At 28.0% G+C, this 144,179-nt stretch overlaps 4 protein-coding genes across 5 annotated transcripts; 2 read left to right on the top strand and 2 right to left on the bottom strand.

The window, feature by feature from the left end:
- Nucleotides 1–41,231: 41,231 nt before the first annotated feature.
- Nucleotides 41,232–74,113, top strand: LOC107440734 (TBC1 domain family member 25). 2 transcript variants are annotated; one of them, XM_087152145.1, is made up of 6 exons: nt 41,232–41,492; nt 64,694–64,803; nt 66,856–66,989; nt 68,859–68,968; nt 69,881–70,196; nt 71,272–74,113. In XM_087152145.1, exons 1-6 carry the CDS (start codon nt 41,430–41,432, stop codon nt 72,933–72,935), a joined length of 2,397 nt encoding a protein of 798 aa, XP_087008271.1. In that variant the 5' UTR covers nt 41,232–41,429; the 3' UTR covers nt 72,936–74,113. The 2 variants fall into 2 exon arrangements, with proteins under 2 accessions (XP_087008271.1, XP_015909222.3); XM_016053736.4 differs by lacking the exon at nt 41,232–41,492 and adding an exon at nt 52,008–52,339.
- A 10,227-nt stretch (nt 74,114–84,340) lies between these two features.
- Nucleotides 84,341–89,768, bottom strand: LOC107440736 (uncharacterized). The gene is made up of 3 exons (XM_087152144.1): nt 89,745–89,768; nt 89,561–89,648; nt 84,341–85,224 (listed from the first exon to the last, which is right to left on the bottom strand). Exons 2-3 carry the CDS (start codon nt 89,630–89,632, stop codon nt 84,799–84,801), a joined length of 498 nt encoding a protein of 165 aa, XP_087008270.1. The 5' UTR covers nt 89,633–89,648; nt 89,745–89,768; the 3' UTR covers nt 84,341–84,798.
- A 10,639-nt stretch (nt 89,769–100,407) lies between these two features.
- LOC107440733 (ribosome production factor 1) lies at nt 100,408–105,320 on the bottom strand. Its single transcript, XM_016053735.4, has 2 exons — nt 105,161–105,320; nt 100,408–101,377 (listed from the first exon to the last, which is right to left on the bottom strand). The coding sequence occupies exons 1-2, from the start codon at nt 105,189–105,191 to the stop codon at nt 100,488–100,490; spliced, it is 921 nt and encodes a 306-aa protein (XP_015909221.3). The 5' UTR covers nt 105,192–105,320; the 3' UTR covers nt 100,408–100,487.
- A 258-nt stretch (nt 105,321–105,578) lies between these two features.
- On the top strand, nt 105,579–135,473 carry Slob (Slowpoke binding protein). The gene is made up of 13 exons (XM_016053734.4): nt 105,579–105,800; nt 110,521–110,591; nt 113,517–113,614; nt 114,296–114,373; nt 115,671–115,939; nt 117,249–117,430; nt 119,092–119,198; nt 121,290–121,390; nt 123,340–123,393; nt 123,476–123,538; nt 124,742–124,818; nt 128,736–128,822; nt 133,355–135,473. Exons 1-13 carry the CDS (start codon nt 105,741–105,743, stop codon nt 133,650–133,652), a joined length of 1,545 nt encoding a protein of 514 aa, XP_015909220.1. The 5' UTR covers nt 105,579–105,740; the 3' UTR covers nt 133,653–135,473.
- Nucleotides 135,474–144,179: the final 8,706 nt, after the last annotated feature.

Raw genomic sequence — 144,179 nt, 5'->3', positions numbered from 1 at the left:
AAACCTTAATTCTGGTGGCCAAGGCTCAGACGTTCTAAAATAATGTTCTAGAACGCAATTTTAATGGTTCGAAGAGGTGACCACAAATATGCTAATTAATTAGCACAAACGATATTTAAAGTTACGAAATAAGATACAAAAGCATACTTTCTCTAAATAAACTCACATTTTTTCAATGGATTTGGATTTCTGATCCTTAAGATATGGAAGGTAAGATCAATTAGAAGGGCGAACTACAGTTCGGTTCTTTTGCGTATTTCGCCATATCTCAAGAATTTATGAAGTGAATTGAAAATTTTTTTTCTCACAGTTACAAAATTCGTTGATTGAAAGATAATTCTATGCTAAAAATATTTCAACCAATATTTATTATTTTTAATTATTTAATTACTAATAGTCAAACAAATTAGGAACTGTCAGGTATAAAAATTTTTATATCATTTTAAAGAATGTAATTTTACATGACAAAATACCAAATTCGATCGAAATCGGTGGGGTAGTTTCTGTGAAATCGAATTTTAAATTTCCTACTCTTTTAAAATTTGATTTTTCAGGAACTATTTGATCGATTTCGTTCAAATTTAATAATTTGCATGTAAAATTACATTCCTTAAAATGTCTGATTTCGTAACTTAAATTATCGTTAACTCTAATTAATTAGCATATATCACCCTCTCGACCCATTGAGATTGAGTCCTAGTACTAAGATTGAGTTCTAGTATCAATATTGAGTCCTAGATTTTTCTTCTTTTTTTTGTGCCCTGTAGCTTTCAATTTTTTTCTTACATTCTTTTGAGATATTTTTACGTCATTCATTAGTATTAATATCAAGATCTCTTTTGAAACCGAAATCGAACCATATAATGAAAAAAGTTAATATACCTTTTAATTTTTTTGTCTTTTACTCTTTTGTAATTATTTTTGTGACGTTTATTGCATTTTATGTCAAGAAGTTTTCTTTTTTAAACTAAAATTTAAGTATTTTGAAGAAAATATCCAAAAAAATATTTTATTCTAACAGGGTGCAGTCTTGGAACATGCATCAAAAAATATACAAAATTGTGACCAACAATAATTAGAGAACAATAAAAAAAATATTAAATTAGTGAAAATATTAAATTTGTCTCTTAATTGTTTTTTTTTTTCAGTTTAATATTCAAAAAGAATGTTTGGTTAATTTTTGATCGAAACATTTTATATGATTTTACTACAATTGAACAGTCAAATTGAAATGAAATACCACTTAAAACTTTTTTTTTTGCGATAGTTTCATCACTATTGAGTGCTATGCTTCAAAGATTAAATCATAGAAAGCATATAAGAATTATAATAAGTTTTAAGGGAAGTTAAACACTTTTTTTTGGGAAATTTGAACTATACCATTTGTCTAAATGAACATTTAGAAATTCTTAAACTACTTTAGTTTTAGAAGATAATTAATTTTACTGGAAATTTAAAATATGATCATTATTTCACAGAACAACGAACGATAAAAAAAAATCTGATTTTATAATAACAATTCATTTTAGAAGATATTTCTGGTTTTCGTAAGTAACACTTATATCCGGATATGTACAGTGTAACAATAAGGCGGAAAAGCACTTTTTTGATAGATTTATAGTGAAAATAGACTCTCTTTTTTTCGTTGCGAAAAAAGTAATTGTAACATGTTGTTGTCTTTCGCAAGAAAGCAGGAAGATTTATAATACAGGACAAACACAGTTCTTAAATGTAACAAACACCGGAAGTGAAGGGGACAAATAATTATATGAATCATATAATATTTATTTTCAAGTCATGTAATGTTTATTTTCATTTGACAGCTGCAGATCTGAGAAGCGAAAAAGCAGATAAGACGGTTTAAAGTGACTTGTTATTAAAGTAGCCTAAATGCTTCAATTTTTAAAAAGAAAATGGGCTTAAAGTTGTTTATAAAATATGCTATAATAAATAAATTTAAACTACGAGCGTTATCTTACTAGTTAAAATTATAACTGTGCTAACTTTGCGTTAAATTAAGTTTTTACTACTGTACTGCAATTTTTCATTCTAAAAAACTCTTTTTCATTCTAAATAAATTCAACTTAAAAAATTAAAAAAGAATAACAGATAAAGAGCAGAAAATATTTAAGTTTCATATACTTAGTTTCTTTTTCTAACAAAATTACTTTTGCAGCATAAAATTGTTGTTATTAGTTTTATTAAAAAAAAAGAAAGAGCAGAAAATTAAGTCTTCTTTTCTGCGCCCCTTAAATTCAACTGCTTTTCCTGCTTGTTCCTATTACAAAAGATAGTAAGAAGAGAAAAAATCAATATATTAACACAGAGAACGATATTCGATAAGTTTAATTCATCGAATATAATTAGTAATTCTAAAATAGTAATGTTATTCTAATATAATAATTCTAACATAATAATTACATATAATAAATTCATTTAATGTAAAAATATGATTTTAATTAGAAAACGATATTTTTAAAATGATAAAACAGCAGACGATTTTTTTTGCAGTGAATACTCAACTTTATATTGAAGTTCAGTTCGAATTTTGCATTTCATGGAGACACGTATGCGCCATTTTCCTTAGTTTTCTGCGTTGTTTTGTGTAATATTGAGTTAAGCAGATTTCTTTTTTCTTTGAAATATAAAATTATGATAGTAGTACGAAAGGAGAAAGGGGATAAGTCCTCCTGTTTTACACGCGTCTTATTATTGAAAACAAGCCATTGATTTTTAAATCAATGGTTTCATCTTGGTAATCTTGTTTTGATGAGGTATTCATGTCGATTAACTAAAATCCATGCCTGTCAATCATCCCATCTAATTCTGAATTTCGCATATTATTGAGATATAGAATGTTTCATTGGTAAGCAAGCATTTGAAATCACCTTGTTTTATTTTTAATTTTAGCAATATTTCAATTCAACATAATAAGAATGTCTAAATTACTCTAATGAATTTTGAAAGTATTAAATTTTGATATATTTGAAGAAGTTTTAATTATATGTCACGTTGAAAATAAAATAATCACTTATTACGAAATTATTGCTTATTTATATGCATATTTAGCGTGAAAACGAGCTTTCTTGCAAATACTGTAATTTAAATAGTATTTTCAGTTTTCATGAACTTCGATTGTGTAACGACGATTTAAACACTTTATTATAATATTGAAGTAATGAATTTTCCTTAGAACCATTTCTTACTTAAATACTAAGTAAACTTTGTTTTAGCTCTTAATTTATTTGTATTAAAATATGTATCGTTATTTGTTTTAAAATAAATATTACAGCTTTTTTTGTTTAAATAATTGTGTTTAAATAATTCATGGGATACAATCTTTAAATATTTCTGGATACTATTCGAAATATTTCTGGATACTATTCGAAGTTTAAATTCATCTTCTTATGTTCTTTATTATTTAGATTTTTTGTGATTCTTTTTTTAATGCTTGATTTCCTTTTTATCAGCTCATATTTACTTAAATAAAATCATATTTAACTATGTTTCAACGAATCGTTCAATGTATTGAACCTTGGAAAGAAGTAAAATAATTGAAGTTTAAGTACTTATCGTTAATAGAGTTTTGTTTTGGCGACAGTTTTTCTGAGTTTTCGCTAACACGAATATCATCTCTATAACCGGTAATTGCAAAATTTCACTGTCCCAAACTATAGATATTTAAAAATGCGTAGACTAAAGTGAAAAGCAACGCGAAGAAAGCAAAAATCAAGTACAGAAAGGGACATGCTTTAGTTTCAGTTCTCTATATAAGAAACTTTTTCAGCGTCTTTACGCCAAAGACTCTCACAATAGACTCTAAGGAAGGTTCTTGCCTTGAGAGCCGAAATTATATGTTCATTTCTGAGTTTAATTTGTGCTTCATCCACGTTGTTTTTCATTTTAATGCATTACGATATTTGTTCATTTTAACAATTTTATATTGCTTTTACGTTTGTCAATATTTTCGTTACCGAAATTATATGTTCATTTCTGAGTTTAATTTGTGCTTCATTCATGTTCTTTTTTATTTTAATGTGTTACGATATTTGTCCATTTTAACAATTTTATATTGCTTTTACGTTTGTCAATATTTTCGTTACCCTAATAAAATTTATCAACAGTCATAATAATATTGTAATAAATAATTATCGTTATGTGCAATATTCGCAATATTATTGTATCCATTAACGATAGCAATACTGTTGCGCTTGATCAACACCTCAGCACGGATCAATTTAGTAGTCCGATGTAGTGAACATATACTGCGCAGTGGGGAAAATACAAAAGATGTCATTACGTTTGGACTATTAAAGTATCAAATCTCTTGTTTATTGTAATCCATGCTGAGGCATTCTCTCTTCTAGGAATTATTGGTTATAGACCTATGCGTAATATCGATGGCGGGTGTCATGTTTCCTATAACCAAATAAAGTAATCTAAAAATAACGCACCATAACAACCTGATAGCTTTAATGAAAACAAATATAATTTCAAATGATTTTTTTACTATGCAGTCGAACGTCGTTAGAACGAAATATTTTCTTATTAATCAATAAAACAAATAAATGCATTTCAGATGATTTTGTCAAAAGGCTAATGCAAAATATTAAAGAATTTATATGACATCTGTAGATACTCTGTGTAATAAATAAAATTTTAAAATATATTTATCTCTTTATAATTTTGTAGTTTACATAAAATAACAGGGGAAAATATTAGGGAAAAAATGCAAATATTTTCTCTTTTCTTTGGATCATCACTTAGGTTGGCTCCTGTGATTTCCGTTGTCAAAGGTTCGCGTCAACCATGTAATCTGTTGATGTCGTTGGACCGTAGTGTGACAGGCCTTCTCGTGCTGCTCTCTGAATAACGGAAAATCTGTAACAGCGTTCGCATTTATCTTACGTCATCAGTTGCAATTGTGTAAACTAACGACAACCTCTTACCTCAGTTCCAAGAACTATCCTGCAATGACCAGATTTTTGAAAACATGATTTGAGGACAAATCAGGAGCGTCATCGAAAAATGTTTACTATTTGAGAAAACCCATATTTTATGTGCAACAAAGATTTTTTTTAAAAATTGATAATTATTTTCAAAGATAATATAATACCAAATGCAGAACAGTCTTTATCAACTTTAATTTCATTACTGAACAGTTTTAAAAAACATCATTTCTTAATATCAATATTAATAATTTCATTAATTAAAACTTATACGATTTCTCAATATTCTCACCAATATTAATATCATCATATTCTGCTTTTGAGCATATGTAAATTGAATGAGTAATTAATTATTAAAATTGATAAATTTTTGCTGAAATTATTTTAAGACGAGTACAGTGTTTTTTAAGCGTGGTGTTTCTTTTTTTGCTTTTTATTTGTATTCTCTGTAAGACAAAATTATTTTATTTAAAAACATATTTTCAGATTTCTTTTGATGCTTCATGTCATATAAAATTCGAGAACATTTGAGGACATATGTTAATATTTTAGGGCATTTTCTGTTCTCTAAGAGTGAAATTTTTTGAGCACAATCAATGAAATTCGAAAACTGTCATCGAGATTTGAAGACGTCTGGTCACCTTATACTATCCTCACGTGTGCAGTTCAGGAGAAGTAATAATTTGCTTCTACCCGGAAGGATTTTTTTACTTGCGATATTTATTTCGTCTTTAAGAGAAGAGTTTATTTTTATGTTTTCGTTAAGCGATTCGATTATAAATCTTTTCCAAGAACACGTGAAAGGCAAAATGTTTTACTTCGTCATAAGCGAAAATTGCCAATAAGAATTTTCGTCTTAACGATGTCTGTACTCTACTGCATTTTTTTAGAGTTTTCTAGTTACTTCTGTGATATTTCTGCTACGACTGCTTGTAATGAATTGTTTAAACACCCATATTTTAGGAACAGGTTGGTTCCGAGATTTTGTAATACTCTGGTTTGTTCGTTAACCTCAACCAGCAATTTCAGCAATCATTTTTTGGGTATTTACATAATGGTGTTGGTCAATAGTTTGACTGTTCTTTCATAATGAAACACTTTTCTCGTGAAAATTAAATTTTTAAAAATTGTTATAACTTTGAGTTTATGGAACTTAACGATGTTAGCAAAAAATGAAGAGAATCATTGGTCTCAAGCAATTCCACTAAAGCAGTCTTTTTTTAAAAATTTATCTTTAATGTTGCCCTGTTACGGTTGGGTATAGAATAAAAATGAAAAAGTTGCAAAAATGAAAAACAATTTAGAAAATAAAAAAACTAAAAAAATTAATGGCCGGGTGAAACATAGTTAGTGGTACATTTGCGAAGTTTGGCTAACCCAGAAAAATAGTAAATTTTCTTCTTCAAAAATACGTTCCAGAAGATAACAAGTATATTAAAAAAAACATACCTTCTTCTTCAGAGCAGTTCTCTGAGGCAGGATGAAACAAACAGAAAAAACAAAACTTTGGTTATTGAAAATGAAGCAGTCCAGTTCCTTTTTTTGGAAAAAAATCATTGTGGTTTTATTGGAGAAAAAATATATTCAAAAATCATCACATTTGAGGCACGACATCATTTTAGAAATCATCAATGGCACATCCCAAGACTGTGGAACTAGTGATGACTGGAACAGGAGTTTTGAAAATGACTGAGAAGGATTTCCATCCCTGACGGTAGTTGGTCAGCGGATCATCATAAAAAAAGCTGGAGATTTATCAGGAAAATTCTTCAGTAGGCATTAATCCAATTTTATCAGGAAAATTCATTAGTAGGCATTAATCCAATTTTATCAGGAAAATTCATTAGTAGGCATTAATTCAACTTATCAGGAAAATTCTTTAGTAAGCATTAATCCAATTTATCAGGAAAATTCATTAGTAGGCATTAATTCAATTTATCAGGAAAATCCTTTAGTAAGCATTCATCAGAGACAATGAAAAGGACAGCATGGTTATTAACAGCTACTTGAGTTATTTTCAGAGAACAAAGCCCAACATCAAATAAAGATGGCGCAAGGAAGCCATCCTTCGAAAAAAAGCTTCTCCACCTTAGGGAGGTGGGAGCAAAAAAATGTTAAAACTCCGTTAAGCGGAGGGCAGCAAATTATATGACATCAAATTATCGAAAGCTATTTCGTCTTTCGCGCTCTTCCTTTTTATAAGATACAAAAACTTAAAATTGAAGTTGTAGTGCATGTTGTGCAAGTTAAAGTTAAATTATCTAAAAATCACGAGTTGAGACGAAAAATTGATTATGCGTTAAAAGTTACGGTTGAGAAACACAACAAACACGCGGAGATGAAAGATGCCGACGACCAGTGGAATTCTCAGAAAAAAAAGGGTGGAAACTTCTCGAAATAAAGGGGCTCTTTAAGGAGCTGGTAAGGAATTTTAGGGGGAGAATGTCCAAATTGCGCTACCGCTTAAGGGGCTAAAGAAAGATGATGAAATAAAAGAATGTATTACAAAATTAAAAGAATTAGTATTATTGATTAAAAAAAACAGGATATTTATAAATTAGGCTGTGACCTAATGTCACATTATACCCCCCACTGCAGAAAAAAAATTTTGAAGAAAAATTTTTTTTTTTTTTTTTTGTTTTTGCCAAAAAAATATTAATCCAAAAAAATTTATAAATGAAATTAAGTTCTAACAGCCTGCAACTCCAGTTCACCACTACTCCACTTACAAATAGTCAGATGTTTACATAACAATCTATATCAAAACTTTTGATAGTAAGAGTCTGAAATGAGAAAAGCTGTGCCTCAAACATAAGACATACAAAGAATTAGTAACACATAACAACACATATAAGCAGCTTTACATGGCTGCATCTTGATTAGTGAGATGGCCAAACAATGTTAATTGTTTGATAAATGGACGAAAAAAAACACAAAACAATCTTAATTGTTTGCTACATGAAAACAAACATTTTGACAATGAATCGTCAACACATGTACTATAAATTAAACTTGAACAACATATGCCTTGATGCATGTGAATGCCTATAAGTGCAATAACACCCGTATAAAAAAATTCAGGCTACATGAAGTAGACTGAGAAAATCTTCTCCAAAGAAAATAACATTAAGGAGGTAAAATGGATAATTGATTATTCAAAAAGAAAATCTCACTTAGTAATAGTGGAAAAGCAATTTTTGAGGTAAAGGACATTAACTCAAATTATTCCTTGTAAGAAGGAATTGAAAAAAAATTGATTTGTTTGCTGGAAATTATTATGAAAAAAATTGAAAAATTGCAAACAAACGAAAAAAAATCAGGCTACCATTGTAGACTGACAATACTCCGAGCTTAAACGAACAAGAAAACTTTGTACAACATTTTGTACATCAATCCATTAAGTGAATTTTGAGAAAAAAAATTGAAACCAATCAAACAAGATTGATAAGTAGTAATCCGAGTTAAAACGACAAAAAATTAGTACACATCAAACTGTATACCTGAAACAAATCAAAGTCATTAGTGAGAGCAATAAGTGCATTAACATTATTAATTTTAGAATTGAAAAAAAATTTAAAAAAATTGCAATTAAATTTACTAGTTGTAACAGGAAAAGCCTAGGCAAAACATTAAACTTAACAAAAACTGCAAGGAATTTTAACACTTAAAAAAACAACAAATTGACTCACAGAACTTTGACCAAAAAAACTGCTAAAAACAAAACAAACACAAAACAAGGCCTTGACACATTGCTTACAAAAAGCATTACCTAACAAAAATTGCTGAACAATATACAATTAACAAACTCAGCATCAACAATTTGTATAAAACAACATAACACAAAACAATAAAAATCATAACAACCGTTGTGACACCTTGAGATGTACAATGAGGTGTACTTGTATACATTACTAATGCAAAGAGAATTCACACTCTGCAAAAATCCAAAAAAAATTTTGTATGTAATAATAGTGACTTATGACCTACTAGAAAAGGAAAAAAAATTACTGTACAGAACTACAGGGTCGAAAAACAAAAAAATTGGCATTCGAAAATCAGACGTCATTAATTAATTACAATTATGTGTTTACGTAATTTAAAAAAATACAAATATTAACATGAAATATTTGTTAAAAAAAATTGCAATCAGTTAGACATGAACAACCACAAACACGAACCCATAGTTATAAGTTTGTAGAGTCGCAAAAAGGAGGGCACTGCTCATCATCCACCATACAAACCATATCACAATTTGAATACCTCATTCAATTAAAAAATGTTAGAACTATTGGCAAAATTAGTTACAAGAACTGTATATCAAAAAAATTTAACCAAAAAAATCACTGGTATTGCCTGACAAGTACTACAGGATCCCGATGTTCCGCGGATATGACGGCCAGCATCATATACACCGATACCCAAATAACACCCATCACACATATCAATGTTACATTCAAACAAATTTATTTAGAAAAAATTATTTACTTCTTAAATTGTAAGGACAAGCCTTAGGGAGAGTCATATCACTATCAATTACACTAGGGGAGGTATCCAAAGAGGGATGAAAAAGCAAATTTTGCCTCCTATGAGGACATAGACGTAAGCGGTCTATATGAACAGTTAGTTTAGGTGCCTTTGTATTGTCCAAAAGTTGGATTACATAATCCACATCATTAAATTTTGACAAAATAGTAAACGGACCATCAAATTTAGGTTTAAACACATTAGTATGTTTTAAGTAGACAATATCACCAATATTTAGTGATCTTAATTTTGCTTTCGCACCTTGTCTCGAATTTTGTTTGACTTGAGCTCGTTCAGAATTATGGTAAGCATTTTCATATGCAATATTGAGCTCATTTAAGGTCTCCAATAAATAGTGAGATTTATCCAAATGTATTGGTTCAACACTAGTTTCAAAACAATCAAAAATTAAGGCCAAATTACGACCAAAATGAAGTAAGTTAGGGGTGAATTTGGTTGAAGAGTGAATTGAACCATTGTATATATTTTGGTGAATTAATAAGCTGGTTGCAAATGACACACCTTTCTCATGTAAAGTTAAAACAGAAGACTTAATAGCTTGATTAATGCGTTCACTCATTCCATTACTTTGAGGATGAGCAGCACTGCTATGGGCTAATTTTATGCCTAACTTTTTATTGATTAATTCAAAAACCTCAGCTTTAAACTGAGTGCCTAGATCTGTTAATAGGTATAACATTCTACCATAATGAGTAATATAATTCATTAAATGTTTAGAAACAGTCTCAGTGGTTAAATTGACTAGTTGGTTTAAAATTAAATGTCTAGAGAAATGATCTATGAAAGTGAAAATATATCCACAATTTTTAATGGGTCCTACAATGTCCATTGAGACAAATTGTCCAGGCCTCTGAGGTAGCCACATTGATTTTAAAGGAGCAGGCTTGCTCGCAGACTGTTTATGTTTAATACATAATTCACAAGACTTAACATAATTACAGGTATCACTGTAACAACTTTTCCAAAAATATCTTTTAGACACAAGCTCATACGTCTTTTGAATACCAGAATGGGAAACATGACAAATATTTAACACTTTAGATTTTAATGAATTTGGAACTACAATTCTGTGTTTATGAGGAAAAACCTCAGTGGCATACATTAATATACCATCATTTAAAAAGAAATGTTCAGTCTTAGATTGATTAATTAACGTGGGATTGTTTAACAGAGAAATAATTTCCTGAATATTTTGATCTTTATATTGTTCTGATTTAAATGTGTCTAAAGAAATTTCAAGAGGGGAGTCATTATTAGTTAAAGCATGAATTACATGGTCTTCATTTATATCAGTGAAAGGTAAAATTAGTTCAGAATCATTACTATTTAAAGCAGGTTGACAAAAATTAGGATCAGGAGAACGACTAAACCAGTCGGCTAACACATTCTCATGACCAGGTATATGTATAAACTCAAAAGTATATTCACTTAAAGCAAGCAACCAACGTGTGATAATATCAGCAGGTGATGTAACCTTGCGATAATGTTTTAGGGGTTTACTATCACTCAGAATTGTAAAATTTCTATTATAGAGGTAAGATTTAAATGCTGTAACACCCTTAAAAATTGCATATAGCTCCAATTTGATGGCGGGATAGTTTTTCTCAGACTTGGACAAAGCCTTACTAAAAAAAGAGACAGGGCGAAGAGATCCTTCATGCTCCTGCATCAAAACTGCTGAAATGCCTAATTTGCTCGCATCAGTATTTAGGAAAAACGGTTTACTGAAATCTGGTAACTGAACAAAAGGTTTCGAAAAAAATGCATTCTGTAATGCATCAAATGCCCGCTGTTGTTCGTCACTCCATTTAAATTTAGATTTCTTTGTAGCAACTTTAGTCAACACAGCAATTAATTGGGCGAAATTTGGAATTAAATGGCGATAAAAGCCACACACACCTATAAACTTCTTAACCTGTTTGGCATTACGAGGGGTAGCAAATGAAGTAATTTTGGCTATATTGGATGAAGTAGGGGTTATACACTTATGGGAAATTACAAAACCGAGATATTCAACAGAATCTTTAAAGAAAGAACATTTATTAGGAGCTAAAGTTAAGTTGTATTTAGTTAAAATTTTAAGTAACGCTGATATTCTATTAGTCATTTCTTCAAAGGAATTTGCTCCGATTAGGAAATCGTCTTGATAAGCATGGATACCTTTAATACCCTCAGTATTTAATTCCTCAATAATTAGGTCTACTAAAGCCTGGAAAGTACTCGCTGCCGTTTTGAGGCCAAAAACGAGTCGTCTATTAGCGAAGGATCCAAAAGGAGTAGTAAATGTTAGTATGTCCTGTAGGTGTTCAGGAAGCATAACCTGCCTATAGGCCTCTCGAATATCACACTTAGTGAAAAATTTATAAGCAGAAATTTCATTAATTATCGTGCTTATTTTAGGCAAAGGGTAAGTGGAGCTTTCTACCACTGCATTAAGTAATCTTAAGTCCAAAGCTAACCGATACTTAGGTTTTCCTTGACTATTCTCTGAGTTTTTCTTTTTGACTAAGACTAGTGGAGCAGCCCAATGGCTAACATGCCTATGAATAATCCCGGCTTCCACTAATTCATCTAATTCTTGTTTAATGTCATCCCTTAAAGCATATGGAATTTCAAATGGTAAGGTTTTTATTGCATTGTCATTTTTCAATGTTAAAGAGGGAACCACACGATCCTAAAGTTTTTATGGTTTTAGAAAATGCAGCAAAATTTTCCAATAAAATGTTCTGAAGAATTAATTTTTGATCAGTGTCTAAATGTGCTAAATCAAAATCAGTAGATTTTAGTTCATCTTTTCTTAAATTTAAAATATCCTGAGAAGCAGTAATTAAATTACACTGTTCTAGATGAGTACAATCATTTAAATCTACATTATTACCATCATTACTATTTTGGACAACAAAATTACAAATAATATAACCTATATTCAAGCCTTTATTTAAATGAACAGTGTTATCAGAATTATTTTGGATTATTGTATTAAACACATTATTGTCAACAACATTAATAGAAGGATGAATATTAATTTTTGAATTATAAGTAGGTGTGAAATACACTTCTTTATTTGTTTGATTAGCAAAAGAATTAATTCTTAAATGGGCAATGGCAGTCTCGCCTGGCTCAATTGTGAGTTTATTTTTTAAAACTACATCAATCTGTTCATTATTGGTATGATTAGAAGCTAACTTATCAAAATTATTTAAAGGAATACAAAAATTACTAAATTGCACCAACTCGTCTTGGAATTTAATAAGAACATTATGTGTTCTTAGAAAATCAAAACCTAGAATTCCCTGAAAAGTATCACTCTTAATATCTGCAATAAAAAATTGATGTCGAAAAAAATTATTATGGATTTTAAAGGAAATTTCAGCACACGCCGAAAATTGAAGCTGAGAATTAACTGTTCTTATTTGGACTTTTCTTGATAAGAATTTTACTTTATTATGAGCCCTAATTGCATTGAAAGTATCTAATGTCAATAATGAGACTGACGACCCACTATCGAGTAGAAAATTTACATTAACATTTTTAAAGCTAGAAGCAATTGTAGGAAGATTAATTTCATGTGAAACAATATTTATGTGTTCAATATTTTCTTTATATTTACAGTTAGTCAAAAACTCCCTAATAGTAACATTTGAATTATACATAGATTTTGACATAAACTCATTTATATCAAAGATTTTGGATGGTTTGGTGGATGAGAAGACAGGGCCATCCCCTACTGCCTCCTGCGAGAGTTTAAAGGATTGTTACCTCTATAATTAGTATTATTAACCCTCGGTCTAAATTGTTCATTTTGACTAGGAATCGGTGGCGGTGGATACTGCGGTGCAGTGAACCTGGGAGAAACCATGGGGAACTGTGGCGGAAAAGAATGCATCGCCAATGGCCCAAATGAATTTTGTCTTAAATGTCTGAGATACGTTCGACACACACTCATGATATGCCCAGACCTATTACAGAAAACACAGTGAAGGTTTGGAGTTGGGCGAGGTTGTTCATGTCCAACCCGATCCTGGTTTTGTACAGGGTGAATTAAAAGGGGACATAATTTAGTGCTGTGGGGTTTCGAACATATATTACAATTAGACTGCATAGTCTCAATTTTTGTTGTCAGCATTTCGAGTTGTTTAGAAATTAAGGTGAGCTGATCAGGTGCAGCAGAAGCACACTGAGTCACCGCATGAGCTGCGACTAAAGGAGTAGCCGATCCAGCTAAGGATTGTTGAATTGTCACAATATGATTGGCCCTTTTGACCATCTCGCGGTAGTCTTGTATTCCCTCAATGAGAATAGTCTCCTTAAGGTGCAAAGGGATTGCAGATAAGAACTGCATGGCTTTTATCCGAGACAAAGCAGTTTGGTCATTTATAAAGTTATATGCCTTATGGGCAAGAGAATCTATCCTATATTCTAAATTTTTGATAGTTTCAGAGGGCAAAAGGCTGATTGCCTGAAATTTTGCCAAATCAGCCGAGGAAGAATCTTCTTGTTTGAAAAAATTTTGAAGCAGCTGACATGCATCCTCGAACTTTGTGACCACCCTACATTCAGGTGAATTCTGAAAAAAAGTGAGAGCAGCCCCAGACAATTTTGATTTTAATAAGTATAATGCAGCCGGATTATCAAATTGATTTAATTTTACTAGATCTTTAATTTGGTTCAGGAACCACTCTACATTCTGAGAATTTCCAGAAAATTCTGGACTATTGAAATTGAATTTAGGGGTTTGCCTATTGGCCTCTATGTTATTTACGTTGTCAGGCATAATTATTGGATTAGAATACGTTCTATTACGGGTTTGAATTGGGGTCATCTAATGAGAAAAAAAATTTAAATAATAAAAGTATCAATTACACAGGTATTATTACTAATTGTAACCTTTTGATAACCTCATGAAAATAATATATTGAAATATAATAAATTTTAGTATCAAGAAAAACACAATTAAAAAAATTAGGTAACCCTTCAAATTACTGTTAATCAAAAACGATATGCTTGCATAAACAAGAAATATCAACCATTGGAACAAAAACAATATTGTCATTAATTATTTCAAAGTGCAAATAAACACCCAAAAAATTTTAAAAACAAACCAATTATAGATATGTAATTGTATTATGATAGATTAGAACACTAATAATTTATCAATAATGGAGAGTAAGACATTGGCAATTCATATTAAAAATCAATTCAATAACCTTTCAACAAAATAATCAATTAAATTATTAAACATGACCTGATTCAAAAGCATAATAAGCAAAATTTTTTTTTTTTTTTTTAGTTCACATAAAATTTACCAAATATTAAATAATACTTATTATTTTAACCAATTGCTGTGAAAAAAAATATTTTTCAAATAATTTATGTAAACATCAATTTTATAGAATAAAAGGAATCTTATTTTTAAATTTGTTATATGAAAAATTATTTACCAAATCTTATCCAATTACTACTTATTATTTAATCAAAATATTTATATTAATCATCCTAATCAAAATCGTTATTTTTTTATCACTATTATAAAACAATTGTAATATTCAATTACAGAAATTATGACAATTAATTATTATCAACTCAACTTAAAAAATTATCTATTTGGTTATTGTATGAAACAAATTAGTAAATAACCAAAACAAGATATTAATTAACCAATCAAAATATAAAGTCTATTAAAAAAATTTGATTACATTGCATAATTTATTATTGTTTCTTTGGCTATTATATCAAAAACTATTGAAATAAACAGTTCATTTCCTACTCCAAACTTAAAGAAATTTATTGAAATTAATTGTATTAAACATTGAATAATAATATCTTACATTACTCATAGTAAAAAAATTTAATTTGAAATCACTGGTCAAAATAATTATAGTTAAAAACTATATACACCAACCGAAAAGCGGAACGGCACCAGATGCCCTGTTACGGTTGGGTATAGAATAAAAATGAAAAAGTTGCAAAAATGAAAAACAATTTAGAAAATAAAAAAACTAAAAAAATTAATGGCCGGGTGAAACATAGTTAGTGGTACATTTGCGAAGTTTGGCTAACCCAGAAAAATAGTAAATTTTCTTCTTCAAAAATACGTTCCAGAAGATAACAAGTATATTCAAAAAAACATACCTTCTTCTTCAGAGCAGTTCTCTGAGGCAGGATGAAACAAACAGAAAAAACAAAACTTTGGTTATTGAAAATGAAGCAGTCCAGTTCCTTTTTTTGGAAAAAAATCATTGTGGTTTTATTGGAGAAAAAATATATTCAAAAATCATCACATTTGAGGCACGACATCATTTTAGAAATCATCAATGGCACATCCCAAGACTGTGGAACTAGTGATGACTGGAACAGGAGTTTTGAAAATGACTGAGAAGGATTTCCATCCCTGACGGTAGTTGGTCAGCGGATCATCATAAAAAAAGCTGGAGATTTATCAGGAAAATTCTTCAGTAGGCATTAATCCAATTTTATCAGGAAAATTCATTAGTAGGCATTAATCCAATTTTATCAGGAAAATTCATTAGTAGGCATTAATTCAACTTATCAGGAAAATTCTTTAGTAAGCATTAATCCAATTTATCAGGAAAATTCATTAGTAGGCATTAATTCAATTTATCAGGAAAATCCTTTAGTAAGCATTCATCAGAGACAATGAAAAGGACAGCATGGTTATTAACAGCTACTTGAGTTATTTTCAGAGAACAAAGCCCAACATCAAATAAAGATGGCGCAAGGAAGCCATCCTTCGAAAAAAAGCTTCTCCACCTTAGGGAGGTGGGAGCAAAAAAATGTTAAAACTCCGTTAAGCGGAGGGCAGCAAATTATATGACATCAAATTATCGAAAGCTATTTCGTCTTTCGCGCTCTTCCTTTTTATAAGATACAAAAACTTAAAATTGAAGTTGTAGTGCATGTTGTGCAAGTTAAAGTTAAATTATCTAAAAATCACGAGTTGAGACGAAAAATTGATTATGCGTTAAAAGTTACGGTTGAGAAACACAACAAACACGCGGAGATGAAAGATGCCGACGACCAGTGGAATTCTCAGAAAAAAAAGGGTGGAAACTTCTCGAAATAAAGGGGCTCTTTAAGGAGCTGGTAAGGAATTTTAGGGGGAGAATGTCCAAATTGCGCTACCGCTTAAGGGGCTAAAGAAAGATGATGAAATAAAAGAATGTATTACAAAATTAAAAGAATTAGTATTATTGATTAAAAAAAACAGGATATTTATAAATTAGGCTGTGACCTAATGTCACAAATGTGATCATTTTGTTTGCGACCTAAAGGAACATTTAAACCTATTATGCTGGAAACATACGAGATTTAAAAATATTTACGACTAAATTGAGAAAAATAATCCAGTGATTAATTGCAATCAAATAATGATAATTTTGTATGACAAAGACAATATCTTAACCAGATTTTGTATTTGCTTGATCTAACTGTAGATGAGAGATCAGATTACTCTCTTATTCTTTGATGAATAAATTATAAAATGTTTGTATTTACATTTCCATTTTGAAACTATTTTATTCGTTGTTATTTTTACTTATGGCTCTAATAATGCTTAAATTTGGTAATGGTTTTCAATGTTAAAGTGGAGATTATTGAAGGTCCGTACCTTCTAAAATGACCGCATTCATTGCTATTATTAATAATCGTATCGTAATGTAGTACAGTGTAGAGCACATTTGGGCAAATCGCGTCCTGTGGGCTACATATGGCTTATTAAGCAGTTTAAAGTTCATTTAACAAAGTGAATAAAATATAATAAAATTATAAAATATAATAAATATATAAAATATGATAAATATATAAAATGTAATAAATAGATAAAATGTAATAATCTTTTTAGATTGAGGGCAGACATTTCGGTTCAAGACTAATTTTTCTTGACTTATTTTGCAATCTCGGCAAACTGCAAGAAAATCTCTTTTATGTGTCTCATGTGGCCTACGGACAGCAATTTATCCAATTCTGCTTTACATTATGTCCTCGTATATTTAGTATCTTACATAGTATACAGAGCACGTGTTAAATTCTCTTATTATAATTTATTTTTTAATAAAAATGCAAATAGAGGCTTAAAACAATGCCAATAAACTAAAATGGTAGAGAAGAACTTTTATACTCGTACATTATTAAACAAAATGAACATTTTGTTTTCGTTAAAAAATTTCAATATAATACGTATGATGTCTCTATAGAATCAACCTTCCTAGTGTTAGAATAATTAAGATAAATTAAATTTCGAAGCGGAATTTCGAATTTTATCAGTAAACTTAGAAAAAAAACACAAAAAAGACTTTGAAATTTAAACTCTTTGGCATAATAAAAAATTAGAATTTCCATTTGAAATTATTTTTATCGTTTATCTTATCAGAATTAGGATATCTTTTGGTAAACTTTTGGCCTCTGACGTTCGTTTCTAAATGAAATTGGGGGTATCCTGCCTGATGCAATTAATTTTATGATAATATCTATATATTACTAGCAAAATTGAATTTTTTTTGTCGATCGAAAATTAATAATAAAGCAAAGCATTCATCAATTGTCATGAAAATTATTTTAATTAAATTACTAATTTATAATAGTATTATTCAAAATCAAAAATGAAGTATAATCATTTGTTGTATCTATTACTGTAAGCTAAAACTTTTGATGGGTATTTGCAGATTATTTAATTATCAATAAAAATAATCTGCAAACATTCATTTTAATTATTTTCTCTTTATTAACGTGTGAACAATTGACAAATTTGCCCCTTGAGTTATAACTCTTTTATAGTATGATGAACTGTTATACCTTAGAACAATTTTGACCCTTTCAATGCTTGAATTTTTCATTTGAGCTATAAAAAATATTTAGATATGCTACAAACCTATTTAGCATGTAAGGATTGTGGAGTAATAATTTATTTTTTGAAATTTTTGTCCTGTATAGTTTTAAATGGTCTCGTATCCAAGTGAGAACATATGCCTTTGTGGTATATTTTATCAATATAGTATTAATCATGGAAATATTGATTATTCACACTTTATTTATAAGGTATAAGGAGATATAAAATAATAGCAACTTTTCCAGTAACGTAATAAACCCTCCAAAAAATAATAAATTGATAAACAAAATATTAAATTTCCACTTCTTTCTTGAATCCTCCATCGACTTCTAAAGAAATTATATTCTTTTAATTATATTCTTCATTAAATTCTTAAATGGCTCATTGCCACCTGATGTGGTTTCCAAGAACTGTTTGGAGTCTCAAAAAGAGGACTACATGCAAATTACAGCACAAATGCGAATAGCATTATGAAGAAGAACTATATATGTACTCATATGAGACCCTAACGCATGAAAGAGTTGTATTATTTATTTTTTAATGCAGAAAGTAATAATTTAAAAAATCAGAAATTTTGTTATGCATTATGCGTTTGTCATTTTGTATAATATTTTTTGTGAATGAATTCTCTTAAGCACTACAAATTTGTTCTACAAATTTTTTCAATACACTAAAATTTTTTCCTTTCTTTCTTTTCTTTTTTTTAAAAAGAAAAATTGGTCTAAAGTACAACAAGGTGTTGGTCCTCGGACCAACAAGTATTGTATTTATCTTGAACCATTGGATATTATTCCTTGGATAACACTAATTTCGAGATCTTATCAGCTAAACTTGCTAGTTGATTGTATTAGGATAATCACACAATTAAAACTTAGTTTGAAAGAAGATTGCATAAGCTAAATGCGTAAGCTAATAATAAATGTACTACATGATACTATATTTTGGGTATATCACAAAAACTTATAGCTTCACAAAGAACGCCAAAAATTTTACATGTTATGATTGGAAAAATCCACAGGGTTCATATTTGTGCCTACTGAAGGCTTGAGTAACTACTAAATAATAATTAAAATATTACTTATTTAGTCGAGATAAACTATTTACATTATAAAAATCAAGAGTCTGCCGAAACATTATAGTTCGAACACCTAAGTTTTTTCTTCTCTAAAAATTGAATTTTCATTTACTGGATCACAATATTGACAATTTGAATCGGTAATTAACCAATTATTGATCATTATTATTTTATTCAAGAAATCGAGCTAGAACATAATTTTTCTGTCTGTAAAAATAATTTGATATGCATTAATCAAGAACAGGAAACAACTGAAATCGTTCGTGAATTATAGCAATTTAAAAAACGCTGCAAAACTAAAAAATTACGAATCAAATTACGGTATAGAGCACTGAGATTCTGAGTGCTGCATCCGTAAAATCCATGTTACCGAGAAATATATTTTAAACGTGAAATTTTACATCGTAATTTTTAGAGCAATATTTATTTAGTTTCAGTGATTTTACCTTAAATATTACTGTAAAAATTATTGTGCATAAAATTTTTTGTTCCGTAAAACTTAACGGATAAAATAAATCTTATAGTAAAAAGTAGTGCCACTTAGGGTACCAGAATTTGATCATGAATTTTTTAGAGTGTTTGGTATTACGTCGTGAACAATTTTCTGATCGTAATGTTTTATTTTGTTTATTTTTTTTAGTATTACTCAATTTCTGGAGTTGAAATGTCCGAGATTGTATGCTAATAGTATATACGCGATGACTTCTTGAAGGGAAGACTAGTCTGATAGTTCATACAAATTGCCACTTAAATTCGAAATAAAGTAAGTGACTTTAGAACTACATTAGGAAATAAAGAACGAGGTTAAGCTTTCTTAAATAACACCGTGAAGCAAAGGTTTTGTTGCACTTACACAAATACTTGATCCCACAAATTCAGGTGTGGGGATTTAAAATTGAAATTAGTTTTGCTCTTAAGGCTACATTTTAAGTCTATTTTTGGACGAAATGTACAAAATTAGCCTTCAAACTCAAGATTCAATTAAATTCCACTGCGAATATGAGCTGTTTAGAAGCACACGAAGAATTTGTTCATAGTAGAGAAGAATCCTAGAAGCGTATGACATTTCCGAACATGTGTTCTTATGTAATTTTAATCGTGATGATTTGCCCTAACTCCTCTTGAAGTTAGTCGCAGCACTTATGAGCCCCCCTGTTATGCGTAACGTTCTTAAATTAGTATATTTCGACAAAAAATAGATTTAAGACGACACTTATGAAAAAGGAAAGAAAACCGTAGTATATAAGAGAAAAAATGATTACAAATTTGAAATCAGCGACGTGAGATTATTCAAGATCACTTAAAAAATTTCACGCGACAGAAAGAGAAAATTGTTCCACAGTGCATTTCACTAAAATATGCTTTATTACGCTGAAATTCGACTTAATCAAGAAAAATATATTTTTAATGACTCATAATGCTAGATACGATTGTATTAAAATACAATGAAACTGAATAATATGACTTCTGGAACTAATAATATTTTGCATAAAATGTTTCCAAAGAGGTAAAAAACCTATCAAAACCTTGACCAATATTTTGCTCCCGTTAGATTAAAGTCAACATTTGATGCCTTTGAACCATGCTTTTATTGCAGAATAATTCGAGTTGAAAATATAAAAAAAAAAAAATTGTTTTCTCGAATCACAAGGATTGCGAAACCCATACCTGTCCTATTCTGACCTAAATTTCATACTTTGTTTCTTTTTAAATTCAAATTCAATTCAATAAAAGATAACGAGCAGATGTTAGTGAATTATGCATCATCTTGTTGTCAGGGTGATATGCTGTTTGTTGATTGTTAAATAAGAAGAAACGAAAGAAAGTTTTGAAAGAAATTTGTCATATTTTTGTAACTAAGTTGTTGTTCTCTCCGATAAAGTTTAACCTCAGAACGATTTTAGGGATCATCACGTAGCCGTGCATGCTTTTGATAAGGGAAATCGATTGCGTTTCGTTGTAACTTATTGCATTACTAGTATTGCAGAATTTGTTAAAATTTAGTTTAAATTAGAGAAACACAAAAACGAATTTAAAAACTCTAAAACTCATATAATTTTTTCTGTATACCTTCATCATTAACCCCGATATCTTTGATTTTATGTTACGCTTTGCTTATATTTTTCTCGTTGTGTTTTGTTTTTAATAATTTTTAATGATGCATTGTCATTTAGGGATGAGGCTATTAAGGGATCAGATGAAGGAAAAACAAAATTATTTGCCACCTATATAAAAATGTAAAAATTAAAGACATCTCTTAGCTAGATTAGGAGAAGCTCTTAACTTTTTCCAATTTTTCTCAAAACTTTTAAAGCAATGAAGCGATTTTATTGATAGTTTTAAATTGGTAATTATATTTATTTATTTTTTAACCGACAATATATTTCATTGCAAGATTACGAGAGATATGTTTTAATTTGTAAATTTTAAAATAAGTAAATAAAATAAAATGAGAATCAGTAAAAGAATAAAAAGGAAAGTGACAAATTAAAATTATTCATTATTTAAAGCGAGAGATTTATGTGACAGGGAAAACACTGCTTTGTTTGTTTGATTACTTTTGCCAAGATATTTGAGATCCTCATTATTCAGATTTTAGATAATGTTTTGCTTATTTACAATAATTCTTCTTGAATAATATAATAAAGTACAATAGTCATACAACACTGATAACTTTCTTAATATTTTTGCAATAACTTTTTAACTATAAATAAGCAAAATAAATAAATAAAACTTATATAATAATTATATTTCGACTTCTTTTACTATTTTTTTAAATAATATAATGGGTAAAAAACAGATGCATTATATTTTCGATGTATTTTGCATAATTACCTAATATTTGGAGGTGCTTACGCTATCAATTGTTTTCCATAAAGCGGCATTTAGGTAGAAAAGAATTTTTAATCTTGTTGTCTTTAAATTGAATGGACCAATAAAATAGTTTGCTTTATTCTCAAATGTGTTGGCACTGGCTCTCAAAAGCGTTGGCACACTTATGACTTTCAATGAAATGGGGCTCTATCCATTAATTAAAATGAATATTTAAGAATAGATAGTTAATAATAAGATACATATTTTGTTCATAGAAAAATTGCATAGAATATCTTAAGAATAAAGCAAAAGGTTACTTTCAAGAAATCGAAAATCAAAAAGTAATCAAAACTCGATCGCACAAAAGTTATCGTACCCTTATAAAAAATCTCCACCTATAAGTAAATATACTAATTTCTCGTAAAACTAACATTTAGTAGAGTATCATTTGACATCCACAATAGCTGTTAAAAAACTATATATTTTCTTTTTTTAAATTTCTGCTTCAGAATTTATATTTTCTTTTACTATTATAGATTTTAGTTAGTTTTATTGTCATGTTATCATACTCCAACTTCCAGAACTCGTTGAAGAGTTTTAGGTAAAAATGAAGCAGAATATTTTTTTTATTAAATTCTGCAGTAACTTTTAAAACACTCCTCTGAATTTTTTTACGAATTTTATAATTTTAATCTTTGAACACGCTGATCTAAATTCCTTCTTTTATGGGTTTTATCCCATACCGCACCGTGGAATGGGATAAAATAAATAATTTTAGCAGTATTCATTACTGATTTACCACTAATGATGACAAATAATCAACTTTGAGCCGCGATGGCTGAGGGGATAGAGCATTCGCCTTCCAATGAGGTGAACCGGGGTTCGATCCCGGTGATGTCTGGTCGATACGAATTCCGCATCCGGCTTCCACTGACCACAGTGCTGACGTGAAATATCCTCAGTAGTAGACGGATCATGGGCTAGAGTCCCCTTGCCGTTAGGCTAACCGTGGGAGATTCTCGTGGTCTTCCTCTTCATGTAACGCAAATGCTGGTTAGTTCCATCAAAAAGGCATCCACGAAGGCAAATTTCTCCCAATATTCGATCCAGGAGTTCCCTTGTCTTCTGGATTGGGTTCAAAATTACAAGGCTACGGAGTTGAACATCAGCAGTCGTAAACCCAAAAATTGGGTCGGGTGTTCAACGACGGTTATATATATATATATATATATATATATATATATATATATATATATATATATATATATATATATATATATATATATATATATATATATATATATATATATATATATATATATATATATATAAAAATCAACTTTCTAGTGTTATATGTTGTTTTGTTACAATTACGAGCATTTTTTAAATGGTGAAAGAAAATTTTTATGGAGTTAGCAAGCAAAAAGTAAAATCAAACTTTGTGATCTTAAATTTTGCTACATAATTGAAAAAAAAGATAAATAAATAACTAAATAATAAGTAAAACTTAGCTTTTTCTTGGATTTCAGCATTAAATGCAGTTAAGAATAGATTATAGACCTTATTATTAAATAAACATTGTAAAATATTCAATTTAATTAATGAATAAAGACCGATTCCATTGAAAGTCATAAGTACATGAGCACTTTTGGGAGCCACTGCTTACAACAATTTAATTTTACAAATATACATCAAAATAGGGTTATTTGTAAGTTGAATCTGTGATATTACATGTATATTTTTTATATTTTTATTTTAACAGTCGACCCAATTTTGGGTTTACGGCTGCTAATGTTCAACTCCATAGCCTTGTAATTTTGAGCCAATCCAGAAGACAAGGAAACATTTGGATCAGTACCCCCAGAGGTATTTATTCGTTATGGGAACATGGAGTACTTTGCGACTCGACAGATTTATCGTGCATCAGTCACCATTTACTACACGGGGAGTCTTCGGTCGGCGGGGATTGAACTCTCAATCTCTTGGACATGGGCCCAGTATCCTACCAACCAGACTATCCCGACCTTATATTAAATGTGTATTTTACTTTATTTTATTTAAGCTGTCGTTGAGCAGCTGATCTTTTACCGAAGTATGAGTGTTTGACCAACACCTCATGAAAGAGAGTAGGCCTCCGTACGAATGAATTTAGTAGTCCGAAGTAACAAACATAAACTGCGCAGTGTAAGGATAATAAGAAGGACGCCACAAAGTTAGGACCGCTGAACTGCGCAGTGGAGAAAAATAAGAAAGATGTCACAACATTCGGACTGCTCAAGGTTCGGTTTTCTCGTTTATGGTAACCTGTGTGAAGGCTTTCTCTCTTCCAACAGTTGTTGGTCAGACCCAGTGTTCATACAAAAGTTAAAAACAATGATTCTTGTATAATTTGGAACTTTCCCAAAATTAGTGATTGAGACAATCCTCTCACTTGTCTGAAGAAATCTTCTCAGTCTAAATTTAAATCGAATGATGACTCTATATAATTATACCCCTTAGTTGCTCTTTTTTGATTATATTTGAAAATTCTTGTAGAAAATCAGGGATAGCAAATTTTTTTTTTCATAGTGAAAAAACCACGAAAAAAAAACTGCGGAAAAAGCTGCCTCTGAAAAAAATAAAGTTTTTTCCAATCAAGTGCAGGACACTGAAAAAAATCTTCTTAAAGAGAAACCTATATTACAATTATATTTTTTAAATAGTTTACACGGGATGATCAGAAAAAAGTGCCCCAAAAGTGAAATGAAACGCCAAAAAACAGGTCAATAAATATGTTTTAATCCAATTACAGAAGATACAGGAAATTTGAATGTTGAAATTGGGTGGCACTGAAACTACAGAAGAAGAAGACCGCTGAAGTCAGTAGGTTGTATATAAAAAAGACGACGTGTTAACGTTACAGCTATTGGGCTCGAAATAAAATGCAGAGAGCAGTTGCTAACCTAAGCAAATGCCACGACTCAGAGGCCAATCAGGTTCAACAGTCAAGTTTGACGTATCCTGCAGGTACCCAATTGTTTCGAAATAGAGATATGAAGCAGAGATTTCTAGTCAATCAGGTCCGATACCCATGCGTGACATCATTTACAGATACCCAATTCCCAAAGTACCAACTTTTATGTATAGTGGATTTCGAGACATTACAGTTCCTTATAGGGGCGTATTTTTATTTGGTCACCCCGTCACATGCTAGAACAGTTGAAACTAATTTATATATAAAAAAAACTATTTAAAGATCATAATCAACTATTTTAATTGCAATTAAATTAAAAATAGTAAACTATATTTCAATTATAAGTAGCATATTAATTTACCTTATCAAAGGCTGTTAAGTATGAATACTCAAAAGAATTCTTAAATATTAAGCTAAAAGTATTTCAAAATAAAAAGTTTTAATACAGATTTTATTTTCACATAATCGTAAATTTATTAGTTAGCTAATAAAGTAAACCTAAGAACTTTTAGCTGTGAATTTTTTTCCTAAGTATTTCATTTTTCATTTACAAATACCTGAATTATATGAAATTTAGTCAGTTGAAAAAATAATTAAAATTGAAATAGAAAAAATATTTCTATCTGTGCAATGTTTAATATTTATCAAAGTAACTTTGCAAAAATTTATTTTAGTATTTTTTACGTTATTCTCAATACGTTTGCATAATTTTAAAAAGCAGCTAATTCCTTATTGTATAATTTAAAAAATATTTTGTCCTAATTTATACAGTCCTAATTATAACCCCTAAAAGTGTCCTGTTATATTACATTCTATTTTGAGGAAATAAATTTGAATAGTTTTCTGATTTTTAGTTACAATTTTTTTGTAGAAAATATATTATTTCTTTTCCTTAATATTAAATTTTAATAAAAAAAACAGACCTAGCTTCTTTCTAGAATTACGGAGAGTTTTTATGAAAAATTTGCAAAAAATAAAATAATATTTTAGATTAAAAAAAAATCTGAACAACAATCAGTAAAGTAATAAATCCAATAGTTCGATACAAGCATCACTTATTCAAACTCTTAAAATTATCATTGTAAACTTACGTGTTAGTTATTGTAATTCAAAAAAATAAAATTATTTCTTGTTTTAGAAAAGCTATTTAAACGTTTTTGTTGCCTTGTATTAATATCAATTTATAGTAAGAAAGTGTTATAATGAATTCATTTTCGAGATGCTTTCAAGCCACACCTGACCAAAGTTTCCTGGAATACTTAATGCTAAAAATATACTTTTCTAAGTTAATAAGAAAAGTTTTCTACCAATACATATTTCATTTTATATTAAATCTCCACGTGTTTATTTTTCTCGTTTCTGATAACTCACCTTTTCAAGATATTACAATTTGAGTAAAAAATCTAAAATTAACGCACTTGAAACATCAGGTGTTTTTTTCGCAAACTAATAGCATGATTCGATTCTTAACTTATCTTCACCATGGTTATTGCATCATATTTTTTTGTGATTAACCATAAACAAGTAACTTATAAAAATGCTCAGGGCATATTAATAGAGAATTGCAGATAATGATTGTCTAGTAGGAGGAAAGTGTTAAGAAAAAGTAGATCAGTTATAATTTTATTGGATGTGAAACAATGTATGAGGTTTTACAATATTGAGGCTTACAACATTTGAGACTTGTAAACATAGTCTTACAATATTTACGAGTCTTAAAAGAAAGTTAATAAAGAAAGTCATTATTAAGTACTAAAAAAAAAACGTTATTAAAGCATGAAACTTTTAAATTATTCTTTTGGATGGCTAAAAAAGAGCAAATGGAAGAAAATAATTTTATCTAATTAAAGAAAATTGCCACTTTTTTGGTAATGACATAAATACGACAAAAATTTCAATAACTCTGAAAAGCATTATCGAATTGATGGCAAAGTAGTTCTTAAATAAAACTGAAGTTAGTTTTCGTTCATTTGCACTTAATCCACATACACCTAAATTGTTGATAAAATTTTGCACTTAACTGACTGATTGCTACTAACATATTCGCTGTAGCCAACTTGTTTGTACAAAATATAAAATTATATTCAACTGATTGACACTTTTTAACATTGGAAGCATTGGAAAACATTTGCAAATTTTCTTTACATTTATATAAATCGGAAGAAATAGTTATAATTTTTTAGAAGAATTGAAAGAAACGAGCTTTGTTACACCTCAGTATCGGGCAAAATGCAGCTATAAGTACTTGACTATTTGGAGAGTTTGACTAACACGAACTTCCTTATAAACTTCAGCATAACATAAGCATAAATCTGTATAAAGCAGTAAACATTTTTTAAAGTTAAAAACAGTGTTTTTTACCTTAAAAAAATTGACTTTTTTTAAATGTTAGTGTACGCAGAAGTGATTTCCTAGAATATAATATAAATTATCTCTTACGCTTATAAGACATAGAATGATTTGATAAGTGCGGTTTTACATAAAAAAAATTTTTTAAGAAAAAACTAAAACTATTCAGAAATAAAAAATTGAAACTATTTTTTTTATTAAAAAATTTAAATTACAAGTTGTGTTTTCTTATTACAAACGCTTACTATATGAATTTGAATTATAATGATATTGGTTGCGAAAAGTGATTTCACATAAAATATAATAATCAGAGATATATTTAACGGTAATTAAATTTCCATTTAAATAAAATTGACAAAAACTTTTCTCCATAATTACAGAATTTCAAATGAATGAGTTCAAAATTGCATTATGTAGTATCTTGAGACTGGAAATTAAATTTATTTTTGTAACATTATGGTTGGAATAAGGAAAAGTTTTATCAATAGATTGTTATCACAGCGATTATCGACGGGATGATAATAATAAGCATTACTGAAGAAATGTCTGCAGCCAAAAATGAAAGCACTAATTTCCATCTAAATCAAGGACATTTTCTGAAAAGGAAAACGTTATATTGAGCATAAAAAAATTTAATACAAAGATATAAGTGTTAAATAAAAGTATGTGGGTATGCAAATGATTGCATAACAGAATTATGCCATCATTCAGGAAGAGTTGAAGGTTGTTGAAAACCGGAACAAATCTTGAACATTTCACGACATTTAAATTTTTTTCATGAAATTAGTTTGGTTTACATGTATTCGTTTTTTCCCCTTTTATATTACATTGTAGAAATATGAATTAAGTTTATAAACGATTTGTTTTGCTTTGTTTAGCATTCAAGGAGTAGCACAAAGAAATTTAATACACAAACTTCTTCAAATTGAACACGTGAAAATATTGTTCTAAAATTTAAGTTAAAATTTTTAGAACTGATAGTTTTACCTATACCCGCAAATGATTAAAATAAATTTTGACGAACTTACCTAAAATCACGTTTTTAGTCATGGCTGACACGACTTGCGTTTTTGAATAATTAAATTAAATTATAAATTGAAATTTTCTCAGAATCCAGATTTTATCAATTAACTTTTTGACGCAGAATTTATATTAAACATATGTTTATGTTTTGCTTTGTTTAGCATTCAAGGAGTAGCACAAAGAAATTTAATACACAAACTTCTTCAAATTGAACACGTGAAAATATTGTTGTAAAATTTAAGTTAAAATTTTTAGAACTGATAGTTTTACCTATATCCGCAAATGATTAAAATAAATTTTGACGAACTTACCCTAAATCACGTTTTTAATACTGGCTGACAAAACTTGCGTTTTTGATTAATTAAATTAAATTATAAATTCAAATTTTCCCAGAATCTAGATTTTATCAATTAAACCTTTGACGCATAATTTATATCAAACATATTTTTCATACTTTTTACCTTATTTTGTAGTAATTTAGTTCAATTAAGTGAAAAATAGTATTTTTAGCATTTTAATAATTTATGGTTATGAAATACAGCACCAAACACCGGTGTCTTTTTCTGCGTTAAAGGTAAAATCTTTCAAACACAGCTCAGTTCAGAACCTTAATTTTTCAAATTTGCATTTATTTGCAGTTATTTAGAACTAAGAGAAACAGTTATTCATCATTAAAATTTCTTTAATTAACAAAATCAATTATTGATAAATTTGGAATAAGAATGAAAAAAGGAATTTCGATCTACTTTTTTTTTATTTCATATTTTATTACAAATATAATTCTCATATTCTAATAGAATTTTTTTAGTAACTATTAGACTGCTTTTTGTAATAAAAAAATATCTAAATATATTTTTACTTGTAATTAAAGCGGCATAAAAAGTCAATAGAAGGGACATCGCTGTACCATCTACGTCAAAAGACTACTTTAAAATCTATAAATTTAATTTTTTTTTAAAAAATTCCTGCCTGTAATAAAAACTACATTATTATATTGTTAAATTTTTAAGTAAATCAGTTAAGAATTCGTGAGGTTATCAAACCTGATTTTCGCAGAAAACGCTTTTCTAAGTTCGCGAAAGTTTATTTTTTTCTTAAGGTATCCGACTACCTTCGGGACAAAATTTTTGAAAAATAAATATTTTCCGCAACATTATTGCAATTTATATTGTATATTAATTTAAATAAACATATTTAATGGAGAAAATTTAAATATACAGGAAATTTTTTGTTTAAAGAGTACTTTTTAGATGATTTTGATGAAAATAACTCATTAACGGGAAACACTCTACACAAAAAACTATTGTACATACAGCTATCAAACTTTTTGAGCCGTTTCGTATAACCCTCTGAAGTGTTATGAACCTCAACTTAAATGATATCATGAAATTAAAAAAATTTATGGAGTGTTAAGCATATTTTTCCATTTTTTTCACATTTTCTTCACATTATCTACCGCAAAATATCTCATAAAGCAAAAAATAATACAGTTATCTGAATTCTGGAGGTCTGTTACATAACCACCAATACAAGAAACAATCTCTGAAAGTTTGAAGACAAATTTATAATAATTAGCTGAGTTATCTTGTTTTCCGTACACAAAAAACAGCAAAATTTTAATTTTGAGAAAAACACAGTTAAAGTATATAATTACATTTTTACTAAAAACTATGAATGTTTGTCAGTAAGAAGTTATTATATTTTATAGGGGACACATTCCTTCACACATTTTCTTAGTTTTATTTAACGTAGCGATATTTTAACGTATTATTTAGGGATATTTTAAAGTATTTAGTGAATAACATCAAAAGTCTACTACTTATAAAGCATTTAGCATAGGAACAATTTTTTATTAAACAACCATCTTACTGTATTTTCACACTTTAATATATATATCTAAATATAGTTTTTATTAATAATTAGAAGAAAAAAATATTTTTTATAATATTTATAATAGCCCAAATCTAGAATTTTCTTCTAAATGCAATTTGTTATCATAGCAAACCGGACAACATAATGAAGCTAATATCATCATCAGGATCTCAATATCAATTATTCGATTGCCACACAGATTGTTTTTATCCAAAAGGATCAGTTCTTTATTGACATCCATAGAAAACGGTAATTTTGAAGAGCTTGAAGTAATAGATTCATCTGCTTTACACAATTTTGAAGAAATGGTATAATCAACTTTACTCAAATCATCGCTTTTGTTGGCATGTTGATTACCGTAATATTTACGATTCTTAGATCGAGAAGTACGTCCTTTACCCATCTCAATAAATTTATCAAAGTAAATAACAAATCTTTTTGAAAGAAATCAATAAATTTCTTCAAAACAAATCAAAATCAAGATATAGAAAGTACGCTTCAAATGTTAACAAACTATCAGAAAATATGCTAACTTTTCATGTTACCTACAAACAGTAACCACGTAACGTAAAATCTAATTAAAATATAATTCAGATTATTAGCCGAGAGTTTAAGAGCTTTTAAAAATTAAATATCTAAGAAAAAAAAAACACACAAATAGAAATGGAACCGAAACTATTTCCTACTACCGGTTTCATTTTTGTAATTTCCGGTAAGTTAGACAGCTCTCATCTGTTACTAAAATAGCTATAACTAAAGTTCTGCTTGACGTGCATTCTAAAACAAAACAGTTTTGAAAACTAGAAAAATTGGGCATTATTATAAAGCAATAAAATAAAAAAGTGATTTTTTGTGAAAATCCTCGTTTTTAAGGTAGTCGGATACCTTAAGCATGACTCATTTTCATGACTTTCAATTTGTACTTTCTTATAAATCAATATCTCACACATGCACTCTACCGAAATATCTTTTCATAATGCTGTTCCTCCTTGAAGTGTAAAATAAACATTAAATATTGAAAAATAAAAATAAATACTACTCTCGTAAGGTGTAAAAATTAACTTGCCAAGAAGTAGTAAAAATAATCGATTTAAAGTTTGGATTAAGAAATCATAAACAAAATGTGTGGTGAAAAATTTAAAAATGTACGAATATCACGCATTGAATCAAAATTAATAATCTGTGAAGCCGAAATAAATCTTAGAAGTACACAAAGAGGAAAAAAGCATGGTCAAAACTTCCAAAATATGGTAAAATTTATCATGTTTGGGAACGCCAAAAATTTCGGTTATGTTTACTAAAGCGCTTTGGTTTTGAATTTGGTAAAGTTAACAATGGAATGCAGTTATATATTCTGTGATAACATTCCGAAAATGGGTCAATTTTATCGTTATACAGCACAGCGTTGCAAAAAACCATTTATTCGATTACATTTACTTTTCAATTTTGTATTTTGTGTGGGATAATAAAAGCTATAACTTTCTAAACCAGAATTTTCGGTAAACCGTTACCATATGAATGGTTTAAATACCAAACAACAGGTTTAAATATCGTATATTTTGGTTTTATTAACCAGAATTATAGCTTTTTTTTTCCAACCAGATATGCTATGCTTATACGGTAATTTCATAAGATTTCTTTTCCCCTTGTATAGCAATAAAATCTATGAGAAATAACAATTCAAAATTTAACGAAAACTCACTAAGGGCCAATTGTTATGGTGTTCGTGTAGTGTGTTACGAGTTATTTAAACATTTAGAGAAAATATATGTCTACGTTTAGTTTTTTAATTTTTTTTATGGAGGATTCACTTCAAGTGCAAATTTGCAGTTACTTTAAATATTTCAGCTTCTTCACGAGTTTTGTAAAGAATAATTGAAGGAATGAGTGGATTTGGGAAATGTGTAATACGCGGAAAAGTTGTAAATATTGAGTTAAAAGAATTTCTTACCGCCACGTGACACTAGTTTCTTTTTTAACCAAGCATTCAAAACTGTTCTGTCAGTCTCGTGACAGAAGTTGATTTTTTTTAAAAATAACAAGTAGATTTTTCTAATGGGATATATTTCTTACAGAAGAGTTATCTACAGGTAATCATTAGAAAATTACTTGAATAAATTTGATATTTTTTATTCAGCTTAAATTTTTATTATTATACATATTTAGCAGTTAAGAACATTTATCTCATAAAATTTTTTGCAATTTTATATTTAACAATTTTATAATCACTATGCTTTAATAGTATGGACGCATTTTAGAAATTTTTGTTGTTGTTGAATAAAACATTTTTTTTTAGTTTAAATAAATGATTTCTACTATTAAACAATTATACAAAAGTAAAACAGCCCATTTTTATATAATGGTTCACTGTATTACTTATTGAGCTGACGCATAGTACCACATGTTGATCATTAGTTGAAAGTTATTCTAGAATACTTAAAAAATATTTAAAAAAAATTCAATTTCTTTAAATATTCAAATTAGTTGAGTGTTCGCAAGTTCTTACAGGATTGAGTTTTTACAAGTAAATAAATATTTCTTTTGACTTCAACGTTTTTTTTTCCTTTTCTTTTCCCCACCGATTTTTAAAAATGAACAATCTAACAATTTTTAAAAAAAACATTTAATTTCAAACAACGAAAACAACCAACTTTATAAATAGCTAAATTCTGTATTTAAATGACTTTGTTAAGCGAAAGTAAGACCATAAGGCTGAAAGAAAAAATTACAAATACAATATTTTTAGAGGGTGTTATAGTTAAACTATGCTCCACTTTCCTTACTGCAATACTGCGCAATCTCCATTTTACAAAATAATTTTTGATGTAATTTTTATTCCATTATCTAATTCATTTGATTTAATGTTTATTATTATGATGGTTTATGGGTGAATTATAAAAAAATTGATTCCCTTTCGGAAACAATAGAGAGAGAAAAAAACTAGTTCACCATTGCATAATAACCTCATTACCCAGTCTTAAGTTTAAAATATTTGTTTAGTTGAGTTACTTTCCCGCCAAAGTTGATCACGACTAAGAAATTCATTTTTTGACAAATTAGAGCATTATTGATGATCGATTAGATAATACAAAAGGAAAAACCGTTTATGGTTTATGCCGCATCTTTCATCAGACACTTATTCTGGGCAGATAACGAAGCAGAGCACAAATTCTGCATTCATATAGATCAATCCATTCATAAGTTATGGGAAATTCATGGGAATGTTTGGATCATTTCCGCCACTGCTTTCGATTGATAAAATACTAACACGATCTTAGAAAACATAATCGTAGTTTGAACTTTCTCAGTCGATTAAGTGAATGATAAAATTTCTGAACTGGTTTCTTTAAAAAAAATAATAATTTAAGACTTTCATAACTGTTTTTATCAACAGCAAAAAAGGCTTCAAGAATTTCGAATTTTTTCTAAGGTTTAAGAACAGATTTTTTTTCTTCAAGAGACGGGATTTCAGTATTCGCGAACCAGTTATGAAAATAGAAATATTTATAAATGTAGTTATCAAAACTGGATGTTTAAAAATGTGCTAAATATCTACTTATTAGTTTAAAATTTTTCAGTCGATTAAGTAAATGATCAAATATTTTAATTGGTTTTCTTTCTAAAAAAATAATTAAAGACTTTCATAACTATTTGCTTATATGAACAAAACCATGTTTGCAAAATTTCGAATATCTTCTAATATTTTAGAACAGATCATATGATTTCATGTTTGAGTCGTACGACTTAAATGTTTTTAACAGAGATGGTATTAAGTTTGTACTGCGTGTACAATTGTTTATAAATGCTTTTAAAAAAAATCTTTAGTTTTGGGAGTTTGAGCCCTAAAAATACGTATTTAAATTTTTGAATAGTAAAAAAATATTTTAACTCCAAAATTAATAAATATTTTTGAATCTTGATATTATTTCCTTTTAATATGTTTTTATCGTTTGTTTTCCATCTTTATAATGATTTTCGTTTTATAACTCACTTCCAGTAAAAAAAATTTCTTAGTTCATTTTTGTTAAACTGAAGCAAAAAAAAAAATAATTTTATCTGCTACTGCATTTAAATTTAAAATGTAATGTGCAAACATAAATGCAAAGCTTTTTTGGGTATTTTGTTCGTTGTATTAAGTGAAATATTACTATTACTATTAGCTATTAGATACAGCGTAAAAGAGGTACAAACTTTTTCATTCATGAATTTAATTAAAAAAACCGAAAGTTGTTTTAATATTGCTATTAAGTACTCTAAATGAAAGGTTTTTTGCCCCTAAAGAGCAGATATTCTTCCTAGGTGTTAATTGGTTCTTTATTGGTATTAATAGCCTAGAAGCTATTATATTCTATATTGGTATTATATATATTGGTATAATATATATTTAAAAAAAGGGGAAAAAAGCATTTTAATACCTAAGATTTCATGCATTCATAATAAAATATAATTTTCGTATTACATAACGTCAGGCTATTTCTTGAAAGTGATAATTTGCTTGCTGTTCCAAAATCTGTATAACGGCAAAATTGTAATGAATGTTCCTGATCCCCCTTCCCCCCAATTTTTTTTGGGTACTCTTTCATTTTTTTCTTTTTTTCAATTCCAATGCCCTTTCTATAATTTAAATACATTAATTGTTTTAACCTTACCAGTTCTTTACTGACCAGTTCAAAAATGTGAAGAAAAAAAATTATTTAGTGCAGGACAGTTTAAACCACCTGCTGTGATTTCCACCACAAAAAATTGAACTTTGAGTTATTCATATTTTATAACTATATTACTAGATTAAAGAAGTTTTCAAAATCTGTTTCAAATTACTATATCTATTGATTTATATTCATATTACATACTGATTACATATTTTTTGCAGCAATTTTTTTCTCACTTAAATCAGTAAAGAAAATTTCACAATGTGTTTTGATTATTTCTAATGTTTTCGCTTATCTGTTTTTAGAAATTTCTGTATATCTTTTTATTGATTAAAAAACTAAAATTTAAAGATAATTATTAGATAATTGGTTTATTTATGTTTATATAGCTGAGGTATTATTTAAAACAAAGGGTTTATTTCAATGTTCTTGTTTTATTTTCTAATTTAATTTAAGTTATTAACTATTAGGAAATTTTATCATTATAAAAATATATATCTATGTCTATATATGAACTTTATGAACTTTTAAAATAAATTATAAGCGGAAAAGTAAATATTATGTGTTAAATAAGGTTTCATTTAGATATATTTTTCAAATTAACTTTAGTTGCTTCATTTTATATTTTTTTGTCCTTAATTAAATTTAAACGAAAAAAATTTTAATTAAAAAACCTTCATATGTTCATGTTATTTAATATGATAAATATCATAAAGCATGGAAATAATCATGTGTAACACAACTACTACACAGTAGAAATTCCGGATCTAATTACGGTACTGTCACTTTGGGTGCATCATCCGTGATATTCATATTATCGTAAAATCACCGTAAAATATTATACCGTAGTTTTTACATTAATATTTCTTAATTAGAGTGATTCAGAGATTTTACGTAATTTTTACTGTAAAAATTACCGAGTATCAGATTTTTTGTTCCGCTACATGTTCCCTTTTAAATAGGAAAATAAATATTCAAAAACATTTACTTAAAGTTTAAAAATTAGATTAATTGTGAATTGCGATTAGCTTGAAAAGTATTAGAATTGGATTCAACTTCGCAAACTAGACAAAAGTGAGAAAATTTGAGATACGGAAGTATTTTTTTAAAGTAAATTTAGAAATAAAATCGATTTGGTTTTCTTTGAGTATTGTAACTGTAAATTTACTGTGGCATCTTCCATAAAACTGTTTAATTTAGTTCTATTTTTCTATTTTAATCACTCTTTATGGTTATCATTGGTTAGTACATTCTCTATCGATTGTGTTTTGTTAAAAAAATACCAACAATCAATAACCAAACAATTTTTAACCTAACACCTCCGAACGCCTTTTGTATTTTATATAAAGTGACCACACGTCCCGATTTTGGCGGGACAGTCCCGCTTTTTAGTGGACTGTCCCGCGTCCCGCCGATTTTTAAAAAAGTCCCGCTTTTTAGAAAATATCTGCATTTCTAATTTTAAATGTATTGTAAAAATATATTACCTATTATTTATTAAATATTATGGTGAATATAAAGAAATAAAAAATACATTAAAAAAAGCACGTAAAATGCATGCAGAGTAAACTAAATTAGGCAATGCACCGAGTTAGACTTACTCGGTGGTGTTCGATCATTGTCGTTACGTCTCGGCTTAATTCAGATAAGTGCAGACAGTGCAGTTTGTTGTCTTCAATTTGACGCTCGGTTTGACTCATTATTTGATTGACGAAGATAGTGGTAGAGCAATAGTCGCCACAACGTAACGGTCAATAAGGCAAAATTTAATACTCTTTTTTAGCCTTTGTAGTAAATTTTTTATTCATTTCTAGTATTTACCCACAGAATAAAAGATGAGTAAAAAAAGAGAATGCAAATTTAATGAACAGCTAAGCAGAGAATTTCAATTTATTAAAAAAACCAATATAGACTATATGGTACGGTATGAAAAATGCAATGCTGAATTTTTGGTCTCACATGGTGGAAAACACGATATTGCTAAACAAACGAGGCACAAAAGATTTTTGAATAATGCCACTTCCTCGTCTGAAATGGAACAGTTTTTTCGCAGTGCTAGCTTTAGCAACACGGAAAAACAGCTAGCATTAGCGGAAGGGCTATTTGCTCTCCGCACCGCTTGAAAATTGTAGAATTCGCGCTCTCCCTTCCAGGAACAAATGTAGCAACAGAACGTGTTTTTTCTAGTATCAAAAAAATATGGCAACTGAAAAAACGCAGTTGAACATTTAAAGTTTAAAAATCTATTTTAAGTGTAAAATATAATTTGACCAATTCATGTGAAATATTTCACGACATTTTAATAAATGATCCAAATCTATTGCTAAGTATTCACTCAGATCAAAAATATGACCGTGAAAGAAAATCATGACTTTTTTTTAAATAAAAAATTTAATTTGATTAAAAATCATGATGTTCAAATTATTATTTTTACAAATATTTTTATAGTTACCAATAATTAATAATAAATACATTTTTGTACAAGTATATGAATATATACAATAAAATATATATAACTAAATTGTAATTCTCTTTTCATCCCATTTGTCCCGCTTTGTCTCAATGAAAATGTGGTCACTTTAATTTTATATTCTTCTTTTTCTGTTGCATATCTCTTTCGTTCGTTTGTTTTCCTTACATTTAGTGTTGCAGTGCTCTTCTTTTACCTCAGCGATTTGAAATAAAAAAAACGTAATACATTTTGGAAAAAGTTATTCAAATTGTATTCATAAATTTATAATAACTCTTCATTATAAACAAAAATTAAAGTAACTCAAGTTTTCAAAATTTTTTTTATTCACGTTTTTTAATAAATAAAAAAAGCGTGTTGCTCATTACTTTAAACTGAAGAACACATAACTATCGCTAAATCGAGTCCCTTTATTTATCTATTATATCCTTAGATAGATAGTTTCATTTTCGCACTTAAATTATTGACCTTGGAAACATTTATTATTATCTGTCATTTTTACGGAATTTATCGCATAAACAGCAGAAAAAAAAATCGTCTAACCCGAACAAAGGGCACTACAAAGTTCAATCTTAGAAACTGTATCGTTATGGTGAAAATCTTTTATTATGCGTACACGTGGTTTTAATAAATTAATAAATTTAGCACACTCTAATTTTTTTTACTTACTTTCACATACTGAATAATTTCCTTACACTTACACTGAGTGTCATTTAATAGTTCTATACGCCTGAACTATTACGTAACAAAGTTGCCTCTAATGGACAAGCGCAACATAAAAACAATAAATTTGGTGTTGAATACTATTGGTCTTGCCGTTATAAATACTGTATTATGAAAACCTATTATACCAACTTAGTTGCCCAATATAGGTAATAGGTTTTTTATCATTCCCTGAAACGGATATGTATCCTATTCATGACTTATAATATACAAAATATTTTTTCTCTTTGTTTGTAATATATAACGGTACAGTTTTATACCATTGGATATAACATAATATGATTTAGAAGCTCTACTCCCCAAAATAAAAATTGATACTTGTATCAATTTTTATAATTCAATGAATCGATGATTATTCAATGAACTTAAAATGATATTTGTATAATTATTCAATGAATAGTATTAAATTACATATATTCATTTGTACAGAATTAAATTAATTCAGAATTTACTACAATTCCCATGACTTAATAGATAATTTCAAATTTCCTTCATTAGTTCCTGTTTGGTTTCCATTATTTAAGTACATAAGAAACACGTGATTTCATATTCCCTTTAAAATCCATATTCGGTGAAGTCATCACCGTATGTGGCGTAATTAGTAACATCGATTTTACTTGTGATAACCTAACATAGAAAATCAAAGATAAATAATTCAGCAAAAACTTGAGATAAAACTAATTTTTGATTACTTAGAGCTGCAAGTTATCAAATCACTCATATTATAAAATATTTATCAAATCCTATGGGAAATTCTTTCTTTGGCGTGTAGTGCATGAACCGGTGGTTGGAATGGAGTCTTAAAGTAGACAGCTAGGTCCGCTGTGTCTGCTTTCACCAAATTTAGAGAGGATTAGTTCAGAATTGCGCATTTGTATAAAGTACATACATACATATAAACATTATATAGATTTGTTTGAGGAAAATGGAAATTTTATTTTGTTTCCTCGGTCCCCTCTATCTCCAGATCTCGAACCTTTTTATACATTAGTAGGATAAGGTTGATAGAGCTTTCTATCTTCTGTATATTTTATGCCTGATATCTTAATTTAAAATATTTTCAACACAATTAGAATATTTAAGGTTATTACACGAAAATCCAAAAATTAGAACAAACGTTATTAACATGTTCTCTTTTTGTTTTAATCTGTTTTTGGTCAGTCTGTTTTTATAATTTAAAAAAAAATGAATTTTTCATTGTTTAAACTTAAAAAAAACAGCTTTGGGTAATGCTAAGAAAATTCTTTTTATTAAAAAAAAAATCTAAAAACAGAAAAATGAACGATATTAAAATTCCGTTCAAAAAATGCTGATTTCAGAACAGTATACTCGTATACTTTCATTTTCTAAAAGCATACGAATTCCTAAGGACAATTGTGAGCGAATTGAAAACAATAGGAAAGATATGAAGAGAGGCAAAATATCTGGCCACTAATAGAGTGAGATGGTGGAAGCCCTATGCTCCGAGTCGGAGTGAAGAGGAATATGTAATTTATTGCAATTTGTATACTTTTATAAGGAAGAATAAGTTAAAATTCCAGAATTGCGCCTGTTATATTTCTCTCATTCCAATTGGGTGAGGACCACCTTCCACCATATTCAACATCAGTTTATTTCTGAAAATTGAATGAAAATTATTAAATACTTAATTGGAACTCCTTTTCCTGATCCTGGATGCAAGGAAAGAGGCATTTGATCGCGAAGCGATACATTTAAAATCGATGCTCATGTTGCAGTTCAAGGGGTTATGATAAAGCAGTCGCTAAGTGCATTTACTGAATACAATTTAAATATTCAGTAAATAATTGAACAAACTTAATATGGCTTTTTTAAGTACTGCTACTTTAAGCACTTATTGCTCAAGCTACTTTCAAATCAGACTTTAGAGCAAAAAAAAAAAAGATAAATAAATATTAATATGTTAACATTCATTAACAAAGTGTTTCAGGCGAAAAATAAAAATTATTACGCGATTATACACGATTATTTTTATTATTTTATCACCGGCCTTGGCAACCGTCTATAACACGAACTTTTAGCGTTTAAAATGTCACTCCTTGGTGATAAAAATTTAGCCTCATAATTTTGAGACTGACTTGCGTGTTAAACGTAGGAATTTTTTTTAATTTAAAGTTTTATAGTATATAATAGTTTTTTTAAGAGTTACAGTTGTTAAAAAAAAGGAAGAAAAAACTTTATATAATTTGGTGAAGGATTTAAACCAAATATGTGTTATTAGCTTTATTTTTGAAGGAAAAAAAAGTTTCATTTTTCAGATTTGTGCAAAATGTTAAAGTAAGGATAATAATTTATGTTTCAGAAAAATGGGTGTCAGTAGTGAATTATATATGCAAGGCATTGCAATGCCTGAATTGTTTAAAAAGTTTTTTAGAAAGAAATCTTAAATATATAATTTTTTAAATCTCCAGAAAAAAAAAGGTTAGTAGTTTTAATCAGAGATAAATCAAAATATTTATGAGTAAATTTCTTATAAGCATGGAAAAATGCATCATTTGAGAAAAACTAAGAATAATTATTATCAAAATGCCCTGCATTGTTTTGCATCATGAATTTTTTTTCTTCGTTGATTCTGGAGAAAGTTGTTTATAGCCTCTAAACATAAAAAAGTGCAAGGTTTGTTTTTGTTTTGTAGACTCTGATAGAACTCCCTCCCCCCTCCTCAAGCGTTACAATGGATTTAGCAACAGGACAAATTAAAATAAATAAAGCAATAAAATCCCAGAAAACAAAGGATAAAGTCTAATATTACCTCGCAAATGACTGATAAAAATATACATATTTTTTATTGATTGCAAAACGTGGACCCTACAAGTGATGAAAAAACATATACTGTTGCTAAGTTGCATAAGCAAATTTATTGTTAGAGGGCTTATCAGAAAGTGTCTCTCCTCATCGATAGATGGCGACACTACGATTTAATGACGTAACTTTCATGCGGAGGTCGTTTTTGCTGCGTGCGATGGGCAACGAAAATATCGGTCTTTTCGCCTTGTGCTGCACAATTCAAAATGAGCTTGAAACTTTGAAGTCTTATAATATGTCTCCAATTATATGCTTCTTTATGTTCTGTGTTGACCAACGTTGAAAATTTGTTTATTGTTTACATATGCTTTTTACGAAGTCGACAAGGATTGGTAAAAAATGTCTGATATTTTGGATCTTCACTTAAGGCATTTTGTAAAGGTTAAAGCCAAGAGAATAAAAGTAAGATTTTAATTTTTTTAAAGTATATTGCATAAAAAAATTTGCCGGCTATTATTTAATTTTACCATTAAAATTTATTTGTTCCGATTTATCAAAATAATGTAATACTAACTTATAATGCAACTCTCTTTATATCGGTTTTTTTGTAAAAATAATACTTGTAAATCATTTTAAATAATACTAGTAAATCAATCACAAAATAAATTCAATAAATATTTCGCAGAATGCTACAGTTAATTTTAATATTATTTTGAATTTATACTAATTTCAAATGTGTGCATAAAGTTTAATAACAATAAACATTTTAAATTGAAAATCTATTTGAATGTATTTATTTTCAATTACTTTGAAATTAGGATTGTTTAAAAATTCAATCATAATAATTTTCTTAGTTTAATTAAAAATAAGTTATTTACAAATTAATATCAGTTTCTAATGCTATTCTTTTATTCCTAAATTTATTAAATTATATAAATAAATCCATAACAGAATCTATTAAATGATATTTAAGAGAAGGAGAATATGACACTTGATTTTAATATTGTTTTGAATTTATATTTATTTCAAATATATACTTAAATTGTCGTAAGAACAAACAGTTAAAATTAAAAACCTATATAAATACACTATTTTTCAATGACTTTGAAATTAAGACTGTTTAAAAATTAGTATAATAATTACTTCAATAATATCTAGGAGACCGTTAATGTTAATTTTAATATTCTTTTAAAATAGTACCAAAACGAAATGCGAACTTAAAATATAAATAGCATTACAGTTTAAATTAGAAATGTATTCAAATATATATCACTTCAAAGACATGGAAATTGAAAAATATTTTAAATTTTTAGAGCCATCTTTAAAATTTTAAAAAAAAACTTGTAAAAAAAAGTTATTTTTCAGAGATAATATTTGCTTAAATTTTAATATTTTTAGAATTTAATGTTAATATATTCACATGATTGATGATATATATATTTTTAAATATAATTATTATAATAAAATTAATAATAATTATAATAAAAGAATATTATACACAATTATAGTTTTGATTTTAGTTTTCATACATTAATTTCATTAAGTTTGCGGGTGCTAAAATTTTGATAAATATCTATAACGAAATTTAATAAATTATTGATTAAAAATAAATAAATTAATGATTAAAAATAAGTTAATTAATGATTAAAAATAAATTAATGATTAAAAATAAATTAATGATTAAAAATAAATTAATGACAAAAATTAATAAATTAGAATAATATCTAACGCTTTGTTAGATTTTTTTTTCCTTTACCATAATAATCGAAAAAGTCGAAATACGTCAATTTTCATATTTAACTTGCAGCCTCATCAGCTTAAATTGAAATAGTAGAATGATAATTATCTATAATCTTCTGAAAAGTACTTGATGGAAAAATATCTATTATAAGGATGATTCAATTGACGTAACTTATTGTGATTTTTATCAATTGAAATTTCTGAATCACTACTATTAAGTTAGTATATACTAGTAAAGAAAAAGATTAAACAAAGATTTTCAACTTTGCTGATAAACTCTTTAAAGTATGATATATACATTAGAAAAATAAATGCAATATCTAATGCTCTTTCTACTTTATGGAAAATTATATAATAAATTATAGAACAAACTGGAAAAACTTTTTGTTGACATAAAAACACTTTTTTCGATTAAATTTTGATAACATTGCTGTTAAAATACATAACTTAAAAGTATAAGAAAATACTAATAAATTATTCATTTTAACTTTATAAACAGATATTTTGTGCTGTTTATTCTATTATTATATATAAAATGTAGCATTTATCTTTAAATACCTTAATTGTTTTAAATGTATTACAATACAAAATAATATTAGCTGTGCTACTAAATTGAATCAGAAACAAAAAATAGAATTTTATTCTAAAAAGTTTTCTTTTTAAAAAGAAATTTAATTTAATATTGATATAATTGATTCTTTATTACTGAGATTTATAAGTCTAAAACAATCAGTTTGTCATGAATAATATTTCTTAAAATGCTAATCGTTGCTATATTAGAACTAGATAAAAAAATCTTTTGAAAGAAAATATTTTTTAAGAGCCATTCAATTTGTTCATGTTAGTTTTATAATATTGTTAACTAAAGTAAATTTAAAGAATTAAGTTGTTAAAAATTCCCTATTAAATTATTTGAAAAACTAGAATAGTATTCTGAATGATAATTCATTATTACTAAATATTAAAATCTTAACTTTATAAAAATTTTTTACTTCCTTAAGACATCAAATTTTATAGAAAGTAACAATTAGATGGTTAAAAGCAATCTTTATTTTTTAATTTCATAGAAATAAGATATAGTCGGTACTGTTTTGATTTTTTAAATTTTATTAACCTTAAATAACATCTGAGGATTAAGTTTGAATGAAATATTGTGTTTGAAAATATAACAAATTCTAGTAAATAATCAATTGGAATTTTTTTTAACTCTTTTAAATTGGATTGAACATTTACCCTTATCACAGTATAGACACTTCCAGTGCTTATTTCATTAAACTCTACATTCAGCCTAAATTTATAAGTGTTACTGAAGTAATCAATAAATGATATGTAATTTTTTTACTTCATAAATGATGGACAACTACGTTCCATGATCAATGATCGGAAGTATCACACTACAAGTTGTGAAACTACTGTAGTCGCTACTCTTTCCGTAGCTTGTAGTTTAGTATACTACTTAAGTGTAGTGAGAAGTGATATACCAAGAAAAAAACCCAGTAGTTTGTAACAATTTCTGGTCACTTTTTTTAATATTAGTTTAGTAAAGAAGCAATGTGGTTCTTCTGCAAATAATTGTTCGAATATGATGGGCAAAAATTTTTACAGGTTCATCAATGGTCGCAGTGAAAACGCCCCTGTGTTTGTTGCTGAGCGTTAACAAGAATTACGTATAACGTACGAATCAAGCATAACTAATATTTAAATTAGCCATTACGAATCGCACTTTCACACGTCAATGTACACTCATTAAACATTGATGCTATTTCACGGGCAAGGAGCATATTTTCGATTTTCTTAATTTCTTAGCTGAAATAAAAAAGCATGAAGAGCTTTACAAAAATGCTAATATTTGATAATTTCCTAGCATCTTTTAAATTAAATTTTCGATGTCGAGAAAGACACAAAAAGTTGAAGGTTAAGTGAAGGAATTCGAAAAAATATTATTCAATGACAAATTGGCTCATATAAAAATGAGTAAATATTTCGTGATAATTCTTCATGTTTCATGTACCAATTTTTCGATCAAAACCATTTTGAACATGGGTATAAGTTAAGTTCTCCAGCAAAATTCGTCTCCTAAAGTCGAGAATTATTTATTACATTTCGATAGTAGCTTGTAGTGACTTCATTTTAAAAGAAAAGTAATTGTAGTTGACTGCATTTGTAAAGAGTAGTAGTAGTAAACTACAAAAATTTATTTTTTCAACGACCGCCCAGAACAAAGTATTACAAAATGCTCCTAAATTCTGAGATTATCTGATTTTCAAAGCAAATAATTATTGTCATAAATAATTCAAAAAGAAAATTGTATAACCTTTTGAAAAAGAAAACTGTAATTCTACAATTACGGCTTTTCAAGGATTGTTTTAGTTCCACCTCATATGAACTAATTTTATAAACAAATAATTGACCAATAAGAGCAGAATATAGTGCTCACGCCTCTGACAGAACATTCTTATCGAAGTAAACGATAATTTTTTTCTTCCGTAATTTTACTTGGAGTACGTCTACAATCGTATCTTAAATAAACATCTTAAACTGGATATCCAGCGCAAATAAATACTCAAATCTACAACATTTTATAAGAAATTTAAAAACTGCGAAATTCTATTTTTAGTTTTGTGTGAAGCACTGTGGGTCATTTTAAATCATTAAGTTACGTATAGGTTAATTAAAAACTAAATAAATAATATAAAAAAATAAATACGAAAACTATCCCTAATTATGATACATTTGTGATAATATCTATACATAAAAGTATTCATTCATGAAAATTTTAAATTATTACTCAAAAAATTTATTCGTTGTATATTGTTTCATTATAATTTTTGATTTGTTCAAAAAGTTTTATTCAGTTCTCTTTAATTCAGAATAGGTTTAAATAAAACAATATTTCTCGTGGAGGTTGCGAAGGCAGTCACTAAGATAGCAGGTTCGTGTCCGGAATAAGTAAAAGTCTTTGCTGCCAATCTTTGTTTATAGCACTGTTAGACCAGTTTATCTAGAATGGTGGTTGTCTCTTACATTTGGAGCAATATAGCTAGTTTCAACTGTTATGTCATTATACTACACATTATATTCATATACTCAGACAGAATAATATACCTTTTTCCATGAAAATACTTGTTCAATGACTTTTCGTTTTATTTTGCCACTTTCATACTTTTATTTTTGCTCCAAATCTAGTTTATAGCACAGCTTTATTTTGCTAATTTGAATACATAATATCGTTTGAGTTTAGCACAGTATAGTCCTTAAAGGGTCTTGTATTTTTAAATTCTTAATTCAATTGATCCGTATAATGTCCACACCACAATATAGGATTGTTCTCTACGATTTAAGGAATTGAAACTCTCCAAATGCGTATCTCTCCCAGATGCTTTTTTAATTTTTCAAAATTTTTTTTTTAAATTTGAAATTGAACTCATAATCTCCTGCTTTCATTGAAAGAGTACTTCTCCCAATAAAGTGCCTTGTTTCTCAAACTTCTTTGATCACAGACAAAGTTACAGTTAGAATTAGTAAAACTTATTTTAAAGCTTTTGTATAACATTTAAAGTTTCAGGTAAAGCAAATTAATATTTCAGTGAAAAATGCAAACAGAATAATGAAGTGAAAAGTTAGCGAAATTTTACACGCGTTTCAGCATTTACAGAAAACAAAAATATTGTAGATCTAGATAAACTTCAAATCAAGACACACTAAATTATGTTCTAGAATATATCATGCAATATGATTTCTTCATGATAGGATTATTTACGTTAAAATCCCTGTGTTGAGTTGTTATTGTTGACATTAGAAATTTTTTATCCTTCCAGTTTTCCTAATCGACTGCAGAATCCAAAAAAAATGTTTTCAGGCATTTATTCACATGGCATTTGGATAATTATTTTTTTAGTATGATATTCAAACACCTACCACCATTTTCACTCATTTGCTATTAAAATTTCAACACGTTTTTCTAGAAATTGAAAGTCGAAAGAAAATTAATCCATTTTTCCCTCCCCTCTTTCCTCTGTCGTTCTTCTCTATTTTAGTTTTCCGTCAGACTTAGTTTCTTATATGATTTGATTTTGTTACCCTTAATATATTTCTAATATATATCTAATTATTCTATTTGTTCACTTTTTAAGTTTGGCGTATCATATATGCTTGCGGCATAAAAAAATGTTTATTCAATTTAATCCTACTTAATCTGTCTTATTCCTATAAATGATTTTTATTTGTAGAAAATTCTATTGTATTAAGTAATAAATGTAATTATTCTAATATAAGTAAATAATAGCAATAAGCCTAGTTTACTAAAAACGAATGTGTTAATAAGAATTCATTTTTCAAACACTAAGCATCGTAATGAGAATGTATTTAAATATATAAATATTTGTCGATTAGGCCAGTTGTCCAATTAAATCCGACCTAAGAAAAGCAAAATGCTTAAAGATTAAAGGTGTGAAACATGACATCATAATAAACAGCTGAGAGTAACGTGACAATTTGATTTTGTTATACTAAATACAACAGTTGTGAATCTTAATTAACTCGTGAAATGGAATTTTCCGTTAAAAAAAATACAAAGAAAAAGTATTTGACAAAGAAATGAAAATTAACATCTAATATTTCGCATTCCCATCTGGATTTGACCTTTTTGTTAAAGAATTTTGAGTTACGTGATTCAGAGGATTTAGATAAGTTGAATGTTAAAAGAGGAAGAATGTCGCTTTTATTATTTTGCGTTAAGATCCTATTAAACAGCACTGCAAAACGCGTAAACAATCAAATCGGGCACTTGCTCAGTTTGTTTTCCTTTCAACTTCAAAATTTCGAATTCATTTAATTTAAAATGCCTCAATTTAGTAAATTTTGCATGGGTTCCTCAATATTATGTATTGAAATCGGTATGAGATCAAACTGAGATATAGTTTCAACAATTTAAAAGAAAAAAAAATTATGCTACGTTCTTAAAGTACTAATACTTTTTTTTTAATCTGTCTTAAAAAAAATTGGTAACAGCTCACAGCGCTTTATTCAAATTTTTAAAGTTTTTTAATTTACGTAAAATACTTATTTTTCACTTTAAAAAACAAAATTCGTTTTGAAAACAAATTGATTACAGCTCACGTCAGAATATTGGTCTGGTCGATTTTTAGAAAACAGTATGCGAACTACAATATCTTCTAAAGTTCTTATATAAAACACTAATCTTCAGTAATATTATTTTTGAAATTCATTTCAAAAAAACAAAATTGTGATACATCAAACTTTTATTTTTCATAAAAAGAAACTCATTAGGCTGAAATTTTCGAAAATCATTCATGATGGACTGGAGTTTTGATTTACAATTTCAGGCAAAACGTGAATAATAAATCGGTAACGTCACAATTAAATATACATATATCAGCTTTTCCAATTGCCAATATTATTTATTCACCGCAGGTGACCAGCCGACCCGCGAAGCGGGTTTACAGCTTTTCGCGGTCCCCGCGAGCCAATATTATTTAGATTATTTTGGGTTTTTTAAATGTTGGTTCTTGATCAAAAAATAATAAACAAAGGAAGACAAGACCACACCTCCAAACTGTACGTATGCGCATATATTTAATAGCATGGGGTGATTTCTTAGAGATAAACGTCAAGTATTGACTCAGCGGTACCAATACAAAAGCCTTCACATGGCGAGGACATTACATTTTGTGCAAAAACCTCAGTTAGGAAAACACACCTGTGGAAGAACATCCTTGGAAAACTTCCAGTTACGAATCGAAAGGCTATAAAATTATCTCGATGTAGCCATAAAATCAAGTTAATATAATTTGGAAAAATGATATTTTTTTATTATTGAAATATGTCCATATCATAAAAGTTTTCAATGATTCCATATTTCATAAAAAAAACAGATAATGCTTTTCAAAATAAAACCTCTAATATTTAATACAGTTTTTATTCTCCGACAAGTGACACGAAAGGTCATCGGTGGTTTTAATTTTTTATATGCGTATTAAATATTGAAGCAGAAACAAAAATAATGGTTATGATCAATACAGCACTATCATGATGCAATTACAATAGAAATTTTTAATATCACCGTAGTAAATTTTAAAGTATATATATATATATATATATATATATATATATATATATATATATATATATATATATATATATATATATATATATAATACATATGTTAGTATCAAAATTAAGGTAAATTATTAGTATTGATTAAAGGTTTAATCTGCTTCCTCTTCGACTACGCACGGAAAAGGGAAAACCCATTTTTCGACTGTAACTTCTGTTCATTGGTCCCCATACATTTTTTAGTTATTGGAGCTTTGCTGTTACTGTTACTGTTTTTCATTTATTGGCAAAATTGTGGGTGTAAAAATTCTGATGCGAGGTAATCAGGTTCGAGTCCCATCGTTATTGCTGTGTGGTAGATTTTTAAGCAGCTACTGGTTTGCACCGACTATAATAACACGTATTATTTCCGTCTGTGCTGAATCATGGTTTAGCGCTGCGTCCTATTGTAGTTAGAGTAGTCGTTGAAGATTTAAATGGTTTTTCATTCATGTAGAGCAAATAAGGCTTATAATTTCATTTAAAAAAATTCTTCCGGGCAAGATCAGAACATGAAGATTGCTCAAATCCACAACTTAGAAAGACTGTAGATTGACGGTGATAAAATAGAAGCAATTTGATAGCTTGCATAGGTGCTTAATCATGGCCTATTATAATATTAAAGTAACTTATTTTGTTTCACTATTGTTTAGGCTAAAATGATATATTCAATTTAAGAAGACGGAAAACACCCACGCATGATTATTCTAAAGCTGGAATCGGCAACCTTTTACCCATCAGGTCCATTTCATCTGAATGAAACAATAGTGCGTGCCGCACCTATTTCATATTCGCAACTTTTAGTATTGCATTTTTGCTTTAATATAAATTATATTCTTAACACATAAAAACTTTATAAAACATATTCATAATCAAAAACTTATTTTAGAAACTATCTATAGTCGTGCGTGTGCTACCTAATTACCAATTTATTTAATATGATGTGTGCAGTTCTAGTCAGGAAGTAAGCTTTTCAATGTCAACTTTCAAGGCAATCGTTCAGGTCCTTAAAAGATGGTGAAGATGCTTATCGATAATCCTATACTGAGAATCACGCAATTCTACCACTCCTGCCCGGCAAAGATCTGGATACTGTTCTATATCTAACTTGATGTTTTCTTATATTAAACGAATCTTACTTGTCCAACAATACAGTTCACCTCTTTATTCATTTTGAGCGGAACTCCTCCAATTACTTAATTACTTTTAAGCAACTTTTATCTTCCATAATATCTAAATTACAACCGTTAGAGTTAGTTACACCTAAAACGATCACTTTGTTCTGTTCCTACCACCGTTTCGAAAACGCTTTTACATTACTTTGTGAATCTTATAGACTGTTTAAATTGTTTGTTTCCCCAATTATCATTCAATTCTCTATCAGATGTTGCTTATAACTCTGATTAATTTTCTTATCTTGAGAGCTAACAGCATTAGTCTTTTTTACCATCGGTTAAGCCTATTTGCCTTACATATCCTGGTAGTATTTAGTAGAATTGTGATGGCTAAATTAGTAAAAAGAAATGTTCTTACGCAGCCATTAAAATCTTTATCTTATATAGCCTTAGCTTAAATAGTCTCTTGTTGCTCGAAACCCAGCGTAGATACTCAAAATTGCGTAATTATTCCTGGAAACACTTTATTACAGCAGGATAAAAGTTGACTTTAGGACTCGATAAATAAACCGTCTGAGGTTGATAACTAAGGGTATGATAGAGCAAAAGTTGTTTCCGATACAAGGTTAATTACTTTGGGAAAGAATAATATAAGTTAATTATAATTAACGCTGTTACTATGTTGGCAAGCTATTATACAAGCACCGTGTTTGAAGCTAGCAATTCCTTGAAATGAATGAATGAAACGAGTTTGATCTAAATGCTGCTTTTTTAAAAAAAAAGTGTCCACACATTCAGCGTTTAAAAACGTTGATTGGTTTAAATAATAAAAAAATTATTGTTTAATGCTTTCAACTTAAGGCTGTAATATTGTTTCCTGCTTTTGTACTATTTAAACTAACTTTCAGTTTATATGAATTGCAGATTTAATTAATATTCCAAAAACTGCAACATTTTAGAATATTGTAAATTTAGAGTAATTATATTTTAATTATAGCAATTGGATTCGTTACAGAATTTAGATTAATTTATTTTTTGTGATTTTAAATTTTTTAGTTTTTTCCTTCAAAGCACCGTGGTTGGCAAAAATAATTCTAAATATTAAAATGATAATATTATGTGATTTTGCTCAAAGGGTACACTTGAAGTATTTACTTGAGGTAACATGACTGATTTAGAATCGATATGCTGGGCGAAATGTTAAGCAACATGCACAACATACAAAGTTAGTACCGAAAGTAGCTGATAGGGGAAGAATCGGTGCTTTAAGCATGTGTGTAAAAATTCAATGCATATTTATCAACTTAAACTGCAAAAATAGCAATTTTTTTAAAATTATTATTAAGCACCTTATTATTATTTACAAATGAGGCTCCATGTGATAGCTTTGGTGTTTTTGTCACATAATATAGCTGGATTATCCAAAATTTGCTATTACGACAATTTCCATTACTTATTATTTTTTTTTTAGAAATGCGAAACACGTCCGTCAATTTTTTTATTATTAGTTTTTATATTCTGCCAACTGTATCACGTGCTATGTGGCTTTTAACAATTCACGTTATTTCTTCTATGTGACAATAATACAAAGGAAACGAAATACTGGTCTGCTTTCTTTAAGCATATAATAATCCATTATATATTATGTTACAAGTGCTGCTATTTACTCTTCAATTTTTATGTGCCAATTAAAGTGTAAAGAATTTGATAATTACATTTTCATTATAGATTTATATACACTTCCCGCAAACTTCGTATGAGCAAATATAAACACATAATATTTAAGACTTTAAGGATTTGTGAATGACGCCATTTATACCATAACTAATCAATTAGATTATAGTATTTGGTTTGGTAAGAAGTTTTATATTGATTTCTAGTGCCCTAAAAGTCCTTCTTATCCATCTGCACTGACGGAATGTTTAACCAACGTCATTGATGAGCGCGTTTCTGTTGGGAAAGAACAGGTGAATCGTCAATATCTTCTACACAATTTCTACATCTAGGGTCACCCTGAGATTTTGTTACGAAGTTCTTGTCTCTCCGGATATAATCTTAGTTCTATCCGTCTTTAATACTGGAACTTTGAATTGTGTACACGCCATTATTTATTGTACTAAGACAAAGACAAGATTTCTAATCTAATCAAAATTCGTAATTGTTCTGTTGCTACTGGTAACAAGTAGCATAAAGGAACTAAATAAATTATAGAGTTAACGTCTAAGTAGATATTAACGGGTTGTACTAGTTCTAAGGAAAAAATTCCAGCTGTGAAAAATTGGCCAACTAGGATTACAATACTGAAATCTAACATTTTTCATCTTTTCGAAGTTTTTAAAGGTATGTGCATTTGAAAAGGAATATTTAATTCAAATATAATTTTTGCTCACGCAGAAACTGTTTATTTGATCATATTATTATTGCATCTCTGCTAAATCTATTATAGTTAATTATTGTAAAGTTATAAACTCTTAAAAATGTTGTATTGCTGACAATTACTCGCTCTGAAAAAAAATTTTTTTGTAACTTTTCTTATTATGTGATTTTGTTTTTAAATTTCCTTAATTTAAAAAATAAAAATACCACAATTGTATATAAATCATAAATCTTGGTATAATTATAAATATTATTTATGTAAATAAAAAGGATATAATTATTAGATCTCCAGTCATTTCCGTTTTAAATTAAAAAATTGAGTGAATATTTAAAAATCTAAATTTGTATTGTATATATATATATATATATATATATATATATATATATATATATATATATATATATATATATATATATATATATATATATATATATATATATATATATATATACATTGTAAGTTTATAAAGGGGTTCAATCTTAACGCCAGTTCGACTGCCGCGTGAGGGCGCCCTTAACATCCCACCAGATAAATTTAATATCGGCAAATTCGAGAAATCTTTCGAGAGATAATGAAGTCCAATACTCTGAAAATAGTGTTTCGAATGTGAAATCAGTTATGTCACCTTCCCTGAATAGATACTTGTAACCGAATATCGGTTCCAAAAATAGTAATATATTTTTGAAGATAGTAATATAAAATCATATGTTGCTTTAACATACTTTCTTTAACCCTTTAAGCAAAATTTTTATTAAATATATTTTTCATAATTGTATTATTATTTTGCAATAATTTAGGTCAAAATAAGTGAAAAATATTCTATATTTATTCCATGTTAAAGGTAAAATCTTCCGAATATGGCTGGAACATTGGAACATTTTCCAATCTTCCGAACATTGGAACATTTTCCAATTTAATATTTATTTGCAATTGCTTAAATCTAAGTGAAAGAGTTATTCATCATCGAAATTTCTTTAATTTACAAAATCAATTATTAATAAATTTTTGATATGAATAAAAAAAAAAATTCTAGCTACTTTTTTTGAATTTGATATTTTAGTAAAAATATAATTCCGATAATCAAACAAATTTTTTTAATAACAATTAGACTGTTTTTTTAATTAAAAAATACCGAAATATATTTTTACTTGTGATTAGAGCATCGGAAAAATATATAAAAGGGGCACCGGTGTCCCATCAGCACCGAAGAGTTAATAAAGATTAATATGAGCCCTCTTTGATTTTAGTACAAATTTTTAATTATCGTCCGCTAGAGGATCTTTTTTTAAATTTTTAACAAGCTTTTGATGACAGAATACCATTTGACAGTAAAATAACACAGCTAAGTTTCCTCACATAATTTGGAATGTTAATTAACTCGAAGTTAATTAAATACCACGCCATATCTCACATCGAATTTGTTGAAATATAATTATTTTTCGTCTACGTCTTTAACTTAACTTAAATTCATTATTTGATTAAGTATTTTATTGTAACCGTAGATATATTTTTGTCTCGTGAACCTGGCAACATCGATGCAGAATTTGTTTATATTCTACACGACTTCATGCCTGTCTTTGTGTTAATAAAACGATATATATAGTGAAAGAATTGAAATCTTTGTGTAAGAATATAGAATGTGTCACTTAAGAAAATTGATACTTGATGGGTTTGGCTAACTCGAAATAGAATAAAAGAACAATTGCTAACGTAAACAAATGCCGCATTTCAACAACCAATCTTGATCGAGATACCCACACAACGTCACTTGTAGGTATCCCATTCTTTCCGCCACAAAAAGAGCGGAAATATAAATTTATATCTCCAAAAAAAATTTTTTTTCTTCAAATAACTCTTCTTTTTTCTCAAGAGCTGCCTAACCGATCGAAAAATCCTAATAAATAAAATTTCAAATCAGGCCGAAAAGAAAGGAAACTTTTTAACGCTCTGTACCATGAATTTTGACCAAAAAAAAGAGAAGAAAAAAATGCTTTACAGATAATCATTGTTTCGTACTAAAACAAATCGTGGTTTACTGCATTATTTCAAAACGATTACCTACCTACTCAAATGTTTATTATGCCCTCAGACTAAAGCTTGAGCATTATAGCGATCTGGAGAAATCTGTGACCGATATTTTTTCTCCTGTGTTATGACTCTTTGACGCAAATTAAGAAAGGTTACCAATTATCGAATTCTCTTATTTCACCTAATTTTCGCAATGATTTTACGTGGCCTTAACCGTTATCATTACTTTTTTCTGTATGCAATGTTTTCCTGATAGATACAAATTAATTTATTTTGATTGTACAAAAAGGATTTCATATTCGATAACAAGGTAAACGTCATGGCACTTTTTGACCTGCTTTGTAATCTGAACTAATACAAAACGGAGTGTTATTTAATGAAATAAATATTTAATTGATTTTCTTGACCTTACTTTCTAGAACATCTCTTTTAAGTTTATTACCGGTGATGGTGATCATCGTAATGGTATCTTGGAATAGTGAATAACGATTTTGAATTGAAACTTATTCGCTGTGTTTGTGCATTGTCTTTCTCGTTGTTTATCTTCTCGTTTATTCTTTATTTATTTCCTTGTTATTTCTTTATTTTCATCTTTCAAGTATTTCCTCACTCTTTATTTGCCACAGTTATTTTGACTTTCAATTTTAAAATTCAAGGAAATTTATCCCCTCAAAGTTTAGAATACATATCACGCAGGGAACAATTTTTTTTTCTCTTTTCTTAAATAGTACAATACCTATAAGGTATCTATAGTAGCTATATGAAATAGTGTAATAAAGTTATAGTAAAGTGCACATAGCATAAATGATGGATTTTCATATAAATTCTTTTAAAGAAACTCAGTCTAAATCTTAATTTAATTAAATCTAAAAAACCTTAAGTTGCAAACTATGCAAATCAAATTATTACAACTGCAATCAATTTAAACACGCATAAAAGGTTTGAAAATTTTCTTTATTATTACTCTAGTTCTTTATTAAATGCTCAATATAATCGTTATTATAAATATAATCATTTTACCTTACATTACTTAATAAATTATAATCTTTTTACCTTACATTTTAAAATGCTATTTAATAATATTATTTAAATTTATTTCGTTTTTAAACAATAAACTTTTACATTTTAAAGTTAGGCATGTTTTAAAAAAAAGAACTAATAGCAAGTCGCAGCTTTCATTTTAATTTGAAAACGTGATTGCTATATAAAAAACTGTCTCGCTCTTGTTGCTTTAATTGTTTGCAGTTTCCTAGAATTTTATTTACCTTTTTAAAAATAAAACTTTTACTTACAATGCTCTTGTTCATGTTGAACTTTTTCTTTAAACTCACATGTTGTTTACACTTGAAATATTATTGAATAGAAAATTCTAAACACACATAAAGGCACTTTGCTTAAAGCGAGTAGGATGCGTTAATAGTTTACTTTTGCAATTTATGAATCTGGCAGTCACGTTTTGCAATGGGAAGAAATATTATTTGCATTTCCTATGTTATGGGGAATTAGGTTAACAAACAAACAACTTTTTTGTATTTTTTTCAATTTAACAAATGTTTCATAAATTTTTTATAAGACAAAAATGTGGAAGCAATTTTAGACAAGGCTCATAAATATTGAAATAAAACCCTTTATTAAAATTTTTTAGTAATAGAATAAAAATGAAATTCGCAAGACAAACGGAATTAATTCGAACCTCTGAATTCAAATGCACATTTTGCTTAAAGTTTTTTTTAAACATTTTGTTGAACTTCGTTTGTCATATTGTTGTAAACTTCATTGTGTTTCTTTTTCTTCTTCTTTTTTTTTAGAATAAAATATTTTTTTTATTCTTTTTAAACTTTCTTCGAAAATTTTATGCAGTCTTCCCTTTAAAGTGGCTTTGAGCCATCTTATTTTTCACCAAAAAATCAACTTAAACTTAATTTTAACACATAGTTAACTTTCTTGCATTCTAATTCTTAAGATTTTTTTGAGATATCTCAATAATTTTTTATTTTTTATTATCTTTTTTTTATAAATTTATTTAGTATCAATTCTATTATTATTAATATCAATTGTTATTATTTATATTGTAACATTAAGATCAATATCGAGCGAATTATAAGAAGTTTTGTTTGGAATGTTTCAAGAATCATCAGAAAAGAGGTAGAAAAGTATTAGTATTAGTAGACATAATGTTACATAATAATATGATTTTTAATCTCAGACATCCCCAGATTCTAAGAAAATATTCTATCCTGTTATCAAATAAAACGATAAGAGTGAAAAAGACAAAAATTATCAATCAAAAATAGTAAAATGGAGGTATAGGTGAAAAAGTTATTTTTATAAACTTAACAACGAAATCCCATTTGTAAACTTAAAATCAGAAACAATTATTTTTAAAACCTGCGCATATGTTTTTATTACGAAATTTTTGATTATACAGCATTCCTTATCACTTTTATACAAAGGAAAAAAATACAAAAACGTAGACTGATAACTTTTTTAGTGTCAGATGGCAATTTTCTATTTAGCTTTTCATCTTAAGTCTATTCTGAATTTCCATTGTCGTTTCTTAGTTTTTAATCCGAAATATGCTTACATATTTTCAACTAACATCCTGTTTTAAAAAAAAATGTATAGTTGACAAATTGCATTTTTGCAATTATGTACTTTTATCATTGAACAATTTTCAAAGGAAAAAAAAATTAAGTAAAAAGAATGAAAAAAGTGACCGGTTGTTCATTTAATTTAAGCCTCATTTTTTTCACTTGCCATGTGGCGATTGGTTATTTTCAGGTCCATAGACCACGTACTAATTAATATTTATTGACAGCAATTCAAGTAATCAATTTCATCTCATAAAGACTATTGCAATGGAATTAGTCTATTTCAAAGTGTTATTTAGTTAGGGAGTCCTTTGAATTGGTTATTTTGAATTGGTTATTTTGAAATAAAAAATAAAAAAAACTTAGTCTTTATATTTTGCAATGAGCAGTTACAAAACATTCAATCAATCTTGTTTTCTGTAGAAAATGAAAACGCAAGCCGTTGCAACATTCAAAATTTTATATACAACGCTGCTAAAGCCACGATTTTTCACGGTCAAATAACTAAAAAAAAAACAATCATTTTTTTAGGAGTGTCACTGAGGTTAAATGACCTTTTTAGGGCTCTCATTCAATAAGAAAGTACTTCAACTTTCACCATCCGGAAGGATTTTGCTTAAAAGGTGAAATTTCCAGAGAGTGCAACAACCGCTACCATAAATTTATCCATCAAACTGGTTCCTTGATTAATAATTTTCTTTTTGTATTCCTGTCCGTTCGATTTTTGTGACAACTCTGGTGGGTAATTCCTAACATTTGCAATGCGGAAATATGCTTAAAATATGCGTGGTATGAGAGACAGGTATCCTAAGGCCTTCACTAACAGCCTTGACTTAAGTGGAAAAAGTTTAAGGACATGCATACAAGGTTAAGGACGTCTAAATCTTTGACCTCTGGATTTTGGAAATGCGGATGTTAATTTAACAACATTAATATTGTTTTATGATAATACTCTTAGCAAGTTGTATGATATTTCGAATATTGCCTTATGAAAATTCATGTTTTTTAACTTATAATTAGCATTCCCTTACAGGGTGTAATATACACTTATGTAGGCAGTCGGTTAATTAATACTCTTAGCGAGTCGTATAATATAAGACATTTAATATAATTTATGTTATTTAACTTACGTTATGCCCTTACAGAGTCGATAATATCGACTTAATATTGGCCTGAATTTTTTTGCAATTTGAAAAAGGTCCGGGTTAATTTCATTAATCACTTGTTATTATATTTTAGAGTATATGTGACTGTCGATGCACTAAATGCCGACATTCTACAAATTGTCTAGTCATTGTAGAGAATGCCACTTCTTCCGCTAAGCCATATCTTCAAACCTAAGAATAATTTTTTCTTTGGAATTTCGCTTAATTTTAGATTTTATAATTATTGCTTAATATTTTTACATTTTTCACTTCACCCCAAAATTCTAGCGGTATAATTTTTATTTCAATAAAACGCAAACTTTTTGTCGGTTTTTTTTAGCTTCCCTATTTTGTACTCCAAGACATTAAATATAATTTGAAATTAAGTAAATAAATATTTTTTTAACTCTTTTTTTAAATTATTGATTGTTAAAATTTTTATAATGTTCATGTGGTTTTATTTTTTAAAACTTACATACTTTTTAGTTTACTTTCTACAATCTAATAATGCTTCAAAAAATTAGCTAAAATGAACTTTTCCCCCAACTGATTTTCCTATAGAGAGTGTGGGCATTTTTTTCACAGTTAAGGTAATAACTTGTTCTATAACTTGTTCTATATTTGGTACCATTTTTGATGAACAACACAGAACTACCAAACTCAGAATATAACACAGAATAACCGAAATATCTCTATGCTTTTAGCTATTACGTATAGAAAATATACAATTTGTCCTATGTATATTTAATAAAGGAAGCATTGCGCGAACATTTTTTATTAATTGTAGATTAAAATACATAATAATCTATTTGAGTTATCAATCAACTTATCATATTCATGGAATTTAGATTTCATTTACACAAAACATAACTGCGGAAATAAAAAACAATGAATATTATAAAAATTTAAAAATCCTAATGTTACTTATCCACATGCAATTTATTTTTCAGAAAAAAATTATATTAAAAACATTTTCTAATCATGTTTTTACATTTTTCTGAAGACATGTGGTTTCGTGACGAAAGGATGAAAATTGCTGCTTTTCTTCAATCCTTTTTGAAGAACTTATGATCAAATCTCTCAATCTGATATCATCAGTTTTCCATTCGTTTTCAGTATTATCTTCGGTTTAAATAACACGTGAAAGTTGTGAATTGCGTGAAAATGAGATGATGGTTATAAATTTTCCTGAATCATAAATCCGATTGTATAGGCAGCTGCGTTTATGTGTCTTTTGTAACTCTTTCATAGAAATTCTTATAAACTCGAGGTAATCACATATTTTTCACTTAAATTTTTGCGTAGTTCAAGTGTTTTACTCTAACTAGCTGGAATAATAAAAATTTTATCACTGGATTGTATCTTTATGACAAAAGAAAAATGCCTCATTCACAAGTAACGTTTAGAATTTCTCCATTTTGAAGATGAATTTCAAATGAAAAATTATGTTTAGGGTTTCAAGTGAAAAAATTCATTGTAAAAAACTATGTTTGTCCAACTTTGGCAACTTATTTTTTTTTCTGAAAAAAATGAAAAGTCACTTATTCAAAAACAAATTTTGCAATTGTCATTAGACTGAATAAAATAAAATCGAATCTTTGGGAACGTTTTTTATTAGAAGCAAATTTGTAAAAAAATTTCGCAGTTAGTTAAGAACATTACATGAAAACTAAATTAAAAATGCAAAAATAAATATTAATCACTGTAACATTTTTTTATCTATAAATTTTGATGCAAGATGTACGAGTAAGATGAAAATAATTTGAATAATATTAAAACAAAGCATAATATTTGTTGGGACTAGACAGCATGTGATTCTCAGACGAGAATTACAGCACTTTACAGAGCGATTACACCGAATCTCATTAGCATTTCCTAAAAATTAGTCTGAATTATACTTTCCTGCATATAAACTATACTAATCACAGTTCTGTTTGAATTAAATAAAATTCGAAATTTTTAATTTCGCTTAGTTTAATTGACTCGACACTGTATAAATTGTTTTAAATTTATGCATTTTTTCATAATTCATCCATTTTTTGAAATTCGTAACTGTAATTGTTCAGTTTATAAAGCATTTTTTAAATTCCTATTAATACGTCACAGTGCCACATTGTACTATGTAGCACTGAATACACGAAGCTCTTCCAAAATCTATGTGTTTCTTTATTTCAGAATTAAACTAATTATGGAATGCTATTTCACTTCTCCGTTTGAAATTTTCTGTTCTTATAGTTTTCTGCAATTTTTTAAATTCGTATTTACTGCGTCACAGTGCTATATTGTACTACGCAATACTGAATACATGAAGCTCCTTCAAAATCTATGTGTTTCCTTATTTTAGAATTAAAATAATTATAGAATACCGTTTCAATTCTTTTTTAAAATGTTCTATTCTTGCAGTTGTCTGCAGTTTTTTAAAATTCGTATTTACTGCGTCATAGTGCTATATTGTACTATGCAACACTGAATACATGAAGCTCCATCGAAATCTATGTGTTTCTTGATTCTAGAATAAAATTTAATCAAGAATACTGATTCAATTCTTTTTTTTTTTTTTTTTTTGAAATTTTCTGTTCTTGCAGTTTTCTGCAATTTTTTAAAATTCGTATTTACTGCGTCATAGTGCTATATTGTACTATGCAATACTGAATACATGAAGATCCTCCGAAAGATTCCCTTCCCACCAAATTATTTACATAGAAAATCATTTGAGTTATGTTACTAATGATGCATTTAAGACTTCCTTAGTTATAGAGTAAATTTAATGACGTAGTAAGAGATAACAGAATAAATTCTTTTTTTATGTATAGAATCTTTAATGATAAAAAAAACACTTTAAAAAAATTATTTTTTTCCAATCACAAGTAGTTTACTAAAGATAATGTGTGAAGGTAAACAAAACGATAATATCTACCTGAAAAAAATTTACATATTGTTACTGCAGATAAAGGGTTATAGCCTATTTTTTAATTATCGGAAGAAATGCACCCTTTGGACTCTCAGAAAGGGGTCGGTATTAGAAAAAGTAGCGAAATTGTAGATTAAAAATTGTTGCTTAATTATTTGACGTTATTGCTTGATGGTGTATAAAATCATTTGTCTTGTTAAAATAAAAAAATTTTGGAGGCACAAAATATATTATATATATATATATAAATAAAAATTTGCGCATTTAGATTTACCAATGCCTTAAGTCTGTTTTTTAAATTTTTTTTCTTATTTCATTTGTTTATATTCTCTTTTTTGCGGCAGACTTGGTCTGTCGTATGATTTGATTTCGTTACAGTATTAAAATTTTACATGGTCATTTATATAGGCTCTTTGCAGTGCAGTTATTACAAAACAATTTCACTTTTGATCTAATGATCGGATTTTCGCGTTCTAGAACTCAATCTTAATGGTTCGAGAGGGTGACCTCAACTAGACTGATCAATTAGTGCTGATGATATTTTAAATTACGAAATTAAGCACAAAAATGTACTTTATCTGAACAAACATACTTTTTTTCGACGGATTTGGATTTTTGACCCTCAAAATGTAGGGGGTAGCAACAGTCTTGGGGATATTGGCCCAATAGTTTAGTCAAGAGAGCGGTCTAAAATTTGGACCCCTTAATGATAATTTTTAGTCGAATTGTTAGCGAATTAAAAAGAAATTTACACACAATTATAAAATTCGTTCATCCAACGATAAATAAATGCAAAATATGACTCTTAGTATAGATTCATTATTTTTTTTAATAATAAATTTCTAAATATCAAAATTAAAAATAATTGAGTAAAATCGGTCGAATAGTCTCTGTGAAATTGAATTTCAAAAAAGTTGTATTTTTAAAATTCTTTTTCTCAAGAACTTTTTGACCGATTGTGCTCAAATTTTGCACAAAAAAATCTTTATAATTATGTAAAAAATGTTATACTTTATAATTTTAGAAACTATAACTTTCTTGAGAACCAAAGTAATTCGAATAAATTAAATTATAGGGTATCTTCATTTAGCTAAAAAATTTTCCCTTTATGGTCGTAAAGCCTATGAAGAAATCAGACTTAATTGAGAAAAAAAAGATAATCGTTAAGGGTTAGTAAAAGTTTCATCTTAATTAATTATTACATATTTGTGTCGTAATAGTGATAATGCACTGATCGGTTAATACCCTTCAAGCGGAACTGATAAAAAACATTTAATCATTATAAACAATTATCAGTATTTTTCTTTGTTGTTATCTCGCTTCAAAATCCTTTTTATTTCTTATTTGTTTTTTATTGGGTCGAGGTTATAGAGTTGAAGCGCGTGTTTGTTAGTGATAAGTCCTTTAAATTTCAGAAATTAATAAAGTATAATTGCTTTCTAGAAAATTGGAAGCAAATTACCTGAAGTGTAAAGTTTAAAATTAAATTGCTTTTATTTGATTTCCCAGCTGAAACTCCATAAATATAGTCAATGCTATTTTTTATTGATTTTTTAGGGTAAACGAATGCTCTATAATTAAGAATAAGAGATTAAAATATACTAGGAGGCTTCGCCCCCTGCTCGCTGGCGCTCGCCAACCCCCGAAACTGCTTTCGCAGTTCTTTTCGGATTGCTTCGCAATCCGATGCTCGCTTTGCTCGCTCATTGGATACGTTCTTAACGTCTAGCTTTTGTGTACTTTTTTGAACACTGAAGTTCCGAAAACTTATCAGTGTAGAAAATTCTAAACCTGTGCATTCAATATTAATTTGAAATTGCAAACAGTTTGCATATTTTTCTTAATCACACTATTCTAAATTTCAGTTGCTGTGAAAAGTAACTGTTGTAAGTTTTGTTTTAAAGTCTTTCCCACCAGAGGGCTAAAACCATGTGTTGTAAAGCAATATGAAATAGTACTGATGTAAAGCATCGGCTTCGATGAAGATAATTTTGTGAGAATTTTTTTGATAATTCGGTGAGAATTCACCCGATTAGATATATGATGCTTACTACGTGCTCTTGCGCGCCGAATCCAATCAATTAAAAATGAGAACTGTTGCCAACGCGAGAAAAGAAATATCATCGGTTTGATTGATACATACGTACGTATTAGCGTTTTATATAATAAGATTTTTTCTCTTCAGAAAAACCATACATTTTGAATTACACAATTTTTAAATTTATCTTCTTAATTATATTTCTTAATTTAATAAAAAGTGTTACTGCTGAAATTACTTAAAAATATAATTTTGATGTTAATTATGCACCTAACTAAGCAATATGAACTAATACGTTTGTAGTGAAATAGTTAAGACCTTAGAAATTCAGGTTTAAATTATTCTGCACTTATGTTAATTTATGATATAAAATATCGTAAGTAATTTTAAGCAATTTTTTTAAAATTTTATTTATGTACTCATTTTTCAATTTTTATCTGTATTATACCATTTGAATCCAAGATATAAAATAGTAATATTACTTAAAAATTAGTCAGCTTTAAATTTTTGGTGTACTTCGTTCAAAAAAAGTAACATTCTGAATAACTTAACCCTTTGACCGAAAATATTCAAAAAACATATTTTTCATATTTTTTTAATTATTTTGTATAAAATATGTCACAATAAGTAAAAAATGTTATAGTTAGCATTTTTAAAATATATGGTTATGAAATACACCATGAAACACCGGTGTATTTTATTGCGTCAAAGGTACACGACTTCCAAACACGGCTCACTTACAAACAGAAATTTTTCAAATTTCAACTTATTTGGAGTTAGTTAAATATAAAAGAAATAGTTATTCATCGTTAAAAGAAATTTTAATTTACTAAATCAATTACATTGATTAATTTTTGACCATGAATGAAAAAAAAATCAAACTACTTTTATTGGATTTTATATTTTTAGTGCGAATGTAATTCGAAAATCTTACAGATTTTTTAGTAACTATTAGACTGATTCATCGTTAAAAAATAAAAAAATTTGTTTGTAATTAAAGCGTCAAAGAAAAATATATAAGAAGGGTACCGGTGTCCCATTTGCGTGCTACATGTAATAATGAGAAATTTAACTATAAACAACACCATAGATAACCTCTTGAAACACTCTCTTTAAACGCTCCGTTGACACCGAAGCTCGTGATTATGATCACTCTATTCCATCTTATAAATAAATCATGCAATAATTATTTTTATGAAATTTTTTTCTTAAATTAATTTAATTATTAATTTACTTAATATTTTTAAAATGTAGTAGTAATGAATTTATAATATGATAGTAACGAATGACTATCTTATATTAAATTCATTATTACTACATTTAAGATTTTTGGAAGAAAAAAAACTACCTTAAGCGTTAATATGATTAAAAAAAAGGGAGGATAATGGAAGAATTACAAGTTTAAGATCAGAATATAATGCAATAAAAGTTTCAAAGTTTGTGAGCTTACTGAATCGTTTCATTTTACTTTAAAAAATATTATAGAAATGTTATTTGCGTTCATTATTGTCAATTCATAATCAACTATTGAAATTGGAATTAATCCTCTGTATAAAAAAGAAATCAAAACATTCTAATCTTAAAATACTCTAATTTATTTTCAGTCTCAATTTGTGCAGGACGGAACTAACTGTGAACAACTGACCCTTGATACACAAACTATCACTTACACTAGTTTGGGAAATTTATTATCTCGAATCTTCAACATTAAAGGGTAAGTTTGTTACACTATGCTGTTTTCACTTGAAAGAAAAGAAAAATGGAAAAAAGCTTACATTTATTAAACAATTTTATTTCAAAAATAAACTGGTTTTCTGACCTTAAAATTTCAATGCAACAAATACACTATGCATGTATAACTCTTCTTTATTTTTGCTAAAGTTCCTATACTGTGCAATATTTCGTTTCTTTTTTTCTCTTTTCTTCATCTCTTATTCCTCATTTTCAGTATTTCCCTTCAATCATTATTAATTACTGCTTCGCCAATACAAATTTACTTAGCTGCTTTCATTTCTGAAGAAAAATCCTTGGATTTCATTTATGCGATGAGGCCACTTTCGCCATAAAATGAAGCATTTCCCACACCTGCTGTTCTATGTGATTCATCTCAATAAAACCGTTTTACTGCCATTTTATTTACATATGATTACTACACGTGTCGCACAAATCCTTGATTGAACCCTTGAACGAAATTAATGTCCAATATTTTCTAGAATATATAAATATTTTCTGGGTAGATTGCATTAGGTACGTTAATGTGATAGCTGCTCCAATTTTTCTTAACCACTTCTACTTCATCCTTAACTGCTTCAATAAAACTTAGCTGCTCTCATCCAACTTAAATCTAGCATTAGTTACTCCCATCGAACTTAGCTGATCCAACTTGCTGTTGTCAGGCACTTATGCACAGAATTGCTTCGAATCTGCACTTTTCAAATTTATCTTGTATGTGTTTGAACCATATGAGTACTTGAATATTTGACTACTATACCATATGACTACTTGAATCTTGTTTAAAAATGGTCTCCGTAAATCAAACCATACTTTAAAAAAATTAATAAAATAAATAAATAAGTGAATTGGTATTTAAGTTTAAATTTACTAAATTATCTATGTGGCTTAAAATTTAATTACTGTTAGAGTTAGTTTATTGATCCTCTAAATGGCGAAAAAATATAAAAGTGTACCTCCAGAATTGAAAACATTGCTGCTTCGAATTGCAATGAAATTGCAAAACACCCTTTCACACCATTAAAATATCATATATTTTAAAAAATATTACATATTATGTATGAAAAATTATATATAATACAGAAAAATAATAGAATTTGTTCTAACATCAATTCATATTAATTATCAGTCTGTAAAATTAAAACAAATTCAGTTTTTATACTATATACACATGCTTAATAGTTAAATTTTGCTACTACTTTCTGATGATGAAAATCGGAGACTGTTTTTAAAGATAGCAAATTTTTTTCATTCAATTTCACTTTTATTAAAAAGATGAGAATAAATAAATATTTACCTGTAACTGTATGCAATAATTGGATAATTGTATTGTACATAAGAAAGTGTTTCCAAAAATTAGCATAAATTATATCGGTATTGATTTTAAAATTAACAAACTCTTCAGATAATTACATACTTTATTGGCAAGCACTAATTCCTTAACCCAGTATCGCCTCATTTTTTTTTTTAAATTTCGTTTTTGCGTCATACTTAGTTTATGCCATCGTTTAAGTTTGGTACAACATTTTTGCGTTATGTCTTCGAGCTGCTAAATAATCCTTTCAATAAATTTGAAATCAGTAACTACAATCTTTACGTGAGGAATAATTAAAATTATATTTCTAAAGAATATAAGTTTTATTTTTTAACCTGAAAAATTAATTTTAATTATTTATTTTATAGTTATTACTATAATAATAGTTTTCTTATTCCATCAAAATAATTTTACTGGGCATTTTAATCAGCTGTTTGTAGTAAAAAATTGCATTTTTCTTTTCTTAAATTAGTATTGCAAATAATTCCTTAATGGCAAATAATTTCTTAAAATAGTTAAATAGAACACAAGTAATAATATTGAACAAGTATGCTATAATACAAGATAGACAGTGTACTTAGACATAAAATTTAGAGAATCTAACAAAAATAAATGATGTTAATTACTTTATTTCAAAACTGTGCTTAAACGTTCATGGTTCCAGTGAAAGTAATTTCTCAACTTCAGATAAAATCAAATTTTTTTTTCTTGTTTCTTCAGGGAGTTCACGGTCAGTTTCAAAAAGGACAAGGTATACATTCCTCTGACATCTGACTGGGATTTGGATGGAGCAATTTCTGAAGCCTCAAAGCCTTATTTATCTTTAGCAATAGAACTGCAACCCATAGATAAAAGTAAGAGTCCCATTTATCATTTGCTTTTTTTCCCCCTCTTGAAAAATGTCATTTGTGCTCAAGAAAAGCGAAATCCTTTCTAAGATGAATTGTAAAGCTTTTTGATGTTATTTCGCCCCCCTTCAATTGAAATTTCAAAATAGGATTTATTTTTATTTTTCTCTTTTAACACATAGTTTGATAAATACCTTTATTTCGAATTTTTAAACACATTAGATTTAATTTATTTCATTTTTTTAAAATTAATTTAAAGTTAAATATTTCCAGATTAAAAACTGGAAAAAACACGGAATAATCAATTTTTTAAAGGTTGAGGGACTTTATTTTATACGATCGGGTAGTTTTTTTTAAAGTTCTTTATTGCAAATTAATTTTTAATCATTCTAGTTGAATGCACAAATTTTGAAGTGAATATATATATAAATTTTTTTTGGTATGTAGTTTTAGTAAGATAAATATATCAATCTTTGCAAAATTTCGAGCACAATTTTTTAGACAATTACGGGAATTCGCCGAAAAATCTGGAAAATTCAGAAAAACGCTACTACATCTAGAAAATGCTTTAATTCACTGGCCAAAAAGCTTATCTGGGAAAAATATTGTCGCTTTTACTTAGCACATATCTACAAAAAGTAAAATTTTCTTAAGATTAAGAAATTTATTTTTTGCCATGTTTTATTATTGTGTTAATAAAAAAATTATTGCGCTTATCAATGTTTGCTAGAATTTAAACTTTATCATAATTAAGTAATAACTTATTTTTAATTTAATAATTTTCCTAAACTACAGAGTAATCTTTTTTTGCTTCTTTTTCTATACTCAATCAATTTTTAATCAGATATTATTTTTAACTAGGCGATATGATTGTTTCAATAATCAAAGTAACGTCTAGGAATATAATCTGCATAATCCTTCTGTCTATCTTGCATGCCTGTTATGTAACCGAAATAAGTAGTTAGCAGAATTAATTGTAGTTAAGATAAAGAACGATCTATAAAAAAATGTAAATCCTTGCGTATAAAAGTAAGTTTAGATGGTGCAATGAAGTCAATTATTTGCAATAAAAATGGTGGAATAAAGTTAATTAATAATTTATGATAAAAAACCTCGTTAGGAATTAATCGTATTATGTTGTTTTATTTTGTTAAAAATGGAAATGTATATAAGAATAAAAACAAAATAAAACAACCCTGTATTTTTTTTTAAAAAAATGCATGGAATTATCATGAGATATTTTGAAAGATATTCAGTATGTTTAGCATAAAATATCTAAAGATATGTTTATTATTCAGTTGATTAGCTTTTTTGTTCTATGATTTATCGCAAAAAATAACCGTTAACTCCTAAAAAGTTTGGTTCTTGAAAAATTACTAATTAAATGAAATATAGAAGAAGCTATGAATTAATTAGTCAAAAGTATTTTTATAACCGTTGTTAAACAGCCGACCCAAATTTGGTTTTACGACTACCAAAGTTCAACTCCGAAGCCTTGTAATTTTGAACCCAAACCAGAAGACAAGGGAACTACTGGATCAAGCATTGGGAGAAATTTGCTTTCGTGGAGGACTTTTTGATGGAACCAACCCGCATTTGCGCTACATAGAGAGAAAGACCACGAGAACCTCCCACAGTTAGCAATAAGCGATTTTATTAATTCATTAAACATATTTAAATAACCGTTGCACAATTAAGCTTAATACTTCTTCTCTTGTTTTTTTAATCTATAATTAGTACCATATTTTTGTTCTATAATTAGCACTATAATTTAATTCTGTAATTAGCACTTTATTTTTATTCTATAATTAGTGCTATATTTTTATTCTGTAATTATAAATCGTAAAATTTTATTTACTCATTAATGCTTTGTAGATTTAGAGGAGTGGGACATCATTTGTCCGGCAGATATTCCAGCAATGGGACAGGATGCGAACCGGTGTTGCGAGGATAGGAAGAGTCTTGCAGGATCCATTCTTAGTCAGGTGCGAAAATTTTTACTAAATGAATGCAATTTCAAAAAAATAACATTTTTAAAAGCTAAAATTTGAAGAAAAATTTTAATATTTTGTTTTTGATTGTAAAATTGAATATCTATAAGTTATGGATTGATGGTTACGGATAAAATGAAAAGCGTATGAAACATATTGCAAATAACACATTTCTAAAATGAGATAAACAAATATGTATGTTCACTTACTAAAAAGTAAAATTGCGCCTTTTTAAGTTCTTCTTTCAGTTAGATCAGGCAAAGGCAAAATCGCTAGCTAATTCAAATAAGCAACAAAACGTAAAGTCAAAGCGAGAAAGACGTCTGTCTCTGTTGCGAGACTATCAGAGAGTTTAATATTCTGTCCTTAATTAAAATAAAAAATTTGATTTCATTTTACAAAAGAAAGCATAACACTTTTAGTTACACAAGTTGTTCCATCATATCGTCATAGTAACCTAAAATTCACATAGTTTTCCTTTGAAATTAAAATGAGATATACTCTAGCTTATAGCTCACACACAAATAAATAAATGAAGTCTATTGTTAACAGTCTCTACGAACTGGTATGTTGCCACTCACCGAACAATGTTTGAGAAAAAATAATTCACGTATCGCTTAAATATCTGCAACTTCAGTTAGATATAACGCAAAAAGCAAATATTTGACTCGAACTGAGTTATTGAACTCAAGTTAAGTTCGAAATATTTCATTCTTTTAATTCTGTGAAATTAACTCATTCATTTTAAGAGCTTAAGCCCGTTAATTTTAAAATACCAATAACAGTTCCAAAAGCAATATGTTATTTACTACAGAAACTACTTAAATATAACACTATTTTTAAATTGTTACTTAACTCAGACATTCGCGATTCCCTTAAAGTGAAATTTTTCTCTCTTTATTATAGATGGAAACTGCCTTCAACCGAGTCCAACGAGCTTTCAGTGTCGATTCGTCTATCGAATCGTTAGGAAGGCCTCCAATGGATGAAAGGGAATTTAGAAGTTTCCTAGACAGTGAAGGAAGGGTAGTCAACCATCGAGATCTTCACATGGCTGTATATAGAGGAGGACTAGAATCATCATTAAGACCTGAAGTTTGGCCACACTTGTTGAATGTGTATCCTCACGGTCTCACAACAGAAGAGAGAAATGTATACATGAATTCAAAATGTGAGCAATACTACAACTTGAGATTTCGCTGGCAGCATCTTATGCAAGCTGGTAAGTTTACTAAAGAAATACAGATGTTGTTCCGAAAGACTTTATGTATATACTATAATTTAGTTTACTTTATTAAATATATTGTAAAATAGAAATTTTAAACTAATCTTGTAACTATTTACAAAGAGGTTTGCTTCTGATTTTGTCATAAAAATACCATATAATTAAAAAAATATCTTTAAAGATACTCGGTATCGTTTAATGATTTTGTGTAAACTAGCTTTAAAGTTTATACGTTGGCAATAGCAAATAAATATTATACCTTATCTCTATATCTTGTCCGCAAGTTTCCAATTAGCAAGTCTTTAAATTCCTGACACTAGTTCAGACTGCTCACAACCTAAGCATTTAAATTTGCTGCCAAAAGATAAGTAACTCATTGTCTGTTTGTTGCCAAATGCACTCGAAACCTTTATTCCCTTCAAAAATGCTCAAAGATTGCCATTTAGTACCTTCATCAACTGAAATGTGTGGCGTTTAAAGAATTGGTGAATAAATTAGTGGTGCGTTAATCTCTCGAGAAATCTAATTTTTTAAAATGCCTCCTAGAACTTTTCTCCTCAGAGCGCTTCAATTATTTCTTTGCAGTTTGTAATATTAGAAACATTTTATAAAACATATAGTATTAAATAAATTACAGTAATTTCTTCTCCTTATTTTTTCCCGTGGCTTAGTTTACGGTATTCTTTAATCAATTTACTTATGGTTCATAATATCCTTTACATTTGGCGCAATATAAGCGATTCTGGTTTTTGAGCAATTAAACTTAATATTCAATTTACGGTTTCACTTAGGTAAACGTAGATATCGTGACCTCAAGCACCACCAGTAATCTTGTCTTCCCTTCCTAAACTCCCCTTCAGTAATCAGCTTATAACATTTATGGATTTCGTTCACGCAATAACTTTCAAAATCAAAGCAGTATAGTTTATTTGGCTTTAATTACGAATTAAACAATTTGAATGCAGAAAAACTAATTTTGGTTATCTGAAAAAGTGCTCCGTGTTGCATCTCATCATACTGTATAGATTTACTTCCGTTGTTTAGTGGTTAACATAGTTTTTCTTCTATACAGGAACTATTCCAGAAGTTCTACAAGACATTACAACCATGGTACGAAAAGATGTTAGAAGGACTGACAGAAATGAAAAATTTTACTCTGGATCTGATGACAACGACAATGTCAAAGCACTTTTTAACATTCTTACAACATATGCCGTTAACCACCCTAATGTTTCTTATTGCCAAGGCATGAGTGATTTGCTCTCCCCAATATTATACATCATGCAAAAGGAATCGGTTGCTTATGTCTGCTTCTGTGCCCTTATGAAGAGAACGCATACAAACTTCAGGTTGGATGGCCGATCCATGAAAATTAAATTTCGCCACCTGCAAAAGATGCTTAGGTTTTATGACCAAGAACTGTATTTGTTTCTAAAAGACCAAGAGGCTCTGGATCTCCTGTTCTGCTATCGCTGGCTGCTCTTGGAATTAAAGCGTGAATTTCCATACAATGATATGTTGAACATGATGGAAATTGTTTGGGCTTCCTTACCACCAAGACCGCCTCATAATGAACTGGATATATATGATGTTAAATTTCCAACAGCTGCCATTTGTAGCACTATACAAGATAAAATGAATTGCGAAGAATATGTAAAGTTAGACGAAGATTACTTCGCGTTATCTAAGAACTCTTACTCACAATCCTTTTTTAGCAACACTATTGATAAAAAAGTAAAAAAATGGGAACGCCGTGTCAGGCGGGAATCCATGGCCAGAAGCAAAGAAAGCGATGGTTCGAGTGAAGAGGAAATTCGGATACCCGTGCACTACAGAAAAAGAAAGTATCGCTCCTACATCGTCGGTAAACTTAACAGAGTAAACTTAACAGATGTGAAGAATTCAGAGTTTTCTATCAAATCTTGCAAAATTCCGGCCCGGAAAAACTCTATTATTCCAGGAATCTGCCAAAGCTGGACTTGTGGCGAATTTGAGGAAAACAGAGAAGTGACCGAAGCTCTGTGTGATGCCAGGGAATTTTTAAGGGTCCAGTGGTGCTACTCGAATACCATTAATGAAATACAATTGAATAACTGGTTGAACGGAAAGAATTTTGAAATTACACAGTGTGCCATTAACAACAAAGGTACTGATACTATCATAAACGATGCTAAGACGCGTCAGAGACACGGCAGCAATGATTCCAATTATGGCACTATTTCTGACGACTTGTCCGATACTGAAGATATCTCAGAAAAGGGTTCACCACCCCTTCCACGTAGGACTCCAAGCGATGGATACCAATCTGATGAAGAATGCAAGGAAATCATTCTAGCTGATGACGAAGATGATGAGTATGATGATTATGAGGATTACTCTGATGAAGATGATGACTTCTTGGACTCGATGGCTGGAAAGCAATACTTGGAGGTACAGACGTACTTTGACCGAAAAAGAGATATGTTACCACCTCCTCATGAATTGGGAGATGGCAACCCATATTTGCTGTTTCTTTGTCTCTCCATGATACAGTCCCATAGAGAAGAGATTTTAAAGAAAAATTTTGATTTTAATGAACTAGGTATATATTTCGACAAGCTTGTTAGGAAGCACAGATTATCGAAAGTAGTCAGCAAATCACAGAAAATGTTCAGAGATTATTTAAGTATGGGTTGGGATGTTGAAGACAAGGGTGTTCGCAGTTGTGAACCTGATAAAAAACCTGTTGTACCCTGATGATATTGAGTATTTGATTCTGCTTGACCTTAACCTTTTTTTTTGGAACATGTTTTGCCAAAGTACGATCTAGAAATAGTTCTGAGGTTTGAAAATGAAAAAGATTTCAAAAAAATTTAGTTTTGTAACTTTGAAAAACAAAAGTGATTAAGTTTCCGTTAAAAACTCTTCTTTAATAATTATAATATGCCTGTGTGAATGATTTAGTCGAATTTTACTATCAAGTAATGATTCTGTATTTTCAGCTATATGTGCAGCAAAAATCATTAATCTCATTTTTGTCGGGAGGATTTTTATCTACTATATTATCGTCAAGTTCTGAATACATTGTGATAAATTCTGTATAATTTGTACATATGTGATTTTTAACTATACATTCCAGATTGTGTTAAAATGTTGACACATGAATCCATGTTTTTTTCTTTTAATTTTTGAGTGATAAAATACAAATGTGATAATGTCCATGAATTGCTAGTAAAATAAATCAATTTCATCTTGTTGAATCTTTTCACTGAATTACCATTTATAAGCGTGGTAGGATACAACTTACATTTTAAAGACTGTGTTTTTAATTTCTGTTGTGAATGTTTTTAGTAATTGTTTTAAGTAACTTATAAGTGTGTAAGTGTGCTAGAATTATAAGAATGGAGTACATTAAGTGTGCCTGTTTCTAATGTAAGTCCTGAGAATGCAATAAACTCTCAATATCTCACAGCCTACTATATTTTAAAATAAAAAAACCTTTTCTTTCTTAATATTTTAAAATAAATAAACATTTAAAATTATAATCCAGAATAAATAAAAATAATATTTTCTTTTAATATTTAACCAATATTTAAGCATAAAACAAAGAGTACATGCAATCACTAAATTTCATGACTTGATAATTATTTATTTATTAGTATTAATTGTAGTGAAAAATTTTTCAACAGTATTCGGTAAGCTTTTTTTTTGAAAATTATATTTGTAAATTCACTTTTTCAAAAAAACTTCAAAATTTTTTAAGTAGAATTCAATAATGTTTAATAAATTTGCTTAAATTTTATTTTCCTTTGTAATCTTCTTTAGAATCTTCTTTTAAATTTTATGTCTATGTGTGTTTTTCACACAAATATTTACGATGTTAAAAGGAAAGCAAAATGCGTACTAGCTTGGTGAAATTCTTTCTTTCTTTTTTTTTTTTTAAAAGAAAATTCTACCGCATCATGAAAATCACGAAAATTGAAGACCAATTCTTAAAACAGTGGAGAAAAGTCCTCCACCCCACCCCTTGAAAAAAATGAAACTAATGATTTGGTTTATTGAGTCAAATTCAAATTTTCATTTTGAAAACGTCACAACATGATGAATGACTTAGTATCAAAAATTACTATTCCAAATAAATTTCAAATGTTGATTTTCATTTGCATTTATTTATTAAATAACTTTGCTTAACATGTACTTTTAGCAAGCTTTTAAAGCTTGTTTAAAACACAATGTTAAGTTCAATTAAATGAAACCAATTTTTCTTAAAACTTTTATCAGTGAAATGTGGTATGAGTTTTCAAGCAATTAAGTCAGTATAATTTAAAGTAAAAAATTTTTCGAACTTGGTAATGTGCTGTATGGTGCACACAAAAAGACTTTTACGCCAACAGACAAGTTTTTAATCACCACTAATTGATTAACGTGAGAGTTTATTGCATTTTCTAATTAGTATGTTCAAATCATTGTAAAAAATCACATGTATGACTGGATTATCATTTTTTTCATAATCATCTCATTTATTACTAGCAAATTTGTACAGTTTTTATTGAACTTTATGAAGCATTTCCCTAAGCAAAGTTTTTTATGAAATTGCTTTGAAGCTGTTAGAGTTGTGTGAAAATTTTACAATCATTAAAATAAAAAAAAATTTCTTTATTGTATCATTTTTTTGTAGTTTTTAGAGGACAAAATCAATGAATTTATTTATGTATTGTTTAAGACACAATATAGATTATAGATAACGGCCAACTCAACCAAAAAAGATTGAGTCTTAATTGTATACCTGCATGTAGCATCATCGTAAGTAAATCTTAGCATTTGTCGATTCAGAAGCCAATCAGTTTCAACACGCATGCGTGACGTTGCTTACAAGTATCCAATTAAATCGGATTTAAATCACATGGGTATGTACATGCCTTCACTTCTTCTTGAGTTGCAAGCACTCATTTAATATTTTGGCAAACATGTTTACTTACGCCCATATTTTCCCAAATTTTTTTAATGTTTATGTCACGAATAATAAGATTTGAAAGTTTGAAGTGGTGTCGATGACAGATATAAAATTCTTGTAGCTTGCGACAAATTTCTATACTTTTCCTTGACTCTATAAATTCTTAAGTCTTGAACCACCGAATTCTGGACACTGATCTGAAATCGCCATTGGGTAAATTTCACCATCATAAAAAAACAGGTGCCATCCCAGAGAAAATTATATTTCAATGGATGAATACTGTTAAAAATAAAATCTGTAAAAGTTTTTAGAGATTTTTTTATCATTGTAACTTCAATTTAATAATACTAGTTGGCTGCTCCCCCAGCTCGCTGACGCTCGTTAAACCCCGAAAATTGCTACGCAATCTTATATGGTTTGCTTCGCTTGCTACTAACTTAGGTACATTACAAATACACAAAATTCTAAGAATTCAAAACAATCATTCACATCCATATAAAAACATTTTTAAAAAAAAAATTGCATTTTTTTTAGTAAATACTAAGTCATTAAAATAAATTTGAATTCAAATAAATGACATGTAATTCGTTAAACCTATTAGAAATGTGCTATAGTATAAAATCTTAAAGCGCAACAGCACGACTGAGACTCATTTTTCAATGAATAACTAGTAACAATAAAAAAGCAAATAAATTCGTGATATAAATAAAAAATCGTCAAATAAATTCGTAATATATAAATTCGTGAAAAAAAAGCGCTTTCGACAAAATACTAAAATAGAGATTTATCGACAAAGACTACTCACTTCTGCCTAGCTTAATAGTATGAGATTGCCGCAGCTGATAATGCTTTCTCTGGTTATTTCAGTTTCCGTTTTGAAAAGCGCTATATGTTGAGCCACCTCAGCTAGATTAGGCATGTGACATTTTTAGCGGCAATCATTGGTCGATTTTCTAGCGTTGCCATTCGGGGAGTTGTAATGAGGCTTTTTTTTGTCGCCGTGTAAGAGAAATATATATATTTTACGGATTATTCTTTCGCAACAGCGCAAGTCATAGGAAATTTGGCCAGATGCTACATTTTTCACAGACTCTACTCTTTCAAAAATTGAAAGTTTTGAACGATTCAATAATTTAAATATTAATAATATAAGAAATTTTCTTTGAAGCACTATTCAAAATAAATTATACACATGACAAATTTTTATTTCTTGAACGAAGAAAAGTTTTTATAAACAAGGGTGAAATTAAATAATTATTAGAATATTGAATCCACATTAATAAAAATAATAAGAAAATGGAAGCAAGTTAAGGCATTTTCGATGAAAAAAGCAGTGATAAGTTTGAAACTGGCAGACAATTTTTAAACGCCATTTAGTCGGCTTTTGGAGATCGTTAATTCTGTCCACAACACTTGCACCTTTGTTTTGATATGTGAAGTTCCATTAATAGCTAGACATTATTATTGTCCGGTAGGTGGTATCCGTCATAATGTACGAGCTAATAGCTATAATCCAAAATTGTAAGCAAAACTACGAGTCACAGATAGAACATAGCCCAAAGCACGGAAAACTTAACGACACAGCATAAGAAAATTAACAAAAATAATATTACATCCCTACCCAATACCGTTTCAACTCGTGTTAAGCATAAAAAAACCTCACATTTTTCTGTATATTGGGTTAAAAACTACAAGAATTTAAAATTCTTTCTTTATATATTTTTACGTTTTGTGGTATTTGTCATAAAGTGAGAGTAACAACTATGATTAAAACTAGAAATCAGAACTCTGAAAATTTAAAAAAGGAAAGGGAAAAAAATGCATAGAAAAGAGGAAGAAACATTATTTTAATAGAAAAAGAGGGGAAAAAAACATTTGATGAATAGAAAAGAAGAAAATAAGTATTTTATGAATGTTCTTTTTTTATTAGTTAATAATTATCAAAATATTTTTTTCTTTATTTAGATGCATAGTTGTTTTAATCTGTGCATTTTTCATACCAAAAGTAATGTTTAAAAAATCAAAAGAACAGCAATTTATGTAAATGCAACTTTAAGTTTATGTTTCATAAGAAAAATTCCTTGCTTTTCTCTTCAATATGTGACACTTTTGAAATTGGAGATATCTTTGATATAAATATTACTTTTTGATAGAAATATCAATTAAATTTGCGGAAAAAATTTGATTTTATAATAATTTAAAAAAAGTTATTAATGATATTTAATTAAAATGATAAAAATTGGTACAGATTCATTTTTTTAAAAAGAAATGAATACAGGATGGTAACCTTTCCTAAAAACTTTATTGTTGACATTTACATGAAAATATAAAATTATTTTAACTCCTTCCTTCTCACTCCTGTCAAAATTAAGGAGTGATAATTGTCGCCTCCTATTTCTCGTGCTCGTGATATTTCCGGGCTTGGTATTCAGAATTAATGCGTTAAAATGATTCAAACAATCTCCTCTCTGCTAATCCGGAAGTACAAACTTTTAAAACATTTAAAGCTGTAGAGAGAAAATGATTTAAGGAAAACCCAATTTGTTTTAATTTGCCAACTTATAAAATCTTTTCTGAACCTAATAGGTTTTATAAAGTACGTTTGTATGTAGTGGTGAAAAATATCATTCCAAATTTAATTTTCGAAGACAATAATAAAACGTTAAATTATAAAGTTTACTGCCACAATCATTCTGAACATTCAAATAAAAGGTTCCTATAAAGCCCATCTTTTTAGAATCACCCTGTATATACAGGGTGATTCTAAAAAGATGGGGAAAATTTTAGGAAGTGATAGTACACACCCAAGCAAACAATTTTTATCAAAGAATGCATGGTCGAAAACAAAAAGCAAAGGTGCTGGAGCATTTGGAAAGTTGTTTGATGCAAACGTGAAAGCTCCATTCCTGTTGCGAGTTACTGCGCTGCATTACTTGTCGCCAAGCTTTCGGCCGCTGCAGGGAAAGTTCGTGATATGCCTGGTGTGTTTCAGAATGTTCGGGCAACTGTTTTGAACATTTATTGTAATCACATGCCATTAAATTTGCTTTTATAACTAACTTCATCGTTCTTTGTGTGTTTTTGCCTCATATAAGAACATAAACTTTGAAGCCCTCTAGCGGTTTTGCGTTTTGTTTTCGACCATGCATTCTTTGATAAAAATTACTTGCTTAGGTGTGTACTATCATTTCCTAAAATTTTGCCCATCTTTTTAGAATCACCCTGTATATCTGAAATAAAAATTTGAAAGTTAAATTTAAAAAAAATTTTTTAACATATTTTTCATTACTTTGTACTCTGGTCGGTCCAAAAAGTAAATTATAATGCTTAGAATGATTATGAATACTTAATTTGGGCTATATTAAAACTGCCTACATATATTTTAGTTAAATATTTAATTTTTTACTCTTAGCCAAAGATCATGGTCTTCTGGCCCACAGTGAAATGGCTCAAAACGTCAATAATTGTGAAAATGAAAAGAGTTTGTCTAAATTTTTAATTTTCAAAAACTTTCTTCAACGCTATATTACTTGAGCTCATAAAAAATTTCAAGCACTAAGAATAAGGCAGTGATTTTGATAATTTTCATCTAGGTGTAAAAATGTCGCCAAATTGGCAATTTTTAAAAAGTTTAATAACTTCTAAAATATTTAAGATATTTGTTTTTTCTGAAACCAAGATAATTCTTCACGGCAAGTTTATGCATATAGCTTAAAATCATCACATTGCTTCAAGTGTAAGGCACTTAAACTATGGCTTTTTTTCCCCTTGGCGACAGAGCTTCGAAAAACACCGTTAAATATTTTGAAATAAAAAAAATATTTTTGGAAATTTAAAACATAATTTTAAACATTTATGTTTTAAAAACCGGAACATGAGTATCAACTGAATTCCATCTCTGAATTAACGATTTTGATTGAATGCTCATTTCAAATTATAAGTATTAATGTAGTGAAATAGGAAGTACAGTTACCGATTAGAAAAAGGAAGTCAGCATATGACAGAATTCATGCAACTCTTAAAAGCAGGACTGTTATGCTTCCTTCAGAATGTTTCAATTGAAGGGAAGAAACTCATACTGAGTATTATGAAGGGGAAAGAATTTATATATCATTTATTTAGGAATTAAATTCTCGATTTTTTAAAAAACTATGATCAAAATATATTTGAGTTTTAAAGTTTTAAGCTTATACATTTTTAAATAGTTCATTTCACCGCTATGTGAGACGAAAAAAAAAGAAAAGAAAATAATGCAAACAAAAATATTTATTTAGGTTTTAAAGTAATTTGAGATAAAGTGGTGATTTTTTTTGTTATTAAGACTTAAATAATTTTTGAACAAGTGAAATATTTCCAATTTAAGGACCAATAACATACTGTCTGACAAAATCTTTATTGTAAGCATTTAGTTGCATATACAAAAAAGGATAATTTATCATACATTGATTAAGTTTTTATCTTTTTTAAAAGGAAAAAATTTTTTCATACGAGTAAGGGAAGCATTTCATCTGTAAAATCACGCAAATGTACATTGTGGCGGGAAAAAAAAACGGATTACTTTAAATAACTTTTGATCTAATGATCGGATCTTTATGTTTTAGGATTCAATATGGATAATTCGAAGGGATGACCTCAAATATGCTAATTAATTATTGCAGATGATAATTTAAGTTACGAAATTCGACGCAAAAACATACTTTCTCGAAATAAATGTAACTTTTTTAGACAGACTCGGATTTCTGCCCCCAAAATATAGGAGGTAGCCGCAATCTGGGAAATATGATTCCCAAAGTTTGATCAGAAGAGTGATCCAAAGTTTGGTACCCCTTAATGTTAATTTTCTTTTTTGCGTGTTTCGTCATACCTTAAGAATGTTGTAAGAGAACTGAAAAAAATTTGCTCAAAATTATAAAATTCGTTTATCTAAGGATAATTCCATGTAAAAAGAAAACAACTTTTCGTAAATAGTTATTATTTTTATTATTTTACTTAAGAAAATTTTGATCAAAAAAGGTTTAGAATTGTAAGGTATAGATTTTTACCACCATTTCAATAAATTTAATTTTATATGGCAAAATACAAAATTTGAGCGAAATCGGTCGAATAGTTCTGGTCAGATACTTAAAATTCGATTTCTCAGCAAATACTCGACCAATTTGGCTCAAATTTAGTATTATGCCATATAAAATTACGTTCTTTAAAATGATGCGAAGAATTGTATGCTTTACAGTTCAAAATTTTTTTCTCCATTCTTAAATGAAGTAATAAAAAATAATAAACATTCACTAAGAGTTACTTCTTGCATGGAATTCTTCTTGGATAAAAGAATTTTATAATTGTGAGCAAAATTTTTTCAATTCGCTTAAAAAATTCTCGTGATATAGCAAAATACGCAAAAAGTAAAATTAACATTAAGAGGTCCAAACTTTGACGCGGTTTCCTGACCAAACTAGTGGGTCCATATCTCTCAGATTTCGGCTATCCCTTATATTTTGGGGGTCTGAAATTCGAATCCGTCAGAAAAAAAGTTATGTTTATTCAGAGAAAGTACGTTTTCGTGTCTGATTTCTTAAAATATCGTCTGCACTTATTGATTTAAAGTCACTCCCCCGCGATAAATAATTGCTCTAATTGCGTTATCTCAGTATATAAAATAGTGTTAACTAAAAAAAGAATGAAGGTTAAAATTTTTCACTTTTTAATTTGGTATTGTAATGAACTTGAATTGATTTCTAGTCTTCTTTCTTTTACGTTAGGAAAATTATTTTAAAATAATAATGATGTTATAACTATACCGCAATAATGAAAACATTGTTCTGTCTTTTGTGAGTAAAATTTTAGAATTGCACAAGTAAAGAGGATTGAAAAAAACAAAAAAAAAAAAAACAAATGCAATTTATATTATAATATGATAAAAAATTATGATTCTAAGAGAAGTAATTAAAATGTCTTCCAGGAACAGAAATCCTAAAATTAAAAAACACATTGTGGTGTTGCCATCTAGTGTTATTTCTAGATAACAAAATGTGAATGCTGTCAATGAGGTGAGAAGAAAAAAAATTCTAAAAGGAAACAGTTATTCAAAAATCAGTGTACTAGTTATTCACTTGTAATAGAAAATTCTAAATTGTTGAAGGAAATTAAGGTTAGCAATACATTTTCAAGGTCGGCATCAGCCTTAAGTCTGTAGCTATGAAATGGAGAGGCTTAATTTCTAGATAAATGAATAAAAATCCCTAAAAGTTCAAACAGTACGAACTACGCATGCAAAATTACGAGGTTATGGAGAAAAATAAAACATTAAATTTATTACATGTCTTATTCCTGATATAATCTTCATATTGTCTCGTAATTGGTCTTAGCTGGACGTTGATGCATCACCATAAGAAATATGCAGGGGTGGGTGAACACCAAGAGGTGTCAAAATTTCAAATTTGTTATTATATATATTGTTTTTTCTCGTCCTTTTACTTTTTTGCAACGTTGAAAAAATTTCTTTAGCTCTTAATAAATTACATTCCTGGTTGCATCCCTTTCCCAGTAGAAAAGGTTATTTATCTTACACATGCCAGTTATTGTGGCATGTGTAAGCATACTAATAGACCTTTTCACTGGGACGTTGTGAAAAAGATTTTACCATTGAAATCTTAACTGATATTGCTATTAGGTTAAAGTCAATGAATTAAGGTTTCTAGTTTCAAGATGGACAGTGAAAACTATAGTAAAACAGCCATATAGTCAGTGGCTTAGTTTTAAGGACAAAACCACCTCCGAATACATTACTTGAAAGTAGGTTACAGTCATAAAAAGTTTTCATTATTTATTTTCTTGGAATTTAGAATATATATATATATATATATATATATATATATATATATATATATATATATATATATATATATATATATATATATATATATATATATATATATATATATATAAGTGTGTGTGTGGGTGGGTGTGTATCAGAAAGAGACACCCCCCCCTCAAAGATACATTAAAACTACGCCATTGCTTACAGTACAAAAACAATTTTGATGTTATGCCCATTTTTTTTTATTGCTTAAGGAATTTTTCTTACAGTTCCTATAATCATTACTACTGCAAAACGTTAATTTTCAAAACTGAAACCAATAAAAACATATTAATAATGACTTATGCTCGCCTTACATCTTTGGCACTCATTTCTGTTGAGAATGATGTATCAACATTCTTAGATTTTTCTGTTTTAATAGATGGCACTCTTTGCATCAAAGAAAAATAATCTCATTTAATCAAAAATTTACGAACTTCATGAAATTAATTAAAAGCAACTTTATATAAAGATTTTTAAACATTAAATACTGGAAAAGCATTCTATGTATATATTTCTCTTACACGGCTACAAAAAAAAGCCTCATTACAACTTCCCGAATGGCAACGCTAAGAAATCGACCAATGATTGCAGCTAAAAATTTCACATGCCAAATCTAGCTGAGGTGGCTCAACATATAACGCTTTTAAAAACGGAGACTGAAATAACCTGAGAGAGCATTATCAGCTGCGGCAATCTCATACTATTAAGCAAGGCGGAAGTGAGTAGTCTTTGTCGATAGATCTCTATTTTAGTATTTTGTCGAGAGCGCTTTTTTTCACGAATTTATATATTACGAATTTATTTGGCGATTTTTGATTTATATCACGAATTTATTTGTTTTATTATTGTTATAGTTATTCATTGAAAAATGAGTCTCAGTCGCGCTGTTACGCTTTAAGATTTTATACTATAGCACATTTCTAATAGGTTTAACGAATTACATGTCATTTATTTGAATTCAAATTTATTTTAATGACTTAGTATTTAGTAAAAAAATGTAATTAAAAAAAAAAAAGAGTTGTTATATGGATGTGAATGATTGTTTTGAATTCTTAGAATTTTGTGCATTTGCAACGTACCTAAGTTAGTAGCGAGCGAAGCAAACCATATAAGATTGTGTAGCAATTTTCGGGGGTTGGCGAGCGCTAGCGAGCAGGGGGCGCAGCCCACTAGTTTAAATATTTATTTTGCTTACTTAGCTTTTCGGCTACGTCAAAAATTTTAAATACTATAAACATTTCTGAAGTTACAATTTTTTTAACAGAACTATTCTTATATTTTTAGTGAGTCAGTTTATAGACGATTCCAGAAATTACAACTATTATATTTGAAAGCTCACTTGCGCTTTCGAATGTGATTAGTATAATCGGCACTTCTGTCAGAGAGAAAGAAATTGTTTTCAGTACCGAGCAGAAATTCTTGTTTCACTTCCGAACGTTGTTGTTGACGTATGCCATTAAGACAGCGGAGGTGCGATTGTTCTTGTTTCCAATGGCGCCATCTATGGTCAAGAATTCGACTTCTGTCTCACCCGTTTATAGGGCTGACCAATTAATGCATTCATCCACAGATCGTAATTTTGACCTGAATCAGAGAACGATCTCCAATCCAGTACCCCAAGAAGTATTGATTTTTTATGGGAGCATGGAGGACTTTGAGACTCGACAGATTTAACGTGCATCAGTCACCATTTACTACACGGGGAGTCTTTGGCCAGCAAGGGTCGAACCCACGACCACTTGGACATGGGCCCAGTGCCCTACCAACCAGACTATCCCGACCTCACTTCCTAATAAATAAATTAATTAATTAAAAGAAAGAATGGAAAGGAAATAAAATTGCTTAGAACAAGTTTCACTTCGAAATCACCAGAATTACTTAATAACTTTAACATCTCATGAGATACTGCAGATTTTAACCCAGATATTATATATATCTTATATATTTTTTTTTTATTGAAAACAAAATTATGTTTGAAATTATCGCCTCACATAATAAGCTATGATAAGCATCTGTAAACTTTCTAACCGGACGTCGCGAAAGTATTGCTTCGGCTTCGATGCTGTCTGCTGCTATGGTTGCAAGCGAGAGCACATTTCTAATGGAGGTTCAATGGCGGACAGAAGGTGTTGATTGGGTTAATCACACTAACTTTTAAAAAGATCATGACAAAACTATTCACTCTACACCCCTGTTTGAAGTAACTTTTCCTCGTACCAGCCACGACGCAATACTGAAGTCTGGAGAAGTTCTGAAAGTCGCACTATAAAGAGTTCGAAATTTGTTTTTGCTTACATTTATATTGAAACCACCATCAAAAACTAATTACATTCGGAAAGCATCATAAAAAAATGATTTTGATATTTTTTTTTATTTTATTTCCTTTCTTACTACAAGCTAAGTATGAAATTAAATACAGAATATTCATAATTAACACATCCTATGAAATCAGCAGATACAATTTTTAATATCATTCGTTCTCGTGGTCATCATATACTAATGAAAATCGTACTACTCAACAAAGATTACTTCACTTCCAAGGAATTTGATGTAGTTTCTAAACGTGCATTAATTCCCCTTGGTGGCCTTTATTAATCTGAAGTACCCATTCTGCGAAGTCGTCTGTTTTGTCAAGCGTATTTGCAGTTTTAAAAGTTGACCATTCAACACTTCTCGCTACTCAAACAGTTTTTAAATAATTTTATTTCTTACAGTCAAAAAATTTTTAAATTATTAAATAAAATGCAAAATATTCATAAATTTATAATTTAACTACACAATCAGCAAATAAAGTTTAAAATTTTGCTATATCATTCACAAACGTGCTCATCAGCCACTAAAGAAAGCAATGCTTTTCTACATGAGGATGCTGTCTCTGAATAAAAAGCTGCCTCCTTCAGGCTTGCAGATTCCTCCTTTTTGCGCAACTGTGCATCTTTTCTTTCTGCTTTACCCCTCTTCGAAAATTCACGTGACATCTGGTCAAATGTTCTAGCAAATTCTAAGCAATGACCTTTCTCAAATTCGTCAAGTGATTCGGACATCCTTTTATAATATTTTACTGATGACTTCTTATATTTTATAGATTGATTTTCGTGAATAACAGCCAGCAACATCCAAGATCGCGAATGTATCGAAGCGATTCTTGCTTTGAACTTGCTGTCACTTGCTTTTTCTCTGAAGTTAGCGTATTCCTCACAAAATGTTCTTCCTTCTTCGCAATTACAATGCTTCACCTGTAATATTTCAGAAAAACAAAGATAATCGATTTAGGTGTCATGAAAAATGTCAATCACTTTTAGAATACATACAGCGCTGGAAAAAGAAGACAAATCTTACTGAATTACTTTTGGTTTAATGATCGAATGTTCGCGTATTCAACTTGATGGTTCAAAACTTAATGCGAAAATAAAGGATTCAAACTTAATGGTTTACGGTGGTGACTAACTCAAGTATGCTAATTAATTCAGAGACTATATTGTTTACAGTTCATACTCGGAGAGCCTGTCGCCAGCTTACTTCACTCACCACCCTTGGTTGCTACGATCATTTTTGGTTTCTTCCCAATAAATAGATGATTACATATAAGGTAAAAAGCATTCATTTGAAAATTACTCATGTTTTACAGTATAAAAGTTGAATAAAAAGAATACTTCTATTGGAAATCAAAATAAATCGCTTTGGGCATTGAACACAAGTACCATCGTTCGGTTGCAGATTTATGCCTTTGCTGTAGAAAGATGGTGGTTGGTTTTGAGCTTGTACAGCTTCCTTCACTTCGTCGTCCGAATGTAATAGCGTCCCCTGCAATGCTCTCTTAAGTGGCCCAAAGATGTGGAATTCGCAAGGTGACTAATCTGGAAGGTATAGTGGGTATTCCAACACTTCCCCTTGGAAATTTTACAAGGTTGTGTGGGTTTCGTGAAAAACGTGCTTGCGGGCATTGTTACGGAGAAAAATCTCTTGTGGGAAAGGGTCTAGCCGTTTGCTTTTGATTTTGTTTCTGTAGTTTCGTCAGAGTACAGCACCGTATTGCGCACACCTTCCGTTATCAAAAACCGTTCTAATCTGGATGTATCCATGTATAGCTCTTCACTTTTGATTAATTTCATCAACCTCGAACAGATTTTACCTTTGAACCCCTTATGCAACTCATACTTCCTACCGCCCTTTTTAACCCTGTTCGGTGGCACTTCTGCAGTTTTTCTGACGCAAACGCACATGTCTACTTTTCATTTCGGCAACCCTAATATTATTCGGTAGGCAACTAAATTTCTATTTCTACTGTTTTTTTTTATATATTTTTTAAAATTTTAATATTTTGCAAGTCATTAAACGTTTTTGGCATAATTCCATAAGATCATTCAAAGTATAGCGCTTTGTCCAACAGGAATCAATGCTTAGTTTTTTGTTCAAGTTAATTTATGCTTGTCTTCAGGACATTATGTAATGCCATGTTAAGAAAAATGAGCGTTATCGGCACCTCGTTTATTTAGCTTTGAATCAAGGTTTCATAACAGCAAAAAGTTTTCTTTCCAATGAGCTGCACAATCGGTCATGCCGATGAGCAGACCTAGTGCGTTCTCCAGAGGTGGTATCCACTCTTTCAGGACCACCACAATGGGTGAGATACCGTTGGTCATGTTAATTTGGATGTCTAGTTTCTGCCACACTAGATGGCAGCACCGAGACTCTATTTGAATGCTAAAGTGCACTAGGATTTTAATTTTGCAGGAAATGCCAAGAGCCAATAAGGCACTCCAAGGATCTTTTACATGCCGCATAATCATACGACATGGCCGCTGAGGATTTTTTGCATCCCGAAAATCCGGTGTCTGGGCCGGGGATCGAACCCGCAGACTTGGGCTCAGAAGGCCGACGACAAACCAACTGCGCCACTAACAGCAAAAAGTTGCTCGTGACATTTGTGCTGAGTATTGAGAGGATTCGATAGCTTCTTGAACTCAAAGATGCACCTCATACTAGCTGCCCAGATGAGTTTGATGGAGAATGATTAAGCAAAATTTTTCACCGAAATTCACACCAAGCAACAAGAGACATGGCAGCAGAAAAAAAAAATTATATATATATATATAGGGGAGAGGGGGGCACTTGTGAACAGGGGGCACATGTGAACATGGTATGTTTTACCAATATGATTTGAAATAAAAAATCTTGAAAAATTTTCAATTGATGGCAGTACTAGTCTTACCTCTCTGCGGAACTTTCAGTACAATGAGACATTTTGTTGTTCTATTCTGACAATTTCTTTGTATCAGTTGGTGTTGTATATATTATAATCACTAGCTTCTTCAAGTGAAAGCATAGTATAAATCAACTAATAAACTGAAATTAACTATTGCAGACCATTATATGAACATTCAGGTAAGTTTATGACAATTAAATTTTTTTTTTACTCAATTAAAAGTTCTTTATTTTTCAATTAAGGTTTAAGAAGGATGATGGGGCACTTGTGAACAAATCATCTGGGGCAGATGTGAACAGTTCACATGTGCCCCTACATAGTATTAAGATTATTATCCTCATGATATTATAAGTTTAAAAACTATGTATGCATTTAAAATTATTATTATTTCATTTTCCATAATTAATTTATTAATTTTTTCTTTAAAATGTTTTTATTTTTTATTAAATGGTTGATCGCGCATCACGCATATTAACTGATACACCTGAGAAAGATAGAATTGCTGAACTACAGATGAAAAGATAGAAAAATGAAAAAAAAGCATGAAAGATTATCAGAGAGGAAAGAAAAAGGCCCATTACAACTCCTGAGGAACATGAAGTTGCGAAAAACCCAACAGTGAAAAAATTATTGTACAGCTGAAAAATTATTTTCTTATTGACAGTACTGTTGTACAGTTTAAATTCGCATAGTAAGCTACAACCCCTTCAGTATAATACGTATCTATATCTGTCATGTTAAAGATTTTTTTCCCTTGAAATATGATGATTGCTTTGTGTTTTTAATCTTGTTCATATGTGCCCCAGGCATGTTCACATGTGTCCCCAATAGGGGCACATGTGAACAATTGAAGTCATTTTTTTAAAATATCATAAAGTAAAAAAATATTTTATTAAAAAATCTCAAAAAATTCCATAAGACGAAGAAAAGACTACTTAAACATATGAACTTCTTTACTGTGAGAAATTTATGATATTTTTTGAAAAATGAAGAAAAAAAAAATTGTTCACATGTGCCCCCCTCTCCCATATATACCATATATATATATATATATATATATATATATATATATATATATATATATATATATATATATATATATATATATATATATATATATATATATTTTAAAATAGTGGGAACTTAGTTGCTAACCCAATCTAAAACAGATTTTGTAACTCATAATTAATTCCAAATTTTATTGAGATATGATTTAAACCTTATCATTATTTTAATTACATATGTAAAATAGACACAGTTTTATATAAAACTCTTAATAAAAGTAAATATAACTTATTTACTGCAACTTTACACCAAAAAAAAAATCAATAATTATGTATGGTCTTTCACTGCATCGCTTCGGTGCAAAGTAGTTGCCACATTTTTTAGTGTTGAGATACACTAAAATTTATACAGTGTAGAGTGAAAACGAAATAGTGTAGACTCTATCCATTAAACCAGGGATGGGTAAACTTTTTTGGTCGTGGGCCAAAAATCTAGAAAAAAAAGTTTGGTGGGCTGAGTAAAAACTTCTGAAATAAAATAAAGTCAATTCATCATTGAGTGCATGTCACTCTACATCAACTTTGCGATTTTTAGTTGCCATTTTGGGATAAAAAATGTTTACAAATAACTCAAAAAGGCAGTAGCCATTTTATACATTTAATAATTTCACCATTATTTACAATGACGTTGTATGTGTGCAACCTTTCCATACGCAATAAATTATGTTAGAGCTCGAGCCGACAGAAAAATCCGTACGTTGGAACTTAAAACGCGTAGTCAGCCTCATGTGAAGTACAATTCACCTATATTAGATTCCATATGTCTGCTCCTCGAGAAAGACAAATACTAGTTGGAGCTAATCTACAGCTATTCTATAAAGAACTTTTGCTTTCAACATTTTGCCCGTTAAAGCTGTTTGTGCTAACTATTTTAATTAATTTATGTTTTGTAGAACAAAAATAGAGAAAGTGGAAAGGTCATCAGTACTTTTTTAAAAAAGAAAGAACAAAAATAGCTTTAAACAAAGTAGATATATTCGCCACTGATCAGCTAGTTAAAATTCTGTCCGCGGGCCGGATAAAATCTACCGGCGGGCCACAGTTGGCCCGTAGTTTCCCCATCCCTGCATTAAACGTTGTAAATTAGAAAAATTCGGTGGTTTTAAGAACTTAACCTTACAAACACTACATTTCGATGTTTTTGCTGAAAAATTTGCAATGATAAGATCAAGGCAAAAACTAAAACATGCCTGGCATTTATTCGCCAAGTTTTAACTAAAAACTCTTACTAACAATTCAAATGTTTTTTTTCCCTCCATGTATCTAAATAATTCAAGAATTTTTGCATACAAAAATACTTACAATGCACCTATCACCACATATTTGAAGTTTTCTGCTTGCAGCAGAAGATTTCAACTCCAATTGACGACTCATATTGTATCTTGAAGCACTGCTGAATTAAAAGGAAGAAAAGTATGACTTGTGTGTTCCAAGTGACTAGACAGAAATATGCAATTGAAGCTTTGTTAAACAAAAAATTAATAACCTCTTATGGCAGATGGTTCTCAATCGAAAATTTGGTGAAGGTTTTTCGAATTCAGAATATTACCGCTAAAGTGCTCAGTTATCAGTTCGGTTTTGTTAAACCTAGTTCGAATTCATCTTTATATTTTCTCCGTCCTATGTATATGTTTAATCAACAAATTAGTTTTATTTTAATGACTGGACAGAAACATATAATTGAAGCTATATTAAATAAAAAATTAAATTTTTATCACAAATAGCTCTGAATCAAAGAGAAGGTGTAGCTTTTTGTTGTTGTTGTTCATTTACGTCGCACTAGAGTTGCACAATGGGCTATTGGCGACGGTCTGGGAAACATCCCTGAGGATGATCCGAAGACATGCCATCGCAATTTTGATCCTCTGCAGAGGGGATGGCACCCCCGCTTCGGTAGCCCGACGATCTGCACGCGAAGTCGAGCACTTTACGGTAGAACAGTTTAACGAGGACCCATACCGCACACCCTCAGTCCCTATGCAGGCTGATCCATGTGGTCACCCACCCGCACACTGAGCGTAGCCAGTGATGCTTGATTTCGGTGATCTGCTGGAAACCGTGTCTTAGCGATCTGTCCACTGTGGGACGTAGCTTTTTGCAATCAAAATAGTACCACTTATGCGCAGAGCTCAATTATCCTATAGATATCCTTCGTAATGTGTTAACTAGTTTGATCCGTTAAAGAGCAGACAATCATCACATTTCTCAGAATTACAACTTATTACAAAAAAATTACAAACTGCCAATTATCTTGATATTCTGCTAATTACCAATATAATTTGCATGTTACCCTTAGGCCCTTGTTAAAGTGAAAATGAGGTGCGAGCTGGAACCTCGAAGTTTCTGTAAGCAGAAATTAACACGTTATCTATATATATATTTCTCTTACACGGCGACAAAAAAAGCCTCATTACAACTCCCCGAATGGCAACGCTAGAAAATCGACCAATGATAGCCGCTAAAAATGTCACATGCCAAATCTAGCTGAGGTGGCTCAACATATAGCGCTTTTAAAAACGGAAACTGTTATACTTATGTTTTTAACAAAGTTGTGAATCGTTCATGGTTATTATTTTTTAAAAACATAATGTTTGGTTTATGCAGGTTTTTCCATTGCAATTCATTTATTTCAATTTTTAATAGACTTAATTATAGCCAAAATTTTAACCTTTTTAAAGAGATTAAGATTTTATACTATAGCACATTTCTAATAGGTTTAACGAATTACATGTCATTTATTTGAATTCAAATTTATTTTAATGACTTAGTATCTACTAAAAAGATGTAATTTTTTTTTAAAAAAAAAAGTTGTTATGTGGATTTGAATGATTGTTTTGAATTCTTAGAATTTTGTGCATTTGCAATGCACCTAAGTTAGTAGCGAGTGAAGTGAGCTTGGTTTGCAAAGCAAACCATATAAGATTGCGCAGCAACTTTCGGGGGTTGGCGAGCGTTAGCGAGCAGGGGGCGCAGCCCACTAGTTTATTTTTAATCACCCGAAGCAGTGGTTCTCAATTTTTAATGGCTACGGTGCCCTCACTGACCAAGCATCTTTTGGCGGAACCCCAAATATATGAATAAAATTTATTGGCAGCTGTAGATATACTTACCAAATAAAGACTACTAATTATTTTGATAATATTTAACGCTATTTCTCGAAGTTTTATTGCTATGGAAAATAAAAAACAGCTATAGTTTAAGTGCCTTACACTTTCAAGCAATGTGATGATTTTAAACTATATATATAATCTTGCCGTGAAGAATTATCTGGTTTTTAGAACAGACAAATAACTTAAATATTTTAAAAGTTATTAAACTTTTTTAAAAATCACCAAATTTGACGACATTTTCCCACCAAGATAAAAATTATCAAAATCACTGCCTTATTCTCAGATTTTGCAAATTTTTATGAGCCCAAGTAATGCTGCATTGGAGTAAGATTTTAAATACTAAAAAATTAGAGTAGAAACGTTTTTTATTTTCACAAAACTGTGGCTTTTCTCCATATTGACGTTTTGCGCCATTTTCAAAATAAGCGTAGACAACGCTGGCTTTAGATAGGCTAAACCTAACAGTCATGAGTAACAGTTGCAAACTCATAACAGTTATAAAAGTAGCAGGTTATTCATAAAATAGCATAATTTCATCTTACTACGGAACGGAGTCTTCGAAAAACAGCCTTAATGTGAAGCAGGAAATTTTTTTTCAAATATCGTTTTATCATTAAAACTCTAAGTAATGTCTTTCGTCAAAGCCTGGATTCACCAGCCTGGAGTGGTATCTAGTCCAGTTCTAAATTTATTTTTGGCACATAAATTAGCTCAAAAGGAATTAAATAAGCAGAATTACAGTGTTTAAAAAAGAACTCATAAAAGTTAAGAACATTTCTTAACGTTAGCTGTCACAGAAAAATAATTCGTTGTTCTTGAATTTGGCCGTTTTATTTCAAATTGAAAAGTTCGTAGAGAAGTACTGATGAGTTATAAATATTGCTGTTTGCATTTCTGTACTTAAATAATTTTATGAAGATATCAAAAATCTTATGGTTTATTCTTTAGATGCAAGTATAATTATATTTAGATGCAAGTATAATTTCAAAAATCATTACTGATTTAAAAAAAAAACTGTCGGAACTCCTGCGACCGGAACACTTTTTAGGAGCCTTTAATCTAAAGAGTCAAGTCAATAGAATCAATCAAATTAGTTGATAAAACCAATCATCAGTCTTTTAAAAAATATATAATACAAAGAATCACGTAGTTGATTTTTTTAAAACAATTTAAGTAATTAACCTAATGTTATTTATTTTCTGATTTCTAAATAATCAAATTAATATGATCAAACAATTTATTAAATGTAAGAAACTATCGAAATTTAACAATTCAGAAGCCGTTAATGTAACAATAAATAGATGAGTAAAACGTGGAAAAATCTTCGCATTTTAGTAAGAGTAACCAAATTAATCTGCAGATTAACTAAGTAATGAGTAAATTAACAGATTTCGGTAAAATTCTTCGGGTTACCATTCAATTTTATAAGCTATAATGATGTAAGGTAACATACAAGTTGCTGTTATTAATTTCCAGAATTGTTCCTGAAATTATTATGTGAATTACAATTATATTTATGTTTTTAAATAACCTATACCTCGTGATATACAATGTGCAAAAAACACCCTGAATAATTTTTGGTCTAATGATCGGATTTTCACGTACTAAGATACAATATTAATGATTTGAGAACTTGAAATATTGTTATTAACTGGTGTATTTGTACTTTTGATCCTCAAAACTTTTTTGCACACAATGATAAAACAAGTTTATTCAGAAATAATTTCAAGCAAAACTAATTTTTAATTATTTATTTTTATTTTTAATGCTTGCAAAAAGTTTGAACAGCAAGGGTATACAAAGTTTTACATCATGCTAAATTATGTAATTTTAAATCGCAAAATTTGAACAAAATTGATCGATAATTTCCTGAACTATCCAATTTCTAAATTATATATTTTTAAAATTCAATTTATAGAGAACTATTCGAAAGACTTCGTTCATGCTTTAAATTGAGAAAAAATTTGTCAAATAAATAAACTAACAAGCTGTTTGAAATTGCAAATGATAGAAAAAAGATTTGGCGAATCTTAAGAATTGTTATCCCGCAACTGAAAAAAGATTTCTTTCGTTGACACGAGTAATTTTTCAGTAAACCTTGATTGATAAATTTTGAAACTTAGAGCAAAAGGATCAAAGTAAACAATACAATGCAACAGTCACGCGACAAAACGAAGTTGCAGGAACAAAACGAAGAGAATATTATACACAATATAATATACTTATTAAACTATACATTATTATGGTTTTTAATGGTAAACTATTCTACAATTACTTGGTTGTGACAGAAACATAACATAATAATTATAAAAAACAATATATATAAACATTTATTTCTTATACTTACATACTTAGTTAGCCATTTATTTACTGCACTAGCATATGTGCTCGAGCAACTTGTTTGCTAGTATTATGTTTCCGGTAGCATTTTTCTGCGAAATACTAAAAGCATGAACGTGGCCGAGAGATCGAAGTTCCAACTAAGGAACGGAAGGTCATAGGTTCGTGTTTGAACTACGATTGTAAGAAAAGGTATGGGTCGTCACAAAAGCATCTGATTTCTATTGCACAACTTCACGGAACGTGTACGGAAATCTTCAAAAACGAAGTTCCGTCAGCGCTCTGGATAATGGAGATAGCAGGCATGAATCCCTAAATTATCCTGAATGCATAGTTAAGCAGACTTTCCCCAATTAGTCTTATGTGTTCCTTAATTAGACAAGAGTTTAAAAGCCATATTTTGTTTTTAGTACTTGCATACGCATTTTTTTTCAACCGATGCTGTTCAGCAGTCCCAATTCTGAGTTTACGACCACGAATGTTCAACTGAGTAGTCTTGTTAGTTTGAACCCAATTCAAACGACAAGGAAACTCCTGGATCTAGCATTGGGACAAACTAGCCTTCGTGGAGGGCTTTTCGACGGAATCAACTCCTATTTGCGTTATATGGAAAGCAAAAACTTTCCTTGGTTAGCCTGACGGTAAGGTTAAGGGGATTCTAACTCATGATCCGTCTACCTCTGAGGACTTTTGTGTTCGGTGCTAGTCGAGAGCAGAATTTGTATCAACCAGTCACCACTGCATATGTTTTAGAAAATATAAGTAATCAAGAACGAACTTGAGCCCTCCCCCCCTCCGTATTATGAAGAAAAAAAATTGCGCTTAATTTAGAAACTTTGAGGTAATGAGTGTTTGATTCGCACTATAAATTTTGAATTATAAAGGCTATTTTTTTAAAAAAATTTTTTAGGTCTATGAGGGTATTTCTGTAACACAAAAAGTTTTATACATAAAATAAGGCTCAATATCTTTCTACCTTTGTCCCGCAGTGGACTGATCGTTAAGACACGGTTCCCAGCAGATCACCGAAGTCAAGCCTCACTGGCTGCGGTCAGTGTGCGGGTGGGTGACCACTTGGATCAGTCTGCGTAGGGACCGAGAGTGTGCGGTACAGGTCCTCGTTAAACTGTGCTACCGTAAAGTGCTCGACTTCGCGGGCAGGTCGTCGGGCTACCGAAGCGGGGGTGCCATCCCCTCCGCAGAGGATCAAAATTGTGTGGCATGTCTTCGGGATGTTTCCCAGACCGTCGCCAATAGCCCATTGTGCAGCTCTAGTGCGACGTAAATTAACAACAACAACAATCTTTCTACCTTTAATATGAAATTCATTAAACAATTTTACCGCGATTAAAATGTATGCACTATAGTAAAATAAACATTCACATTCAACAGTATAGAAGAGAAAAATAAAGTTAAATTTTCGATGTGAACCGGTGCTAAATCCAGGTGGTATATTCCTCCTGTGTTGCGAATAGTATAAAATACCATATACTTTTATAATTTTCTTAATGTATTATCGATGATTTTATGCTAAGGGAGGAAAATTTTAAAACTTTTTTTACTCAATACGTGTTTTTGGTGTATACAAACCGCAAAATAAATAAACATCCTCAAAATCTTTTGAGCTAATGAACGTCGGAATTTTATTCACGTCGCTCTAGAGCTGTAGAATGGGCTATTGCCGACAGTCTGGGAAACATCACTGAGGATGATCCGAAATATGCCGTCTCAATTTTGATGGCCCGACGACACTTTACGAATATTGTTCCATAAAGACTGCCATTAATAGGTATTTTTAGAATCTTATTCAAAAATGAAAAGAAAAGAAGTAAATAAATTTGGAGGCTCAAATTAATATTTCGGTGAGGAAAAAAACGCTATCGAAATCTCATGAATTATTGTAGAGGTAGGAGAATGTAATAAATATTAAAACTGAATTGAAGGCTGAAATTTAAGAGTGTTTCGAATAATTTTCTTGAACGCCTCTCACCATCAAACCTGTTTTAACCATTAGCTTACTACATTCGCCTTCCTGTACGGTATTTCTTTAGATTTCGACAGCGTTTTTAATTTTTCTTTGGCTAAAAACTAATTTGCATAGACATAGCATGCAAGAAATTTTTAAGGGGGCATGTATTTCATATTCTTAGAATATGTATAATAAATTCAAAACGCTAAAAGAAATGTACAGAAATTTTTTTAGGAATGTCTTAAAATTTAAGAGTATTTTTCTGCATTTAACGAAGAATTTAATAAGTAGTATAGTGTCAATAATTAAAAATTTTAGCAGAACGTGACGGCTATTTTGAATGTATTCAAAACATGTCTTGTAACCATGCCAAGTCTGAATTTTGATGTTCTTTTTTCTTAAAATTAAAAAAATCAATGGCAAAATTACTAGTTTATAATCACTTCCTGTAAAAGTTAAAAATTGATGTTAATCCGATTTCAAGGAATGGTAGTACAAAAAAGCGATTTTTCACCATTTCTAAGCTTAATTTTAAACAATTATTAGATTGATTTTAGAAACATAAGTTAAATTTTTCCTAAACATTTATAAGAATTAAGATTCATTTCAATTTTTAAACATATTTGCGATTGAAAAATAAAGTATTAATTTTAATACAATCCCTACTATCACAAAATATGTTTTAAAGTAGTATAAATATAAATTAGTCTAGTTTGTAATTAGTGATATGATTCGCTTTTCTTACAGTACGAAAAAGTAAAAAATGTTTTATAAATATAATGCGTTTTTAACCGTTTTGCTTATGGTGTACTATGCTAAACCATCACATGCGGTACACATGTTGTACCAGCCGTAAACAAAAGGTTATATACCAGAATGGTTCTGAGCAAATCAGATCCATTCTAATGCTGAACTTTATTTATAATTTAACATTGTTATTCCTCAATATGAGATTCCTTTAAAATCTAAAAAAATAAATAAATAATAATGACAATTTTACTATTTGAGTAATAATATGCAATTTCTTAATATTTTTATGCTTTTGGCGCAATTCGGTCTTCCAGTCCAGTAATTAGTTTTGATTTGATGATAAGTTATTTGATCATAAGATACAATAGTTTAGAACTCATTCTATAAAACATGTTGAAAAATTATACACTACAATTGAAATTAATCAATAATAAAAAAATAGGATATTTCGTATAAAATGGAACATATTGGTTAAAAATTTCAAGAAAATTAAATATAAGTAGTCTAAAATCAAATTTACTTTATACTTGCAACAAATCAGAATATAAATTTAGAGTTCAAAACAACCTGGAAAATTATTTTATGCTATGAAACAAAAATAAGTCATACTAAAAACTTTTGTCAAAAGAAAAAAGTAAGTTTTTTTAATAATTACTATACACAATATTGATAGAAAATAATTGTAACTAGAGATATTTAAATTTTGCACAAATTAAGCGGAATAACTTTTGCTTATAATTATAAACTAACATTAAAATCGATAAGTAATAATAGAAAAAGTTTTAAAAAAATAATTAAATGGTTTTCAAAACAAAAACTTAACATAGAACATCGAGAGTGACAAAAATTTCCATTAAATTATTGATACAATATAAAAAATTATTAGTTTTTTTGGGTTTAAAAAAAGAAAACTTAAAAAATTCTGACGTTTTGAAAAATTATTGATGAGGTATATGCTCCTCTGAAGCTGTCTGTGCTAATTTGCGACCCCCACTGTGAATCCTTTATTGTTTAAATTTTTGATAACGTTTCCAAAAAATACAAGTTAAGGGTCGTGTTTAAGAAATACCCTGTATATTATGGCGTAATTTTAAACCCAAATTCGATTGAATAAGTTCTAGATCAGTGATTCTCAACCTTTTTTTTTTTTGTAGCTGCACACTTTTGAAGATTTCAAAATTTGGCAGCACACAAAGAAAAAGATAAGTTTAAAAGTTGTTTACTTGCCTATAATACACTGTGTAAAATAGTTTATGATAATAATTTGGAATGTAAAATAAAATAATATGTACTAGAAAACAACGTTTATTAAGGGATTAATTACAAATGAATAATAAGACTACTTTTAATGAGAAATTCGAGCTTGATGTTTTTTAATAATTTAATTTATATTTGGTCGTAAAAATGACAATGCTACTCTCATATCGTCATCTACATTTAACAGTCTCGATCTTTTTTTCGTTTTTATGTTGGTTAGTACTGAAAATCCGAATTCACTCAAATAAGATGTAGAAAATTGTAATAATATTTTTAAAGCTTTTTTGGCTATCATAGGATAATCGCATCTAATGTTAATCCAAAATGAATTGATTCTTCCGAATATTTTAAAATTAAATCTCGATTGTTAGAAAGCGAAATTAGTTCTTCCTCTTCATTCAAATACAGAAGTATTCATTATCACAAATGGATAACGAACCCAATCAAATCTAAATTTGGGAAATAATGACTAATTCTCTCCTCTAATGTTGTCAAATGGTCAATAACAATTTTATGAACAGTTTTATTAAAATCTTTTGGGACTGGCTCAAACTTTTCCAAATACCCTTCCTGAGCTTTATTCTTCCATAAAGTTAATTTGTTTTTGGAATCCTACCAGTTTATCTGTTGAGTTTAATATATTTTCTTTCGGCCCTTGCATACTTGAATTTATGTTAATAACAAAAATGTCTGATAAGTAAGCTAGCTTAGCACACAGTATTTTATCTTCCAACAAAATCATAATTTTTATTTTGTTCAAAAAACATTTTCATTTCGTCTTTTAATTCCAGTACATTATAATTTTAAGTATTATAATAGCAAGTAAAAATTATAAATAGCAGATAGTAAAAATTATAAAGCATTATAATTTTTGCTATATACATTTCTAAAATTTTGCGGCACACAAAAGTGTCGCGGCACAGTGGTTGAGAATCACTGTTCTAGAAAAATAAGAGCAACAAAATATGATCCGTTAGTTAAATTATCTCATAGGAACTGTAGGGCAGATTTTATTCCATTTTGGCATTGAAAATTAAGTAATAAAAAAGAAGAAAATAGTTTTTTCACGGTATTTTTTCTTAAAAAAAAAAATTAACAAATCGCATTTTTGCTGGAATAGTAGAGTGCGTAGCGGAAAATTCTAAGCAAGCATAATGAAAAAGTCATCTTTGAACTTTTATTAAGCAAGGAAAAAAAAAAAACTTAACTAAAGCATCACATAACTTTTTAAAAAGAAACCTAATCCATGAGAGTATTCTACTTTCCACAACATAAAACATAACAGCTATAGTCGCTCTATACATTCATATATATTAATATATTTAATTTTGATCTTATATATACCAGCATGTATTTAACATCCAATCAATAAAACATTTGCAAAACGAGAGTGAAAGAAAACGTAATAATTGCTGTTGTTGTTCATTTACATCGCACAATGGGCTATTGGCGAAAGTCCCTGAGGATGATCCGAAGATTTTGACCCTCTGCAGAGGGGATGGCACTTCCACTTCGGTAGCCCGACGATCTGCACGTAAAATCGAGCACTTTATACGGTAGAACAGCTTAACGAGGACCAATACCGCACACCCTCGGCCCGTACGCAGACTGATCCAAGTGATTACTCAACCACAGCCAGTGATGCTTGACTTCGGTGAGAAAACGTAATAATACACTTACAATAAACATGCAAATTTATCTTTAAATTACTTTTAAATGTTAAAATAAACTTTAAAATAAAGAAATGAGAAATCCAGAGAAGAACGATAAAAAAAACACCCTTTTCTGAGAGCTTAATAACTTAAACTTCCCCTTCTGAATCAATTAAGTCTTTCTTTCTCTTCCAGTGGTGTTTCAAACTTGTGACTTCTGACTCGAACCTTGTTTCTTAGAATTCGTAGTCTGGCAATTTGTCATGTTAAATTATCATAAGTTCAATGAGTTTTATAAATATGTGTAAGAATTTTAAATACATGCAATTGGTTCCAGAGACAAGTGAACAAATAAAATTAAAATAAAATGTTCTCAGTTTTTTTTGGCTTGACTTTTGAAACCCTATCTTGAGGGACGAAAATTCTAATCCAATCAGAGGGCTCTATTTAAAAAAAAAAAAAAAATCACAAAGAGTTCACAGACAAATTTGGAATTATGAATTGTTCTGCTTCTAAATGAGAATCAAATAATTATTCACACAAATTAATCTTTCTCTTTACTTCTCTAGAAAAACCTTCAATTTCAATGAAATCAGATTTTAAGAAAAATCATTATCATAAGAACGTACTAATAAATTAAATACTGTATAAATTCGTCTTTTAAAAAAATCAGGCGATTTGGTAAAGCCTAAAATTAATCAGGTGATTGAACTTATTCAAACTCAAAGCAAATTCCTATTTTATAAATATTTGCCTCAATTAATAATGTTATTAATTTCAATAACAATCATTAAGATTTGGTGTTAACCAATATTGCTATCTAAATACTTAATATTATACTAGATTATTGAGGACAAAAATAAACGAGATACTTCTCAAATTTAAAAGTATGGAGTAGATACATTTTTTAAGAAATGATTGAAAAATACCTTTTTTTTTTAAGAATAGGTACTAAGGTTTGCACTTTTGATACAATTTAATCTTAAAATCTAGATTTCTGGTCAAAAAATAAGCATTTTTGTGAATGATGTGTAAAGGGTATTGTGCCTACAGGAAAAATTACAACAGTAGTTGCATTTGAGAGCAATTTTATTGTTGAAGTTACAGTTAATTACCAGAAAAGTAAACTCAACTTAATAGAAATGTAACAATTATAAGAAAAATTTTCTGCGGCTAGTTTCCATTTCATGTCGTTTTAAGATCCACTCATATTCTCCAAATTTAGTATCAAAAGTATTTTTCTGTAAACTTCGGAGCCGTAGAGTAAACCTTGGTCCTATTTCCTGAAGTGCTACTTTTGATTCACTTTTAAATTCATAACGGTGATGACGAACAAAAATGTAATCACGTTGGTTGTGAAAGGTCACCACTCTTCTTCCATGAAAATCCGGATTAAACTGAAAAAGTGATGTGAACAAACGACCAATGGAGTGTCCCAATCGAGTGCGAAAATTGTTCATAACAATCTCTGGCTTGTGAGAAGTATACTCAGCACGATTTTTTATTTTCTTACAGTATTTTACACTGCTTATTCTGAAAAAAGCTGTCGGACCTTCTGGTAGGTGAATAACTACCATCCCTGTTGGATGTCTCCTGTCTTCAGTAACGACAACTATATTTGTGAAATTTCTTCTTTTAGCTTCTTCAACTAGTTTTTTCAAACTGCAGCGCCTGCGATAACGAAAGATTGAATCCTGGATGAGCAATTTGAGTTCTCGGCAGAATCTAATAGTCCAAGTGTGAGGGTTTTCACTGCAGGTTATGAGGACTTTGGGCGGATCTTTCTTTTCATAATATGAAGCAAATTCATCCATGTTTTGGTCAATTTGGACCTCTTGATCTTCTGGATCAACCATAGTTTCATCTGGCTCTCGAGTGTTCTCCAGGGTTCTGGGTACTTGCTTTGGAACATCTTCACCTGCTTCTCTGGCCTTTCGGATTTGCTTTTTCTTAGCTTTTTTAAATTTCAACTTCTCTTTCTTTAGTTTAAGATACTCCTCTAAGCGGCGTTGCTTATTCTTTATTTCAGATATGTTCCGATCTGTAAAATAATAAAATAAATTTAGAACAAATGCAATGACTTCCTAAACAGTGTTCTCCCCTAAGCATTTTTTGAAGGGCACCATGCCCTGCAATTCCAATAAATGGATTCTCTTTGCCATTTTTCGAAAAAAAAAAAAAAAAAGCCAACATCCCTTAAAAACACTGCCTTTTTATTCAGATTCCATTTTGAAAAAAAAAATTCACTGTTTAAATAATAATTACACGTTGGCAAAATTATCTGCGTTCATAGGTTTAACACACATTAGGATTATCTTCAACTGCTTAAATTTTTATTTTTCTGGATTTCTTTTTTTCGGGGGAGGGAAGAATATTAATAATTTTTTTATATGATTTTAAAACTATTTTTTATAAATACCTTTAAAAAAAATGCACCCTTAAATGCTTATTTTCTCATAATTTTCAGATTAGATTATGGAAAAAAGCTTTAAAGCTGTATGTTAATTAATCATTTTTTGCTAGTTTACTTTTTTAAAAAGCTTAAGCACAGAGCTTATCTTTTAGCATGTGTTAAATCATTTTTATAAACTACAAATCTTTCTAATATTTTGATAATGGGAGAGAATTACTTTTTCAAACATACTCATAAAATAGTAAGAGAGGGAAATTTAAAAATTTTTGAGAATAAAATTCAGCTATTACGCAACATTACACATTTTGATAAATATTTATGATGTTAAGTGAGTGCCCTTTCAAAACTCAAAATGCCCTTTTCAGAGAGGAAACGCTCTGCCCTTTTTTATTCCTAGGGTGAACTCTGTTCCCAAATAATATGAATTATAGAAATAATTTCTCATTCTGAATTTAATATGTATACCATTTACACATTTAAAGAGTTTATACAAACAAAGTAAGTTCGAGAAAATAATAAAGTAAATTCGAGCTATAATAAAATGTAATGTAGTAGGCCTATACTCATGTGGTTTTTAATGAAAATTAATTTCAAAAAATTGCAAAGGAAAAAAAAAAAAAATTAAAAGAAAACTATTTATGATAAATCAGGTACAAATAAAGTGTGCTTAAAATGTCATTTGCTTCAAATAAATATTCGCACGTCAAAATCTTATTAAAAATATTAACAACTAAGGATTATGTCCAAATCTGACGCAATTACCACTGAAAGAATTCACAATGAAATTTTCAAACATTGAGCTCAAATCAAGAAATGATATCAGAAGCTCATTATTCAAAATTTCAGACTTATTTTTATCAAAAAAAATAAAATTAATAAATAATAATAATAGTTTTTCTTTGCTCTAAAATAAGGTGCTACTGTGGGCCACAAATTGAGAGTAGGTGAGCCGCAAATTGTTCATCCATCCTAAGAGCAGAGTTGGCAGAAATCGTGACTTTTTGTTTTATTAAAAAAAGGAATTTTTTAATTTTTAGATTTACTAGCCAAATTATTGTGTAAAATGTACTGAGAATACCTGTTATTATTTAATAACAATGATATAGCTAAAAGTTGATTAAAATTATTATAATATAATTATTATTTTGTTCAAACTAAACATCTTAAAATTTTAAAGAGAGGGAGGTGAATCATCAATTAGATACCTATCCAATGAAAAGTAAATTAGTATATATATATATATATGTAACATAAAAAGCTTTTATTAATCTTTTTATGTTAGTTTCTTTGCTATAAAACAACTCCTACTTTATTACTAATTAATTATTCTATTTGAAATACTTTCTCACACTTTTAAAAGCCACATCCTGTTTCTAAATCTATTTTTAGCCAAAGTATGCATACATTTAAATAAAGATCTTTTTTCCCTTTTAAGCCGTGGGAATCACTCGACCAAGTTCATTAACCAATTGTAATTTCTGAGTTTTCCCTCTTTTCCCTAAATAGAGACATTTTAGGATTTTTTGCAAGATTTTCCCTACCAGAAAGACTGTTTGCTGATGGAGTAAACATCACTTCTTCGCTCTCACTCAACTAAGAATGTTCAAATAAAAGTTACTCTGATTTAATTAAAATCCTGTGTCTGTTTTCCTGCTCGGTCCGACTGCAACATTTTACATATATATATATATATATATATATATATATATATATATATATATATATATATATATATATATATATATATATATATAATAAAAAATTATAAGTTTCTTTGGGTAGAAGTTTTACTTAAGTTTCTCTGTGTCTTTTTTCATTATTGATATATAATATCTACATTTTTCAAAGTTTTTTTTGAAATCACTTGTGAAAGCAATAAACATGAAACTAAATTTATTACCAACAAATTATTTTTATACACACAATGGAAAAGTTTCAGGACAATTTTATTTCTTTTAGTGTCTCTTTTCAGTAAAAATAATAATTACATACATCTTTCATCAAAATAAATCACAACTTAAAGAATATATTTATAAATAAAATTATAAGACAATATTTTCGACTTTATGCTAAAATTTTTTATTTAAATTTAAGATTTTGTAAAAAATCAAGTGCTTTAAACCATGTCAACTCTGCCTTACAGTAAATCAAACCTTCTCTTACAGATTGTCCAAAAAAGATTGTTCATCATAAATACTAATTCAGTTTCCAGGTGACAATTTTCTGATTTTGAATTATAATACAAATAAATATCCATGAAATGAGAACTAATTAAACATATCTTATAGACAGGCCCGTAGCCAGGGGGGGGGGGGCAGTCCGGACAACCCCCCTGAAATTCTGCGATTCCAACTTTTTAGTCTTTCTTTGAGCCTCTCAGTAAAAAGAAAAACAAAAATTGTCGAATGAAACCTTTTATTAACTAACTTCATTAAGCATATTTCGGGATATTCTGGTTTGTCCTAAGAAAGTAAAATTTTCTTCAAATCCCCGTCGCATGTCTTTGTAAACTTTGTTTACAAATTGATTATAATTATTATGTAATATTAATTGCAAAATAATTATTACGTAATATTTTTTAATTACTAGTTTAGCTTTGGCAAACAACAGAATAAACAATATTTGTTACAATGTTTTCCTCCTACTTTGCATGTCTGAAACTGTCCTTGCTTCTTACCATATCCCCCCCCCAAAAAAAAATATCCTGGCTACGGTCTTGCTTATAGATATTATTTATTTTCTTAAATTAAAATGAAGAATTGCCTAATTTTTATTTAGGACAAGGGAAAATATATAAAATATTATTTGCTCAACATAAGCTTTAAGAGAAATAATATTGATCTTTCCAGTACAACATTTAAGAGAGGCATACTACATTCTTTGTTCAAACAAACCTTTTCTAAGACTAAAGATTAATACTTTAAATAACGATTACACACAATACAGAATATGGGCAAAATATGGTTCATGAGCCCTTTAGTTGGCCCTAAACAATAATAAATACAATTAATGAAATAAGATTTTTCGGCATAACAGTCCAATCTTCTGAGACTGTTCATCAAAGTTAGAAAAGATCTTTTTCTATTCTTGAATAAAATACTTTAAAGTATGAAATTTACTTTCATTTCATTGATTATTCTGCTTTATAGTTTCGGTGTAAAGGTAAAAATGTTTCTTCGCTTTTGACGTTTTTTACCTGATTTTTCAAGATGGAAAGGTAATGTCTTACATAGTTGTACAAAAAAGCATTTCCAAATTGAAAATAATTTTCATAAATCAAAAAATTTAATAATCGCATTAATCTAATACTTTAATTGCATCGTACGAATAAATTTCTTTTTATAACAATTTAGCAGTCATGCACTGTACAGATTCTTTGTAATGTTTGCATTAAAAGAGAAAAATTCTTACTTGGGATCAACTTTAACTCAGTGTTTTCCATTGTTATAAGCTAACAAACAAATAATTTGTTAAAATTTTAATACGCAATGAATTCAAGTCAACAACGTGACAAAATCTTTTTGTAAATAAACCAAATGCAAAAGAAGGAAGGGCATAAATATGAACCATTTGTTTAATAAAAAGTTTAGCTTGTAGCTTTAAAATGAAATAAATATCCCGAATCTACGGGTAGTTATGGAGCTTTTTTTAATTAATCAATGCAGTTGAGTAAATATGTTAAAAGTATTGCACCTTTATGCCAGAAAATTAATATTTCTTTTTACTTTTGATTTCGAAGCAAATTTTAGTAGTAATAAAGAGATATTTCATTTTGTTTTTATTTTCGAAATCATATGAATTCTGTAATAACTCTCACGTGAATTATGACATGCGACCGTGGCGCTACTTTCTTCTGCTCTTGTCTTTTACGCACCGAAACAAAAATATAATTCAGAATGTAAACAAAAAATAAAACTAATTCTTATTATAATATGAAATTAAATTTGCTTCAATTTACGTTTTTTCATGAACTTGAAATATCCCTGCCAACATGAATGAACCTTTTGATGAGGATATATCATGGAATCTCTTCATTCACCAATATTATTGGGTATATAGTTTTATAATCCGATACTCCATTTCATTTTTGCCGATAACTGTTGCATTTATATAAAAACTACTTAAATGTTTTTATACATGAATATGTTGAAAATATATCTTTTTCATGCAAATTAAATTTTATTTTTATCTTGGGCATGTTTATAAGTTCGTTTTGTTTATACGATTTTTTGAAGTTAAATGATTATATAATCAGAATTATGTTTTCATATTTATTATAATACTTTTGAACTTGGAGATACAGTGTTTTTAGTCAAGTTGTGCAACCTTTGTGTATGAAATAATCAATAATTTATTTATAGTATTTTAATGTTCAAATATTTTTTATTGGACATCAGTAAAAGGATTAAAAGATTTTTAATTTAAATGTTACGTCTTTTATCCCACTACATCTTATTTTATGTGAAATCGTAAATAAAATTTATATTTAGGTACTGCTTAAAAGTCTCGTTGTATTTTTGTAAAAAATAACTAAATAATTAAGATTACTTTTCCATTTATGAGTAAAAGAATAAATTTAATTTCCCCCTAAATTTCATAGATGGTTTTCCTGATTGAAAAGGTATTACCACATATAAAAAGCTATGTAAATGATTAAAATATTTACATAATAAACATATTATGTGCCTATTTAAGATACTGAATTTAGAGACTGATTTGGAAAGACTAGAATTTGACTTGGAAAGACTAGAATTTGACTTTCTTATATTATGAACCTCACTGTCAGAATTTTTTGCATAAAATATACTTTTTCCTGCCTGAAAATCTCTTAATTTGGAACTTAAATTTTTCCAATGTAATAATTATAGGTAGATATTTCTAATTTTTCATTTTCATTTAATATTTTTCAATATTTATGTACAATTTTCTGAATTGATGTAGGAAAAGTATAAACAGAGTTCCTAGGAATAAAAAAGGGCAGGGTGCTTCCTTTCTGAAAGGAGTGCATTGAGTTTTGAAAGGGTACTCACTTAACTCAGCAAAAATTTATCAAAATGTGTAATCTTATGTAAAAATGGAATTTGATCTTCAACAATTTTTAAATTATCCCCTTATACTATTTTATGTGTATATTTCAAAAACTAGTTCTTACTCATGATCAAAATCAGGAAAAGTTTGTTGCTTATAGAAAAATAATTAAAGGCAGCTAAAGGACAATCTCTGTAAATAAAAAAAGTAAACTAAAAAAAAAAAAAAAAAAAATGGATAATTGATAATGAACATTTTAAGAAAACAAAAATTTAAAGGTGCATTTTTTAAGAAAAAAAATATTTATTTTAAAATCACTATTTTTATTTATATAATATCCTTCCTTCCACCAGAAAAAGAGAAACTTATAAAAATTGAATCAGTTTGGAATAATCCTGACAAAATAAATATTGTATTAGTAATCAGAACTAAGCCAATAAAGACAGATAATTTTATCTGTGTGTAACTATTATTTAAACAGGGAATTCATTTTTTTAAAAATGGAATAGGAGTAAAAAGATATTGTTTTAAAGAGATATTAGCTTATTTTTATAAAAAGGGCATAGAGGACACATTTATAAAGATCAAAGAGTCAAGGCAGGCCATCCTTTTAAATACACTGTGAGACATTTCTCTTTCGGTTCATTACTGAAATCCTCTTAATGATGACCATGGACTTGCTGATATAGCTTATTTATTTCATGACTCTGGGTTATATAATTATTTACAATAAGTTAAAAAAATATACACGAACTGTAGAATATAATATTCCGAAGCGCTGCTGCTCCATTCTCGTTCATACTTTCTCTCTCATAGTCCAGCTAATACTCAACTCTTCTACGTTCAAACTAATACTGACTAAAAATCCTCTTTCTCACTAGAAAAAGTCCTTCGCTCCACCCCCAATGTAGGGGACGACACTTCCAATGTCCTTCACCCTCTGACCCTCAGGCAGTGTTTTCACTACAGCTCGAGAACGCGAGAATCTCGCATACTTTTTTCTTTTCTCGCATTAAAAAATGATTACCGCGAGAAATTCGCGCATTCTATAAATCAATTTCAAAATTCGCGAATTTCTTGCATTTTGGAAAAAGCTTTGAATTACGCCATTTAGAAAAAAATCCGTTTCACTTTTCTTCATAAATCTTTCATTATTTCATCATCTGCCCCATTATCTAGCTTCCCTATTCACCAGTATTGTTTAGAACCTTTTCGAACAACAGAGCACAACCACAGAACCCCTTTCAGAGCACATTTCTCTACAACCACGTGTTCACCGTAGGTAAGGTTTCTTCATGTGAGTTGTAAGACGTTCAAATTTTTTATGCACTTGCGTGAGATGGACAAATACCTTGTAAAAGCAAAATCTTCTATGATGATGCACCAAAAATATTCAATGATTTAAAAAATAGAAGACGTTAAAAATTTATTATAATTAAAGAAATAATTTTTTTAAAGAGTTTTTGTGTTTTTTTAGTTTTTAGAAATCTCACTTAACTTTCTGAAATCTCACCCTGTTTTTGAGAAAGGGTGAGAAATTCTCACCCATTTTTTTTCAATGATGAAAACACTGCCTCAGGTCAAGGGGTCAATCAAATGCGTGGGAGAGGAATCAGGATCCTGACATATGCCTAAGGAGAACACTAGCATAAATACAGTGAATCACTTAGTTATTTCTGTAACAATTGAGCTAATTTTTAACAATTGAAATATAAACTTTAAATAGTCATAAATTATGTTTCCTGAAATAATCTTAAAAAGATTTAATAATTAACTTTCACTACTCTTTGTCCTTTAAATTAGTCAGGTTAAAAAAAAAAATTTGATTATTTTTTAAAAAAAGGCCTAATTTTTAAATGTTGTAGAAAAAAAGTTTCATACACTCATATCCGTAAATTAAAGATATTAAAATCATGGATAATTCAGATTCTATACGGCAAAAGGAACTCCAAAGTATAAATTTCACCAGTAGAATTATCACATACGTCTTCAAGAATAATATGGAAATTGCAAGAAGCCACCATATGATGTCGATAGTGCACCACAATGAGAAGATTGTATGAGAGGGGTAGAAGTAAAATTGTTCATATGCATTGTACAAGTGGCTCAGTGCCATAACCAAATAATAATGAGACAGATGTATTTGAATGATTTTTTTTCACAATAGAATTATTTCCCCCTGGAATGTGGGGCATATTTAGATGTAAGTATCTAAGAAACTTGTAATTGGAGAACATTACTAGCTGAGTTGAATAATCTTTCCCAAGATTAGTTCAATAATTTGATACTCGGCATGTCTCACTGTTTTACAGACTGTATTTCATTCCATGGGAGATATGCAATGTATTAACCTTCATCATTATAATATTAATTCTTTGTAAAGGAGATATTTTTTTATCAATTCTGCAGGGAGCGAAAATTGTAGTTTTTATGAATGGTATCATACATAACACCATTATTTTCATTCTTTATCTTTTGTTTAATAAATGAGCTCTATGAAGAAGTCACATTCTATAATCTGGACTATAAGCTCTTATTCTTAATTTATGAACACGAGTGTATTTTGTCTGCTGTGTTAATTGCACAACCAATATTTGTAAGTTGCTGTGGAACATTATTTAAATATCTTAAAAACATGGGCAATGTGTTATTTATAAGTATATGTATGTATATTTGTATATGTAAGTATGTATATGTATGTATATATATATGTGTATAGATATGTATGTATATCATATGTATATTTTTTTAAATTGAAGTAAAATTCAATAAAGCCTGTCCTCCATCATCAGAATTAGGGCAGCTGGTGCTATAAATTTACCTTCACCATGCAGACAAAAATTAGTAAATACATATGTATAATCATGGGCTCTACAGATTAATCTTAAATTTTTACATTGGGTTGCAGATCCATATAGAGGTTTATGTTAGTATGGTATCTCTATAACAATTTATTGATTATTTCCAGTTGAAAAATTCTCTGTAGGGAATTAATTTTCTTCATGAATGTTAGAGAATTTTGCAGTTATAATTATTGCAAATGGTGGGTTATGTTCAGAAGTATATAATTTTGACTTTTAAAAAAATAAAGTAATGCTTATTATGAAGGAATGTTTGAAAGGAGAACTAACTCTTGCGGATAAAATTTTATTGTTATACATTATTGCTGAAATAGTGTAAGAAGTTCCAGAAATAGGATGTGAAAGCGATTAAGCTGCAAATAAATTTTAAGTTTAAGTAGCAATTGCTTCAAAAATGACAAAATCTGAAAAGATAAACCTGTGAAAAATTACAAAAATGACGAAAATGAAAAAAGTTGCATCTGAAAAATTTGTTATTTGGTGACAACCACTTATATACATTTTGAATGTTTTTTAAGATTTTAATTAAAAACTATATTATAGATAGAAATTTGCTGTATGGGGACTTAGTATTAGCGAGACTACTCATGATTTTTATTTGCAGTCAACTTGAGTTTACACATATCAACTAATTTGTATATTTTTAAGAGAATAATAAAATGATATTTCAGGTAAATTTAGGTAGGATATTTTATAATTATGAACTCATTGAAAAAAATTACAAAAAACTATAAATATTGTCAGCAGACTTTTTTTTTACTCTGTGTACCCATCTCTTATACTTATTCGGGATCCTGTTAAAAAATAAAAAAAACTAACAATTTCCAGGATTGTGCTTAAAATAATGTAGAAATTGAATGTAGTTTCTATTTTTGTTTTCAGGCCTTTGTTCTAATTGTGGTGCTAGCATTATTCGTTTTGTGCCTGCTTTTATGGTATATGAGACGCTGTAGGTAAGTAAAAAATGTTTCTAAGAAATCTTATTTCTTAACTATTTTTTCAACAATTTCTTTTTTTATGAAAGTCTTTATCATCAATATTTTTTCCCATTTATTTAAATTTATCTTACTTATTGCACATATTGCTTTAACTATGTATTTGTTTGTAGTATCATACTGAATTAGTTAATTTTTCTTGAGATGTTGCTTTTATTACTTTATTTTACAAACACAATAGAACCTCAATTATCTAAACTAGGGGTGAACAACCTGCAGCCAATGGGCTACATGCGGCCCACGGCAACAACTGAACAAAATAAAAAAATTATTTACTGTATAATAAAGGAAAAGCAATAAAAATGAATTTGACACAATATTATTTTAATATTTTTCTTTAGCTTTTTTATAAAAATACTTCTGTAGTTCTTTATAAAAAGTATTTTAAATGAATTTTTTTTTAATGTTAGAATTTTTTTGTGAGACAAATATTAAACATAAAAGAAAGCAATAAAAATAAACTTTAAACAGTATTGTTTAAACATTTTTCTTAAGCTTTCTTAAAAAAAATATTTCGGTAGTTTTTTATAGAAAGCACAATTTTTTTTAATGTTCAAATATTATTTTTTTAATGTTTGAATTTTTCTTGTGAAACAAATATTAAATAAAAAAAAAAGTATTAAACAATATTGTTTAAGCATTTTTCCTTAGCTTTTTTTATAAAAATTAATGTTTCTATAGCTCTTTATAAAAGGCAAAATTTTTTTTTTGAAAAGATGTTCGAATGTTTTTTCCTGAAACAAATATTAATTAAATAAAAAATAAAATACATTTTAAACAATATTGTTTAAATATTTTTCTTTTTCTTTGATTTTTTTATTTCATAAAATTAATGTTTTTGTTGCTCTTTATAAAAAACATTTTGAATTGAATTATTTTTCCTTATTATGTTTGGATCTTCTTAAACAAATAGTAAATACAAAAAAGCAATAAGTAAATAAATTTTAAACAACATTGTTTAAATACTTTTCTTTGACTTTTTATAAAAATTAATGTTCCTGTAGCTCTTTATAGAAGGGATTTTGAATTAAAATTTTTTTAATGTTTTAATTTTTCTTTGTGAAACAAATATTCAATATAAAAAAGGCAATGAATTTTTTTTAAAAATTTATATTGTTTAAAGCATTTTTTGTTTTTATATAAAATTTATTTTTTACTTAATCTCTTTGTTTCACCTTTTTAACTTTATTATTGCATATTATGCATAAAGGGAATGTTTCAATTTATCATTACAAAAAGATTGTATTCAGAAACATTTAGTAAATTGCTTTTTTCATTCAATTGAGAAAGTTTTCTTTTTTATGGTTATCTTCCTTATATGAGAGATTAAAAAAAAAATCTTTTGACACTTCATAAACTCTGAAGCCATAAAATTTCATACACAGAGAAAAGTTTTCCTGCTACAACAACTCTTACTGTTAATTTTTTTTTTATTTATGTTACACAAGGTTTCTGCTTTTGTTAGGTTTCCCTATTTATCAGTCTAGTGTTCATTATTTGTGCCCATCACATAAATACAGTTGCAACTATTTATTGATCCCATCATTTTAAGGCTAGACTCCTGGCTTATTTATTTCATAACATGAATTTGTACTATATTCATTTTCGTAAGAAACAAGCAAAAGATAATATTCAGCCTCTTGAAAAACCTAAACCTGTAGTTCAACGAACTGGAAAGTTTAAAACAACCAAGAATTCATGTGACATTCATCAGTTAGCAATCGAACATGCACTTGCATATTTCAACAAGCCGTGGGATTATTATTTGAAAGAAGAAGCACTCAAAGAAAAGAATGCAAAAAGGGATTCCCAGTTGTATTATGATGAGGTTGGATACCATTCCAACAAAGAAGTCAACTTCAATGTTTCTTTGCCTTATGATGGAAATCAAATTGCTACTGAAGATAGTTCGTTATTTTCAAAAAGTAAAGTGAAGTCAAATTTGCTTCTTGCTTTTCATAAAAAAAATTACAAGAGTGTAGCCTTTGAAACTTCTTCTCTGAATAAGTACAGGTTATTAAAATACTTTGTATTTATAATTTTTTTTTAATGTATGTATTTAAAAATATTTAATTCTAATAAGTTTTTTTGAAGTTTTAGATTGAAATATATTTTAAATGCATTGTTTGAAGTTTCAAGTCTATGTGTAGAGGAGAAATTACATATTTAAATATATAAAAGTTAAAGTAATCAATTTGTTGTTATAATTTAATGAGTGTTAATTCAAAAATGCACCCTCAAAACTTATATTTTATTAATTTATGAAGTGTTGAAGTTATATCAATTGATTAATCATTAATAAAAAATAAAAATATTTAAAAAAAAAGTATTGATAAGTTTTTAGCATAGTTTATAGATAGATTTTATGCTGTTTTTAATTAATTATTAGCAATTTGAATGGTTTTATAAAGGCATTTAATATTTACCAAATACTTACCTATACACATATATTGAATCAAAAGCAATAATGCAAGATATAAATTAGGTTTCATAAAATTGTTTTTAGTTTTTGCACAACTTCAAAAGTTTGGTTTTAAGTAAGTTTGCATCGATTTGAAATTTTTTTCTCTATTTTTCTTTTTTTCATAAAGCTGTAAGCTCATGGTTAAGTCAGACATAGTTCTGCACAGACAATTCTTATAGAAATAAGTTTGACTATTGATAACGTCAAAACAATTAACAATATCATTTGTTTGTTATACAAATGGCTGAGGAAAGTTAAATTTAGTGCTAAAACTGTTCATAAATTTTTTTTTTATTTTGCTTGTTTAAAACCCTTTGTGATTTAGATATTTAACAAATTTAAAAAAAAAAAAATTAGAATTTTTTTAAGTGCTAACAAAGGAATTAAAAATAATTTTTGATTCATTTTTCCTTCGGTAGAAGAGAGCCCAGATATGAGTATACAGCATTGGCAGATGAAAACATTTTGCATGATCGATTGGAAATGGATCGGAAGATGCAAAAAGATTCCGATAGGAGTAAGTGCTTTTTTTTTTGTTTGTTAATTTCTCTTTCTGCAGGTTTTGTTATACTCCTAATTTTTTAAAGATAATAATTCGTTTTTTACTATAACTTTTTAAAATGCCTACAAAAACTACAATGAATCTTGAATTTAATGAGCACTTGTCTATAGTGAACTTTTTTAGTGGTTCCTTGCTGGACTCCTATTTAAGTAAAGATAATTTCTTTGCTTTTAGTGAACATTTGAAAATTGGTAATTTGTTTATACTGGACTCTTAATTTAATTTCTTCAATTATTTTTCATTTCTTTAACCCAAATTTGCGTGAGTTGTGATTGCAAATGATGGCATTGTTTTACATTATATCAAAAAATGTCTTTTACATGCACTTCACTAATAAACTGGGGTAAGTTGTTGAGCTGCACATCTCTCTTTTTACCCTTTCCTCCTTGCATTGAAGAAGAACTTTTGGTAACTTTTATCTTGTAAGTTATCTTGGGCAGAAAAAAAAAACACTTTTCAATTGTGATTTTCTTTCTGTCTTTATCATAAAGATAAGTTTAAATTTTAAGTGATATAATTGTTCACTATCACTGAAATTTGTCATAAATTATTTTGTTTGTGAAATCAACTTATGTATTGTATTAACATAATTTGTCATGTCCTTATTATTTACCTAGTTTGTTAATATTATTTTAGACATGTCAACTATTCGCTGTCAATATTATTTAAGAGGATCAACTCGTTATGTGTTTCTTCGACATTTGCCAGACATGGGTATGTGCTAGATTTTTTTTCATTTTACACAAATACTTTAATTATTCATGAGCTGTATGCTGTATTTTTCTCTTATTTAACTTCAATTCCTTTTGTTACCATAAGTAACTAATGTACAGTTTCTTGTCTAATAAAACATATATTACCTTGATGTATCTTTAAGTTTTATTTCCTCATAACTTTTGATTAAGGACACAACAAAATATATTTATTATGAATTTGTTAAATGCTTTACAAAATAGGTTTGTGTGCATAATTATTGCTGTGATTCATTTTATTTAATACATATTTACATGCTGATTTGTGTTGATTAGATAAAGATGCTCATTTGGTAGTGCATACAATATGATACATACAACACATTGCAGCAGAATTAAAAATTTTTCTAATGATTTATGCTAAATTTAAGTGTAAAATAAAAAATATGCTAAACAAAATATGTTTTTTCATGTTGATTTGTGAAATACTGGCTGGGTTACAAAGTTTTTCATATTCTATAATGCAAAGTTCTGATGCTTGATTGCTATGTTCTGCACCCTAATTATTTTACATTACAAGCCTAATTTTTTTTAATACTCCTTTAGTTATATTTTATCTTTACAGTAATTAAGTTTCTCATTTCAGTCTAAAATTTTAAGAGTTTAATATTAAAATAAAATAGTTGATATTCAAAATTATACAGGATGCTATATGAGAATATATGGTCTATTATTAATACTGGACCATGTTGAGATAATTAAGGTTATTAAATGGTAGGTGAATGGCACTAAATTTTAAGCAATAATTAATTTAATTTTTTATTAATACTCATTAATAAGATATATAGAGCATAATTAAAGAAAATGGAGATCATACTGCAAAAATAACTTGTGTGGAAATTTCATGCAATTTTTTTAAATTTAATTTGTCTCTTGTTATTCTATTCACTTTTGATTTCTGAATTAAAGTAGTATCAAAAGCAATATATATTTTTTTAATGATACATACAAATTGAAATGATGAAAAACATGGAATATGGAGGTGCCTAAGCTGAAGTTATTTTACTTACCTGCTTATTGAAAATTTATGAATGATTGATCAGCTACTTGTAGCAACTGATTTTAAATTGGACACATCGAAAAAAATTTTACTCAATGTATAGTATGCATTTGTTATAAAATAAAATTGATGTAATTTTGCTTAAAAATTTCTTATTTATTTATTAAAAACAAAAGTAAAATGTTTCTGGTAAATGATTGTTATCAAATTGAAAGTTGCTTTATGAACTTATAGTTGCAGTCAGATAATTGTTTTTTAGGAAGTAGGCTGGACAAAAACTGGTTTCTTGTGCGTGATACTACCACAAGAACTGAACGCTTGCTAACAATGACTCCAATGGCAGAAATTTGCCCTATGAGGTACAATGCTGATACAAGGCAAGTGTTACTGGAGCTCTTCTTAGCTTTGCAGCATCCATATATTTATCCTGTCTTAGATATTGATAGAAGAATTGTTATGGAGCAAGAATATGTTATTGCAGTTATACCCTTTAATGATGAGGGCACATTAAAAGATGTTATACATCAAGTAAGCATGTTGCATGTTAATCTATTAAAATATATTGTCCTTGATAATTATCTAGAAATATAATTCATAATATGCATAAATTGAACTTATTTAGCAGACTTGTTATAGTAAGGGTATTACAAATTAATTTGTATTTTATTGTTGTAAAAATATGCACTGAAATGTTTCGTTATTTTTAAATTAAAGATCTTATTTAATTGTGGGCTATTTTCATTTTGGTTTATTTCAAGATACAGAACCTTAAAATCTAATAAGTGTATTTTTATTTTTTGTTACATAGTTTGATTTGTGATATTCTTTGTCATCAGAAATGAAAAAAAAAATAAAATAAAGAAAGAAATGAAGTTAATAGCATAGAAATGACTTGTATGAATATAAAAGTGTGGTTGATTTCTTTTGATTAGAACAAAATAATTATGGTTTTGTGTTCTTCTGTTGCTAATAAGTTGACTAAAAGACAATGAATAATAATATGTTTATTTTTATATTTCATTAATTTATTTCAAACAGATGAGAGTAGCTTTATGGTAATTCTCTTAAACTTTTATTAAAATATATATATATAAGTGATAATGTGCATATAACCTGTATAATTTTTGAATATGTTAAAGTAACACTCTGATATTGTAGAAAAAGTTGGGTTGTTATTGTTAAATATTTACTTAACTAGAGTTAATTAGTGAAGCTAGACTATTTAAAAAAGGCATTCTACTGTGGATTAAAAAATGTTATGAAATTATATTTAATTTCTAGAATCTTTTTCATAAAAAATATAGGTTTTTACAGCTGTTAAATGTTTTTTATTTTGCTATTTTGTTCTCGAACTGTGTAATTATTTACAAATCATTTTTGATTCATAAGCTTATTAAAAATGCTTTTCTAAAGCCACTTTTGTTGTATTGAAATTGTTATTAAATCAATTAGTAAGTATCAAATGCTGTGAATAAGTATTGTTTGTATTAAGTATGAGCAATTTTAAAGTGCATACTCTTCTGTGATTCTAATGTGCAATTTTTTCCCCTTAAAGGCAAAAAAAAAAAAAAAAAAAAAAAAAAAACTGTAAATAAATAAAATAAAAAATAACTGCTGTGATTAGAAAAAATTATAAATAATAAAATAATTTAATGGTTTTCTTCAAATTTTCTCAAGATAATGCATAATAGGAATAAGATTCAAATTTTTTGTAATATTTAAAATTCTGTGTACTTAAAAATTAGTTTTAAAACAATTGATTGTATTTGAATTAGTAATAAAGTGTCATTTTCAATGTGATATTATTCTTTTCTAAATTAAATTCTTCTTATTCTAGAGTCATTGTCAGGATGACTTTAAAGATAAATATCATTTTCAAGGTTGTGGTCTCAGTTCTGCTCAAATTCAGAGACTTGGTTGCCAGGTGCTTGAGGGTTTATTGTTCCTCAAAGATCAAAGATTCCCACCTTTTTTGCATTTACATTCCGGAAATATCATAATTCAAAATGGAGTCGCTAGGTGAGTACCTATTTTACAGTTGGGTACTTTATAATATTAATCTATATCTGAAGACATTGTTTTATTCGACTAAGATGTTTATCTGAAGTCTAAGTATGTTTTCATTTTATTACCTTTTTCTTTCTTCTGTTAAATCTAAAAACATTTTAATGTGTCAACTTTTTTTATAGTCACTGCAGTTATCATAGTATACATTGTTAATCAGAATAAGAATAAGAATTTGAGATGAAGATGTCAGTTATTTAGAAATATTTTTTTAATTAATTATTGTTTTATTTTTTTTCTTTTAAATTTAGTTTACAATCTTGTCAAGTTTTATCCATTTCATTTAAACCCTCAGTGGACTAATACGGTTCCCAGTAGAACACCAAAATAAAGCATCACTGGCTGCAGTCAGTAAGCGGGTGGGTGACCACTTTGATTAGCCTGTGTAGGGTCCGAGAGTGCACGGTGTCAGTCTTCGTTAAACTGTTCTACCGTAACATGCTTAACTTTGCGCACTGGTCGTCGGACTACTAAAGTCAGGACACAATCTCCTGTTTAGAGGATCAAAATTGCAATGGCAGGTCTTCGGATCATCCTCAGGGATGTTTCCCAGACCGTCGCCAATAGCCCATTGTGCAGCTCTAGTGCGACGTAAATGAACAACAACAACAACAGCAGCTTTAGTGTGACGTAAATAAAGTACCTACCTACCTACCATTTAGTTTAATTTTTTAAGCAGTGGTAAAATGTAATTTTGTTTCAGTGGTTTTTCGCATTTAAAACTATTATTTAGTTTCAACAGAATGTTTTTTTTTTTGTTAACTTTCATAATAATGATTAAAAAGTGTATTTTTAATTAAAATATTTTTGTATCTGTTTAGTACTTAAGCTGTTTTATGTGAAAATTTGCATTGAAAACCACAGCATTAAGCAGCAGTGCAATGTTGAATATCAGCACGAAATAGTTATAATTAGTTTAGCTCTATCATTCTAAATACAATTTTATAATTATATTATTATATTATATTACAGTTTTAAAATTTTATTATCTTTTTGTAGTTTAATTTTATACTAAAATTGTAGTAAAAGGATATGTAATGAATTACATAGTACTCTAGAAAGTGTATTGACTGTTTAATAAATTTCTAAATTTGTATAAATACTGCCATTTCTAGAGTTGTAATTATTTTCATGCTCATTATTAGTTAATTATTTAAAATAAAAAAAAGAGTTTCATTTATAATTTACATATTTAGCTTATAAATTTTACTTTTATAGATATTAGTAACAAGTAGGGAGATTCATCTTAGATTCATTATACTCTTTTTTTAATGTTAGTTTATAAAGCTAGATATATTTAGAACACATAAAAATTGTGTATTAAGTAAATTATGCATAAGCTAATAGCTGTGTATTTTTAATGTAATTTTATTCGATATATGATTTAATGCAATTACACAGTAAAAAGGTTTTTATTTAAATATATTTCACTTAGTTAGATTATATATGTTAACAAACATATTTATTTATTTTTAAAAAGCTTAATTCAAATGATATATATTAATTCATTGTTCATTTTTTGTCCTATGTATTTTCATATCATCAACAGATTTAAAAATGTATTTTTGTGTTTTTTTCATTTCATAAATCATATTAAATTTCACATTATATTTTAGAATATCTGGACTAGAGAATACTCTCTTTGGCTATACTTCTCGCACTCATTTATTTATCCCCAAAAGACTTTATGAAAATAAAGAAGCTGTAGAAGTGTTATGTTTTGGTATGTGTCTATTTAAATATTATTTGGTATGTGTCTATTACAACTTTTATATATTTTGTTTTTTCAATTGAAGTCTTGCTTGGATTCAGAATACATATGATGAAAACAAGTATTTTCCTCAGAAACCATTGAACTCTATATGCTATTCTTGTGATCATTACTAAGGTTCATAAACACGAATAAGCATTTTACATTTATTTTGCTGCGTTTATCTTTGTAGTGGCATAATCATTCTCATTACTCTATTTTTATTCTGACTTAGAGTTGCTTTGTAGAGAATTGTAAAAATGTCTAATGCAACCAAGCTTTATACTAATAATAAGTCCTTAACTATTTACATAACCTGTTTACTTACTAGTCAACTCAGCCGTTCCAGAAACTTAATGCTTCCTTGCATACAATTTATATATCCTTAGAATATTTGGAATAGAAAATTTTCAATATTTTTTACACTACTAATTTTTATGCGTGTTTAGTGTTTTTTTTAATATTACTATTATTCAATTAAATCCTATAAATCTTTCATTTTTAAACTAAGTTAGGAAGAAAGATAGTGGAGTTGCTAGATTATTCAAAAGAATTCTAGATTTTTGCCCATTTATTTTAATTTTCTAGTTTAACCAAAAATACTTTTTATTTTTCAATCTTTTAAATAAATAATCTAAAAATGGGATGTCTAAAAAACTTATTTTCCTAAATATATTTTTTCTTGGTTAATCTTACAGTTGAGAATTCAGGTCACAGTGTTTTCATCTCAGAAAAAAAATGGGTGAGAATTTCTCACCCTTTCTCAAAAACAGGGTGAGATTTCAAAAAGTTAAGTGAGATTTCAAAAATTTAAAAAAAAAAAAAAACGTAAAGAGACTTGAAAAAAAATAAAATTTCTTTAATTATGATGCATTTTTAACATCTTCTAATTTTTAAAGCATTGAATATTTTTGCTGCATCATCCTATGGAAAATGTTCTACATCTACTTTTTCATCAGCTATTCTCATTAGGTTGCTCAAATGCGTATTTGTTTCGTTTTGATCGCTTCTACCCACATTTGTTTCATTTTCATTTGTCCGTTTCGGAGTAGAAGATATTGGCTTTACAAGGTATTTGTCCATCTTACATTAACGAGCAAAAACTTTTAACGTCTTACATGAAGAAACCTTACCTACGGTAAACACGTGGTTGCAGAGAAATGCGTTCTGAAAGAGGTTCCATGGTTCTGAAGGATGGTGTTCTGTTGTTCTTAAAGGTTCTGAACAATACTGGTAAATAGGGAATGGGCAGATGTTGAAAATAATAAACAGGGATAATGGGGCAGATGTTGAAAATAATAAAAGATTCAGGAAGAAAAGTGAAACGGATTTTATTCTAAATGGCGCAAAAGAGAAATTTTTTTCAAAATGCGAGAAATTCGCTAATTTTGAAATTTTTTTATAGATTGCGCGAATTTCTCGCGGTAATCATTTTTTAATGCGAGAATTTAAAAAAATATGCGAGATTCTCGCGTTCTCGCGCTGTAGTGAAAACACTGGGTCACTTATACTTCTAGCCACCAAAATAAAACATCAAATAAATAATAAAAATTTAAAAAAAATTGCTATTTTCTTCATAATAATAAATTTTTAACTTTTTTTTGTACTTAAAGATTTATTATTATTTTTTTATGTTAATAACTTATGTTAATAACATTTTATTAGTTATTTGAATATATTAATCAATTAGTATTTTTAAAATGCTTAATATGCTCATTTTAATTGGTATTACAAATTTTTAACTATGTGTTGTTTTTTTCATTCAAATGTATAAGTTTCTTGAGTTTTAACAATAATGTTTAAATATATAGAAATTTGAAGTTTTATAACACTGGCAAACAGTTTATAATGTTAAAATACTTTTTTGTTTTATATCAACTATCTTCCACTTTCTGAAATATTTTGTGTTTTAATTCAGATAATTTTTTAACAGGTGATATGAGTGTTTTAAACTTCAAATAGATATAATAATTAAAAATTCTTTTAAAAATGCTGTTGATTGTTTATGTAAATATTATTATAACAGTCCTTATTTTCACCATTTATTATTTTTCTTTTGTTTAGGTCATCTTCTGTTTGAAATGGCTACTGGTTATGAACTTACTTCATCTCATCCTTCTGAAAAGAATTATATGGATTTAGAGGACAAACCTTTAGTTGTAGATGTGAGTCTGATTTTTGAATTTTATCCGCAAACAGTGTTGTTATTTACAGCAATTTATATGTCATTTTAGTTTTTTCTTTGAAAGTTTTTAGCCTTTTAAAAATATATTTTTTTAATGATTAATTTTTTAAGGTTTGTATTTCTTATGAAATTTTTGACTTTTGTTGAATTAAAATACTTTGAATTACTGTATAAAATTATTGAATTAATTTTACTTAAAAAGTATTCAAAGCTTTCTTTTCTTGGAACTTTATATAATGACTTTTAATATATTGAAGAATTTTCACGTTTCTTAAGTTTTTCTTTTGATTATTTAATAATTTGTGAGCACATGTGAAATTTACCTAATTCTGGATAATTTCTAGCTTTTGTGTAATTTAATGTACCATGGTATATGTACCATGAACAATTATATATGTACTATGGTAGAATTTTTCTTTACTATGTTAAATCAAATGCAGGATTCTATGTGTTATAGAATATATTTTAGAAATGAATGGTTAACCGACAATGTACTAATTAAAAAGGGAAATTTTCGCAATGTGATCATCAAGTGAATCATCAAACAATTTCCCTTTTCTAATTATAATTTTAATTTTCCTTTTCTTATTATAATTATAATATATTTTAAAAATAAGTGGTTGACCAATTGCTAATTAAAAAAAAAGAAACTTTTTGCATTGTGATAACCAAGAGAATCATCAAACAATTTCCCTTTTTTAATTATAATTATTATATATTTTAAAAAGGAGTGGTTGACCAGCTACAATAAAAAAAGGACATTTTTGCAATGTGATCATTAAGTGATTCATCAAACAAAATCTCTTTACTAATTCCAATTTCCCCAATTCTAATTATAATTATTATATATTTTAAATATAAGTGGTTGACTGATTATCAGTAATATAAAAGGGAAATTTTCGCAATGTGATCATCAAGTGAATCATCAAACAATTTCCCATTTCTAATTATAATTGTAATGTTTCTTGTCAGTAAGCTACTAAAAGCTACGGATAGCATAGCTACAGATAGTTGGGATATAAAGAAACAGATTGTTTTTTTCTCTTCATATCTTATCCAACAGATGGAAACAATTCAAGATAGGATTTTTTTCTGAACTATATATATATATATTTTTTGCAGTACAAAATGACGCAAAAAAAATTTATAATATTGGTACTGGATTATGGCACAATATTTTAGGAGGTTAAATTTATTTAACTTTTTTATATTAAAAAATAAAATCTAACATTAGAATTGACAAATAATACTATAGTTAAAATAGCCCACAACTTTTAGTGCCACATTGCAGAAATATCTTAAGTACTGAAAAAAAATGAAAAAACTGAAATTATAAAGTACTGAAAAATGTGATGATATTTATTACAAATGAGCAGTATGAAGTGAATAATTTTAAAAAACTGAACCAGCCATTAAGAAAGTGAGTCAAAAAATATGAAATACATCAATGGTTCTAATAGTTGAGCGAAAGAAAAGCTAAATGAAAGTTGAAGGTGAAAAGACAAATTTAAGAATCTTAAAATGATTTAATTATTCAATCAAATTAAAATTGGAATATAACAATTTAATTTTAAAGTTTATGAATAGCTAATATCTTTTTTTATGCTATGCTAACTTCTGTAATATACTATTTGTGAATTTTGGCATTGACTTTTATCTTCTGTTATTATCACAAAATTTTCAATCTACTTTTTAATACACATGAAAAAGCTTTTGATTTATTTTACGCAGCATTTTTAAAGTTATTTAAAAATTTACTCTTAGCTCTAATGATATAGATAAGTAGAAAATGATAATCATTAATTATTTTGACTAGTGCCCATTCAAATGAACTTAATTTTTATGGCAATAATTATTCCTTTAATTGTTGTAAGATCTTTTGAAGTAACAGTAATTTTAGAGTACTTATAAAACCCTATATTATTTTAGGTACTGAAATACATTTTTGAGCAGGGTCGTTATCGGTTTCCTTCTTTGCAACAAGTAAATATATCTATCAGATTTTATTTTACATTTTTAATCCTAATTTCTTGTTAAACAATTAACTCAAAAAATGTTGTTATAGGTTGCAAGTTTAGATTTCTTTCGTCATATTGATTTGCGAGAATTGCGATCCTTGATGCCTGCGGTAAGTACAGCTGTAAAGTCTCAAATGTTTCTTAACTAAAAATTTTAGTAACCATTTAATAACATTTTAAAAGTGTAGTTTTTTTAATACAATTCAAATGCTTGGTAATGAATTTGTAATTATTTGATAGAAAATGCTTTTAAGAAATGATTTTTTAGTTTTGAAATGTAATTTTGCATTCAGCAACTGTAGTAGATCAATATTTTTTTGTTAAATTAATTATTTTGTTTAATTTTTTTGTTAAATTTTTAGTTTTTTGTTGAATTTTACTTTTTTGTTAAATGTTTTGAGTTCCGTCTCTTATTTTTAGACAATATTTAGAAAATAAAATGCTTGCATTCTTTCAAATGATTTTTTAAATAATTGGAACATTTTATTCAAGTATTGCTTTAGCAACAGTGAAGTAAAATTATTTATGCCTGTGATGTTTAACTTTTAATAACGAACACAGAATTATAAAGTATGCTACCTTCTGTAATTATATGAGTAACTGTAGTTTGTAAAATTAATAAACTAAAATAAAAGCACTTAGATATCTTACAGCAGGGTGCTTAGCCAAATTATTCAACAAAAAATAAGCACTTTTCAAGAACTCAAATAATATTTTTAAGCACTTAAAGAAAACACAATTAGGTAGGATTGGAAAGTTTTTGACAATTGACGGTTTTATCTGGTTTTAACCGGCATGTCAAAAAAAATTTTTGAAAAAAATGTCGGATTGTTTTTGACAATTGTCAAAATTTTTGAATCATATAAATCGAATGCATTTTCCTACGCTACGGACTGGCAATACGCCGAAATAGATTGGGGTTGAATTAATTGTGAAAACTCTGAATAGAACAATGTGAACAGCGCCTTTCTGCATAATTTGTAGCGAAAATCAACACTTTTCTTATGGTAAAGAAAAAAAAATCTCATTTTGGAAAAGGGAAAATTAAGAACTTTTTAATACACACAATGAAAAAAGCACCTTTAAGGGCTTTTATAAAACGAAAATCAAAAATAAGCACTTGTTAAAAACGCTATACACCCTGTAAAGAAGTTGAATTTACTTTTTTATGATTCACATAAGTTTGTGTGGAAAGATATTTGAAAATCCTCTTGTGAGCTACAATAGAAGGTGATAGAAGAAACTTTTTTACCAATTTAATATTTATCCTTTTATTTTTATCAACAATTGTAATTTTTAATTTTATTTTTAAGGCTTCTATCAAGGCAAAAATAAGCCCTGCCGCAAAGTCCCTCTTGAAAGAAGTGAAAAGGCATCAGAGGTCAAGGAGGTTAGTCTTAAGCCAGTTCTTTAATGTATTTTATATTTATAAAAAAGGATTTAATCATGCAATTAAGAAATTGAAGCTATCAGTTTGTGCTTAAGTATCTTTCTATGTATTATTTCTGCAGCATAATTGGCTTAGGTAAGTAGACAACTGATGCAATCGGCTCTTAGTGCTTTGGAGATAGTTCTATTTAGGCTGTTTTTAACTATTTAGGCTGTTTTTAACTCTGAATGATTTCAGTCTTGATTTTATTTCTTACTATTCCTGCAAAGGAGATTATCATTAGTTTTGATGATTTATTGTTTTTATTCCTTATGCTGTAGTAAATACCTTAGGATAAAATGAATAGTTGCTTATTTTATTACATGAAACTAAAATCATAATAAACAAAAAATAATAATTTTAAGTTGACTAATGCATTTTCAATTTAATGAATAAGAATTTTTTAAAGTATTTTTGTAAGAATTTTTTTTAATTATTTTAGAAGTTTTTTCAATTAACTTTTAGCTTAGTTAACCTTTATGACTGTTTTTTGATTTTTATGATTTCTTTCTCAAAGTTACATTCTTACATACAAAAATGTGCATTGAATAGTGTTTTGTTTAATTTGATATTAGTTTATTATTATTTCTTATGTTTCTCACAAAAAGTATAATGTTCAGTGAAATTAAATTTGAATTAAGAACATCTTCCCCTTAAACTTTTTGTTTGTCCCTTAAAACTATGTTTTGTTTGTCCCTTAACTTATGTTTTGCTTGTCCCTTAAAATTATCCCAGAATTAAGGGACAAACTTGTTGTCCCTTAGTTCTGAGATAGATTTAAACTGTGTTTTTCATAATAAAAGTATATTTAGCTAGAAACTTTATACAATCACTTTGCGATAACTCTAATCTCTTAGAACTTGTGAAGAACTCTGAACTATTAAAAGTTTGACTTACCATTAGTTTAGATTTTAAAGCCATAAGAATTGTCCGACATAAAAATTAATATGTAATAATTATAGATCTTCTTATAATATTCAAGGCAAAAAAAGAGATATGTTGTTCAGATTTCACACTAGCACTGATATGAAAATTTGAGAAAATTGTGGAATTCAATAAATCTATGCTAGATTTTTCTTCTTCATGGTTGGTTTTCTGTTCACATCATTATTAAGATAAATTTTATCTTCTAAGTTAAGAGTTTTTCTCTTTAACACCAACAGTCTATAAATTCTTCTTCACTAATTCTAAAAGTAAATAATCTCTAATAAACATGTCTACTTATTTCATCTTAATTTTTAAAGCTTGAGAAGTTTTTCCATCGATAAGTATGATTATATAAATATTTTGTGAGCATTTTGATTTAGGTATTTAAATCTTTTTTTTTCTTCCTTTGAACAACTAAGTATGAAGGCAGAATTGAGAATGTTCTTTAATTTTTATTTTATAATGCTTGTCTTGATAGAAGTTTCATCTAAGATTTTTAAAATTTTACTCTAAAATGTTGTTCTCCATTAATTGATGTTTTTCTTCTTTTTTTTTATAAAAAGTTTCTGGGGATATTGAATTTAGTTTTTCTTAATCAATGTATTAAATTTTTTGAATTAAACAAAACACAAATTAAGTTAAGACCTTTTTTTTATCGTGAGTGTAGAAGTAGATATTTATTCCACTACAAAATAATTTTTTCTAATCAGTTTATTTTAAAATTTCTATAAAAAAACACAAATATTTAAAAATTTTCAAGAAAAGCTAATACCTAAAAATAATTTAAAAATTTATTTTATTTGTTTATATATAACAATAATTTATTATTTCATAGTAATTATGACTTTTCAAAACTAACTAAATACTATACATAAATGATGTATTTTGACTTTATTAACTATTTCTTTTACTACTGATACTTAGATCCTATGTATACACTTTTACATGTTAAAATCCTTTTTTATTACAAAACTGCAAGTTGTTTCTGTTTGAAGCAGTTTTTCTGATAGTTGTTTAAAATTGTCAGTTTAAAATATATTTATAATGGATCGTTTCTTTCTTTCTTTCTTTTTTGTGATATTTTTTAGTTAGAGAGAACCATCGCATTCTAATTATTTGGAAGGACTTAATATCTTTATTAATGAAGTTATACTTGTATTTTTTGTAAATTAAGAAAATCTTTATATTTTAGGCATGATTTCTTTTTTACTTTAAATTTATGCATTTTTCTTATCAAAGAAATAGTTACTGAATAGTAGCATATAAACAGCTAGTTTAAAAGAATTGTGATAATTAACAATTTGTGGTCTTTTTTTTTAATGTTTTTTTTAAAAATTTTATTATAGCAAGAAAACTGTTTCATATGTTTATTCCTTTGATTGATTAGATTTTGCTTGAATTTTGTAAATGTTCAATTTTGTCTGATGCATTTTCAGCATGATTTGTTTTTTCTCTTTTACTGAATATATGTTTTTGTGTGAATTACATTCTTCAAATATTTAGTTCTAAATTAGAAACAGAAAAATTTCTTAAAATATAGCATTTATGAAAAAAATATATTATTAACTTATTACCATTTATTTTGGTTTTTCATGTATATACTTATTTTTAATAAAAATTAAATATTCTGTAGACATTTTGTCCCAACTTATTTTTAAGAAACTTGTTGGTGCCTTTATTGATAAGTTTTTAAAAACTAGGAGCCCTATTGCTGTTGCTAAAAGTTCTTAAACCCGAGCTTCTCAAAATTTTTCTCTCTCTACTCAGAATTGTTTTACCATCAAAGAATTTTATTAATCAGTTTGCTGCATGGAACCTAATATACTTTAAACTGTTTCTAAAAAATAGTAGTGAATATACTACTAAAGTTATTTTAAATGTTGCACAGTATATGGTTAATAAATTTACGAAAAATTAAGTATGTATCTATCTTGATTTTTATCAATCGCATAAAAATTAGTGTTTTTAATTGTTTTGTTTTATGTTTGGTACTTAAAAATTTAAAGTTATTATTAAATTGTACAAAAATTAAATTATATTACTTTAAGTTTCTAAATATATTGTGAAATGTGATTGTATGTAAACATTATATGTAGTATTAAACTATCGCAAGTATTAAACTATCTAAGCACTTGGTTTGTTGTTACTTTGTTTGATATACTGTTTATTTTTCAAAATAAATTAATAAAAACCATACAGCCCTTTGCATCCCAGTTTGTACTGAAAACTTTAAGGTTTTATAGCTGAAAGTCTTCATATCCTTCAAGCCATTCAAGCGGCATTAAAAATTTATGTTAATCTGAAAGATAGAAATTACCATTAAATACAACACATGCTGAAAAAAAATACCAATTATTAATTAGATACTTTTATTCACTTTGTACATAATTTTTTTTATTAAATCCATTTATTGTAAATTTTTTTTCTGTCATAAAGTATCGTTGAAATCGAATTTCTTAGATAAGTAATAGTATGTCACTATACTAGATCGTTTAATTATTAACATCTGAATTTTATTTTTATAGTTATAAATAGTTTTTTTAACCCACTGACTGTTCTGTAGGTAGAAAGTCTTATTTTAACCTACAGTCTTCTTTGCATAGTTGAACCTGTTTTTCAATGTTATTAAATAGGGAAATGGTGTATTGGGGCGAAACATTATCTCAATTCGAATCATTATCTTTAGTCCGTTTGAATATCAGCCTGTGGGTTAAAGAAGAAAAAAAACTGATATTGTTCATAAATATAATATTAAAGTAGAAATTAATGTTGTAAGAGCTTTTGAGTTAGTATATTAAAAAGAGTAATTTTATATGTAACTTCAATGCATTTTGTACTCAAACATCTTTTAATTTCACCAATATTTTGCAAAATAATTTAGGACGATAAATTTTTAATAGCAATAGTTATTTGAATTATGTTTTTTTGAAATTCTGCATTTGATTTTTCAGACAGGATAAGCGCTCCCAATCAAATAATGCTGTAGAAACAGAATCTGTTGATGGTAGAGAAAGCAGGAGTTCTGGAGCTAGTAACCGGTAAGCAGTTTAAGTTTTTCTTTATATTCCCTGAATTCTAATCATATATAAGTAATACCAATATAGATTTTTGTAAATTTAATTGTTATAGTTCCCTCAAGTGAAACTTCTGTGAGGAATGCCATTATTATTTATTAAAATTTTAATTTATGTCTTCTAAATTCAAAATAATTTATGAGGAATGGCATTTATAACATGTGCTGAGGTTAATCAAAGGAAATTTAAGTATTATCAAAAATCTTGCATTATTTATAGTTTTGTTCACTGCAGTTTAAGTTGATCATATTTGACTCATATGTATAGAGAAGGGTAGACAAAATAATGGAAACACTTCTACAGTAATACATATTTTCATATTTCTCAAGATATACTTAAAGAATAATTTTATAATTTCAGAAGTGTTTGGATCATGTAATTTCTCATACTTATCAATGAAGTTTAAAGTTTGAAAGGTTTGAGGGACTGACAATAAATTACAAATATAAAATAGTGTTTTTGAACACCCTGTGCAAAAATTGTACCAATAAATTTGTAACTTGTAGCAATTATTTTGGTTATTATATGTAAATATTGCACAAAATTTCGTAAGCCTAGTTAAAAATTTTTTAGAGATATGGAAATTTTTATAAAAAACAAAAAGCTCAAAATGATAGAGGTTTTTCCACAAATTTAATTTTGTACTTTTAAATAAGATTTATTAAAAATGACAATGGTATTGTTAGAGATCTATCTTTTCTTTCGCTTGTTTTCTTCCCTTATACAATCATATTTTGGTGTATGATAATTGATTATAAGTTATCATTTGTTATTAGCTTTGTCTTATGCTACAAAATAATATTTGTACAAAAACCCCTTATCATTTTGAGTTTTTTTTTTTAAAGTACAAAAACTACTTTGAAAATTTGGATTGGAAATTGGAACTTTTCAGATTTTTTTATTTATTAGTTTCCAAGTACGATTCTCTTCAAAATTAAGAAAGGAAAAATTTCAAATTTTTCCCATGTTTGAACAGTATAAAAGAATTGATTTAATTACTCATATTTTGCACGCAACTAATTTTTCTCAAATTTTAAAAGCAATAATTTTTTAACTTATTTTAAATTACTGTAAAAATTTTGTTTAATTTTATTGAATATTTTTAAAATTATAATAAAAACATAACACAAAAAAGTTAGTTTTTTAAAAAATGCCCATATATATTTTAGCTAGGCTTACACAATTTTAACCAATTATTGCACATAATAACCAAAATAATTGCTACAAGTTAGAAATTTATTGTTACATTTTTTGGCATAGGGTGTTCAAAAACACTATTTTCCTCTTGTAATTTATTGTTTGTCCCTCAAACCACTAAAAGCTTTAAACTTCATCTATAAGTGTTAGAAATTGCATGATCCAAACATTTCTGAAGTTATAAAATGATTCTTTAAGTATTCCTTGAGAAATATGAAAAAATGTATTAGCATGGTAGTGTTTCCATTATTTTGTCCACTCCTATATAGCAGACTTGATGAAATTGTGTAGCTGAAATCTGTCCTACAAAGAATTGCTAATGTTTAATTTTATTGTTATATTAATCCTCCAAAGCTTATGTTAAGATAAACTATTTTTTAGTGTAAGAGATGCTGAAAATGGAACTACGCTTCTGTAATAAGTTTAAGGTTTTTTCAAAAGATTATTACTTAAACCTGCTTATGTTTCACTTTCTGATTTTTTTTGTTTTTAAAAATGTTATAATTTGAGAGGAATGATTTTGTCAATTACTCATAGAGCTGACTGAATATAAATTCAGTGCAGTCTATGAATTAAATGAGTTCAGTTTTCTTTTTTCTTTTAGAAATATTTTACAAAGCCATTTTAAATTAGTGGATTGAAGTATAATTTTGAAAAATTACCTTAATTTAGGTAACTTATATTTGATTTTTCAATTTCATTAAAAAAATTTTTTTGTGAAGTTAAAAAGATATTTAATAGTGAATCATTTTGGTTCAGTCTATTTGCATAATTTTTCTCAAATTTTACATTCTCACTTAGCAACTTGCATATATTTATTACTAAGTAGTTCTGTTCTCTGTATCTTCAAAGAATTCTTTTCTAAATAAAATTTTCTTATTAATGAAATTAAACTATGATTTTTATAAAATTAATGAATAATTTGAAAATATCAATATATGAGTAAAAAGAAGAAAAAAATTATCAAATGTCATTTTATTATACAAAATATAATTTTTCATATGCAAAACATATTTTCAAAGTAAGTTATAAGATTGTTTGCATCCTTGTCTAATTGTTCCCATATCTAAGTCACCATTTAAAAGGTGTTTTGTTTCTACTTATATTTAATATAGAAAGATGGCACATAATGTTAAATTAAAGAAATTTCTGAGAATAAAAGTGAATTATCACTCTTTTTAATAAATTTACCATTGAGTAATAAACATTAACACCTAGCAAAAAGGATCTTAAAATAGTCAATATTTTAGAAAATAAATATGTGTCAAATTATGCAGGTATTTACACTTAAAATAAATTTAATACTGATTAAATTTTGTGTTGAATTTTATTGTTTTAAATTTTTGATATCCTAAAACAAACAAAAAAATTGTTATTGAATTCTATATTACTTTCATAAAGTTTCAAAGTATTGAAAACTGACCCATTGTATTTATCAAAATAGTTAAAAGTAGATTTATTCCTATTTTCTAGAATTAACTAATTAAAAATTACACAGACGTATAATTTATAGCACTGTAGAACAATTCAAAAACAGTGAATTTTAGTTTGTAAAAAATAAGAATTATAACTTATATATTTTTTAATGGCACAGCATTCTGTCTATAATTCTAGCTAACGAACTGGAAGAAAAATAAATTTTAGAAATCCAAAGGCACATGTCTTAAATTAATATACTTGTATAATGAATGTTATTATTATTGTTATTAGTATTATGTGAACAACATTATCTCATTACCAGCTTATTATCATTCTGATATTTTTTTCTTGACAACATAGTTTGCCATAAAACATACAGTAAACTGATTGAGCTATTTAAAAATATAATCCAATTGTAAATTGATCCAAGATTTGGTTCTTAAGCAAACTCCCGTAGAGTGCGCAAAATGAAAAATGGATCACCTTAAATAACTTTTGATCTAATGATCAGATCTCCACGTTCTTGGACTCAATCTTAAATTTTTGAGAGGGTGTGACTTCAGATATGCTAAATAGCTGTATATGTAGACTATATTTGAAGTTATAAAATCAGATACACAAACGTAATTTCTCTGGATAACGATGCATTTTTTCACAATTTTTGATTTCTGACCCCTAAAATATAGGGGGTAGCCGCAATCTAGGAGATATGATCCTAATAGTTTGGTCAGGAGATTGATCCAAAGTTTGGATCCCTTAATGTTAATTTTACTTTATATTTATTTCATCATACCTCGAGAGCTTTTAATCAAATTGATTTATCCAAAGATAATTCAATGAAAAATATAACTTTTAGTAAATATTTATTATTATTTTTTTAATAATGGTAGAAAACATTCTGAATTGTTTACATCACTTAAAAGATCATCACTTTTCTTGGCAAAATACTAAATTTGAGCAAAGGTGATGGAATAGTTCCTAAGAAATGGAATATTAAAGAAGGCGCTCTTGTTAAATTTCATGTCTCAACTATTAGACCCATTTTGCTTAAATTTTGAATTTTGCCATTTAAAATTACGGCGTTTAAAATGATGTAAAAAATTTTATAGTTTACAATACAAAGTGTCTTCAACCAGTATTAAATATTTATTAAAAGTTTAATTTTACGTTGTAATTTTTTGAATTCGCTTAAGAACTTCAGAAGGAAAAATAAAAGATAGGAAAAAATAAAATTAACATTAAAGGGTCCAAACTATGTACTATATTACCAGTTTTTTTTATCTACCCCCTCATATTTTGGGGGTCAGAAATCCGAATTCATCGGAAATAAGGTATGATTAATAGAAAAAGCATGTTTTTGTGATTAATTTCATTACTTAAAATGTGGTCTGTACTAGTTTATTAGCATATTTAAGATCACCCCCTAGAACATAAAGATCTGTTCATTAGATCAGAAGTTATTCGAGGTGGTTGGTCTTTTATTTTGTGCACAGTACATATAAATTGTTATGTACTGTCCCACAAAATGTTGTCCATCCGAGAGTCAGCAAAATACTTTTAATGGTTTATACCTCTTCATATATTTTTTGTCAATAAGTTTTTCTTTTAGATGACAAATTATAAAAAAACCCAATTTTACTAATAAAGATTGTTTAAGTTTTAAAATAGATAATTTCAGATATTTTTTTGCAATTCAGTGGAATACCCTAGATAGTTTAAGCGCTCTTTTCCATGTATAATTTTGCTACTGTATTCATGGTAGTAAAATTTTTCTCATTTTATTTTAAGGCAAAAGTTATTTTTTATTCATGTATTTTAAATACAATCTATAATCATAGCATCAATGTTTTATCTGTATATATTCTTTAATAAAATTTCAGATCTTCTAAAAGGAAAAAGAAGCGAACCCATACTTCTAACGAGACAACACCTGATGATGCAGTAGAAGGAACCATTTTACAAACTTTACCTCTTTCAAGGATCGAAGGCTCCCTTCCTACAGCAGGTTCACGATCCGATTCATTGGATTACTTCACCCCTCCTACCACCCCATTAGGTGCACCGAAATCTCAATCTCAGACTCACGAAGAAGCTAGGACTCGTGCCCAGTTATTGCAAGAAATACAAAAAGGTTGCAGGTTGAAACGTACCAACTGGTTCCCTGATCCAGAAGTTTAGTTTTGCACCCACAAAAAATGCATCAGGATGTTTTTATGGGTTTATTTTTCAAGAAATTAGTCACAGAATACTTGGCAATCACCATTAGCAGATGGCTTTTCTGATAACCAGAGCTTTTGCAGCAAGTTGCAGTTTTCCGTTAGAAGTTAGGTGACACTTACATATCGAGGATATCTAGTACCCTATAGGAAGATAAATATATAATGCTGTTTATATTTGTGGAAAATAATTTTAAGGATATTAAATAGCATTTAATTTAATAAATTTATAGTAAAACTTATTATTTAAAAGCATCTGATTATCCAATCGAAATTCTGAAGAGAAAAAATGAAAATTTTGTTGATATTAAGGTTAAGCAGTTATAATTTCGCCCAGAGTTTTAACTAGAATTTATTTTTATGAAATTCAAATTATTAATATATATTTTTCATTTGAATAAATTTTTATTATCAATCATGTTATTTTGCAGATTATAGTAAGGACTCTTAGAAAAATAATAACTAATCTTTATTTAATTTGTTTGGTATGTTTTAAGGAAACAATGGACATTCAAAACATAAAAGTGCAATTTTTATTCCATTCTTTTCAAATTTTAATGTAATATTGGTAGCATTAGTATAAGTCTATGTACAGTCCTCGAAATAAAAAACGGACCAGTTTCTGAAATATTCTTTAGTTTGAAAATGTTTGCAGTACAAAATTCCATTACAAGTTTAGATTTTAAAAATTTTATTAAAGGATTTTTTAATAATTGTATGTGAACTTAGTTCACCTTTCTGCTTACTTAACTTGTAACATAAAACAAATGTATTTATATAATTATAGAAAATAAATGCGTTTTTTGAGGTCGAAAAGCTTTAATTGAATAAATTGTTACAGAATTCGAAATTGAATGTTTAGGGAACCTGGAATTTTTACTAAATGTAGTTGCGTATTTCGGCACACTTTCCTGATCAAAATTTTTATTTCTATTTTAATGAAAACAAAAAAAATAAATAATTTAAAGCTGTTCGTTGCTTAATAGTTTGCCATGCATTTGGGTGTCCTGCTTTAGCATGTTTGTGTCTATGAATAAGTTTTAGTTGCATAATTTCATTCTTTTTTATATTTTTAGTCATTATTTTTTAAATAATTATGCTTATCATTTAGTTTTATTTGTATTATGTTCTCATTTTTAGAAACATTTGTTGCTTTTATAATTCATTTCAAGAGAATTCATTAGTATTTTTTATTATTCATTCTAAAAAAAAAAGAATAATTTTTTAATGGAAATTATTAATTATTCAGTCTTTTTACATAGAATTATGAGATTTCAATTATTCGGAAATTTAATGCTTGTATATTACAAAAATTGAGTTTGGGGGAAAAGGAACCTATGTTTAATTTGGGAAAAAATCATGAGCGTATGTTGTAAGGCTAATAGGCCATAAGTTCTGTTTTTCCTAAAAAAGTCAATAAATATGTTCTTATTAAACTTAAAAAAGCCTTGTCACATCAATATTCATTATTTTTAAAATTTCATCACAATAATAAAAAAAGCTTTTAAAATTTATTTATCTTATACTGTTTAAGATCTTATTTGTAAATCCAGCTTCATACATTGCATGTATTTAAAAAATTTGAATCAGCTGTTAGTATTTTGCTTAATATTCTGTTATATAAGATGGCCATCTCCGAAGCTTTTTAACAAACATTGAAAAAATTTTTTACATGAAGGGAAAATAACTTCTGTAGAACTTATTTTCTTCTGCTTGTTCTATGAAATTTGGATTTATATAAAACCCTCATACAAATTTCAAATATTCAGCTGTAAAAAAAATATACTGTATAGAAATTATTTTCACTTCACGTTCAAAAAAAAAAAAAAAAAAATCTGAGCAGTTCTTATCAAGTTTGCCAGCTGGACTTCTTTGTTAATATCATGTGTGAGTCATAATTTTTATTAGAAATGATAAGAAAAAAGTTAAATATAGCTATCCCAAATCTTTTTTTAATAAACGAAACATATGTTACTGCTATCCAGAATTTTCTAATAGGAAACGTGTACTTGTGTATAAATTTGTATTATACAGTAAAAAATTTAACTTTGTAAAAAAAAAAAAGTTAAAAGGATATTAGATATAAATGCATAAAAAAAAATTAAATTACATGTTTCATATTTTATGCATATCTGCAGCTACTTAATAATAGTTATTTAAATTTCTTCTTAATAGATAAAAGTAGTTCCATTTTTCTATAGATTTAGAATCTATATTTAATATTATGCTGTGCAGAACAATTTCCTTACATTTCATGGTACTATATTAGTTTAAACTGTTCGTATAATGACATTTTGCTCAAATATGTATTGTTGTGCATCATTTGGTGCAATATTGTGTTCATAAATATGTCCTATAAGGAAAGTATCTTAAGTATCACTCTCAAATTAAGCCTACATATTTTAAGATTAGGAGTTTAATGCTGTACTAAAGGGTTGACAGGATTTAAAATACCTGATTTTTTTTAAATAGTCAAAAATATTTTACGCACTCTTATTGTTGCAATTTCCTCTATTTAAAATTTTTAAGTCTGATTTCATTGATATTAAAGTTTTTTTTCCCCAAGCAATAATGGAATAAGTGTAGTGTATGTAAATTATTATTATGGGGTCCAAATAGACTTAAGGACTAAATATGGAAAAGAGTGATGCAAAACTTATAAATTACACTTCTCTGTTAGCTGAGAGTAAAATTACTTACTGTTCGTATAATAACAATTTGTGTAGATTGTTGATGTGTTATAAATAATGAAAAAAGATTTGTTTTTATCAAGATTTAAGAGTACTTTACAAAAATTGACTTTTTTTCTGATGTTTTATGGTTGAAACAAATTTTTCTTCATTTGGTATCTAATTGACAAATTGGATCTTTGTGTTTATAAATTCACGAAGGTGTTGAGCTTGAATAAATGATCAAATTATAAATTCAATGATTTGTTTGTATAGATCTTTTAATAACTTAAACCATTTGAAGTCCAAATATCATTGACTTTAATTACAACATTGTTTTGAAATAATATTAAGTATTATTAATATATTTTACTAGAAATTGGTTTAGTAAATGTTAAAAAAAAATTATGATTTTGTCTTATTTTGATGTACTGTCAAAAGTGGCAAAGTTATACATTAGGTAGAAATAATTTAAATGCCTTATAATTTTGAGAAAAAAGCTATAGTATATAGTAAATGTATATATGCAGTAATATGTAAACTGTGAATCATACACATGGGTCAAAAATGATCAAGTCTTTGACAAAAAACGCATCTGTTAACAGTACCTAATTTTAGTGCTATTAGTATTATTATTTTATTTTTTCAATTAAGGTGTGGAAAAAGTACTATGTTTTAGCTAACAATTATAGACACATTTGCAATCACTTTTATTATTTACTATTGCTTCTGATCAAAAACTGAATTTCTTAATTACTAAACTTCCTTTTTTTATTTGTAAAAATTAATTTGCGAATGATATTTAGGGTGACTTCCTTGTAAGTATATTTAGTGAAACCTTAACAATGCAATAGTTACTGTAAATATTGAAATATATTACTGATACTGATTAAAGTTATTTTGCTACTTTTTCAGTAAGCTTCCGTAGTTCTGTGAAACCTTATATTTATTACTATTACCTATATGCTCATAATTTTCTGTTATTTACCTATATGCTTACAAATACATTCATGTATAGAAAAAAAAAGTTAATTTTATGTATATAACAGTTATTAATAACACTTAAAAACAGGAATATTTTTTTTTTATAAATAGTTTATTTGAAAAAGATCTATCATGACATTATTTGATGCCTATTGTAAGAAACTATTGGTAATTTTATTTTTTTTAAACACTTTTTTGGTAAAAGATTTTTTTTTTAATCCATTCAAATTCATTAAATTCTTAAAATTCAATAAGAAAATTTATTGTCAGTAGTATTGCTTTTTTATGCAAAATTTGAGTAACCTATACAAAGGAAACTTTGTAATGAATTTATTATAATTCATAGATTGACAACATAGCTGCATTAATATTAATGATTATTATTTTTGTTCACATAAATTACTGTGCATTAATGATTATTATTCTTTTCATATAATAAATTACTGTGTATTAGTATACCTGGAGAGTATTTTTAGCTGTATCCTTTTCTAAATACTAATTTTCTGAAGATTATATCATTATTTAGATTTGGTTTCACTATAGAAAGTTAAATTTTTATTTTTAAAAATACTTATTTTAGTTTCAACTTTTAATTTTGAAAGTTTAATTGATTAATGTATTTTTTTATATCATACCTGTAGCTTTGTATAAGAAGAGTTAATGTCACTATTTTAAGAAAAGTTTTGTAATAACCTTAATAATAGTAACTAAAACAAAATTTCTTATACTTTTCCATAAAAAATAGTTTTGTAAAAATGAAACACCATTTGATTTAAATATTAAATTCTCTACCAAGTATGTTAAGTGTTTTAAACTTTTTTTTGAAAAAAAAAATCATCTAATAAATAAGCATTCTCTGCTCCGTTCTGAATGAACAATAATCATGTTTCTGAAGATAAAGTCGAGAAAATAGTTGCCATTAGTTTATTTATAAAAAATAAATTGATAGTAATAACTGAAAATTAGGCGAAAATATGGCAAAAATTAAATTGCTTTCATTAAACTGATGTGTCGTTAAACGGATGATGTTAAACTGATGTCATACTCTAAGTATTTATTTCAATTTTTTTAAAAATGAATTGAAATTTTTTGAAATTTCACTTTTATTATATAATTTTTTCATCTCTACATCATATCTAGTGGTTATATGTGCTATTACTCTTAACTAATGTACATACTCATTGCATGACTTACATTTTTAAATACCAATTTTATGATAAACTATTAAATATAATGCTTTCAATAACAGGACATATCAATATGAACAATTTCTTTATGGATCTCAATATAAATGTCTCTCTCTATCTATCTTTTAAGATTTTATAATATATGCATGAATGCTTTTTGCATATGCTAAAAGTTGCATAATTTAGGCCAAAACAATATTTTTTAAAAATTTAATAATACTTTCATTTTGAGCATATTTTATTGATTAAGATTAGGACATTTACATTCAAAATTATCAATGAGTGTGAATTGCTTCAAGAAGTAACTCAATTACTTAAAGTATTATTTATTATTTATTTAAAAATGTGACATGTTGTAAAGTGAGAAAGTTGAATTATTTATAATTTTTTAGCTATAATTGTTTAAAAATATGTTATAAATTATACATGATTTAAATTATTTAGTGCTTCAATTTTTATCTTTAATTAGTGATTATCTGAAATTTTAATTTTATAAAAAATGAAATTTATAGCTTGTATTTTTGAAACTGATTGTTTTTATAATTATTTTTATTAAACTAGCTTACCAAATTCATTAAAACTACATTTTTTATTTAAAGTATAGAAGTTTTAAAAATTAAGGTAATATTGCGTTTTCATAATTTTTATTTTTATTATAAATTAATAAATTTTTTTTTAGAAACATAATAGCATAATATAAAATTTTTGCAATTTTTAAACCTAATAAATATTAATTTCATTGACAGGAGAGAGAATAAAGTAAATTATACCAATGAAAATCGCTAAAACATATTACTTATTGTGGAATTGCTAATTTTTTATTTACTCATTCAATAGCAGGGGTAATGGTGGATTATTTTAGTAAGTAATAAATATTAATAATGAATTATATTATAAACTGTAGTATTATTGGTAATTATTAGAGTTTGAATTTTGATGACCTAAAAAATCTCAATTAATGCCCTTAAAAAGTGCAAAAAATGCCCTTAAAATGCGAAAATTGCGCTAAAAATGCCTTATGACATGACTTAAATAAAAGTAAAAATATTGAACTAAAACAATGTTTTACTCTTTAAAATTATTATGAGTCGTTTCAAAAATATAAAGCAATGCAATACTTGTTCTATGTTCATTAAAGTTTGAAAAATATGTTTTATATCCTAAAATAGCAAAGAAAGGAAAATATATTGACTCCAAAACATTTTCATTTTGTATAGAAACTTAAATGAATATAACAACTTCCATCTCATAATATTACTAAATATCAGAATTACAGTGGATTATTAAATTTTTTTTTTAATATTTTGAAATGTAAACGAGCGTCTCTTGTCTGTAAGCAAATTTTTATACCAGGAGAAGCTTCTTTCAACATCTACTGATGTTATTGGTGCGTACTTGAAAAGGACGGTCGCACTTACTGACAATTCTTCTTCAATTTGAAAAGATGTTGCTTCACCTTTTAATATCCTAGAGATTTTCTTCATTGTTTGGAAGCCAGTGTAATAATAAAAAATAATAAAAATTTAAAGAAAATGCTCTAAAGGACAAAAAATGCAAAAAAATGCAAATGTCATCAAAACCCGGGCCTTAGTGATTATGTATCATTAATATAATACAAGGTGACTATTATTGTACTATATGAAAAAATACTAAAAAACTGAGTTCAAACGTTTTGTACGGATTTTACAATTAATTGCAGTATTTAGATTTAAGCCGCGATGGTTCGTAGAATAGAGTGCTCTCCTCTCAATAAGGGGGCCAAGTTCGAATTTCAGTGTTGGCTGGTTGATACGAACACTGAGTACAGTGCTTATGTAAATGTATGTTCAGTGGTAGACGTGAAGTTTGAAGAGCAAATTTCAAAATACAATACTAATTTCTGCCTAACTCGCTGAACATTCAAATGAATAGTTTTTACTGATCTCATGAATAGCAATTATAATTTTAGCAATAGTATTCGAATTATATGCGTAAAGTTTTCAGATTTTTTCTTGGATTAACAAGCAGAAATGAGTCACAAGGGTTTAAGTCTGATGAACACGGTGGCATTGTCAATTGGCATAGGCTCAGAAAAAACTTGCATTGACAAATGAACAATCAGAGTTCAAAACGTTGTAATACACGGCTTTGCAATTAACCGCCAAGTGTTTCTTGAATATCGCCAATGGTTCAAAAGTTACCTTTAAAGTTATAATTTTTTTTCTTCTTCATATAGGTCAGTAATTCTCACCCTGTCTTTATATTCATTTATTAATACGATAAGTATAATTCATAGTTAACTGCTATTAATTATAATGTTATGAATTAAAGATGTTTAAGGAATTAATAATGTTTGTTTTGTGATATAGTGTTTTGAGGTTTCACTTATTTGGCGATTTCTTTATGTGATATGTATTGCTTATTGTGTGATTTGGAAATACCGGTAAGGAACATTTTACACTTTTGTTATTACTGCACGCTAACATTTTTTTTAGTATCAGTTTGCTGCTTTTACAGCAGAATTTTGTTTACATTTTATATGTATGTAGATGCTTTTGCAATTTTAAATGCATTCCATATATTTAATGCTTTATTTTTATATTGTCTTTGATTCAGATTGTTTTATAATTTCACAATGTACATGTTGTTGACTTCTTAGCAAAATTTATGAAATAAAAACGTTGAAGTTTTACATAGCTTGTTTCCTGAATTGTTTTTCATATGTGTCTGGATGATTTTAATTTGTTTTGTTTAGAATTAACTTTGAGTTTCCTGATTTTTGTTTGATTTTTTTTACCAGGTGCTACAATATTGCAGTCTAGACTTGTGAGGATAAATATTTCGCAGTTCGGTTATTTTTTTCAAGTTATTGAAAAAATTTATAGTAGTTGGTTACTGATAGAACTTCATAATGAATGTTAATATGAAAATGAGAAATAATTTTTTACATGATAATTAACAATACTTTAAGCCATTTTTTTAGAGAAAAAAAATCTATATACTTTTTATTTTTTCAGTTTTGTTTAAATAAAGCAGAAATGGTTTAAACTTGATTTCTCATTTTAATTCATACAACAACTGACGCATATCTTTTTATTTACTGTATATTTTTAACTCTTGTATTATTCTATGCTTACATTTTAACTTACAGTATTTTAAATGTATAAACAACGTTTTAACTTTCGTTTCCCATGCTAATTAGTGTAATTAAAATTATATATACTTGATTAGAGAGGTTATAAATATTTGATATACAGAAATATGTATGACTAAATATATTATTTAATTTCAAAATCGCGTTTTCTTTAAAGCAATGTCAACTGAACGATTTCTCTAAAAGTTTTGTGAATATATTTAAAAATATTTTTATATTGTTGCACATCTGAGTATTTGACTTAGATTTTTTTTTTTTTATAGAACAGTCAAATTAAATGTCTATTTAATTTTTTAAAATTATCGCCATTTTTACTATTTGAAAAAATATTGAAACAATCCAGAGATTTTAAAATAGTTTGTATAAGTTTTACATCTCAGTTTAGTAAGGGAAGCCATTGGCAGAGCTCTAGACTAACAATTGGGGATATTAGCCACTGGCTACCAGAGTCATGAAAAATGGTAGCCACTTTTGCTAGTGGCAATTTTGTCTCTACCTAAAACTATTTTACTATTTTTAGATTAACTATTCAACTTATATTACTTGAAAAACAGTGAGTTTATCATTTCATTATAGAATTACTTTACAGGCCCTGATTTAACGAGAACTCTTATTTTACGAACAAAACGAAAATACTTGCTTGGTACATTGTTAAGTTTATTGGAGCACAGCTTTTTCTTAACCAGAAAATCCCGGTTTTAGCGAGCAATATTTTTGTGATTCATAAAATTTCTGTGTAACCTGACTAGCTTAACTAAACACATCTAGGAAAATTACGCTTAACAATCTAAAGACAACTGAAAGTAAGTTTAGAGTTGTAAATCCAGTGAACACGTGAACTTTTGTTAGAAAGCAGGAGTGCAAGTGATGTTTTTCGGGCCATGAGTCTTATTCGAAGAACTATTACAAGAGAATGAGACAGTAACAGAGTTCTAAGCAAATTAACTAACTTCTTTTACACTGTACAGAAATAAAAAATAAATAAAAGTATTTTATTTATAATTTATTATATGTATAAACTTATGAGATTATTCTACGAGGACTCGTTTATAACAAGCAAATATTGCAATCCCTTCGCCCTTGTTGTAAACGGGTTCGACTATAGTTTTGTTTTGCGCATGTACCAACCAGAAAATTTGCAACGAGTCAAAAATTTTACTTCCCTAGAAATATTTTGATAAGTAAACTTTCATGTTTTGACGCGAAAATATTTTAAATGAAGTTATCAGAACACTTTTTTGGTTTATAAATTAGTTTACATCAATTGAATGTTAAGTGTGCAAATTTGGAAGGCTAATATTAATATTTATATTTTTCACAAAAAATAGAAACAAAGAGAAAACAAAATTTGCGATTGATTTGGATATATTTATGACAAAAGAAAAATTATTAAAAAAATTATTATTATTAAAATTATTAAGAAAAAATACTGATTACAAAATCGTTTTCGCAAAAAGGTAGAATACGATATTCTGATAAGATTTCTGTGTTTTTAATTATTTTTAAAAATATGCTATTTTTTTGAAAATTGAAATGTGGCTTTGAATTCTTCATTCATTAGTTTACAATACAAAATAGCCTTAATTTTGAATCCAGTTCTAAAAAAATAAAAAAATTTTTATGTTAGTATATAAAAAAATAAATTGATATGGAAGTATGAAAAAAATATCTTAGGGTAAAAAACATGCCTAAAAAAATCCTATTTATAAAAAGACGAATGTTTTAATTTTTAGGAACATTTTTTATTGCTCATAGGATTTTGTTATGATTAAGATGTGATATAGTACTTACATGCAAGCTTATATAATTTTGCGTTACTCATATCTTATTAATCAAAACTTTTATTTCCAACGGTATGCATTCCAAGTTGTGCATCGTTTTATTCAGAATTCCGCTTCGAACAATTTATCTCAACAAGTCATATATCACATCACTTTAATGATGAATGAATTTTTCGCGTTGCGTTAACATATCAACATTGCTTGTTTGCGAACTCTAAGCTTTAGAAATTCATTAATAATGAAGGCTTTCTGCTTTTACGATTATAATAGTATATGGAAATGTTTAGCATGTCTTGAAGAGCTAATTCTATGCGTATTTTTCAGGAAAAATGTTAATTCTTCTAAGAATTTTTCGTTTTGTAATGTCATTGCCGTTGTTAATCAATATTTTTCCTAACGTAAATAAAATTATAAAACTGGTTTGTAAAATATGTTAAAATTTGCCAGCGGTAAATCTATATTTTTATGCGTTTACCGCTCCGCTATCAGTAGCACTATTTTCGGAGCCGCATTTAACTCTTAATAGTTCATTTTATTTATTAACTTATTTTATTTCACTTTGAGATATAGAACATCTAAAAACGTGTTTTTCTTAATCTAATTATGCAAGGTTACCGAAAAGAGTAACAAATGAGAATTAAAACAATAAAATTATTTTAATTTTTTAAATTTCTATTTCTTTTTTTTTTTTTTTTTTTAAGTTATGAGTATGATTGCGTTGTGTTCCTTATTACC

Source organism: Parasteatoda tepidariorum, chromosome 9 (assembly GCF_982258835.1).
Source record: "Parasteatoda tepidariorum strain Cologne lab strain chromosome 9, Ptep-v5.0, whole genome shotgun sequence".
Classification (NCBI taxonomy): Eukaryota; Metazoa; Arthropoda; class Arachnida; order Araneae; family Theridiidae; genus Parasteatoda; species Parasteatoda tepidariorum.
The sequence above is the reverse complement of the archived record's forward strand: the minus strand, read 5'-3'. Positions and strand labels throughout refer to the sequence as shown.

Coding starts and splice junctions, on each gene's coding strand:
- LOC107440734 (XM_087152145.1), top strand. CDS start 41,430: ATGTCTGATATTTTGGATCTTCACTTAAGGCATTTTGTAAAGGTTAAA. Junction 64,804..66,855: donor CGAATCTTCAACATTAAAGG/GTAAGTTTGTTA, acceptor TTGTTTCTTCAG/GGAGTTCACGGTCAGTTTCA. Junction 66,990..68,858: donor ACTGCAACCCATAGATAAAA/GTAAGAGTCCCA, acceptor AATGCTTTGTAG/ATTTAGAGGAGTGGGACATC.
- LOC107440733 (XM_016053735.4), bottom strand. CDS start 105,191: ATGGAAAACACTGAGTTAAAGTTGATCCCAA. Junction 101,378..105,160: donor TGAGTTAAAGTTGATCCCAA/GTAAGAATTTTT, acceptor ATTATTTTACAG/ATCGGAACATATCTGAAATA.
- Slob (XM_016053734.4), top strand. CDS start 105,741: ATGAATGAACCTTTTGATGAGGATATATCATGGAATCTCTTCATTCAC. Junction 117,431..119,091: donor ATTCAAAATGGAGTCGCTAG/GTGAGTACCTAT, acceptor ATTATATTTTAG/AATATCTGGACTAGAGAATA. Junction 124,819..128,735: donor AGGCATCAGAGGTCAAGGAG/GTTAGTCTTAAG, acceptor TTGATTTTTCAG/ACAGGATAAGCGCTCCCAAT.
- LOC107440736 (XM_087152144.1), bottom strand. CDS start 89,632: ATGAGTCGTCAATTGGAGTTGAAATCTTCTGCTGCAAGCAGAAAACTT. Junction 85,225..89,560: donor TATGTGGTGATAGGTGCATT/GTAAGTATTTTT, acceptor GAAATATTACAG/GTGAAGCATTGTAATTGCGA.